This window comes from Magnolia sinica, chromosome 16 (genome assembly GCF_029962835.1).
Source record: "Magnolia sinica isolate HGM2019 chromosome 16, MsV1, whole genome shotgun sequence".
Classification (NCBI taxonomy): Eukaryota; Viridiplantae; Streptophyta; class Magnoliopsida; order Magnoliales; family Magnoliaceae; genus Magnolia; species Magnolia sinica.
In genome coordinates this window covers 68,262,784-68,369,453 of record NC_080588.1, presented here as the reverse complement: position 1 = coordinate 68,369,453, position 106,670 = coordinate 68,262,784, and the positions used below count along the sequence as shown (strand labels likewise).

The following is a 106,670-nucleotide window of genomic DNA, read 5'->3' as shown; positions in this document are numbered from 1 at the left end:
GAGTGAGTCGATTCAAACAGTGAGTCGATCCAAACCGAGTAGGCTTCGCCTAATCTGAACTTAAATCGAGTCAAGTCTGAGTTAAACCTAACTCAACTTGGATTTAGGTGTGTGTACACACACATTCGCTAGTTTCTAAGTATATCTAATTCTACTCGTCATACCCAACTCCGATCCAAACCCAAACTTTCTCTATCTCCCTCTTCCTCGCTCCCTCCCTCATCCTCCTCCTCTTCCAAGTCTGGCAGCCACCCACCACCATCACCACCCTCCTTCTCCTCCTCATTTCTCTCTTGTCTCCACTGCCTCCCTTCCTCCCTTATCTCTCAATCTAACTCGGTACCAACTCAACTCGACTCAGTACTTTTGACCAATTTGGCCTCGATCCAAATTAGTCCGGGGCATATCGGACTCGAATTAGGTCAAACATACTAGACTCAGTACTAAGTCGGGTTGAATTCAGGTCAGGTATATTTCAAAACCGAATCGAGTCGGTCAACCTTAACTCAATCCGACTCAACTCGATGCCCAGCTCTATTCATTAGACACACGTGTCCAGTTATACACATGCCCGAATGTGTCATTGCTTGGTGGCCCACAAGGTAGATTTTACCTTAGCCCAAAATCCTGCGGTCCACCAGAGTAAAGGGTAGCTTCTTTCTAGCAAGGCTCTTCAAGAAGTTGGTCTTTCTTCTCTATCTTCATCTCTAATCTCCATCTCTATAGGCTTTTAAGACATTTTTTCAAGAATCTAAACAAATAAAATGAAAAAAAAAAAAGACTTATAAAATTTATGAGATCCAAAGACTCATTTTCAATGCAATGAACATTTTTTTATATTAGTAATGGATGACTCCATGCAATTCAAGATCATCTCATGTGATTTAAAAACGGCACATGAAAAAGTACATTGTCCAATCAAGATCAAAGAAAAGTAAATGACGAGATGACAATTTTTAAAAAAATAATATTAATAATAAAGAAAAATCTGTTATAAAAATATCCCATTCAAAATAAATTCTAAATGTTAAAGTGATAGTTTTACTTTCGAAATAAAAGTTACAATGTCATTGCAATTAAAAGGGGGCTTGAGTCCTTTTAGAACATTTCATCTTTCAAATTTTGAAGAGAAGATTCAAATATTGTTCTAGAATCAAAGAGGCATTTTGGAAATTTCCTATAGAACTATGGGAGAAAGTCAGGACTCATTGTGGACCCCACAACAAATCACACATCTTAAAGATTCAACTAAAGACGCTGCCTACTCAAAAAAAATCACGTAATCAATCATCCTTTGATTTTAGAAAAATTATATAAAATCATCTCAAATAAGTAATAAACATTGAAACTTTAACTAGATTTTGCCAAAGAGGACAACTAGAGATATCAAAGCTACTTTGGTACAAGACCGTTAAAGTTTAACAACCTTTTTACGGCTCAACCAGACAATGGTTTGGATAATCGATCATCTGCGTCACTTGTCTACCAACCGTATGGAATCAAACACTCCATGGAGTAAGAAGGATGGATAAAAGCATTTAAAAAAGGAAAGTCATTGGCCGATGGCTAGTACACATGTGCACTTAAATTAAACAGTCTAAACTGTGGGACCCACTATGGATATTCAAATTAAATTATTTAAATTGTGGGACCCACTTGATATGTTCTCTAAGACCCTCATGCTATTAAAGTTTAACTACATCCTACTGCTCAACCAGACAACAGTTTGGATCACTAGTCATGTGCGGCACTTGTCCAACAACAGTATAGAATCAATCACTCCATGGAGTAAGAAGGGTGGATAAAAGCATTTTAAAAAGGAAAGTCATTGGCCGATGGCTAGTACAGGAGCACTCTTAAATTGGACACTAGGTGTGCATTTAATTTGAGTAGTCTAAATTGTGGGACCCTCTACAGATACTCGAATTAAATTGTTTAAATTGTGGGACCCACTCAATATGTACTCGAAGACCCTCATGCTATTAAAGTTTAGCTACATTCTACTGCTCAACCAGACAATGGTTTGTATCACCAGTCAATTGTGTCACTTGTCTAACAACAGTATGGAATCAACCACTCCATGGAGATAAAAGGACAGATAAAAGCATTTAAAACGGGTAGTCATTGGCCAATAGCTGATAGGCTGGCACTCTTAAATTGGACACTTGGTATGCATTTACTTAAATCTAACTTTTTAAATTGTGGGACCACTATAGATGCTCGAATTAAATTGTATAAATTATGGGACCCACTCAAGAGTACTCTTAAGACCCTCATGCTGTTAAAGTTTAACCACTTTTACTGCTCAACCAAACAACAATTTGGATCGCGGATCAAGTGCATCACCTGTCCACTATCTTGCCAGCGGGCAAACCATGCAAAATCAAACATTCCATGGAGACGGGACGACGGATAAAAGCATTTAAAAAAGGTAGCCATTGGCGAACGACTGGTACGCTGGCACTCTTAAACTGGACATGTGGTATGCATTACTAAACTTAATAGGTTTAGGGAAAGTTTGGATACAACAAGATTTATTTCCATCACATCCGAATTTTCTTCCATATATACTATCCCTGGTTTGAATTTAAGTATAAATTTGAACTTTGAGAGAGTGAAAAAAAGAAAAAGAAAAAAAAGTATATCCACCCAAAGATATTTTGAGGGAAAATTGCATGGGACTCACCCACTAATTTTTCCCAACAAATGGCTCCGCATGCTTATATCCAACACCATTCTCTCATTTCCTCTTCTTATACTGTTTCAAATGTGGTTTGCAAGGGCCTTAGTTAGCTGCAAGGTTGAGATCTTCTCACCCCTTGCCTCCTTCACATGCATTACCTAGACCATGCTTGGAAGTCACTCATCCAAGATGCAAAACGTCCCGAGGAATAGCATTGGAACCACCTTATTCGTTATTTGGAAATCAAGTCTAAAATGCTTGGAAGCCGTCTAATGAGGCAACGGATAGACTCACCTTGCTACTTGCCCCACTGATGTGACATCCTCAACCATATCTTTTGTGGGTTTGATTTTGAGTTGGTTGTATTCATCTATCTCATGGGAGTTATTCACTGACACTTTTCATTTGATTTGTGTCCACTTATATCAGCTCTCTCTTGAATTGCTTGGCCTCTTTCGCCCCTTATTTCTTAATTGCATTTAATATCGGATTTGCCCACATCCTTGTCTACACATGCTTGTTTGGACAACAATATTAAATGGTATGGAATTGTATTAGATGGAATTAACACCATTTATTGCACAATGATTCCATGGTATTTTCACCCTCCAAATCCCATGTTTTGGGATCAAACCTTTGAAAAATATATTGTATCATGTAAAGTATATGCTTCGTCGTATCATATAATTCGAATCAACAGACTACATTTCACAACTGATGTCATAACCTATGCTCATATGCAGCTTGAATGTCATGTGTAAAGGGTATATACGAGTGGATGGCGTGGATAAAACATGAGCATTAACATAGACTCATTGCTATAGTATATTTCAAAATCCACCAAAAATCCTATAATATCCACTATTGGTATTGGAACATATGATACCATAATTAATCAAATCCTTTTTGTTATTATCAAACACAAGATGGAATTTGTACAAGGCTAAATGCAATTCCATCCCACCTAATACCATGCACCAAATTGCCCAATGTCCTGTACTGAGTTCAGAATCTGCCTTTGTGGGTATTCCCTTGCCCGATGATCATCACTACACATGAAGTAACTCAAGTTCCCCTCCCAAATCCTAATGAACCCTTGTCATCTTGCTACCTTTTGAAGCCCTTCCCAATATTGCTGGATTTTCACATCTCCCTAACCATCACTACTATTGCAGTGATTGGTGTGCTTCAACTTCAAAGCATTATTGGCCTTGTTCTAGCCTTTCTCCACAAGCCTCTTGGCTAACATGATGCCAAGTCTCACATGCCATTCCATTGCAACTATTGCTCATCCATGCAAAAGGCCAATGCATGAAGTGGAAGAGCTCATCTTCCTCGGTCATATTCATGATACCAATTAATAGAGTGGTGAACCACTTCACTGGTTTCAATTCAACCCCATGTGCTTGAGTTCCCTCAAATCATTCCTTGCCAGGTATGGGAGCTCTTCTCATGTGCTGGCGGCAAAGTCTTCTCAATTTCTTCATGTTTACGAAATCACCACAACATTGTGTTGTTGGGGCTTACCATGATGCATGTCTTATCCACGCGGCCATCCTTTTTTATCATATCATTTAAGATTATGGGTCCAAAATTAAAGCATATCAGAAATTCAAGTAGACCACACCACAAGAAACCATTGGAATCGAAGCAGGCCTACTATTGAAAACTTCTTGGGAGCCACAATAGTCTTGGATCAAGCTGATATTTGTTTTTTCCCTTCAGCCATGAATGTGTGACCTTATGAACATGTTGGATGACAAATAAAAATCACCGTTGGATCGAGGAAGGTTTCAATGGTGGATGTCATTATACCCACTATTTTCATGTAATGTGCTCCACTTTAGCTTTGGATATGCTTCAAATTTTAGATCATGCCATGAAATGAGCTGTCAAAACGGATTAAAAGCACAGATGAAACATATACATTATGATGGCCCCACAAAGTTTACTCGTCAAGCTTACTTAGTAGGCAATCAGCCCCCAACCTACACGGCTTTGCACGGGAGGATGCAGATTTCATACTCAATATGCCATCGTGTAAATTTTGTAAGGCCCACCGTGATGTATATGTCCAACCGTTATGTATGTCTCTTATCCATGCCTTTCAACTCATGTTTTACCAACTTGTTTTCTGTCATGATCCTATAATGGAAGAATATCCAAAGCTCAAGTGTACAAAATCATGGAATATCTAAAGCTCAAGTGCCCCACAACATAAAAAATAAACGAGGATGACTTCCACCGTTGAAGCCTTCCTAGGGCCCATGGTAATATTTATTTGTTATCGGACGGTTCATAAGGTTAAAAAAGACATTGATGCAAGGAAACAACATATATTAGCCAGATCTGAAACTTTTGTGGCCGCAAGCAGTTTTTAATGGTAGACGTTGAATTTTCATTATTTGTTGTGATGGTCCACTCCAGCCTTTTATATGCTTCAATTTTAGGCTTATACACTTACAGTAATATGAAAAAAATGAATGGATACAGCTTACTGTCTGCGACCTGCGGTGTATCCAGCATTTAACAACAGTTAGGCACGTGGCAGATTCTGAAGGAGGAAGTTCCTTGTGAAACCCTCTGACGGCAAAGCTGGGTGGGCCACCATGATGTGATTAATAAATTCACCTCTCCATCTATTTCTCTGAATCATGTTGGGTCATGAGTTCAAAAATGAATTAGATCTAAAACAGTCTAAAAATAAATTAGATTTATAACTCAAGTGGCATTGCAACAGGAAAAGTAGTAGAAAGGGGAACTCCCACACTAAAAATCTCCTTCATTCATTGTTCATAAGGTTCCTTCTACTTGGACGAAAAAAAAAAACCAATTCCAAACTTTTGTAATTCTATTAAGATTTCAATGATAAACATTCAATTTTTACTGTTTCTTTGTCGTGGGTCACTTGAGTTTTAGTTCTGATTATTTTTTAGCATATGTGCGATAAAAAATAGATGAATGGAATAAATTTCTTGCAAACATCATGATTGACCCACCTAACTTTTTGGAGCACTAACTTGCTAAAGGGGTTGGCTCATGGTATTATATCAGAATAAGGGGGTTTGAATTGCAAAAAATATTTTTTCAAACCTTTCCTTTATTCCATAACTCTCTTTATTGATGTTGGTTTAATGCTTTGGAAACCATGCCAGATAAAAATGTGAATGAAGGGCATTTTCACAATCCCATTTAATTAACCTATGTGGGGAGAAAATTTGGAAGCCGATTGTGTGGTGGAATATTGGCATCACAAAGTTCTCTAGCCCTATCATGATATAAGCATTACATCTACATCATCTATCCATTTTTCGAGATCACATTAGGTCATGAGCCAAGAAAATGAAATGGACCACACCATAGAAAGCAGTGGGGACCATAATTGCCACCGTTGAAAACTTCCTAGGGCTTCTAATGATGTTTATTTGTCATCTAAGTTGTTCATGAGGTCACAAAGACTGGGATAAAGGGAGAAAACAAATATCAAATTGATCCAAAACTTCTTCAGCCATATAAATGTTTCAACGGTGGCCACTGAATCCCCACTCTTCTCTCTCGTGTGGCCCACTTGGCTTTTGGATCCAATTAATTTTTTTTCTCTTATCCTGCAATGAACTCTCAAAATGAATGAACGAAGTGAATTTCTCACAAACAACACAGTGGACCCCACCGAGCATTCCTAAGCACCAACTTATGCATGATCCTTCTGTTAAAATAAAAAATCACATCGACATCTTCATTTTAACCAACGACTCCAAATAGGTATTCAAATGCTGTATTCCATTTACCTAAGAAATAAATGGATAATTCTTACCTACCAAACTTGGAATAGAAGTAATAAGAATAATTGAATCCCTTGACAACCCCGACATCACGTAATAATTACTTTCAAATGATATTATTTCATTTAATCCCCCTTGGATAGGCTATAATAGTTTCACAAGCGGTATGCTTCTCTTGGAAACAATGCTGGCATACACTGTGTCGGGCTCGACTTATACACATGGATGCGTATTAGGTACTGTATACACATGGATGCGTATTAGGTACTGACAGGTTGAGTGCGAGATTCCCACTGAAGTGATGTCACCAAGTTTTGTGGGCTCCACCATGACGTATGTGTTGTATCAACAATATTCATTCGTTTGGAAATATTATTTTAAGGCATAACTTAGAGAACCAGTCAGATCCAAAGCTTTAGTGAACCCACCATAGAAAATAGCAAGAAAATTGTTGCCCACCATTGAAACCTTCCTAAGGCTTAATATAATTTTTTCTGAAATACAACATGTTCAAAAGTTAACAAAGACATGAACTAAAGGAAAACACAAAAATCAAATTTATTGGAGACTTTTTTGGCCTTTAGAAGTTTTTAATAGTGATGTCACTCTCCTTACTACTTTCTGTGGTGGGGCCTACTTGAGCTTTGGATGTGACTCATTCTTTGGAACCCACTCTAAAATAATCTCTTTAGATGGATAGAAGGCAAGGGATGCAAAACACGCAGGAGGGACCACATATCTTGGAGACGTCACTTTAGCAGCAATCTCGCTGCTCAACCTGTCAGTAGCGGATTCGCGTCCTAGCCAATTCGCGTCCTGCACCAGTCTAAACCACTGACATAATCGCTGTCATTGGACGATTATGAAAGAAAATACAGAGTTAAAGAGCGTAGATTGCATATTACCACTCATTGTTGCTGCTGAATAGTGCCTCGTGGCCTCCACCGTAATGTATTAGAACTATCCATGCCGGCCATCCATTTTGGATAATTATTCTAAGCATGGGTTTAAAAACAAACTACATCCAAATCTCAAGTGGGCCACACCACAGGAAATTAGTGGTGATCAAATGTATACCATTTAAAATTTTGTAGGATCCATTGTAATTTTTATTTTTCATCCATCCCGTTGATTAGGTAACAGCGATATAGATTAAGGAAAAGCAAAAATATCATCCAAAATTTTCGTAGCCCTACGAAGCTTTTAATGGTCATTGTTCAATCACCGTAAATTTTTTTTTTTGGTGTGTTTCACTGAAGATTTAGAAAATCGGATGAACAGCATGGATAAAACAAATATACCATGGTCGCTGCTGAAAGCGTCGGTATGCAATCAGTTTCCAGGCATAAATAACACTCAACTAGTAGATACTGACAAGGTCAGTATTCATATCACTACTCAAGTGACGTCACCAAGTTATGTGGATCCTCACCGTGATGCATACGTTGTATCCATGCCGTCCAACTATTTATAGAGATTGTTTTATTGCACGAGGAAAAGAATTAGATAGATCTAAAGTTCAACTGGAACCATCACAACACCGTTGAAACATTTATAAGGCCCACCATGATATATTTTTGAGATAATACTTATTCATAAGTTAATATAAAAATAGATGAAGTGAAAATAAAAATAAAAATCAACTGAATCGGAAACTTCTGTGGCTCATAAGAAGTTTTGAACTGTGGATGTTTTGTCCCCGCCGTTTTCTATGGTGGGGTCCACTTGAGCTTTAGATCTATCTCATTCTTTTCTCATACCATAAAACGATCTCTCCAAGTGGATGGACGGTACAGATACAACACATGCATCATGGTGGGGTCCACAGAGCTTGGTGACGTCACTTCAGTAGCGATAGGCCTACCAATCTATTAATAGGATTTGCCATTTAGAGAGCCATCCAGAGTGAGGCTCACCAAACCAACGGTTTGGATCTTCGAACTTGGTAGTCCAGACCAAAAGCTCCCGAGGTAGTGTATAGACTGTCCACCTCCCCATAGTGTAATATGAATAATGGTATCCTTGGGTTTTCATCTTGCAACAGTGGGTCCCATTTATAATCGATCTACACCATTGATAATATGCTCGGCACAATGGGTGGCCCATTTTCGAAAGTCTTCAGCAGTTGATAATCCTAAATCTCCAACTAATGGCCTGTAAGAAGAGTATAAGATAGGAAATACAACAACGGTCCACGCTAAATTGAAAAAAAGGCCAAACATTGGACGGCTGAGACCTTCTAGAGTTTTAGATTTCAATGTCATCGTCCATCCATGCTACTGAAGGTTATATGAATGGTTCAGATCACTGAACCATGGCTCATTGTAAAGAAATACAAGCCAAGGATAATATCCGTATCCTCTGATCGAGACTCTCCTCTCAGTCTCTGAAACGGAGACTTCGCTTCGTGATGAAGACATGATACTCGGGTTGCCGTATGACGCTTGATACGCAGGCATTCAGAAGTTGTATCAGTGGCACATATAAACTCAAATAAAGCCGACTAGATTGTGAATGCTACTTTCTACAAGTTACCAGAAAAATATCAGATTGATTAAACAATCATAACATCTGATTCGTGGACACTTGTTTGTGGAAATAGGACGGTTGGATATTTTCATTCAACCGTCCAATAGATGTCTACCCATCTGGTATTCAGCTAATCAAATAATATTAATATTTCGTGCATAATATATACACAGTTTGGATCATATTTTGGACGTTTTAATTGCACTAATTGTATTCTAAACGGTTAATTTATTAATGACTGAGTATCATCCGTCACACTCTTCCAGAGTATGAAAGTTTTTATCTTCCTTCATTTCCTCACGTAAATTCCCGGCAGTCTCTCCGAGCCCTAACACCGCCTTCCTGGTCCGAACCTCTACACCATCCAACGCGACGGACGACGGAGCACTCCTGTGTCCGTCGCTTCCTCTTCAATCTCCCGTACTAGGGTTTTGTCGTTCCATTTCGTGAATTCGAGTTTCAAATCGCTGCATTTCCATGTCTTCAACGATGCAGAGCTCCTCCCGAGAGGATATTTCCGTTTACGATTCCAAGGAAGAAGACGAAATCGTCGAATCGGCTCCCAAAGAGCTCTCGAAGAAATCCGTGGTTTCTGGAAACTCAAAATCTGAGAATTCTTCCCCAACGAAGTTGAATTTCATGGAATGCTGTAAGTTTGGATCTTTAAAAAAAGGCTTATTTTCCCCTCTTTTCTGGTTGATTTTCATGAGCCGGATCACGGTGTGAGTTTGTTACACCATTCGCACCTGGTGTGTGTGTGTATTCTCTGTTGCGGAGGGAGCATTGAAAATTGGGCCACCGATAGTTTCCTTTTTGACCATCTGTGTATTGGCCGCTGATTGGATGGAGAGGATTGTCCAATTGGTCTGGTTTTTAGCCTATCTTCCATCATCAGTTCGGACGACGACCTGGACGGTCTGGATCAGTGCATATGCATATTACGTGTAGCTATTAAGTCATCACTGGTGGTCTCTTGAGGCACTGCGAACTCACACCATAGCCTAGCTCCTGTTTTCTATTGAGAAGTTTGACATTGAAATTCAGGAAAGTAGAAGTAAGCAATGGTACAGGTTTGCCGTTGAAGGTTGATTTTGAGCTGTTTCCATGTGTTTGTTTAATATCATGGTAATTAGTTTAGTGTTGTCTTGTACCAGCTCTACGAAGAAACATTTGCCTATAATAGATACAATTGCAGCTAGAAATCTCAAGTGGTTCCAAATTCCCCTATTTTCTTCTTATTCTTACATTGTTTGGGAATTTGTTATTTATTTAGAAATTCTAGTGATGAGTGTAAGAATTAGGATAATGACGCAATCGACTCACATCCCACATGTGCACGCTCCGCAAGTGTGCACAAGAAAAGGCCCACTTTCTGTTTTTTTTTTTTTAAAGCCTATGCTCTAATTTCAAATTTTTTTTTTTTTTTTCATATCTCTATATTAGGAAACAAGTAACTTAGATTTTTCTTACATAAGTGTTTTCTTATTTTAGAGATTCTATGTCAAAAAATGAGCATTATTATTTTTCTATTTTAAATATCTTGGCTATCTAGGAATCCTATCGTTAGATTCCACGGATTATGTTGAAGATTGTAAGCACTCATTATAAGTAAGGCTTAGGCCTATGGAATAACACAATTGAATGGCTCTCTTCGAGCAAATTCTCTTGTTTATTTACTGTGGTTGTTGAATGCTGGAGGGGGAGTGATCTCTAATTTAAGACTAGACTGTTGAGCTTGCTTACAGTCTTGCATTATTTTCTCTTTTGTAGTTCAAACTTCAATCCGGTACGTTGAATCTTATTGTAATTAGTTTCTTCCTTGATCTAGTTGGCATTAGATAATAGTTCACATACACAACAACTCACTCAAGTAAACTAGCTCACTTAGTAGCAACTGGTTAGAGAAACCATTCTTCTTCTGGTCCAGGGTGACTTGACCTTGGTTTCCCGTGTGTATGACTGGTTCGATGCAAGACTCATACTGGTTTTGGAGTCCTAGCTTGGTTGTGAGAAAAGTAGAAGAAAAGATTTTTCTAATCTTCCACATTGGATGTTAGTATGGATGGGGGATGATGCAACCTCGCCACATCCCACACGGACACACTCCACATGTGTGCAGAAGAAATGACCGAATTTCCCTTCCTCTTTTTTTTTTCCTTTCTTTCATATTTCTTTATTAGGAAAATATCTATATGATAGGAAATAATTATTATTAGATTTTCATGTTCAAGGATTTTCTTATTTTAGAGATCTTGGCTAGCAAGGAATTCCATTTTAGATTCCTTAGATTATGCTAGAGATTTTCTCGAGGAAACCTTGTAAACACTCATTATTAGTAAGGCATTTAGCCTTGTGGAATAAGATAGTTGAATGATATTTTCTTTGAGCAAGTTCTATTGTTTCTCTACAAACACTAGTTCGGCATACCAAATCGAAAGTTCGAGTCACACAAGAGAAAAGATGCAATGATAGTGAGCAAGCTCAATAGTCCTCAGTTTTCCTGAGTCAACGATACATGCTTTTAGGCCCATTAAAGGGAAACTTATTATTTGATTCCTAAATATGCATCGTTTCGCTATTATTTGATTCTTAAATATGCAAATCTGTGTAGTTTAACACCTCCTGAAGTATCATTGAAAAATTCCACCATCTCCCCCCTGTTTCGCTATCTTTTCTTTGAGTTAGCGTTACATGCTTTTAGACCCCCATTAAAGAGAAACTTATTATGTGTTCATCTTTTTTGCAGTTATTTGATTCCTAAATATGTAAATACGTGTATTTTAGCATCTTCTGAAGTTTCATTGAGAAATTCCACCATTTCCTCGTGTTTCCCCAATGTTCCCCTAAGTCAACTATCATTTTTCATATCAATGCTAACATCGGCAATCTCGGTACATGTTTCCGTATCCCCAGCTAGCGGTACATGTAATGATACCGATACTTCGAACATTGCATACATATACATATGCATGATCCATGCATGTGGGCATACACACACACTGACACACATGGAAACACACACCCGCCCATTCATCCAACCATCCATCCATGATCCATTCATTCATCCATCCATCCATCCAACCATGCATGCATACATATACACACACATAAAACTTGCATTTCATCATACAACTATGCATCCGTAAAAAAAATTGAAATGACAAATTTTTTTAATAAATAGATTTTTGGCGATATTGATACATTGGCGATACAAGCGACTCCGGAAGTTTACTCAATTGAAAAGATTGGCAATACAAGTGACACTTGGAGTTTACTCAATTGAAAATATTCATGATACATGTGACACCTGGAATTTACACAGTAAAAAATATTGACGATACATTGGCGATACTTAGCAATCTATTGTCGATACCTGGAATTTCCGATACTACTAGTGTTATTGGCATCGCCGAACTGGAGATACGGATATTATCAATAATATTGGGATACATCAAACAATGCCTCCATGAAGGGTGAGGCATAAGCTACATAGAGTTTAGCCAAGTTTGAGTTTTTTAATTAAAATTAGGGCAAAGAGTAAGTATAAAGATAAAATAGCAACACAATTGATTGATATTGTTGCTCATATTATTTCACTTTACCATTTTAGTGAAAAATAGCATTTAGCGTAAGTTACGTCTAGTGTGGCGTAGAGCTACTCAAACTTCAACTTCAGAAAAGAACGAGTTGGAAAGTCTTAAGGCCGAGTCATCTTGTTTCTACATAATATGCCCCAAAGAACATGTGGTTAGAAAGAGAAATATCCGCAGGGATACAACAATGTGTTGTGGTGGCATGTAGCATATGTATAGCAACCCTATGTAGTGTATAGAGTACGCTACATGGGAATTCACTATTTTTATGCGCTATGTAGTGCGAAGGCTATGCAATGACATAACGTATGGTACATGCTGTGTAGTAGGCTATTAAGACAAAACTGGCTATGATTTATATTGGCATCACTTCATCTAGAAAAGGAAGCAATCCAATAGCATGAGTGGTTGGTTATGATGAGAAGGGTGCTGTTAATGAACGTATTCATCAATGTAATGTGGATTAGGTTCTACACCAATAAGTTCGAAAATTTCACGTGGGTAATTCACTGTCGTGTTTGTTGCCCAAGGATTTTCATTTATTTTTTTGCTTTTATCTATTTCTTTTTTGCTTCAATTGCAGTTGGTTATTTAGTGATGTAGGACAGATGTGTTAGATGAGGTTTAGGAGTGATTGAACAAAGAGGTAAGAGGGATTTATGTGGTGGTCAACAGATCAGAAAGTTAAAGAAAAGGCTGGAATTAGAAAGAAGATGATAATGGGCCAAGTCACACAGCTTGGAACTAGTCTTCGGAGCCTGCTCTAATTCTATTAGACCTCTAATTTAAAATTAGAGTCAAACCAACGAATCAGACACGTCTCAACTTTGAAAGGGGTTGGTGGTATCACACCACCAAGGAAGTTAGCAAGTCTTGGTGGTTGATTGATTAGTCAAAGAAAAGACACAGATAAGAAAGAAGATGATAATGGACCGAGTTGAACAACTTGAAACTAAAGTCTTCAGATTCTCACCTTGAACCATTAATTCAAGATATGAGTCACACCAGTCAATCGACAATAGCTCACCTCTGATAGACCACCAAGGAAGCAAACTAGTGCTGGAATTTATTTTATTTTATTTTTCTATTCATTCAAGCTTAAAAGAATAGGAGAAATGATTTTGTATAGAAGAGGAAACTTGCTAAAGAAGCTACATGCAATTAATAGTCAATATAGGATATCTACTGCTTTATAATTCTCATGCTGATCTTCTTATCAAACTTGGTTTCCAATACCGCTTTGTCAGAAATTTACCTTGACAAATTCCCATGCATTTCACCTTTCTCAAGCCAGCCAACACCCTCTGTAATGACTTCCCTTCTTTAATAACTATCTTATAGTCCCTAGGCACTTGGGCTTGCAAGCAAGTTATGGACCTGGGCCTGGACCTGGTTCTTTGGATTGGGCCCGTTGCCATCAGTTAGCTTGTGGAGTTGATTCCTTGGAAATCTTAGCATTGGGTAATCACATTTTAACCAAAGCATTTATATTTATTTTGAATATAAAAGACTTGGAGACCTATGGTCCAATTGTAGTTCTGGCCCTTGAAAGAGTGGAATGGCATAAAAGGATTATGTAGCCAACCCTGATTAGTTGGGATAAGGCTATGATGATGATGATGATGAGGATAATTTATATTCATTTGAATGGTGATGATAAGATTAGTATATTCTGCTCACAAAGGCAAGAAAAGAAAAAGAAAAAGAAAAAGGAAAACAGAATTCTTCAGGGAAGCTAGAAATACCATGATGATGATTGAGTCTAAGCTCTTGAGAGCACCATTTTCTGTTTGTATCTTTCCATTGTTTCAAAAGAAGAAGAAGAAGAAGAAGAAGAAGAAAAAAAAATTTCTGTTTATATCTGAAGCTGTTTATGATATGGAATTCTGAGATGAATCTCTTTCTGTGCTTAAAACTTCATTGTTTTCCTTCACTTCCCTTAATGCTTCTTCGCTTTTACTTATTTCTGATCTTGGGCATTATTTACTAGTGCTTGCTCTTGTCTTGTTGCTAATTAGCAAATATTCAAATTTTATCTTGATGAGTTTTTCTTTCATAGTTGCGCATGGAAGCAGTGCTGAGCAGACCGAGATCAAGAATGGCTTGTGTGCAGATTTTGATGGAAGCAATGGCGATCATAAATGTAATGATAGTAGCTCGTATGCTGTCGGCTCATCAGATAGGGACTTCTCCATCCAAGAGGAAACCTTTCAGTTGGATGATATTGTGGTATCCACGTCAATGAATAATGATGTGGATGCTCATGCTAGTCAAGATAAATTTGGACCTGGAAATCTCATCCCTGGACGCTTAAGAATCGATTCCCTTGCGATGGGAAGTTTGACCCTCGGGGGAACTCCTTTGCACGACAAACGATTGGATTGTGCCCTTCCGGAGCTGCCATCGGATGTATTCTACTTTCCTCATTGACTTCATAACAATCTATTTGTACCTGGACTACAAAAATCTTGACTATTGTTCTTTTTGGAAATGCGGCAGGAAAAGCTAGTTGATGTGATTTCAGATGATGATGAAAGCTTGGAGTCAAGTTCACCGCCAACTTCATCTTCTGATTTTGCAGAAAACAAAGGTTTTACTCATACCTCGTACTCCTGGTGATTTGATATTTTCGCATCGTCCCATCTTCCTTACCGTGTCACAATGTGTAGATTCAGATTCAATGGAACACCTGACTCCATCTTGTTCCAAGGGTCATATGAAAATGGAACATCCAGCTTCAGCTTGTTGCGAGGTTTATATGGAAACAGTAAGTGTTTTCACTGTGCTAGTTTATTTGGAGCCGAAGTACATGGAGACCATACCTAATTCAAGTATACCTTCATTTTAGTATGAGAATTGTGTCGGCGATCCATTGGAAAATGTTATCAAGAATTTGTAACCATAAAATGTTGTTTTTTCAATTGTCATAATGTTCTACTAAAAGGCAAATAGTCATGTGTTTGTTGTCATGCAACTTCCAATGTTTTGTTGATACCTTCTCTTCCCTGATATTATAAAGAAAAGTGTCAACAACATTGCTCGCAAGGCACTTGGTGGTCTTAAAATAGACATCACTGGCATGCCATACATATAGGAATTCAAACTGAAGAGATTATTAGTTTTACGTTTCAAGAAATAACAGAAGAGATTATTAGTTTTTCTTTTCATCATCATCATCATAACACCACCCTCTAAGTCTTATCCCAATTAATTGGGGTCAGCCACATGATCCTGTTCTGCCATTCCACTCTATCAAGGGATGAGTTTTCTTTTTGATCTGTTTAATTTATTGTTCTGTTGCTGAAAACGATTATTAGGTGCATCTTCAACATCACAAAAATTAGGATTCTGGCAGGACTCTGTGCATTTTGTTCACAGTTCCATATGGTTGCATCTTCTTCAATGCCTATCCTTGGAGAATCTTTCTTTTCTGTTTGTCTTTTGCCTTTCTTGGTCATACTATGTTTTGACTGCTATTCTTTTCTGTGCTTGGCAGAATGAGAACATAAATGCGGAGGTCATTGTCACTGCTGATTTTCTTTTTTATGGGGATAGACTCTCGAATCATTCTCGATTAACTTTCTCGCCCGATTACATTAAGCTCGAGGATTTGAATGCATACGGAAGTAATGGACCTGTTAGTTGCAAATGGGCAGTTGATGATATTGTTCATATTGAGAGTCAATGGAGTGAAAGTGTGGGTTCTCCTTTTGATTCATTTTAGATTCAATTGTACTGCTCTGTCTTATAAGGTTGCCTAAGTAGCTTGTGTTGGCAAATGTGGCTGATTTCAGGTTGAAACTGGATTGGTTAAACTTCGGCTAAGACCAACAGGTGTTACGGAAATACAGAATATACATGGTACTTCAGGTGGGTGCTTTCCAACAAATTTATTGCTTTTCTTGATGCTTTCTTTATTTAATTAGGTAAAGTTCAATTCCAAACTGCAGTTGTTCATATGTTGATAATCTTTGCTTTTGTTGACCTTCTTGTAATGCTGTTTTTTTTTGTTTTTTTTTTTCTCAAATCAGATTTCAAAATTTTATAGAAGTTGCATTTATTTTCCTGCATGTCTTTCCTTCATGATTTCTTGAGTAAGTTTTTAAGAAGTAGCTAATGGACTTGTGATGCATCTAGGCCATCCATACACTGAAGAAGAGAAAGAGGTCCAAAAGTGGATCCCAACTGCTGGCCAATTGATAAAAGATAATCTGATTGATCTGTAAACCACACAAGATCAATCAAATGGACTATATAATGGTCTGATTGGAACGTGGGGCCCATCGGTCCAATGGAAGGGTCCTGTATGAGAACTGATTGGACTGTGTGGCGCACAAGTTTACTCAGGCAGTTCTCTACGCTTTTTATACAAACCATCAGGTCTGAAATGACCTTACGGTTGTTTTCCTTTCAAACTTGTTTAGCATATTAGTGACTTAGTTAAGGAAAGGTTTAGAGCGTATGGTAAGAAGTAAGAAAATATATATTTCAACAAAAATTGGGAATTCTCATTGTCCAAAGGCCTAAAAGTACATAGCAGGCCATATGCATGCACCATTCTGATACTTTTTGAGTGAAATAAAGCTAATCGAGGTTCCCTTTATTATATTTTTTTTCTTTCTAATTTTAGCAGCTAGAAGATGGTTTTCTTCTATCTTTCTAGTAGCAACATACTAGAAGGCTGTAGGAATTTACTCATGGATGTTTATATTTAACTTAGGGGTTTCTTATCAATTTTGTGGCATCTAAGATGGAAGAGGTAACTGCAAATTGGTACATGCACTTGGATTCAATTTTCTCTCTTGCTACATCCAGCATTCAGAGTATTGGTATCGTTACATGTATCGATGATTGGGGATACAAAAACATGTATGAGTATCACTGATATTATCGTCGATACTCTGACAAATTTTGTTGTAGAATTTTTTAGTGAAACTTCAGGAGATGTTAAAAGACACATGTTTACACATTTAGGAATCAAAGTGTTCCCCAAAAAAAAAAAAAAAACAACTATACATGATAAGTTTCCACTTTATAAAGGAAACATGTGTTTTGAAAAAAATCAGTACAAAATAAATATATAAAATTTGTGGCCAATCAATAATTAGGCCAACACTCATCAATATATTAATTTTTTTTACATTAATAAATAGTGTAAAACACATTGTTCGATATAAAAATGGAAAAATTAGGATTTCCCTAATTTCCACCATTTTCCACTTAAATGTTTTTTTTTTTTTTTTTGCCAAAAATCCATGTCAATGCATGAGCATCATGCTTAGACATGGATTTCCATTGTAATCCACACTAATATTTGAAAAAAAAAAGAAGGAAGTTTCTATGAATTTTTTGCCAATGTTGAGTTCCGACCCATCTCTATTTCGAGTCAAGATTTCTCCATTGAATCCGAACTTTGATTCAATAAAAACCAAGAGTGACTGAAATCTCCTAAGGAACCTTTCAAAGAAAAGAAGAAGAAGAAGAAGAACAACAAAAGAAAAGAAATCACCTAAGGAACAAAAATTAAGAAAAAACTCACAAAAATGGAGATTGTTTAGGTTTTTTTTTAAAGGATTTTTTTCTTTTCTAATTTCAAGTAGATTTTTTTTGCATATTTATGGATGTTTTCCTTGTATCGGGGATATTATTGTTGGTATCGAGGATATTACTGATGGTATCGTCGATACCGGGGAACTTTCAGAAGGGATTCTTCTCAAGACATCACACGGGGTTTGGGTGAATGGCTAGCGTCGTTGATTTGCTCCCCATAGGTGCGAGTTTGATTCCCCTCCTCGGGATTACCCGATGCATGTGGTTTGCAGGTGATTGCGTGCATCTGCAGGGATTAGTCTCGCCTTAAAATGGGGTGGGGACACCCTGTCATCATATAAAAAAATTAATGGAAAATTTTAAAATTCCAGCAGTTTTGGTATTGCTGGCCTGGCGATACTGATAATATCACCTGATATTTAGAACACTAGCTACATCAACTTGGAAATCACCCGAAATGCACTTGGTTTGGTTAAGCTTTGGCCATCAGAGACATGAATCTCAATTAAAAAAGTTGTCTTTCTACTATTCCCTGGCTTCCTAACAAACCATATCTTGTCATGTCTGCAAGCCTCCATATTCTTTAGATCATTCCAGACCTCTTTTTTTTTTCATGCTTCTTTGTTTAGAGAAGGAAATATTATTGCATTCTTATGCTTTCCCTTGAAGCCAGACTATTCTAGACACATTTTTTATTTTGTCAGTACTGCTTTTCTAACTATGTCTGGATCAGGATTTTTATTTCAGTGCTTGTTTATTTTTCCCTTCTTTCTTTTAATTTGCATTACTATGTCAAATTTTCATGAGTGATAAATCTTCCCTTCTTTTTTGTCATACCTTTCCTGATTATGGAAATCAGGAACTTTCTTAGAACTTATATCTTCCTGCTGTAAAATAAACCATATTTTCAGTCAGTTGATGTCATATAATAATTTCATTCTAAATATTGTGTCTAGATATTGTGAAATTGACATTTGGTGTCAATGATCCTCAATGGCGTGAGAAGGAACAAACAATCGTGTCACTGACTGCAAGATACAAAGCTATTTGGAATTCTATGCTTGAGTGAGTGCTTTATTTTCCACTTCTTTCATCAGTAGAAAGTTTCATATGAACCATGGAAGTCTATGGATATTGCAGCCAATTATATATTAGTTGCAATAAATTATATATTAGCGTCACTGAATACATAGTGAATGCAGATGTATTATTCATCAGACATTGTCACTTATTTTCATTATCACCTTGCAGTCAAGGTTACATGAATTTCTTGTTCTGTTTGATTTTATTCAACCCAATTAATTTTGCACTTGAAAATGCTGTTGCAGTGTTGTGAACCAAGAGGATGACTTCATGGGGCAGAACAGCATGTTCTTTTTAAAGCGTTTCTTTGCTAAGTGAGTGCAATTGACGTGATTATAGGTTGTTTCCATTTTCAATTCATTGCAGTAAGTTTGTGATGCTCAATGCTTGCCCGGTTCATCTCGGTGTCTGCAAGTTGAAAATTAATCACATAATTTTATTCAGGTCCTATAGTGTAACGCCCTGAAATTCGGGGGTCGAGCATAACTCAGCTCCCGAGTTCCAAAACATCACTTATGCAACATAATTAATGAATGATGTATGTTGACTGTATTAGCACATAAACATGGGATAGATTAAGCCAAAACGCAGATATGATTCAGGGATATGTGAATAAAGCAAGCGGAAGACTTATAGTAAAATATGTGTACAAGTGTAAGTCCCTGAATTACATATACAACCAGATCGTGTAAAAGTGTTATTTATCAAAATTTATAAGTACAAGTTACATCATTTCAGTTCCCAAAATAGTAATCCCATAGATCCCGCGCAACAGACCGAGGCTCGCTAGAACCCGTCAGAAAACTGCATATAGGAGAAGGCAGCCTCATCCAGCTCCCGCTCTGCCTCGACGTCGCATCCACATCTGCAACATCGGGGCCTAAGACAGTCTGGTGGGTGTGAAACACCGCCCGAAACGTGGGAGTGAGTGATCAACTCGGTGGAACAATAAGGCACCTTTGGTTAACATGCTTATCGTTCAATCAAACAAGAATGATAAAGCGGGACAATTAAATAAATCCTAAGTACTCTTGTTAATGCGGTATGAATGCAATATGATGCGTGCCCTCACGCGTACACCCTCGGCGTCTTCATCTTACGTTACGCATGACATCGCCTCAAAGTGCGCCACATCTACAAAGCACATGCAAATGCGGTGCATGGATATGATTACCAAGTTGTTATTAGTCCAATTCATACATCGATTGGGAAGCTAAGATACCGTCCTCTCATCATCCTCCAAAGAGTGATCGATAGTATGGTCGTCAACCCTAGACATCTCATCCGATCATTTAGTTGTGGTCGTTTCAATGGGCTCGTCCCCAAGCAATGCACGACTTTAATGCCCTTACTTCCACAGATCGGCTCGTCACCTCCTTGTGGGATCCAGGTATGCTCGAGGTCCCTACAACGGGCTCGTCACCAATCAATGTAGGCCGACAGCACGAATATAGTGTCCCATACCACCATAATCGGCTCACGAGTTTAGTTGCTCACTGGTCACTACGGGGAGGCTCGTCACCCCAGCGTAGGCCGACAGCTCGACCACGGTGTCCCATACCACCAGGTCCGGCTCATGAGTCTTAGCGGATCGAGTACCATGGTTATTAGGATTTCACTGGTAAGTTCGGTACCCTAGATTCAAGCAGAGTGGCGTCCATACATGGTTAACATACACTGGACAATCGGGTTAGTTGACGAACTCGACTAGCACGAGCGCACGTTGAATTGAACGACATAGAGTGCGCAAACACTCGCGTGGCCAAACCACCGCCGCCAACTCTAATACGGCTCGGGTTCGTCTAATACGTCCTACGTGGCGAAAGCAATCTCAACCACGAATATAGGGTCAATTACCGATTTCTGGACTAAGGCATAGTCCCAAATATCCTACACTACTACAGATATTCATATGGAATGTAAACCAGTAATGGAACAATAACTCAAATCAACCACTCAAATCATGGTGCATACACATCTGAAGAATATCAACTTAACATAAATGTAAGCATAGGAATGCTTGAATTTAAATAACTTGGAATGTAAATGCATAAGGGAAATCATGCGCATCCATAGAAGTATTGAGAATCACTTCTCAACGCCTGCATTTAGTGTAATCAGTTACACTTAGGTCATTCATGCATTTCTACAAACACTTAGCAAACATGGAACAACATACATGACGCATGTTGAAATACATGCACTTAGACAATTCCTTTTATCAAGGAGTTGTCATACATGCATCTAGCATACATACATGACCAATAATCATGGCAAACATAAGTGCGTATTTTATACGTATACGGTACTTTATAAATACACTTAGAATACACAAATCTCAATATAGCACATGCATATCGAAAGCAATGTAAACATAACATTTGACATGTGAAATCTCATCCATAACAAGAATAAATCACTAATCTGGGATTGAAAGCCTTGAAAACCATAACCTATACACTTAAAGTCCGCACCTTAAGCGAGGAAAGAATAGCCGAATTGATTTAGACGAGTTGTCTTCGTCAACGGCGCAAGAATACCCTAAAATAAGGATAGAAATGAGATACAACAACACCAAGTCTAATCTAAGCTCTAACACAGGTTAGGGTTAGGTTAACTTACCCCAAAAGAACTCAGAATCGTCAGAGGAACGATTCAAAGCAAAGGTTCAAAGGTGAAGAAGAACAAGGAAGAATCAAGATGATTCACCAACCAATCTCTCTCACTAACTCTCTCTTTTCCACTCTCTCTCCAAGCTAGGGTTAGAGAAAATTCGTATGGAAATGAGAGCTAGGGTTTAAGGACTATATATAGGCCTTAAAATGATGGAAATAACCCCAGTGGTCAAGGTATACTTAGGTAATAACCAAAGTACGCCTTTCTCGATCCAACGAAGCACTTGGTGGGCCTATAACCACGAAAGGTCGGACTTAAGCTCACCGACCATGGATCTAGGTCAGTGTAACGATCGGATCAGTGGATCGGCCGTGGCGGACCACACTCAATTCAACGGTCACGGAATCTCGATCAGTCCACAAGCACTAGGATATGCCAGGGCCAACCATCCTGATCGGAGGGTGAAATTGGGTCCAGAATCCAACGGTCGAATGCTTAAAATCATCGCGCAAGCGACCGACTCCGATTTCATAAAAAGCTTATTAAATTCCAACCGTTCTCACACTCTTCACTCCGAACTCAATCAAATCGACCGAACATCGGATCGACTTGATTTTTGAGGTGAAGATCAAGCCCAACTCGTGACCGCATACTAAGATCATCGCCATCGGACTTTCGATGCGCGTTCCAGGTCCGATCCATCTTCTAAAAATTCCCGAACAACCGGATTTAGCGATGGATCCCAGATTCTGAGTAACGTAGCGCTCACTAATCAAGACGTTTAGAGCCATGCAGATACAATTTAAAGTGATTGATGCGAATTTCACAAGCAATCAAGTAAAGCGCTAATTACCCCAAAAACAACTACTTAAGGAAAGATTAGCACAAAAATTTCCAAGGTCGTTACAATCTACCCCCTTAAAGAAAATTTCGTCCTCGAAATTCATACCTTCATATAAGCCTCGAGGATCAGAGGGTAGGTCTTCTTGACCTCAGCTTCAGATTCCCAAGTAGCCTCTTCTACGCCATGATGCGACCATAACACCTTCACGAGAGGGATAACCTTGCTACGCAGCACCTGCTCCTTTCTATCGAGAATACGCGTCGGTCGCAGTACATAAGTGGCATCCTCACTTAACCGCACTTGCTCCCAACTGATAATATGCGAAGGATCGGAACGTACTTCTTCAACATAGAGATATGAAATACGTTATGCACGCCCGCAAGAGGTGTGGGCAAAGCAAGGCGGTAAGCTACCGCTCCCACTCGATCCGAACTTGAAATGGACCAATAAATCTCGGCGTCGGCTTCCCTTCTTACCGAACCGCAAAACTCCCTTCATAGGAGAGACCTTGAGAAAAACATGATCTCCCACTACGAACTCAAGCGGTCGACGCCTCGTATCGGCATAACTCTTCTTGCTCTGTGCTGCTAGAAGTCGACGTCGAATGATGTCAACCTTCTCTAAGTCACCTGCACCAACTCGGGCCAAGCAAACTACGCTCACCAATTTCGGCCCAACAATGGTGCTCTGCACGGCGACCATACAACGCCTCGAAGGGAGCCATACCGATACTCGCCTGGAAACTATTATTATACGCGAACTCTGCATACAAGACAATCATCCCAACTGTCTTTGAAATACAAAACACAAGCTCGAAACAGATCTTCCAGAATTTGATTCACACGTTCCGTCTGCCCATCTGTCTGCGGATGAAACGCGATGCTGAACTTCAATTTCACGCCCATCGCTTCCTGGATACGAGTCCAGAAGATAGATGTGAAACGCGTGTCTCTATCAGACACAATCTCCAGGGGAACTCCATGCAGACGCACTATCTCCTTGATATACAACCTAGCCAACTCGTCTGCAGAGTAAATGACTCTGATCGGTAAGAAATGCGCCGACTTCATTAATCGATCGACGATCACCCAAATAGAGTCAAATCCCTTTCTCGTCCTCGGCAACCCAGAAATAAAATCCATAGAGATGAAATCCCACTTCCATTCAGCTATGGGCATGGGCTGCAACAGCCCAGGAGGTCGGCGATGCTCTGCCTTGACCTGCTGGCACGTGAGACAACGAGAAACAAAATCAGCAATCTGGACCTTCATATTGTCCCACCAATAAGACCTCTTCATATCCTGATACATCTTCGTGCTACCTGGATGCATCGCAAGCTTAGAACTATGGGCTAACTCGAGAACCTCACGTCTCAAGTCAGGGATGTCAGGAACACATAACCGGCCACGAAAACGTAGGCCCCCATCAGAACTAACACTCTAGTCGGAGCTCTCATCTGTACCAACCCGCTGCCTCATCTTCACCAAGAGCTCATCATCTACTTGAGCTGCAACGATCCTCTCGTCGATAACGGGCTGTACACGAATGTGTGCGATAACCTCATACGGCTCAACCACCGTAAGCTTCTGCTCAAAATCGCGCACGAACTCCAACATCTCCCACTCTGCTATCATCAGCGGAGCCGCAAACTCCAAAGCCTTCTTGCGACTCAACGCATCTGCCACAAGGTTCGCCTTACCAGGATGGTAAGAAACATCGAACTTGAAGTCCTTCAATGTTTCCATCCACCTGCGCCGCCTCATATTCAAATCACGCTGCGTGAAGATATACATCAGGCTCTTGTGGTCGCAAAAGAGCTCGAACTCCTCACCATAAAGGTAATGTCTCCAAAGCTTTAATGCGAAGATGACGACCATTCAAGTCGTGCGTAGGGTAATTCTCTTCGTGTTTCCTTAATCGACGCGAAGCATAAGCAATCACCCTGTCCCTTCCGCATAAGGACACAACCCGACCAACGCGAGAGGCGTCGGTATAAATAATATACTTAACCCCTTGCTCGCAATACTAGCACAGGGCGGACGTCAACTTGTCCTTCACCTCGAAAAGCTAACTCCGCCCGCTCACTCCAAGCAAACTTCAAATCCTTCCGTGTCACCTGCGACAACGTTCTGGCAATCTTCGAGAAGTCCCGAATAAAGCGTCGATAATATCCTGCAAGGCCAAGAAAACTCCTCACCTCGATAACCGAACCAGGTTCCTGTACTGCACCTACCTTGGCAAGGTCGACGGCTATACCTTCCTTGGACACCACATGTCCCGGGAACTTGACTTCCTCTTTCCGGAAATCACACTTCTTGAATTGCGCAAAGCTGATGCTCCTAAGAGTACCCAAAACCGCTCTTAAGTGCTCCTCGTGCTCTGCCGCTCGCCGAATAAATCAAGATGTCATCAATAAATACAATGACGAATCGAAACAGGAAAGGCCGAAATACCCTGTTCATCGGATCCATGAACACGGCGGTGCGTTTGTCCATCGAACGACATCACAAGGAACTCATAATGACCGGAGCTGGAGCGGTCTTCCGCACGTCCCCATCCTTGACGCGCAATTGATGATACCCTGATGCAGATCAACCTTCGAAAAGTACGTGCCCCCTTCAATCGATCAAACAGATCATCAATCCCGGGCAAGGGGTACTTATTCTTCACGATTACCAGAAGTTCAACTGCGATAATCAATACACAATCGCAAGGAACCATCCTTCTTCTTCACAAACAAAACAGGCGCTCCCCAAGGAGACACACTGGGCCGAATAAAACCCAATTCTAGCAAACCATCTATCTGCTTCCTCAACTCCTCCATTTCACTCGGAGGCATCCGATAGGTGGGTAAAGAAATGGGCGCCGCACTAGGCATAAGATCGATAGAAAAATCAATCTCTCGCTGAGGAGGTAATCCAGGAATCGACTCAAACACATCTTCAAACTCCTGAACTACCGGCTTACTAACCAACGCTGACTCGGCCGAACTCTCCAACAGAGAAGAATAAAAATCAATACGAATAGGGTAACTGACCTGAACTGGGAAAGTAACAATCTCGCCCTCAGGTCCATGGATCGTCACTGATCTCGCTTCACAATCAATCTCAGCTCGCATCCTCGTGAGCCAATCCATACCCATAATAACATCGTAGTGATAAAGCGGTGCGACTAACAAATCAACACGGATCGATCCACTTCCATGATCAATCACAGCACAACTCCAAAAACAAACAACATGCATTCCATTAATCAAAATCGTCGCAATACAAGTAGTGCAGCAATACATGAATCACGACTAGGAAAGCATGAAAACAACAACATCTAACACTACAAACAACCACAACTACTACAACCACTAACAGCTACCACACTACAACAACTCCAACTACAAGCCAACAACGGCTACACACAGAAAGAAACACCAAACAAAGCAAAGACGGCCACGACGATGCTACTCGTCGGAATCAGGGGACGGAGGCGGAGCACCCTTATCCTGCAAGCAACACAGGATAGACTTCAAAGTCCGGGACATCTTCTTGAACTTGTGCTTAACCAAGCCTCGAAGATCCACCATCTCCTGGCGTAAAGCAGCTTGCCCTTCTTCAAGCCGTGTAAGACGGGCATCTCTGGCAACCTGCTCTGCGCCCTGCTCTGGCACCACAGGAGGAGAGCGATCACTCGAATCCTGTGCCCCACTCTCTTCCTCGTCTTGCTCTGCTTCTTCCTCAGACTCCGCACCACCTTCAGCATAACTCTCATCATCACTCTCAGACCCGGCCTCACCCTCAGAGGCAAGCCGACAGAACCAACCTCCATCGGCTTAAGGGTCCTCAAGTTGAGATGACGAACAGGGACCGGCTTCTCGGCTCCAAGCCTATAGCCAAACTCATGTGCAATCTTGCAAATGAGGCGGCCAAAGGAAGAGACTCGGTCCGTCTACTCGAACGAGCGATGAGAATAATCGGACGCAAGACGTACGTCGGCACACACAACTTCGCATCCCGCCCCACCGATATAGAACACCATCAGGCGCGCGCACTCGCTGCGGTTGCTCCACCCTGGATACACATTGAACGTAAAGATGTGGTGAAGCAAACGGAAGTCGTCCGTCATGTGAGAAGCCAAAAGACTCCTATTCGGCTGCCATTCGACCAGACGACCACACAAGGATCGGGTGCGACGATCCCTCTCGCGCACACTGTCCACATTCTTCTCGCTGGCATGCACTTCCCCAAGTGGCACCTTCAAGAGTCGGGATATCAAAGCAACATTGACAATTCCAACTCGACCGCTACCACAGGGAATCTTGAACTGCAGAGGATCCAGCGAAGGCTCCAGAATGTTGGCATAGAAGGCCCGAACAGTGCTAGCATTCGCGCGATACTCGCCTTCGAACAAGGGACCCCAACCAGCCCCTTCAAGGCGCTCCAACAAGAAGAACTCACCAAAGAGCCGCGGATCAACATGAGCCTCAAAAGGACTCTACGCCCCTCATAGACTCCATGTGACAATTCCGCCAACAAGGTCCTCCACCGGAGCTCGAGGATCGAGGTCCCGCTCGTCTGGAACTCGCGCGTGGCGGACGTGCTAGCGGCGGCACCTCTCGGCCTCCGTGCACGGGTTGGGCGGCTCGGCCCGGCTTCATCCACGGGCGCTCTCTTCTTCCCCATCAAGGAAAGAAGGGAAGAAATGGAAAAGATGGCCGTCACAATCTCAAAGAGGGCCATGAGAAATGAGAGAAAGAGAGAAATAGGAAGATGGTGAAGCTTCCACACCACTATGAGCCAAAAAGGGAATGAAAGGGCTCAAATGAGAGGGAAAGATGGAGAAATCAGCAATGGGATGGAAGATTTGAGAATGGGGTGATGGGTTTGCACGAAAATGGAAGGAAGATGAAGATTTGGGAGAGATTTGAGAGAGTTTGGAGAGGTTGTTGAAGAAAAGGAGAGCTTGGAAGAGGGTTTTGTGAAGGAAATAGATGAAAGGAAGGGTTTTAAAATGAAAACCGTGGAGGGGTGGGCCACACAAGCCTCATGGACGATCGGCCCGCGTCCGCCGCGCCCTGGCCCCCTGCCCGCCGACCGGCGATGGCATCGCGGTCTCTGGACATATCGGCGATGCCTCGCCGATTTGGCGAGGTCCTCTGGTCCTCCTTGGTCCAAATGATGTGGTTCCCCCTGGGTCCCACAGAAAATGCCCGATTGGCCCCTTGTGTAACTTGAAGCTTCTCGGGTCATTCTGACAGAAATCTGCTGCCAACAGTGCTTTCTGGAAGGTTTAAAACTGAATAATGGGAAGGAAGACCATCTACACTCATTAATAGAGGGTCTAGAACAGGTTTCGGGTCGCTGTGTGTGATCACGTAAGGGTACAGACTATCTCGGTAAAGGTTTTCAGGAAACTTTCGCCGATAGAAACTACGGAGCACAAACACAAAGCGATGATAGACCCGCACCCAATTACACTATAGTGGTGACAACGTGCGGTGTGTGCCCATAACCCAGTCGGTTTAATCCAGATCATGCTTTGATACCAACTTGTAACGCCCGAAATTCGGGGTCGAGCATAACTCGACTCCCGAGTTCCAAAACATCACTTATGCAACATAATTAATGAATGATGTATGTTGTTGTATTAGCACATAAAGATGGGATAGATTAAGCCAAAACGCAGTTTTGAGTCTGGGATTTGTGAATAAAGCAAGCGGAAGACTTATAGTAAAATATGTGTACACGTGTAAGTCCCTGAATTACATATACAACCTGATCGTGTAAAAGTGTTATTTATCAAAATTTATAAGTACAAGTTACATCATTTCGGTTCCCAAAATAGTAATCCCATAGATCCGCGCAACACACCGAGGCTCGCTAGAACCCGTCTCAAAACTGCTGCATATAGGAGAAGGCGGCCTCGTCGTCATCCAGCTCGCTCTGCCTCGGACGTCGCATCCACATCTGCAACATCGGGGCCTAAGAGAGTCTGGTGGGTGTGAAACACCGCCCGAAACGTGGGAGTGAGTGATCAACTCGGTGGAACAATAAGGCCTTTGGTTAACATGCTATCGATTCAATCAAACAAGAATGATAAAGCGGGACAATTAAATAAATCCTAAGTACTCTTGTTAATGCGGTATGAATGCAATATGATGCGTGCCCTCACGCGTACACCCTCGGCGTCTTCATCTTACGTTACGCATGACATCGCCTCAAAGTGCGCCACATCTACAAAGCACATGCAAATGCGGTGCATGGATATGATTACCAAGTTGTTATTAGTCCAATTCATACATCAAGTTGGGAAGCTAAGATACCTTCCTCATATCATCATCCAAACAGTGATCCATACTAGGGTCGTCAATCCTAGACATCTCATACGATCATATAGTTGAGGTCGTAGAAAGGGCTCGTCACCAATCAATGCACGCCTTTCATGCCCTTACTACCACGGATCGGCTCGTCACCTCCTTGTGGTATCCGGTATGCTCGAGGTCACTACAAAGGGCTCGTCACCAATCAATGTAGCCGTAAGACGAATATAGTGTCCCATACCACCATAATCGGCTCACGAGTTTAGTTGCTCACTTTGGTCACTACGGGAGGCTCGTCACCCAGCGTAGGCCGACGGCTCGACCACGGTGTCCCATACCACCATGTCCGGCTCATGAGTCTTAGCGGATCGGTACCATGGTTATTAGGATTTCACTGGTAAGTTCGGTACCCCTAGATTCAAGCAGTGGCGTCCATACATGGTTAACATACACTGGACAATCGGGTTAGTTGACGAACTCGACTAGCACGAGCGCACGTTGAATTGAGCGACATAGAGTGCGCAAACACTCCGCGTGGCCAAACCACCGCCGCCAACTCTAATACGGCTCGGGTTCGTCTAATACGTCCTACGTGGCGAAAGCAATCTCAACCACGAATATAGGGTCAATTACCGATTTCTTGGACTAAGGCATAGTCCCAAACATCTTACACTACTACAGATAATCATATGGAATGTAAAACAGTAATGGAACAACAACTCAAATCATGGTACAACCACTCAAATCATGGTGCATACACATCTGAAGAATATCAACTTAACATAAATGTAAGCATAGGAATGCTTGAATTCAAATAACTTGGAATGTAAATGCATAAGGGAAATCATGCGCATCCATAGAAGTATTGAGAATCACTTCTCAACGCCCGCATTTAGTGTAATCAAGTTACACTTAGGTCATTCATGCATTTCTACAAACACTTAGCAAACATGGAACAACATACATGACGCATGTTGAAATACATGCACTTAGACAATTCCTTTTATCAAGGAGTTGTCATACATGCATCTAGCATACATACATGACCAATAATCATGGCAAACATAAGTGCGTATTTTATACGTATACGGTACTTTATAAATACACTTAGAATACACAAATCTCAATATAGCACATGCATATCGGAAAGCAATGTAAACATAACATTTGACATGTGAAATCTCATCCATAACAAGAATAAATCACTAACGGGATTGAAAGCCTTGAAAACCATAACCTATACACTTAAAGTCCGCACCTTAAGCGAGGAAAGAATAGCCGAACTGATTTAGACGAGTTGTCTTCGTCAACGGCGCAAGAATACCCTAAAATAAGGATAGAAATGAGATACAACAACACCAAGTCTAATCTAAGCTCTAACACAGTTAGGGTTAGGTTAACTTACCCCAAAAAGAACTCAGAATCGTCAGAGGAACGATTCAAAGCAAAGGTTCAAAGGTGAAGAAGAACAAGGAAGAATCAAGATGATTCACCAACCAATCTCTCTCACTAACTCTCTCTTTTCCACTCTCTCTCCAAGCTAGGGTTAGAGAAAATTCGTATGGAAATGAGAGCTAGGGTTTAAGGACTATATATAGGCCTTAAAATGATGGAAATAACCCGTGGTCAAGGTATACTTAGGTAATAACCAAAGTACGCCTTTCTCGATCCAACGAAGCACTTGGTGGGCCTATAACCACGAAAGGTCGGACTTAAGCTCACCGACCATGGATCTAGGTCGGTGAGTTTTCGTACCGACCGGCTCTTGGATCGGCCGTGGCGGACCACACTCAATTCAACGGTCACGGAATCTCGATCGAGTCCACAAGCACTAGGATATGCCTGGGCCAACCATCCTGATCAGAGGGTGAAATTGGGTCAGAATCCAACGGTCAGAATGCTTAAAATCATCGCGCAAGCGACACGACTCAGATTTCATAAAAAGCTTATTAAATTCCAACCGTTCTCACACTCTTCACTCCGAACTCAATCAAATCGACCCAGAACATCAGATCGACTTGATTTTTGAGGTGAAGATCAAGCCCAACTCAGTGACCGCAACAGCCTAAGATCATCGCCATCGGACTTTCGATGCGCGGTCTAGGTCCGATCCAGATCTTCTAAAAATTCCCCAGAACAACTGGATTTAGCGATGGATCCCAGATTTCAGAGTAACGTAGCGCTCACTAATCTGCACGTTTAGAGCCATGCAGATACAATTTAAAGTGATTGATGCGAATTTCACAAGCAATCAAGTAAAGCGCTAATTACCCCAAAAACAACTACTTAAGGAAAGATTAGCACAAAAATTTCCAAGGTCGTTACATATAGATGCACTGTTAAGTGGAATTCTCAGAAACCATGGGTATGTCTCAGAATTTCATGCAGAAGATGCATGCCATAATTCTAATTCTTTTGCATCAGCTATTATAGCTCATCTACTCTTTTGCTATCATCCTTTCTTGGAGATTTGCTAATTCAACAACATGTGGGTACATTTGCCAAGCTAAGAAACGTGGAGCATCTGAGCTGGATTTACCTCACGTGCAGATTTCCTGCACCCAAAATCAGGCCAGTGTACTGAGGTGGGTCAAGGTGTTTGAAAACAAATGGATAGCTGAAGAAAACTTGGCCAAAGTCTTTTTTAGCAGTTAATTGGCTCTGTACATTGTGACCCACCTGATGAGTGGACAGATGATTCTTGGACTAGTAGGGCAGATGCATGGGATGACCAACCTGATTGATAGCTTGGATTTCATACATGTTCCACATTGGAACATGTGAAAACATGTAGAGGGGCCATCTACAACCCTCCATTTCTCATATGCGTTATCATCCTTAAGAGTCCCAGTGTCCCATATGGCTGGGCATGTTTGTCGAAATGCCTAGCTGTGAGGTCTACTTGAGCATTCCAGAGACTGTGGTGTCCACTTCTTTTCGTTTTCCCCCTTCCCATTAGAGCTTGAGTTGCTGATGCAATCAGATTGTTATCTTTCAAAAATAAATAAATAAATAAATAAATCTGATGCAATCAGATCTCAGTGCCCAAGGTTAGGGCCCACATGGCTGCATGTGTGGTGAAACCATGTAAAGCACGAATCGGTCAGTGAATAATGTGATGGATGTCCCTGCATAAATCATAATCAAGGAAATGACCAAAGTGCTGCTATGTATGGGCTAGATGTAAGTTAGCTCATATACAGGGCCTATTTTGGGGATTTCCTTTTGCTTCAGAGGCTCTTTTATTAGTTGGATGATTAGTTATCAATTAATGATATCTAGGGCCCCTCATGTGGAAGATGGGCTCTCCTGGGTTCTTCAAGGTATAGTGGCCGATATAATTGGAAGATGGAAAGCAGGTCCATTTAAGAAGCATCAAATGATACTCTGAAAGGTGCTTCTCGTGGTGGTCCTATTGGGATTTATGAAAAGACAAGAAGCTGCATGTATGAGGACAAAACAAAGTGAAATCTCTCAAAATTTTGGTGGAGAACATTGGAGGGCAACATAGCCATTGGGCACTCATTTGCGAGGAGTTCACTAATCTTTTGATCATGGAATTCTATCAAAGTGGTCGCAGTGACCTTTTCAAGAGCTTGATATATCTTCTTACTTTGGGCTCAAGGTACTGGTGATTCTTTTCGATGGGCTTTGGATCCCCTTGAGGTTTAGCAGTTCATTGTCCTCAAGGCGTGAGCTATTTGCAAACAGAGACATTCATCAATAACACTATGATGATCAGTTTTTCTTGTGACTCTTGTCAATGTAAATTTTGGTGAATCTGGTGTTGCAAATCTGGTACATATTTGTTAATACTCCTGCAACTAGTTTGCATCAGATCCTGGTTTCCGTTGTTGCGGAGGAAGAGAGAATATGGAAGAGGTCATTTTAAGAGATTGGGCCCTCCTGGATTCTTCAAAGTATGGTGGCAGATATAGTTAAAGGATGGAAAGCTGGTCCATTTATTTTCTCTTATTTCTCCATTGATTCATTTTCCACTATGATGAAAATGCATATTTAATGGCACATTACTTTTCCTCAGTTTTTTTATATTCAGTATTATCTGGCATCTTTACCCAATCATGGATGAGAACATATCTAGGCATTCAATCAGCTTTGTGAGATTCATGATTCAATGTTAGTTTCACTTTCACTAATCATTTCCCATTTTAAAGGCTGATAATGACTTTGTATTTCAATTTTTTGGATAGGAACTTCTGGTTTGCCCTATATTCTTTTCGTATTCAATATATTTTCTGAAACACTGACAAATTTTACAATTTCAGTATTGATGAGCCTTTTGAAGATGTTATCTATCCAAAAGGAGATCCTGATGCTGTTTCAATTAGTAAGAGAGATGTTGAGCTATTGCAACCAGAGACATTCATCAATGACACTATCATTGACTTTTACATTAAGTAAGTTGACATGCAGAAACTTCCGTGGCTCTTCCAGCTGAGGATAAAAACACTTGTTTTCGATATCCACTTTTCCTTCTTAAAGTTAGTTCTTTATTACTATGGAGCAAAAATTGATCCTTGCTAGGTGACAAAGGTTTGCCTGTGAAATTTCATTATTTGTATACATCATGCTTGCTCATTCCATTTATTCACTATTTGGACAGCGTATTCTTCAGTTCCACCAATGTTAGACTTATGAACTTACTGTATGTGTGTGTTTCTCTTTCAAGTCTGATGTTTTACCCCTGCTGTCACGTTGCTTCATGCTCCGTGCAACTATAGGATGATTATATGAGAGGATTTTGGGCTTACTTTGATGGAAGGAGAAAGAGGAATATAAATTAAAGAAATTTTGACTGGATTTGTCCTTCGATCTGGTTTCTCTTTTGTTCCTCGAAGTTTTCTATTCCTTACCCATTTTGTTGTATATGCATGCTGTTACTTTTTTCTAATCCTACCCATTTTGCTGTATATGCATGCTGTTGCTTTTATTTACTTTATTATTATTATTACATTAGGGCTTCAATTCAACTTTCTAGAGAGGTTACTTATGATAGTTCACTTGAATGACAGATATTTAAAGAATAAAATCCAACCTGAAGACAAGCATAGGTTCCATTTTTTCAACAGTTTTTTCTTCCGCAAGCTAGCTGATCTAGACAAGGATCCAGGAAGTGTAAAAGAAGGGAGGGCAGCTTTCCTACGTGTTCGTAAATGGACACGGAAAGTAAATATATTTGAAAAGGATTACATCCTCATACCTGTAAATTTCAAGTAAGAAAAATTTTGCTTGATGCATATTTTATACTTATGAATAAGTTAACTCTGATATTCCAAATTTATGCATTGTGGTATATTGCACAACAGTCTTCATTGGAGTTTGATGGTTATATGTCATCCTGGAGAAGTAGCTTATTTTAAAGGCAAGCGTCCAGTATTTGCATAATCTCCATTTCTTTCTCAAGTATGAATGTCTCTCTTTTGTTCATGCAATACTTTTCTCTTTCAGATGAAGAAATTGAAAAGGCACCTAAAGTACCATGCATATTGCACATGGATTCTATCAAAGGAAGTCACACAGGTTTAAAGAATCTTATTCAAAGGTGAATGGTCTTCTTCAATTTCCATCCTAGTTTATGTAGGGTTTCTTATCCTTTTATTTAAGGATGGGGTTTTTAATCCATTGCTTTGATGGATACTTGTAATCTTTAATTCTAATAAAATTACTTCTGTCGATCACCATCACCATCATAGCCTTATCCTAACTAAGTTATCGTTGGCAATTAAAAAAAAAAATCCATCTGATCTGAATGATAGGTTCCTAAAAAGTTTTTCTATAGAAACACACCAAGTTCCATATAAAAAAATGCAGCATACGTTTTCCTTGTATAATGAACGTTTTAGAAAGTAATTTGTATGAAACTTTCCAGAATCTACTTTTTTCTTCCTATGGTTTCTTATCCATGTCTTGATTCCAGCATAAATGCTTAGAAGGCCATTTCCAAAACAGTTTGTTAGATTATGATTTCTTTATGTGATGGAGGTTTTTCATTGGCTAAAGCTTCTTTCATTTGTGAATTTTCCCAGGCAATTCAATGTTTCATGCAATAGTGATTCTTTTTCTATGCCACATGATTCATTTGGTTGATATCATTCTAGCTATTGTCTGAAAATTCAATTTCCATCTGCTCAGGCATATTTATTCTGGTTTGGAAATAGATCTTCATGTTGTTTTTCAATTTGTGGTTGTACAAAGTGAAGTTGGAACAAAGTTTGTAGTATCACACTGTAGACTTAATGCTAACCAGCATTTCCATCTAATCTGCATTTTCAAGCTAGATTTGGTCCCATTTTCAAATCAACTTTCAATTCTCTAGCGATTCTAAGCTATAATTTTCAGGAGTGAACCTTTCTGATTTTGCTCTCTATGCACCCAGATATGATGCGAGCACATAATTGGAAGGTCATGAGTATGGATTTTACACAAAGTTGAAGTGTTGGACACAATATTATATGAATATGTTAACCATTTTGTGAAGTATTTGTCTCGTAGGTTATATGAGATGGAACCTCTTTTCATGATTGATGATCACCACTTTTGTTCTAAAGAGTAATCTTGTATAAATTATTTCTTTTGTTGTGTTTAAAGTTTCTACAAACTATGAGTGACTTTCACTTCTTTATCTTGAGAGGATAGTTATGTATAGGTCCTCTCTTACATGACTGATGATCACCATTTTCATTTGATAACTAAATCTGGTTTATTAGTTGTATCTTTTGTGGTGTTTAAAGTTTCTAAGAATTATAGTTGACTTTCACTTCTTTATCTTGGGAGGATAGTTATCTATGGGAGGAGTGGAAAGAACGGCATGGGGAGTCATCTAAAGATCTTTCTTTAAAATTCTCAAACCTGCGATTTGTCCCTCTAGAGGTTCGTCTCTCTTTTTTCTATTAATATCTTGAGTCCTTATAATCATATTTGTTGATCAATGAGAATTGCCATATGAGTTGATTGTACGTATTTCTCTTTCTTTACTCTTTTTTTAGGGTATGAAAGACAGTAGAAAACATATTACAAATGCAGGGATTGGTCAGTATTGAGTGAACCTCTTTTTTCTCCAATTTTGGCGTGGGCATGCCATTCTCTTCTTTTGAAACAACAGAGGAATGATTTCCAAATTTGTCCAACAAGAGCTTCACTCACCTATACAGGGAGCTAGGCACCAAGGGCCTTGCTAAGACACTGCTAACCACTGAAAATTTGCTTGATGATCTCTCTCCACAATAAGATTCCTGGAGAAAAAATGTGGAGATCTCTAAGAGCGTGTATCTTTACAGATATTGAATCCCCTGCACTCCAAGGGCCTGGGAAGGCCAGTACTAAACCCTTATCATCTCACCACGCCAATCCAAGCTGGACCATGACTATCAAAGACAACCACCATGTCCAGCTTTAGTTGTGCCTGCAGCAGCAGGTTTCCTACAACCCTTGTTTTCTCAACCCTTTCCTCCTAAACTTAGATCTGGAGTCTGAGACTTCCACTTAGCTATGATACTCAAACACAACATCCTTTGATTTTTTTTTATAACAGAAGTGGATATGGCCCACCTAGCTGTTATTCTCTTATAATCTTTTGTTTATGTTAATTGGGATATGCTGGTTATTTTTGCATTTGTTACTTAAAAGATATAAATGTCATGTTAGATTTGCTTTGTTCTAAAAAGGGGGAGGTGGAGGTTCTACTCAATTAGGGCTTTCATCTTCTTTTCTTTTCTCTTCTCTTTTTCTTTTCTTCTTTCACGTGCAACAATCCCTGCTACAGTATATCTACAGTGTTGTGATATAGTAACAAGCAGATTGTTCTACGTGGTATCAGAGAAATCTTGTTTCCGATCTAATTTATACCTCCTATCTACCCTATCCTTGTTTCCTTCATTTATTTTTCGGCTCTCTCATCCTTCTTGCACTGAAAATCTTTAAGAAACCTAGGGTTCCTTTTCCTTTTCTTTTATTATTATTATTAATTTTTGTGCGTTTAGGGCCTTTGTAATGGCCTGTGCATGAGAAGGGGATGAAATGTTCGTGATCATCGCCTCTCGTGAGATGGTGTGAACGTGTGGGTTGATTGCATTCATTAGATGCCGTGTTCATGATCATCAACCCTCGTGATTGGTTGGAACGTGAGGACGTGTGGGTTGGTTATTCTCTTTAGGTGCGGTGTGCATACCATGTGAAGCGTACAAGTTGAGTATTCATTGATCACGAAAGGCCAACCCATTTTTATATAAGCTTGTGGTATATATTTTAGTCACTTGTCCTAGATGGAAGTGAGAAGTGATTCTCTAACTGGATTCATAAATCCATCTAATTTTTTAGGGGTCAAATATCCTCTATTAAATTAAATGGAACAAACTATCTCCAATGGTCCAAGTCCATTCAAGTACTTTTAATAGTAAAGGGGAAATTGAAATACTTGATTGCGAAAAAACCCTGTGAGAGTTCTAGTACATATGAACTACGGACTTAGGAGAATGCTCAAATTATAATATAGTTGTGGAATAGTATGGAATCATCCATCAGTGCTAATGTAATGTTTTTAAATACTGCAAAGGAAGTTTGGGAAGCACTACGAGAGATGTATTCATCCGACAGAGATATCTCTCATATGTATCAGTTATATGAAGAAATATTTGAGCTCCAACAACTGAAACTCGGATTTCCCCAGTTCTTCCGTTTTCACCTTGAAAGTCCAAATTGCTTGTTGCTTGAAATCCATTTCGACGGAGCAGTTATGCATATGCATGGATTTCAAAACATTTTGTTGCTAATTTGTTGAAAGAATGAATGAATTTTAAAATGCAATTTTCTCCAGTCTGAAATCCCTCTCCAATCTCTCTCCACCAAATCTGTTTTGATGCAAATTGTCTCAAGTGGAGTTGTTAAAACACGACTAGAACTGGAATCCCCAAAAAAATTGGGCAAAAAGTTTTTGTTGGAAATTTTCTTAATTTATGCTTATTTACATTGTTCCAATTGAAACGATACCATCGTTGTTATATTGTAAAATATGTATTCCAATCATTGATTGTATCACATCTATTGGAAAAACGATATATCAGCCAATATCGTAGATATTTAAAGCATAACCTTTTGTTCATAATGTGCGAAACGGAGCATGGTGTTCATATTCACTTTCTTTTTCAATCTTTTTTATAACTATGTTTGCTTTGTTCCAGCTAGGTCTGTTCTTTTCGTATGTTCATTGAAAATGCATAGAATGTTCATACTTAATTATTTTCCCTTGTGCTTCAGCTGCCACAACAAGAAAATTCATTTGATTGTGGCCTCTTTTTGCTCCATTATGTGGAACTGTTTTTGGAGGAAGCTCCATTAAACTTCAGCCCCTTCAAGATAACAAAGTTCTCAAATTTTGTAAGTGATCCTTTCTCATTCTACAAAATTTATGATGTTTTAGTTTTACGATCTCCCATGTGTAGGACATGATGACCATAGTATTCAGAGACCTGGTTTTTTCTTGAAATAAAATTAATTTTCTCGTTGTATATTTAGTTTGATTAATGCTAGGTCTGTTCAAGCAAGCACAATTGTTTGGCACTCACCTCTCAAGAAAGATCCAAGCCAGTCACCAAGCAAGTCCCATACTGTAGTCTGACCAAGCTGATCATCAGGAGGGCTGCATGTGTCCAAAGAAATGGGTGATTAAGAGAAATTGATCATTGGTCGACATTCAGTATACACCTGTGGCCCACCTGATGATCAAACTGGCATATTTGCCAGATGAGGAACCTGGACAGTGGGGCCAACATGATCAGCAGATTGGGTCTTTCCTCGATGTTCTACAAACATCATTGTCATTAAGCCTTATCCCAATTACTATTCTTCAGTGTTCTATAAACATCATCATCATCGTCTAACCCTTATGCCAATGACTATTCCTCAGCGTTCAATAAACACTGTGGACTAATTATATCTATGCATATTTCCTTTCTTGAGAGAATCTTTTGTCTATGTCACGCGCTTAATTGGAAATGTTGATCCTCTTTTCAAGGTTCGTGTTATTGAGGAATTTTCATTGACTTGTTCTTGTCCAACTTTTGAAATCTTATTTGCACTTTCAATTGTTTTGGACACCTTGATCAGCTTCCTTTTGTATTGTTAAAGTAAGCACGCTGTTTTATGAAATAGAACTGCTTTGTTGAGGCCTCCTAAATCATGAAATTGTTTCAAAAAACTTGATGAACTTGGAAAATTCTATTGTTTTAATGAGAAAGGTTTCTATATGGTCAAAAACTCAAAATATGAACTAATGATTTCTGCATCTCTGGGATTGGGAGTTGTCAAGTGTAAGTAGGAGTTGGAATCTACCATGGCTTGTGGGTGAAGACTTCAACAACATGTGAGTAAATAGGAGTTGAAAATGCATAGGATCACAACATCTATGTGGAAATTTGATTATTGATTCAAATGAGTTCATTGACCTTCCACTTTTTCTTCTTCTTTTTTTCTTTATTTATTTTTATTTTTATTTTGGGGTGGGGGGGTTCACTTGGAAGAACAATCAAGATCGGCTGGTCATGTGCGAGTTGGACAGGTTCATTATCTCAGTGGATTGAGAAAGTCACTTCCTGGGTGTGTGTCAATAAGCGTTGCCGAGGTCGATATCGGATCATGTTCCTGTTTGCATTGAGTTGAGGGGTATTGTGTGTGGGCTAATTCCTTTCGAATTCCAGAATTTGTGGGTAAAGCAAGAGGGTTTTGGGGAACTGGTGGTAGAGTGGTGGAATGGATGTGCGGTAGAGGGTTGGGCTAGATATAGATCATTGAAGAAACTTCAACTCATTAAGATTAAGCTGAAAGAGTTGAGCAAATCTAAATTTGGAGTTGAAAGGATGAGGAAAAAGGAGTTGCTTGGCAACATGTTGATAGAGAAGGAGGGTGGTGTTTTAGATGATCAGAGATGACTAGAGAAAGAAGCCCCTGTATCATCTTATCAAGCGATCCAAGCTAGAGAAGGCTATGGCGAGACAAAAGTCTAGAGCAATTTGGTTGAAAGAGAGAGATATCCATCTTCAAAATTTAGCGCCTTTATGCAAAAGAAGATTGCATAGGGCCAAGATTGGATGGCCTAGTTTTCAAGACTATTAATGAGGAGCAAGCTTTTTGGCTTGAGAGAGATTTCAAAGCGAGGTTAGGAAAGTGGGCTCGAAGATTGATGCGGATAAGGCCCGGGCTTGGATTGTCGGGTCCTTGGAGTACAAATGCAGCGGAATATCGTATAAAACGATTTGATAAAGGGGCCCATCCCAGGAAATCCCATTTGCAATAACATCATATTTCTAAAGCGTAGAAGAGTGGAGATCACTCATGAACCAAATTGGTCACGAAAAACAATGTCTGTGATGAAGATTTATAGATTCCATTCTCCTAAATGAAGGAGTCTCTCCCTGATCTATTTCAATACTGGAGAATCAAGATGGCCCAGCGTGTAATCCTCTGGTAGGTGTCAAGGAAGATGTATGCCATCCACAAAGGTGGACCACATGTGAAGAGGATTGAAAAAAGAAAAAAAGAAAAAAACCAAAGGGATTCTTGTGGGAAGGTAGGGTGAAGGGTCATAAATTTGACCTTGTGTGTTGGAAAGATTTTCAAAAGCCAAAAGCAAAAGGTTGCCTTGCTTTGGGAAGGCTAAGGGAGTGCGGGTATTATCTTCTATTGAGGGTCATAAGTTTGGATGGCCATTAGCAAAGTCAGGAGGGAATCTAGAAGGGAGGAGCATTCAAACCCAGGGGAAGTTGGTGGCTTGTTTGAGGAAAGAACGTGTTTTGTGATTGGAAGAGGCGATAGTGTCTACATTTGGAGGCAGCGTTTTAAATGGTGAATAGCATGTAGCGTAGTGTTCACTCCTCTAAAGCATGAGGCTAAGCTACATAGCGTGTAGCATAAGCCACATGCTATTTCTAGATTTTTAATTAAGGTTGCATCAAATATCAAGAAATTTCTTGATATTTTGCAGCAAATTTCACTAACTAATAATGAATTTCATGATATCTGGTGCAACCAAACACGGCCTAAATAATATACAAAATAAGGCAACTATTAATTATGAAGAAAGAGCAATAGAACTAGTTTAATACTGTTGCTTTTATTATTATACTAAAATCTCTGAAAAGATTAACTAATTTTTATTGAGAAATAGAAAAAATTAGCAAATCATTGAAAATGTTAATCAATTTTTGTTTGAATGGAAAATAACTTGTAGTGCAAGCTATATAGCCTATAACGTAGGCTATGTAGTGTGTACCGCATGTAGCATAGGCCACATGCTACTTAAGCTATTTTCATGAGCTACATAATGTTCAGGGTCAGCTATACTGCATAGCGTAAGCTATTTAAAACATTGTTTGAAGGGATATTTGGTTTGGGGACATCCCTTTGGCAATATCTTTTCCCTGTTTGTTTGCTCTCACTGCGAACAAGGAGGCAAAGGTGCGGAGTGCTACCAGTCATTGGGAGGTTCTATGGTGTGGAATATAGCACTCAAAAGGAACCATAATAATGAAGCAAATGAGTATGCATCCCTATTGTATGCTCTCAAGGTGGTGGCAGAGATGGGATGATGCTGATAGGAAGGTTTGGAAGTGCTCGACAAATGGTTACTTCTCGTCCAAATCCCTCCTCTTGAAAGGAATATGATTGATGCTGAACATGTGCCTCATGTGTAGAGGAGATGAGCAGTTTGTGAACCATCTCTTCCCTCACTGCCAGGCTGCTCAGAGAGGTTTGGGCTTACTTTTTCAAATTTTTAGAGTCAGCTGGGTGACAAGCACCTGTGTCAAATGTTATTGAGGATTGGGGGGCTGGGTCCTTCTCGAGGTGCAGAAAAATGACCTGGAAGATGGTCCCTTGTGCTATTTTGTGGGGCATATTGAGAGAAGAATGCCAAGATCTTCAAAGGAAAAGTCTCCCCCTCCATAAAATGGGGTATTACTTCCATGGTTCTTGATTGGGCTATGGTGTTACCGGAATCCCCATGGTGGTTCTTCAAGGTGATGTTTGGGGATTTAGATTCTAGTGTATTTGGCTATCTCTCTTTAAGCAAGCATGCTCTTCCCTCGAGGTTCCTTTGGCAACATGGAATCGGAGGGATTTATGGGATTTGCTGTTTTGGGGGTTGGGTAGTTAGGAATTGGAGGGATTTGGATTCATTTGGACATGTGATGCAGGACAATTAACCACTTGCTCTAAAAGCTTGAACTGTTAGAGCATGGAGAATTAATCCTTTTATCTCATAGCCCAGGCCCCACATCTCATGGGTTAGGACCTCGGCCGACCCCCCCTCGTGGGCCCCAAATCACATGGGTACTGCCTCACACGGGCTGCCCACCTTGAGTGTGTCCCCGCATCCCACAGGCTTCCCTACTCGAGCCCGGTGTGAAATTCGCATTAATCACCCCCGGTGAGGAGTCTCAAACACGAGACCTCTCCCGTGGGCCCCGCCCACCCCGAGTGTGCCCCTGCATCCCACAGGTGACCCCACTCGAGCCCGGTGTGAAAATGCCCTTGCATTAATATAAGCGGAATCCAAATCCTCCAAAAGAGCTCTTTTTGAACTACCACCTCAAAGCTCTGACTCCAAATCCACCCTATTCCATACGGACTAAAATCCACTTGATTCCACATGAGTTCAAATCCATGCTGCCAAACAAGTCCTTGGGCTTTTCTATTCCTGCTTTTTTGTGGTCTCAAGTTCTGTTTGCTTTCTTTTTGTTGGGCTTAATGAATTAGTCATGCTCTCAATAAAATAAAATAAAAGAGTTTTGCTTGTTTGAGACGTCCAGGGGCAGCATAGCAAAGATTCAATATTCAAGCATACTTCTTTTTCAATAAAATTTTGTTGATTCTAAAAAAAGCATACTTATTTTCAGACTAAAAGATACATGCCAATTCAGCTCATGTATATGCAGTGGGTTTTTCTTTACAGCTCAATGCAGATTGGTTTCCGCCTTTCGAGGCTTCTCACAAGCGTTCTGTGATTCAGAAGCTAATCTTTGAACTTCTGAATGACCATTCTCTGAAAATTCCTCCAGCTGCATGCAGCAGTCAGCATGGTTCTCCTAAGTTTCAAGAAATCAATGCCCAGAAAGAACAAGCTGTACAGTTCCTTTCTGAGCAATGCAGTCCAACCAAGAAGAGGGGTCTTGGTAATTCATTTTGCTCCACCGTCAATGGAGGCATTGAGATTGAACTGTTGCCTCCATCATCTCCTCGCAGTGTTCAGTGTGATAAAGAATCAGGCATTATTTTCAGGGAGTTTCTTGAGCAAGGAAATATTGCAGGGTCTTCCCTGGATACACAGTGTGGACCTTTTCACCGGCTCGACTCCTTTCAAGAGCTCAGTACTCCAATGTCACCAATAGAGGTATTTTATTATTCTTATGTATTACTAATAAAAAGTCACTAACCATTTAATTAAAGGGCTGCCCTCTAGTCGTACCTGTACCACCATAAAAGCTATAGTCTTACCAGTCAGATGTGGGGCCCGTGTGATGCATGAATGAAATCCCACCTGTCCATCGGATGCGTCAGAGCATGTTCATCTCAGATCCCGAAAATCGGGCTGATCCATGAATCCCATGGGTCATGTTAACAGGGTAGAAGTTAGAAGGAATGCCCACCTTTGATTTGTGCAGAGGACCGACCATGTTTTTATATGGAATCAAGGCTGTTTTGACCATGCATCTAGCCTGGATGATGTGCCCCTGTGCAAAACAAGGGTGGGCGTCCTCTCTCACATTGTTCCCTGTGTTATGGCTCATCTGATCGTTGGATGAGGCTGATTTTTGGCACCTGGGGATAACATGAGGTGATATGTCCAATGGACTGGTTGGATGCCCTGCATGTGTCATGTGGGCCCCACATTTTCCCAGTACCAAATTAAGTTTCTAGGGTACTGGTACCACTTGAGCGTGCCTCTTAATTACGACACCATACCTCTGCTATCTTTGAAACTTAAATTGTAGCCATGATTAGTTTGATAGCATGAGAACCTCTTAATATTAAAAGTAGTTATGCTGTGCTCCTTCGTGCATATGCAGTCACCACACCTGTTTGCGCCATTTGTGAGAATGAGGCATGCAATTGAGAGATTGGGGCTGTTCATCAGGTGGGTCCTGCAATTAATGTGCAGGCTTGAAAATCAGGCTAAACCACTTATGAGACGGACGACGATGCATGTCAAATATGAATTGTCTGTTATCCTTTTCTAACCGTCCAACTTCATACTTGTGTAGCCTACTTGATGATTAGGCCAGGCTGGTTTCTGGGCAAAAGCACATTCACCTTGGAGACTTCCTGGTCAACGGCCCGGATCTCAGATGTGTGCAAGCATGGCATGTGTGGGGGAGTTAGTTGGAGATGCACAACTGGTCTCAGCAGTCCTCATTTTGAATGAATCAAAACTTGACTGATTTGCATAGCCCCTGAAGAAGCTCATTTTCATCCAGTGGTAATTGTGTCTATGATTTATTGTAGACATTGAGTCAGGCAGACCCAAGATTGTGTGCTTCTTCTGTTGTCAACATATTCCTTGTTTCAGATTTTGCATTTTGGTTGAAATCAGTGAATTCTTGGTGCAACTTGGGCCAGACTCAAATGAAGGATCAGCATTTTTAAATGACCGCCATGCTGCATGCTAATTGGTCCTTTGGTAGGCCTTTGAAAAACCAAACAAAAAGGCTGATTTGAAATGACAACATCTGCATCTTCTGTACATTGTGCATTTCTGGAAGTTAGAAAGTGCTTGTTACTTCATTTTCTTATTACTTCACCTGTCTGGTGTTTGTTTGCTCCAACAGGAAGATGCAGAAACTGGCGAGCAGTTTGTGTTCTCACCTTCAAATAGAGTTGGTTATAAGCTGCAGGCTGAAATTACAGTCGAAGCATGTTCGGCCCCATATTCCCCCAATGACGTTGCAGCAGTTGAGGCATCATGTTCCCAAGATATGTCCATGCAACCCAAGCAGCACGAGGGTAGTGAGTCAATGTGTTGTGGGTCCCAGAATTCAATTGGTTCTGTGGCTGAAATTACAGTCGAAGCAGGTTCCAATGAGCAGTTAGAAGAAACAGAGGAAAAGCCGAGGTTGGTCTTGCCAGAGACTTTTGAGGGTAACCCTGAGAATCCAGCTGCGGCTTCTGATGAGAGGCTGGAGACCTGCGCGGTTGAAGATACTCAGGAGGGGGATGCTGTTGCTGAGAGCAAGGAGATTCAGGATTCGTTTATCCCCTGCCAACAAAACCATCCTTCCCCTTCTCTTCAGGATGTTGAAACAACAGAAAACAGCAAGCCTTTGAGCAATGGTGGTGTGCAATTGAGCGGTGAAGGTTTGGAGGAGGGATTGGAACAGCAGGCCCACAAACGCTTGAAGGTCACGCCTCCTGAGGGGGAAAGGGAACACATGCAAAGTATGGAGAGCAATTGCCAATCATGAATTTGGCTCCAGTTTCCAAACTAGCAGCTTCGCCCTTATGACTACTGACTTGGGTTGATTTCTTGCGCTGTTCATATTGTCATGGCTTTTCCATAATGTGGTTCAAGGTATTAGCCAAACTCATGAAGGCAGTTCGGTCAGGTGCTTTCCTAGAATGATTCTCTTTCTCAGTTGTATTCCTTCTCTCGTGCTTTTTCCCCCTTGTTTCCATCACTGACGCTGATGTTGTCCATGTAAAATATTGTTTCAAACGCTTTGTAGATTTCAGGTTAGTGTGGAACTCCATCAGTGGTGTGATTAAATCAGTAGATCTCAAATCTAAGAGTGTCTCTTGTGCTACTTCCTCAATTGAGGAAGATTGCTTTGTTTAGTGCCGATGATTTTCGCAGGCTCTACGGTCTAATGAGATTTCGTCATCACTGGTTGGATTGTTTTCCTGTCTAACATCGTGTCGGACATAACAGGAATTCATTCGACTGCATTGGATTGGCTGTGATGTTATAGCTGAATAGTCTGAATTCAGGCCAAGTGCAGGGATCAGCTATGTTTCAGTATCACTGATTTGGTTGATTAGATCAATGGTACAAACGACTTTGCTTCTATAAAGTATCATTTCACGTATGCCTTTGGATGCACTGCTGAATTTTCTTGAAATCATCGGTACAATGAAATGACCAGATAGTAGTTTTTCGTTTTCAAAGCATTCATATTCAGGTTCTGTACCATAGTTCTAAAACCTGGTCTCTGACTTGAAACTTGCTGAGTCAACTCAACTCTTAACATGATCTTGAGCAGAGTCACTTAGAAACTCGCTGACAAGCAAGACTCAGTTTTGACTCGGCGAGACTCATCGAGTTGGCTGACACGACTCGACATGACTGGAACTGAGTCACTGAGTGAATGCCATTTCAGTTTCTTTTTCTTGTTACCATCTTCTCATTCATTTTATATGTTTCTCAACCGCCTAACTCTGATGTATCCTCATATTCTAAGATTTTACCAATGGGGTTCCTTTTGCATTCATCTAAGCGGTTCATCATGTGGGACATAGTGAAAGATCGACTTTGTTCAGCAAGTGGGTTCCACCATGTAGACTACCTGGCCAAAATCAAACCATCCACTGCTTCCAACGCAATGGCCCACTGGATGAGAGGACTGGCCCAAATTCTGACTTCGGACATCAAAATTTACATAATTGATTCACTGATGGACGGTTTGGATTTTGATACCCATGGAGCACGCCAGCACATCTGGTGGCTTGTAGAGGACCCCCTTTGAACATGCACCCTAGATAGACAATATGTTTGATTTTCTACTAGTACAAGTAGGCCCACCATCCAGCTATCCAGACCACGGTGGCCCTGAAAAATCTCCCCAATAGAAAGATTCTAATAATATTTCGTCCTTTCAATTGAAAATGTGTACAGTTTTGTTCGAGATGGACCATTAGTTCTATTATTGGGGTATCCATTTCATATGGTAAGATGAACCATTAACAATATTCAGTACTTTCAATTCAAAGGGTGAAATTAGATGGTTAAGATCGCCCATGCTTCATCACCACAGAGGTCCCACATTTGAACAATCCAAATTCCCATATACACACTGCACATGTACGGTGGATGTGTAACCACGGGGGTTAAAGGTGCGATGATACATCAAAAATAATTGATGCAGGAAGGCCTACTTTGGATGGAAATCGGATTGCATACTGAGTTGCTCAGTACGCTCTGATCGTACTGAGTAAACTCAGTTGGGCCCACCGTGAATGTATGTAGTCTATCCACACCGTCCATCTGTTTTTCCAATTAGTTTAAGGGGTTGAACCCAAAATTGAAGCATATCCAAAGATCAAGCCCATCATACCACAGGAAACAGTGGGAATAATGATTTCCACCGTTGAAATCTAGCTAGGCCACACAGTGATGTTTACCTGTCATCCAACCTGTTCATAAGATCATCCAGACATGGATGAATGGAAAACATAAAAATAAGCTTGATTCAAAACTTACTTAGTCCCCGTGAGTTTTTCAACGGTAGATGTTTCGTGTTGTGTGGTTCATTTTAGTGTTGGATATGCTTCATTTTTGGGCTCAAGCCCTAAAATTATCCAATAAAATGAATGGACGGAGTGGATCAAATACATAAATCCTAGTGAACCTCATAGAGTTTACTCAGTACTGTAAGCGTACTAAGTAACTAGAGGTGGGCATATTGGACCCGATCCGGCGGATCCGACCCGACTTGGTACCGTTCCGAACAGAACCAGCGGCATAGATTGGCCTGATCGAGTTTGTCCATCCAGATCCGATCGTTTTTCGGATCAGGTTCGGATAGTAGTGTATCCGGACAGAACCGATCCAAAAATCCGGACTGAAAGGGTCCGAACCGACCCGACCAGACCCGATCCGGGGATGTAAATATCCCTCTATTTTACAAAATATATCTGTATCTTTGGCTTTTCGTTTGGCGCCAAAAAAACTCGCTGAACATACACTTAGCCCCCAACTCTCTCTCTATCTCTCTTTATATTTGTCTCTCCCTTTTCTGTTGAAGATGAAGGCGAGTAGAAGACTAGTTAGATAAGCGGTAGATCAAATACCTCTCTTTCTGCCGTTAGATTTTGGGGATTTCTCTGTTGAAGAGATATACACTGAGATACGATGGATAATTGTGGACGGAAGAGAGAAAGAGAAAAAGACTGATAGCAGACATTGATCGAAGAAGGTTGGCGTACAACTGTTTACAGGCATCGTCTTGATAGCCAAACCTAAAGACGGAAGCGAATTGGCTAATGTAACGTTAGCAAGTTCTGTGGCTTTAATCACGAGGTATGTGTTATATCCAAACCGTTCATCCATTTGGCAATATCATATTAAGGGTTGGGACAAAAGTAAAACAGACCTAACCATTAAGTGGACCACACTACGGAAAGCAGCGGGGTATTGAATGTCTACCATTGATACCCTTTATGGGTTCACAGAAGTTTTGGATCAACATGAAATTTGTTTTTCCACTTCATTCAGGTCTTTGTGACCTTAAGAACAGATTGGATGGAAAAGAAACATTATGGTGGCCCTACGAATTGTTTAACGGTGAAAATCATCATCTCCGTTGCAATTTATGGTGTGGTCCAGATTGTCTTTGGATCTGATTCATTTTTTTGGATAACGCTCTAAAATGATCTCTAAAAATAGATGAACGGTGTAGATATAGTAAATAAGTCACTGTGGGGCCATGTAACGTGGATCTCCTTTGAACTGTTCGTACAACTCGGAGCTCGAGGAGCGTCAGTGCTCATCTTCGCACGACATGTGCCTAGATCAGCTAGCTAGCTGGTGCTAGCTGTACTTGAGGGAGACGGATCGGCTACTCTCCCCCGTGGCTGATGGTTGGTGCTCTGTGGGCCCCACCATGATGTACGTGTTTCATCCATTCCGTTCATCCATTTTTACGGATCATTTTTGGGCTTGATAAAAAAAGTATAGGGATATAAATCTTAGGTGGGCCACACCACAAAAAAACAATAATGAATGGATATTCACCATTAAAATCCTCTGAAGGCCCACTGTACTGTTTATTTGAAATCTAATCGGTTGATTGGTCATAAAGACCCAGATGAAGGGAAAAAATAAATATAAGCTTGATCCAAAACTTTTATTGCCCTCGAAACGTTTTTAATGGTCCAAATTCATTCAACACTTTCATGTAATGTGGTCCACTTAAGATTGAGATATACTTCATTTTTTTAATTTCATATCATAAAATGATATATAAAAATAGATGGACGGCATGGATGACACACATACATCATGGTGGGCCCCACAGAACACCAACTACTAGCCACTTGGGAGTTACCATTTACAAAGCTTCTTCAAAAACCTATCCCTGTTGTGTAAAGCTTCTTCGAGAAGCTATCTGCGTTGTAAAGCTTATTCAAGAAGCTATCTCTAGTGTAAAGCTTCTTTAATAAGCTAACCGTCCATTTTTTTCCAACTGAGTAAATTATGTGGGGCCCATTTAAAACTTTTTTTGGTTTATCCACACCGTCCATCAGTTTTTATCCAAACCTTACTCAATCCGATCCGACTTGGTTTTTCTGACTGAGTCAGAGTCGGATCGATTCAGGCCACTACGAGTTCGGATCCGTTCGAGTTAAATGACCCGGATCCGATCCCAAATCAGATCGAGTTCGGGTTGGGACCTACAAATTTTGAACCTGGTCGATTTGGACCAAATCCGATCCGACTCGGTCCGATGCCCAACTCTATGAGTAACTCAGTACGCAATCCACTTCCCTTTGGATGGGTTATATCCTAAAAATCCTGTAGACCAGTTATCATGTGGACCACCATGTAGTCCATGACCATCCCTTTTCCTAGCAATCTATTTCTTTGGAGAAGTTTGGCCCACTTGATTGATGGATTGACGCAGGGATGAATGTGATGAGGTCGATCCCGTCTTCCTCAAGGATAACTACTCCGAATCCACGGAGCTTCTCTGGACTCCTTACGGAGACTTCTTAAATCCATGAGGAAAGAAAGCAAGAAAATAAAAATAAATTCAAATTTTAATTGATTAATTGAAATAAACGAGTTCACAACCCTTTAAATAGGTATAGCAAGCAATATGAGAGACATCAGAAGCAAACTTAACTAAAACTCCCTAAAATTTGTAACTTACTATAAATAGTAAATTTATTTTTTTATAGTAAGTATTCTATGTGGCTTCACCACGTTATTCTCCTAATTATTCTAAGCACTTTATGTGTTGGACACAACTCTTATAGTAAAAACGGAACTAAATATAGAATTCGGCCGTTGATATGATAGAATCTCACAAATTCGGCGTGGGTAACTTGGCATAGCCGGGTTGGTTGGCTAAAGTAGCTCGTCCTACCCCAAAATCATATGGTACGTCGAGTAACTCATTCCGTCTTGTGAGATATGTCTGTTTTAAGGTTATGAGAGTCTTGATGACTACTGCCTCTGATCGGGCCTTCTCTGGTCCATCTTGGACATGAAAGTGTCTGCGACCTGCTCTACATCAGTCCCATCTTCTTCAAAAGAATTTATCCTCGAGTTCTCTTGTTACTTCGGTTCATGATACTCCATCTGGTGCGCCGTAACGATACTTGAATCAAAAGTTATAATCAATTTACGGTCTACCTTCTTTTAGTCCAACCATGCTAGGACTGTATCTGTGACACATTCTACATCATGGATGGACTAGATTTCAAAGCAACATGGACGCTTCATGCTAATTTGCGGACCGTTCTTGATCATAAAACATGAACCTTGTGGCTTGCCTGGCAAACAGCCTTGATCTTGCACGTGATGTGGTCGTGTAACTTCGTGTAGCTGAATGCTACCATTCATCCATGTAAAAATCCGAGGGCCTGTTTGGAACATGGGAACACGCGGTATAGAATTGCATTTAGTCATAGCCTGTTTGGAACACGTGAATTCTATCCTGCGTTTGGAAATGATAAGAAGGATTGGGTTAATCCATGTATATGGCCCATGTTAATGTATGTGCTTTATTCACGTTGTTTATCCATATGCCATTGTAGATACTCCACCTTAAGCTGACAAGTTGATTGAATTGGACCATCTCAACTCAACTCAACTCATTGACTAAACCTTAATCCAAACTCTAATTCTAAACCCTAAGCCTGACTCTAAAAGCCCTGGAAGCCTAAACCCTAGGAACCCAAGAATCCTAATCGACCCACCAAGTCAACTCACTGAGTCATACTAAGTCAACTCGATGGATCAAACCCAATCAATCTACTTAGTCAAAACCAATTCTAAGCTAACTCAAAATTAAGTACAAACCCAAACCCATGGGCCCACGAACAGTCTAAATTAAATTCAACAAACAAACTCCAAAGTAATCGGAACTCCCACACTCCAAAAGCCGAGGAAGCCTAAACCTTAAGAACCCATTAATCCTAGTCGACCCATTGAGTCAACTCACCGAGTCATACTGAGTCAACTCAATTGGTCAAACCCGATCAACCTACCTAGTCAAAACCAACTATAATCCAACTCAAAACTAAGTCCAAGGCCAAAATCATGGGCCCACCAGAGGTCCAAAGTGAATTCAACAAATAAACCCCAAAGCAATCGGAACTCCCATATGCCACGTGGCACACCTCCTGCTTGCTACTTGGTAGGGGTATCCAACGCATGCAAAATTTCCTTTTACAAAGGGCAATCAAGTGAGAAATTTAAAAAGACCTTTGGCCCCTCTGACCATAAATTACAATCTTACCAACTAATTCAACTGATCAAATCAAGCCACCTGGTGATCTAGAATCTCAATTATTCAACCCTATTTAAACCCTAAACTATTCTAAAATTACAAGCACAAAACATAAAAATATGGGGAATATAAATAGCCCATTCCCTTTCTCATTTGTATCGTCCAATAATTTTAGAAAATCCAGAGAATCTAGTAAAGTTAGAAATCCATCAAGCATCCAAAACCTCCAATGCTCTTAAGCTTCTCCCTTTAGCCAGTCAAGCCACTAAAGAGATACGAGAGTAATAGGAAAGAGTCTAGCCCAGTCAAGCCCAATCTTCAACATCCTAAGCCATCTACTCTTAATTCAAGCCACTCAATTCAATCCTCGCGACACTATCATCTAATCATCAATCAACTTTGTTCGCCCCAGCATTAGCATTTTGCCACACCCATTCCTTTCTCAACCCTCCACTCATCTCATCCATCAGCATTGCATTGCATAGCAGTGTGCACACAATCGGCTTAAGCATATACTTTATGTCCTATCAATATAATCTGTCCATCAAAAACTCTGATCGATTAGTTTACACTTTGGCAAATAGAGAAGTTAGGACAGATTTATCCAACCCAAACCAAAACTTGTTATTGGGCGGATTTCAAACAATTGAAACTTTTTATTATTATGCTTATACTGTGATTTATCAGTATTTATACTAAAACAAAAGGTCCATAGATGGCATTTGGATGCTGGTAACTTTTCAATTGTAAATAAGTGATTGAAGGCGAGTTTTAATTGCAAGTGACTTACTTCGGGATAAAATGTGAAATGATGGAGGTTTGAAATAACCAGTCTAAGAGTTTTTTGTTAAAAAAATAAAATAAAATTCTTTTTCACCATCTAAAGTGAGGCCCATGATATAAACGGCTTGGATAACAGATGCAAAAAGGCCAATTCGCCCCAATGCTGCATATGGGGTTGTATTCCATCAAACCTTGGATTCCAAACTTTGCAATTATGATGTTTTCATGTCGGACTCAAAAAGGGGCAGTGTAGCAGGGAGCTCACCACCCTTTACCCTCTGGTGTGAAGACTGGGGCCCACCGTGATGCATGTGTTTTATCCACGCCGTCCATCCATTTTTACACCTCATCATAGGGTGTGACCCGAAAATTGAAGCATATCCAAAACTCAGATGGACCATACCACAGAAAAAAGTAAGGATAATGATGCCCACCGTTGAAACCTTTCTAGATCCCACAGTGATGTCTATTTGTCATCCAAGCTGTTCATAAGGTCACAAAGACCTGGATGAATGGAAAAACACAAATATCAGCTTAATCCAATATTCCTGTGGCCCCTAAGAAATTTTCAGCTATGGGCATTCAATTCCCCTCTTTCCTATGGTGTGGTCCACTTTAACTTTGGATATGCTTCCATTTTGGTCTGATGCCTTAATATGAGCTAGCAAAATGGATGGACGGTATGGATAAAGAAAATACATCATGGTGGCCCCACAGAGTCTTGACGGCAACATAAAATGGTAGTGAGGCGTTACTACACAATCAGTGTCCCAAAAAGTACGTAATCGTGTAAAAGCTAGACGCGGTTTGGCTGGGACGTGTCAAAGTTCTGTGGGCCCCATCATGATGTATATGTTTTATCCACACCGTCCGTCCAATTTTTCAGTTCATTTTAGGGCATGAGCCAAAAAATGAGACAGATCCAAAGGTCAAATAAACGGCACCACACGAAGCAATAGGGATTAAACCCTTACCGTTGAAAACCTTATGGGTCATAAGAGTTTTGGATTGAGAGCATTTTTTCCCTTCATCTTAGTCTGTGTGACCTTATCAACAGTTTGGATGACAAATAAACATTACTGTAGCCCTAGTAAGGCTTCAACGGTGGATATCATTCTCCCCAATATTTCCTATGGTGTGGTCTACTTGAGCTTTGGATCTGCCTCATTTTTTGGTTCGCAGGCTCAAATGAGCTGGAAAAATGAATGGACGGCGTGGATAAAGACACATATATCATGGTGGGTCCACAGAGCTTTGACACTGGCTAGCTGGCTGGTCTTCGGGTCACCAACCAAACCGCGTACGTAAAAGCTGTTTTGATGCTCCTGCAAAAGGTCGGCCAAAAAATATGGGCCGTCCACTCATAAAGCAGGACTTGCATTTCTAGAAAAGAATGGCTTATGTTCAAATGCTGACAGCCTTTGCATTGATGAACGCTGCCATCTGATGAGTTTTACTTACCTTATGATAGGCCCACCTTTTGCACGGAAACCTATGAGTGCATACACCGTGAAATGGTATTATGCAGCATCTGCATAGTTCTACCTACTTCCCTTCTAATGACACGTGGCAAATATTTGATATGTGGGCCCCATGACTATAGCCTTTTGGCCCATTAGCCCACTGGATCCGACGGTCCCAAATATCATACGTAAATGGTAGGGAAGCGTATTGGGTGGTGACCCAAACACCACCGACATTCATGATGACCGGACTCTGTGGGCCCACTGTGATATGCTTGTTTTATCCACATCGTCCATCTGTTTTGCAAGCTCATTTTAAGCATGAGCCCAAAATTGAAGTATATCTAAAGCTCAAGTGGACCACACATTAGGGATTGAACGGTTACAGTTGAAAGTTTTTTTTTTTAGCCACGGAAGTTTTGGATCAAGCTGATATTTGTAGTTTCCCTTCATACAGGTCTGTGTGACCTTATAAATAGGTTAGATTGAAAATAAACATCACGGTGGGGCCTAGGAAGGTTTCAACGGTGGATGTCATTATCCCCATTGTTTCCTGTGGTGTGGCCCACCCTTGGATATGCTTCAATTTTGGGCTAGTTTCCTAAAATTAGCTTACAAAATGGATGAACGGCGTGGATAAAACATCTAATCCCAGTGGGACCCACAGAGTCCACTCACCAGGGATGTCGGTGGTGTTGGGTATCCACTCAATCCGCTTACAAGTATACCATAGCAGCATTCTGCAACAATAATATCTGTCCGTTCATCACAGTAGCAGCCATGTCCTCCATTGTTTATGGTGGTGATTCGACCACGCTGGCATGTCCAAGTCCAGCCCATGAGCAAAGCACCAAACAGTCCATAACCCATCCAGCCCAATTGGTCATGGCCAGGCCGGGCCCACCTCCAAATTAGCCCACTAGTGTTTGTAAGTGGGACCAGACAGCAGAGACCAGCCCACTTCACTCTTATTTATACTCTGGCATCATAGATCCTCGATACACAGGCTCTTAGAAATTGTACACCTGTATTCATTACCGAAGATTAAACTGGCTAAATCATAGAAGCCACCGTCACTAATTCACAATGCCAAAATCAAATTTCTCCATCAATCCTAACCTCTGATTCTCCTTTTCATTTTTAACCATCCAATCCATGTCCACCAATCTGGTAGTCAAATTATCAAATAATCATAATATTTGGTTAATGATACATCCCAACTGGGACCCATCATTTGGACAGTTTAATTAGAAGTAGTTGCATGCACGATGCTATTATTAAGTAACTTCTAAGTGCTTGAGTATCATCTATCACCCTCTGCCAGAGTATTAAAGCTTTCCTCGCTACCACCGTACCGTTGTGACATCATGCAGCACGGACGGCAGATGGTCGGCCCGATGAATTGCCGATGAAGGAAAGGGCTCGAACTACGAGGCGATCCGAGGAATAAGCACGGTAGTGTAGTGTCGGTGCCTCAAATGATCATATACAAAATGTCGTACGTTAAATAAAATGCAACGCTTCCTTTTTCCACTTATGTATCAATTATTAATAAAATCTGATCCGTCAAAATGGTTTTAATTTCAATAAAAATCACAAAAAGTAAAATAAAGATGACTCATTAATCATGAAGAGCTATGTATTTGAAATAAATGTATATCTGATGGACTGACTCAATTTATACTTGTGGTCCACCCGATAAAAAGTTATATTTTTCCCCTATAATGTTTTTTATCGTATTTTACACCGTTTCAATGTTCATATGCTCTACTACACAAAAATAAAAGAGAACATTTGCACGTTAAGCTAATTGTACAATGTTGCAGGAGATCATTTTTCGGAGAATCATGACAGGATGAGAGTACACTTGCGCATCAACGGTACATTTGCCATGACAACGAAAGGTTCGATCAATACATCGCGATTTATACAAGGTGATACGTCGGGACCTTAGCCTTTAAATCTGGATGATATATAAATAATCCAAGCCGTTTATACGATGTATCTCATTTTCTTAGTAATTAAAAAATAAAATTTCTTAAAATTGATTTTCTTTACAATTTTATATTTTGCATTTTTGCTTTGAAAATGGACACTTAAAAAACCTTTGTGTAATGAAAACTCTGAAACATTCTATGTGATAAATATTTCAGGCGTGTCCCATCCAAAGGGAGCGTATTATATAAACGGTTTGGATTATTTTAAAAAATTATATTAAATAAATTTCCGACGTATTATATCGTACTACATCGCGATGTATTCGAGCCAACCATTATTAATAAGTGATATCTGCACCACAATACTGATAGATGCACCTCCCTTTTCTAATTATTGAAGAGAAATGGTACAAATTTGTATGTGGGTACTGCCCAAAGTAGAGAAATGGTCCAATGCTCCTTTAAATTAGCGTCCTGGACCTGCAACTGGACACTTGGCCAGTCTAATAATTGATCTAGACTGTCCATTACGTCCAACATACATCTCATGGACTACCACCCATATGTCACACTGATCTGCCCATCTCAACCATCTGATCAAATATTCTCTAATATGGACGATCGAGATTGTCTATACAAAAAATGGTCTGGTCAGAAATTTAATCCATTATTTGTTCGATCCCATTATGATTCCGACGATTCTCAATCATAATTTTTTAGGCAATCCTGACCATCTATCCAGGGCATGAAAAAGTGATGGCCATAAATGAAGACAAATCAAGGATCGATTGAATCATCTGATAAATGTAATTTTTATCTGGTATCCAATGTCGTATGTTATTGACATAATGGACGGTTCAGATCAATTTATGAGATCTCACAAGAGACCCAGTTCAACTAGAATCATCACAACTTATCTACAGTGATAGAGAGCACAGGAACATTTCTCTTGGGTTTAAATACCAGACAATGATTTTCCCAGCCTCCAAAAAAAGAGAACTAGAAAGATGCCGCGCAAACGCTGTTCGTTGGATTAGCCATCCAGATGCTTTTCACCCTAGAAGTTCCATGAAAATCACGTTCCAGAGAGATCTGTACCATTAATCATGTGGGGACCACGTATAAATGAATCTTAAAAAACTTTCAATCTATGCAGTCATCAGAGAAGACAAGATGTTTATTCAACAAATGAACGGATAGAAACACATTCACATTCTTCATAAATTCAAAGAATATCACTAATTTGAAGTACTAAATTTCATCCCATTTTGTCCGTGGTAGGTTTTTCGTCTGATGAATGGTCTGGATCTGAAGCATGAGTGAAAACATTGGCACGTGATTCGAGAAGAATACCCCCAATCACACGCGGGAGAAGAGCAGCCACATCCTCTATTCTTTTTCCAGTGTCACGGACTCGCGGGCAAGCGGATTTTGTCGTGAGGTGCGAACCACCTTTTTCTCTGGTAGCGTTAAGACTCTGTGGGGCCTACCATGATGTATTTATTTCATCCACGCCGTCCATACGTTTTTTCGTATCATTTCATGGCTTCGTAAAAAAATTGAAGCATATAAAAATATCAAGTGGACCACACCATAGAAAATATTGAGGATAATATGTCCCAAAACTTCTTAGGGCTCGTATTAATGTATATTTGTCATCCAAACCGTTGATAAGGTCACAAATACTTGGATGAAGGGAAACAAAAGCATCACCTTTATCCAAAACTTCTGTGGCACCGATAATTTTTAACGGTAGGCATTCAATTTCCACTGTTTCCTTATGATGTGGTCCACTTGAGTTTTGGATACACTTGAATTTGGCCAATGCTCTAAAATGAATTAGAAAAGTGGATGGACGGCGTGGATAAGATACATACATCCCGTTGGGCCCCACACCACGGTAAACAGAGTGTCACCTCACAATCCGCGTCCCGTCACGGGCCCACGGCCGCGTTGCCACGACTTTACGACGAGGAATGCTATCTGGATTCGCGCGAGGAAAGATCGATGAAGTGAATCGCGTCACGCTTCTGAAGGGGAACGGATTGGCTACTCCCCTGCCTCCGGCGGCTGTTGGTCGGTGTTCTGTGGGCCCCACCATGATGTATTTGTTTCATCCATTCCGTTCATCCATTTTTAAAGATCATTTTAGGCCTTGATCGCATAAATGGTAGGATACAAATCTCAGGTGGACCACACCACAGAAAACAATAATGATTGGATGTCCACCATTAAAATCCTCCTAAGGCCCACTGTACTGTTTATTTGACATCCAATACGTTGATTAAGTCTTTCAAACCTAGATGAAGGTAAAAAACAAAGATCATCTTGATCCAAGACTTTTATGGCCCCAATTTTTTTTTAATGGTCGACATTTATTCAAAAATGTTTCTTGCAATGTGGTCCACTTGAGATTGGTGTATAACTCATTTTTTGTTACATGTATTACAATGATCTATAAAAATAGATGGACGGCATGGATGAAGCACCTACATCATGGTGGGACCCACTGAGCACCAACCATCAGCCATTTGCTAGTGGCAGGGGAGTAGCCAAGCAGCGAGTGGATAGGAGCGGCCCTTACCATGGGGCCCACCTTGATTTATGTATTCTATATCCACGCCGTCTATCCGTTTTTCAGATTATTTTATGGCAGGAAATTAAAAGAAGAATAAGATCCAAATCTCAGGTGGACCACGTTACAAGAAATAGAGATGATTGAACGTCTTACCCTTAAAAAAACCTTCCTAAATCCCCATTAACGTTTATTTGCCATCTAGCTTTTTGATAATAAGGTAACATAAACATAGATAACGGAAAAGCAAAAAAAAAAAACAAATATAAACTTGATCCAAAACCTCTGTGGCCCATTAGTGGTCAATCACTACTGTTTCTTATGATATGGTCCACTTGATAATTGGATCTGCTTAATTTTTGGGCCATACACTTAAAGTGATATGGAAAAACGGATGGACGGCGTGGATATGAAATACATACATCAAGGTGGGCCCCACAGTAAGGGCCGCACCTAAACAACTTCCTCTGAACTAACGTGGGCACGCGAGATCAGGACCAATCACTAGGTGAGATCGTCCATAAATGTCACTTTTCCTTAAATAGAAACGGACGGTTAGAAAGAAATCAACACAGAAATAACGGTTTGACCAATCTTGGCTTTTGAGATAGAGAAATTCAACAGATCCAACCTTTCAGATGGATGTGATTTCTCACATGTATGATAATTGAGACACGTACCGCGATTCACGTCTTCAATCTTCCCTCGCGCGAATCTCTTTAGAATTTCATATCTGCAACTAATTGCTTCCGAAGAGCAGCGACAGATGGCAGAGAGAGGGAGGCTGATGAGAAATGAAAGATGAGATGGCGCTTCCATGAAATCTAGGGTTAGGGTTTCGAGCAGTGGAGGAACACGTTCGGGGTTGGGTTTTGGTCCGGGTCCGTCGAGAAGGATGAAGTACTATTACCAGCACCAGTCTCCCAGAAGCGCTTTCTTGGGCCTGATCGTCCTCCTCCTTCCCGTTTTCTGCCCTAGTCTCTTCTCTCCGCTGGGCCATGCCTATCCTTCCATCTTCTCTGTACGTTTCCTTGATCCTCTCTCGAATTCGATTTTGAACGGTTTGATTCCTTTCTTTAATTCTTGTAAAAATCTCATTTTGGTCTTTTTAGATTTTCCGTTTCTTGTTGCTGGAAGAGCCTAGGATTAGAGGAGCTTCTTCTTTAAGCTCGTGTGCCGCCATGGCGCATGTTAGATGAGACCCGTGTAGTAATGTAGAAACTATGACGAGAGCTGCTAAGGCTACTCTCGCGAGTAGGATTCTGATACCATGCCGAGGGAGCTCGCGGATACTGATTTCTGTGGGCCAGGCAAGATAGCGGGTTGGACATGCCTTATGAACGGTTTGGATCTTACACAGCATGCGTCTGCCAGGCTGGCATGACTCATGAGTGTTCGCGCGTAGGACTCTAGTTCTACGCGACTAGCCTTCCTATTCCTTCTTGTAGAAATGTGGCTCGGATGAGTCGACTCAGAAGCTTGCTGTTTCTACTTTTTCTTCATTTTCTTTTTCTTATTTTTGCTGAATATTTTAGTTAGCAATAAGTAGAGAGTTCGAGAAATTTCAATTTTGCAAAATTTAGGTCTTTATAAGAAATAATTGTATGACTCGGTTGAGTTGACTCGGTTGAGTCGGTCACTGAACAAGTCATGGTGGAAGGATTGAAGCAGTTTTTGATTTCTGAATTATATATATATATATATATATATATATATATATATATATATATAAACTTCATGTGAACTTCCCATGAGGTCAAGCTGTGTGGGTCCCACCGTGATGTGTGTCGAACATCTACCCCATTAGTCAATGCACCATTCCATGGTGGGCCATGGGCATAAAAATCAGTCAATCCATGACTTGGGTGGGCCACACCACATACAGCAGTTGAGAGGGGTTATCCTCCCATTAAAACATTCATGATCATTTATTGGGCCCACCGAGATGTGGTTCACAAATCCAGACCATCCATTATGTGTGTCCCACTTGGATGAGGGGTCAGACCAAGTTTCAGTCGCATCCAAAACTCAGGTGGGCCCCACCAAGTGCTTTTATATGTTTAGCCATGTATTCACATGGTTTTAGATGGTATGGCCCACCTGAGTTCTGTATACGGCTGATTTTTGGGATATCCCATAACCTAAAGGGGACTCATAAAATGCACGTTGTTGATGTTCGACACACATCGCAGTGGGGCCCACAGAGCTTGACCTCATGGGAAGTTCCCATGAGGTCGACCTTATAGCACCATGGGGTAACTTAATTATTGGATGAAATTGCTGGAATCAATTTGTTTAGCTTGTTAATGTGTTATTTATGAGGGAAGCAGATTGCGTGCTGCCAGTAGCAATGTAGTTACAGCTACTGGATGGTGCTCTGTGGGCCCCCACAATGATGTATGTGTTTTATCCATGACACCCATCTATTTTGGATCATTATTTCAGGGCATCAGCCCCAAAATGAGGCAGATCCAAATCTCAGTTGGACCACACCACAGAAAACAATGGTAATTGAATGCCCACCATTAAAATTTTCCTATTTGCCATCCAGCCTGTTGATTACGTCACAAGGACCTGGATGAAGGTAAAACACAAATATCAGCTTGATCCAAAGCTTTTGTGGCCCCGAAGAAGTTTTTAATAGTGGGCATTCAGTCACCACTACTTCCTATGGCGTGGTCTGCTTGAGTTTTTGATCTGCTTCATTTTCGGACTCATGTCCTAAAATGAGCTGGAAAAATGGATGGATGGCATGGATAATACACGTACATCATGTGGGCCCCATGGTGCACTGTCCAATAGAAGTCGCTACTGGTAGTGTTAGTAGGCAATCCACATCCATTTATGAGTAGCACAGCTTGACTCGATGTTTGGATCGGCCTGATTTTTGGGGCGTCCCATTTTCTCAATGGTCCAACCCCTTTGGATGAGTTGGATGCCATACACAAACACGTGGCCCTAAATGCAACTAGTTGCACAAAATTCTCCTCACAACTAGTTGCATATGAGACTTTCTCTTAAATCAGTTTTTTTCTTCTTCTTTTTTCTTTTCTATTCTTTATGTGCTCGGTTGAACAGATGAATTTGGAAGCTTTTGGATGGTGGTCAATTGTTTTCTATGTTGTGGTCGACTTGATGGTTGGACCAGCCTGATTTTTGGGGCATCCTGTTTTCTTGATGGTCTGACTTCTGGATGGGTTGGATGCCATATCTGCACCACGGTTCGCCACCACACGTGGCTAGTTGCACAAAGTCTCATCCGCAAGCTAGTTGTGCATGAGACTTGTGAACCAGTTAACTTTTTGTTCATTACATACTTAGCGTTGAACACATGTTCATGCATATATGTAAGAATTTATCATTATTCATATGTAAATTTCTACTATTTTATCAATTTCTTGCATCTAAATCAAGGAAATGCTGTTCCGTAGGAATGGAATGCTCCTAAACCGAAGCACATGCCACTGTTGAAAGGTGCCTTGCAACGCCAACCGGTGAGTATATACAAGCATTCTCTAACATCATAGTTCCTAAGAGACTTCATTGGTTGTGTCTGACATTTATTTCTTTCAGTTGGATGAACAACAGTCCAATCTCTGGTCCCCCTTGACTAACCAAGGATGGAAACCATGCATTGAGTCTGCAAATGCCCCTGGTGAGTGATTGGTAGTGGAATTAGTAATTGGAGAAAGAGAAGTAATTGGAGCCTCTTTTTTCTCTTTCTTTTTTATTTTGTTGGAAATAATATGGGATTGATATTGGTTCGTAATTTGACTCATTCCTTTTCTTTTCTTTCTTTCATTTATCTTATTTTAAAATTAGTGTTGCCAAAGAAATCACAGGGATATGTCCAGGTATTTCTTGACGGGGGGTTGAACCAACAGAGAATGGGGGTATGTGATTTGTTTTTTCAACAAGTTTTGATTCTTTCTACTAGACTTTAAGTCCTGTTTGGGGTGAGGGATTAGAGGCAAGGATTTCTGAAATCCACGGATTTCAAATTTCCCTTGTTTGGTTTTTGTTGAAGATATGCCAAAAATCCACACCTCCACAAATCCATGGACTTGGAGCAAATCCATATCCTTGAAAAAAAAAGCTAAAGATTCAGTAAATCCTCAAAATGATACTCTTATAAAAGCACAAGAAGTAATACCTTTGCAATAAATGATCTACCATTACAATAATTACTCCTCAAATCCAAGTGGACCTTGGACTTCGTCACATCCAAGGCCAATTCAAATCAATGAATTTGGCACGTTCATGGATTTACCAAATTCACATTCTCATTTCCTAGATCCCAAACAGGGTGTTAATAGAAAAGAGAATGTAAATCATCAGACAGCACACCTTTTCTTGTCTGTAAAGGCTCTCGAGAATTTTATTTTTATTTTTTACAAGGAATGCAATATTTCACTTACTGATTTGTTTTATTTCGAAGATCTGTGATGCAGTTGCTGTTGCTAAAATTTTGAATGCGACACTTGTGATCCCACATTTCGAAGTAAATCCCGTATGGAAAGATTCAAGGTACTCCTGGCATCTACTGTTTTTACAACTTATGTCTAATATCTTGAAGAAGAGGATTCATGGTGTAGTTGCTGCAGCTCATTCGCGGAGATATTCGATGTGGATCACTTCATTGATGTCTTGAAGGATGAAATTTCTATAGTTAAAGATTTGCCTAAAGAATACTCATGGAGCACACGGGAGTATTATGCTACAGCAATTCGAGCTACAAGAATTAAAACTGCCCCTGTTCATGCTTCAGCAAACTGGTACCTGGAGAACGTCTTACCTGTATTGCAGAGGTACGGATTTTCTTTTGGTTTGGACTTCCAACTTAAGTTGCTGATTCGATTTTCAGGTCCAAACACTTATTGACTAAAATTTTATTTTCCAATTCAGTCTGCTATTGATAAATCAGAAATAGTTGGGACAAGGTTGCAATTATGATGATGATGAGCATGATGATTAGGGGTGCGACTCAGATCAGGTTGGCTTGGTTGACGTCATCCAAAATGACTCAGTTGTTAGCTTGAAACATCAACCCAATTTTCAACCCAGCATCATCAACCCAAGCCTGAGCCATTTTTATATTGCTCAACCTGAACTTGGACCCAACCCTACCCGACCCCATTGCGGATTTGGGTGATGAAATCCAGACAACTGTTATGAAAATCCCTATCATGGTGACCTGGAACTCTTCTAGGTTGGAGTCGAGTAGGGTTCAATTTGCATATTTGGGTCAGATCAGGTTATGACTCAAACCCGAACCCAATCTTAACTTAAATTGGGTTACAAAATTCAACAAAAACTAGCTCAAGCTCGAATTATAGTCCGGTTGGACCTGTTGAGTTCATGTTGAGCCTGTCCAAAAGTTGCACCCCTAATGATTACTGTAAAAGCACATGGTGAGATGTCGAAAGATGGAACAGAGAACAAGAAAATATTGGGGAGAAAGGTGTGGAGGGATTATGCTCCTTCCTCTCATCTAATATCATTTGATTATAATGCCATAAACATAAAAAGATACGGTATCCTGAAGATCTGCCAAAGGAAAAGATACACACACCAACAATAATACCCACTACAAACATACAAGTGCATGTACGCATGTGCACAATCTCCTACAATGCTCAAGAACATGTTGGCGGTGGCCACAATTTCTGCAGAGAGTTTATCCTTACCAATGTTTCTAGGGAACGAGTGTGACTATTGGGATTTATGTGATTGAGTTCATATGTTTTTCATATTATTAATAAATAAAAAAAAGAAGGTGCTGAACTGCTGATAAACTGCACTAAGTTTCATTGTAGTGATTTATCATTCAATCTAATGTAGCATTTGGATGTGGAACCAAATAATCTTCTTGATGGGATTAAGAAGCCAAAAGGATTAGGGCTGTCAATTGGTCTGGTCCTTGTGTACCCATACAGTGGACCTGCCCAAGAGGGTTGAACCACCTAAATTACAAAATGGGAAATGCTTTTACTTCCAGTGGGGATTTCATTTGAACTACAGATAGTCCTTAGTAATAATAATATCATTTTTTTAAGAGATAATAATAATAATAATACCATGTTCTATTAATAATAACATCATCTTCCTATTCAAATGGTAATAATAATGACAATGAAATCTTCAAAAAAAAAAAAGAAAAAAAGATAATAATGACAATGACAATAAATTCTTCAAAATTAATATTATATTATATGAGCTTTTCGTTGGTGTATAGATATATCTCCGAATGTGTATCTATATCTTCAAAAAAAAAAGAAAAAGAAAAAGAAAGATGATGCAGGACAATTAACCACCTGCTCTAAGAACTTGAACTGATAGAGCACGGCCAATTAATCCCTTTATCTCATAGCCCAGGCCCGAAGTCCATGGGTTAGGTCCTCAGCCGAACCCTCCACGTGGGCCACAAATCCATGGGTTATGTGGGCCACCCACCCCAAGTGTGCCCCTGCATCCCACAGGCCACCCCACTCGAGCCCAGTGTGAAATTGCCCCCGCATTAAAAGATACATATCTGAATGTCAAAATGCCTTCATTGGTAATCACTGCTGGCCCGTTGTTTGAATAAACCAGTACCACTGTATCTGATATTATCTTCTATGACATGGCTTACTGATTTTGTCGTTGCTAACCCATTCTTTGAATAAATCAGTACCATTGTTTCCAATATTTTCTCATCTTGTTTGATGGTGCTTGGTGACTCGTCTTTTGTCCAGTTATGGGATTGCTGCTATTGCCCCTTTTTCTCATCGTCTGGCTTTTGACAACATGCCAATGGATATTCAACGTCTACGATGCAAAGTCAACTTTCAAGCATTGACTTTTGTCCCTCATATCAATGCCTTGGGTGAATCCCTCGTCAGACGCCTGAGGTACCCATCTAGCAAAGGTGCAGCCAATGAGTACCCACTGGAGGCAACAAATGAAAGCATCAAACCGGCTAATGGAAAATTTGTTGTGTTACACCTTCGATTCGATAAGGTAACACTGATTTCTTTTAGTCCTTGCTGAAGGTTCTTGTCGGTGTGAATAGGAATGATTTGGTCCTGATTTCTTGTGCATAGCTACATGAAGTTTGGATGAGCCCATTTCGTACAAAATGGCCCCATCAGTGATCTGGAAAGTTGATGTGATGGGCCCCACTGTAGATAGGGGATTCCCCAAAAATCTTCCAGATTACAGGATCCTAGCTATCTAATCATCCAACCTTTTGCCTTTTCTGATTCACTGCAGAGATTATTTTTTTTTTAAAAATCTGAACTGTATTTGTAGACCACTCATGGGAGGGCTAGGATCTTCCATTCTGTGAGATTCTTGGGTCCTACCCATCCACAATGAGGTCCAGCATGTCAACTGTATGGATCAGCAAACCATGGTCTCCACCTGCATAGAGTGGTTGCATCATGATGTAATTCATATCCTGATGCATAAATATATGATTTGTCCAAACTCATGGGTAAATTCTGATGGTTCATAGTTCAAGTATTTAGGAGATTCGTCTAGCCTGTTGATATGTTATTTTTTATTTTACATGTGAGCAATCATCCTAATGTGTTTTCATTCCTAAACCTGATAAATCCACAGGATATGGCTGCTCATTCGGCATGTGATTTTGGTGGTGGTAAAGCCGAAAAACTGGCTCTGGCAAAGTACCGCCAAGTTCTTTGGCAAGGGAGGGTCTTGAACTCTCAGTTCACCGATGAGGAGTTGAGAAGTCAGGGGCGTTGCCCATTGACCCCGGAAGAGATTGGGTTGCTGCTGGCTGCTTTAGGCTTCGACAACAACACCCGCCTCTATCTTGCTTCCCACAAGGTTTACACTATTTCTTCTTTCCCCAATATTCGACTTTCAACATTTGTACTTCAGAGATTGAAGTTCCAAAGGGTTCTTGTTTTGCAAGGTCTACGGTGGGGAGGCGAGGATTTCGATGCTGCGCCACCTGTTCCCGTTAATGGAAGACAAGAAGAGCCTTTCTTCCGCGGAGGAACGGGAAAAGATCGAAGGGAAGGCTTCCCTGTTAGCTGCGGTTGATTACTATGTGAGCATGCACAGCGACGTGTTCATATCTGCGTCTCCTGGCAACATGCACAATGCACTGGTAATATCCTGTTACCTCATTTCAGCTGTATGCTGCTGTTGGCAATGAATGATAGGGGAACTGTGCATCAGCAGATGTATTGTTTGCTGTTGATTCCATAAATGTGGGGCCCACAGTTTGGTGATCATCTAGATTGTCGATCTTGTGGCCCTTCTGTGGAGGGGTGTGTGCGCTGTAAGTCTCCCTGTTGGAAGATCCTAAACCTTAGATGTTTGGCCTGGCTTGGATCTTCCAGTCGGGGAAATTCTTGGGCATACTCCAGATCAACAATCTTGCTGGCCATGGTGTGGGCCCCAAACACTCTCTATTTGGAATGGAGATTCTGATTAAGGATGTTGGGTGCTATCAGGTGGGTCACCGAACGTATGAGAACCTAAAGACAATAAGGCCAAACATGGCATTGTTGGGTCAGCTATTTCTGAATAAGAGCATGGGGTGGTCTGAGTTTCAGCAGGCAGTTCGAGAGGGGCACAAGAACAGGCAAGGGCAGATGAGAGTGAGGAAGGCAAAACAATCCATCTATACATATCCTGCACCCGATTGCATGTGCCAGGTTGCACATTAAGTGTCTAGATGTTGTACTTTTTAAGGTTTGCTTGTATGTGTGTGCGCGCGCGCTTGTGGTGTGCTGTGTAATATGATTCGCTACCCTTTATTGCTTTAAGCTGCGCATAATAAAGTATTCCAATTTCGATGTACTTCTATATGGGTATAAACTTGTTGTTTATGCCCCACATCTCTGCTGTTGGTGCAAAGAGGCCTTCAGGTATGCATTGTAACACCGGAGTATTGGAATGAATATGTCTAGCTTGTTTGACAGGGAAGTGGGCTTCAGCAGCTGAGGTCATGGCTGTTCCATGAAAGAAAGAAATGTGTTTTCAACAACTCATCAACCCCATAAATTCATTTCCCCACCATCGGAGCTACGATGGTGGACTGCAATTCTCTGCTGGATGTGTAGGAAGATTGAGATGTCGTCTTTCGCAGGATACCTTTTCATACTCATTTGATCAAGGTATTCCCTTGCAGTAATGATGGCTGTAACAGCCACCAACATTACCTTTACGAGATGTCTCTATCTTTTTTTTAATTGGAAAACCAAAAAACTTGTATCAGCCCTGTAATGGACTGTAATGGCCTCTACGGGGAGCATAACAGGCCATTACGACTCCTTAACATGTAACAATTGCCACCATTACTTCCACATAACGGCCATTATGGCCTCACAACGGCCATTATATTATACCATGCATTTGAAGAAAACTTGTCCAGCTGACAGTCAAGTAGAATGGGCCAGGGTTTGTCCAGCGAGAGAAAGTGACATACTATTGCTTGACTTTTTGTTTGGCCCAACAGGTCCGTGGGATGTGTCATCCAATCGGATTGCAATTAGCAATTTGGATTGCAGTTGCGTAATAAAATGGAAGACGTGTATTGCTATTCCTTGGCATTCATAGCAAGGATCTTGGCCCCAAATTGTGATTTCATTACTTGCGAGATGGACACGAAGAAACATCACTAATATTTGTAGAATCCTTTTAAACTGTTCACGATTCAATTCGGTTTTACACTGCTCACGGGTTAAGAACCTAACCAATGCATCAAAAGTTGTAGGTTTCCTCTGGCCAAGGTTTGCAGCGACCCATGAAGGCAGCACTCTCGCGCATGTCCAGGTAGTCATTTCCACCTTTTGGTGTCTCTAATGTGGCAGCACTCACTTTGGTGCATGTCCTGGTAGCCATTTTCACCTTGTTATGGGCAGTGCTTGTTCTAGCCTTTGTCCAAATAGCGATTTCCACATTGTAAACATGGTGCTAGCTCTGGTACCAAATGTTAAAAACCTAATACTAATTCAAGAAAAGCCAGGACCACATGTAATCTTATGGCTTTTGCTCTCAAGTTAATATGTTCATGTACGAGTGTGCGTGCGTGTGTGCGCGCACGCGCATGCATGCCCATGTGTTATTCTTTTTGGACTAACACAACGCTTCTCTTGTTGTCCTCTCTCTCTCTCTCTCTCTCTCTCTCTCTCATCACAAAAAGTGAAGTTTAGGGCAACAAGAGAAGCGCCCTTTTAGTCCAAAAGGGTTAACATACATGCATGTTAACCTGAAAAACGTATAATGCTCCACAAGAATACATGAATAACACAACTACATAGTTTCTACTTGCACCTTTTCTTTTAAAATTTTGACACATACACTATGAGAACCTGGAAAAAAAATAAAAGATAAAAAAATCACCAGCCATTTGATTGAGTCTCCATTGGAAAATGGATGATCTCAACGACTAGTTCTTCCCAAGGGTGTCCTGAGCATCAGTAGCTTATATTAAAAAGGAAGCCCTTTGTGGATGCCTACTCGGTCTCAACTTTAGTCGATGCATGAATCAATAGTGCTCATTGTACGTTGTACGGATGCCTAAGATGATGCCCACATGATGGCATTCTTACAATCTCCACCATTGAAGGACCCAATAAGGATGCCCAGATGTTTCTCATAAACCTCTTAAGTGCCCCTCCGGCTTCCTTTAAGTTCTTCAATCTAAACATGTGAAGCACAGACAGACAAGCCTACATACTATTGGCCCACAAAGCAATGGATCCCACCTAAGCATGCTGGGGATATTTTAGTCAAATCCAAATGCACCCTTGCTTATGTGGACCTACAAGCACACATGAGCTTTGGTTGCTGTTTTGCATCTGCTCAGGAATTGCAGTTACCTTGATGATGAAAATAAGGTTCCGAGGACTGAGAGCTGCTGCATCTCCCCTCAATTATGACCACTGCCCATGAATAAACTAAAAAACATGGGGTCCATCTGCCTCAGTGGACGTTTTCTCCTAAACTGGCCCAAAGAACGTTAAGACCTTTTCCCCTCAATTGCCCAGCCAGAAAACACACGGATCATTTTGCTTCCACTCAAACACCAGAAAGACAAAAATTTCTCATGGAATTATCATTTGCACCTTGTCACTATTATTTTTTTTTTCAACGAGTTTTACAGGAAATGCAATTGAAGCCAGATCTGTATCACTAAGGCTTTAATTGAATAGAAATATGACCCATTTACTGATTATTTATATCAACTGATGATTGAATCGAACATTTACACCCCATGTCCTTCATTTTCACCCCAAACACCATAATTACACACCAAACAATGCAAGATATAACATGTGTTGATCACCTTTCTTGGTTCCGTTGATCACCCACTGCAGCCCCAGGAACTGCTGGAACCTGATCATCTTTCTTATCTTTTCCAGCAGGTGAAGGTCCATTTGTATTTCGGAAGGCCGCCCGTTCCTTCGTCTCTGCTGCAGTCAGAGAGGGAGCCATTCCTTCCTCAATTGGCAGGGTCCGCTTCGAACCCTCTAGTGCAACACCAAGAACAATGTTTTCTTCTAAGGTGGGCCGGGCTACTGGAGGCGGTGTGGCTGGCAATCTCTCGTTTCCGAGATTTGGATGCGAGGCACCCAGAGAAACACCATCAGTCTGTGGTGCAGTGTCCTTGGAATTTAGTCCCGTTGAGTCCAGCCCATCAAGCTGTGACTTCGGCGATGGGGTTGAAGCCGTGACAGTTGTTGGAATGGCATCAACCTTGCTGCTCTTTGTGCGAGCATCTCCAGAATTCGTTTTCTTGGATGGCTTAATATCAGGACCATTTGAGGCTGAGCTGTCGGATGCTGGACTAGACACCTTGGAGTTGGATGCTACTGCTGCCTTTGCATCCTGTTCTTCACTAGCACGCACGGAACGGGCTTTTGCTTTATCATCGCCATTGATTCTAGAGGGGGGCTCAATCAGCAGAAACGGGCGGTCAGTGGCTGATCCAGCACGAGTAAAAATGGTCTCTGAGAAAGGGATATTTTCCACATCGGCATCACCATATATCTTCTGGACAGTGCGGATGGGAGTGGCAAGTCGAGCTCGGTGATGGCTGATAACTCTTAGGAGATCCAGAAAAATGGCTTCCTGTTTTTTAGATGGAAACAAATTTAGTGAAATTGGAGTTTTTTCCTGCTTTAGGAAACAAATGACTCAGTGAGACTCTAAAAGTGGATTACCCAACAATTCTGATAGTATGCGATAAGTTCAGGTTTGGCTATCCTAGATTTTGAGCCTCTAACACATGACTTTCACATCAACAACATTAGCCACCAAGCTAGCAAAAGGAAACTTCAACCGTGCAGGTTAGGACCTAGGAATTTAAACAAGTGGGCCACGGACAGTATTATCTATCAAAAAAGTAAAAAACCAAAACCAAAAACCAAGCACCTATATGCTTTTAGGACCTTGGAGTTTAAACATCACCACGATGCCAAGGAATGCTGTTTCTTTGAAAATCATTTTACCTTATAATTAAGAATTTAATGCTGATGGTTGAAAGCCATGTGACAAATATGGCCAGAGATATTGAAAATCTCGCATTATTTTCACCCCAAAAAAAAAAAACTCACAAAATGATAATACCATGATAATATCATGAGATTTTCAAAACTCGGAAGTTTCAAGGTTTTTGATTATGTTGCAATTTTAATGCAAAATAGTTTCATTTCTTAAATAATTCATTATCCGCATGTATTTAAAATTTTTAATTATTATTGATAATAATAATTTTTTAAAATAATTTGTTTGCAGCAAGATTCTTTGGAGATAACCCTCAATCTGAAAATCTCTTAAGAAAACAAGCTGAGAAATTACTGAGAACAAGATTTGTCACTAAGGCTATAAGCACATAGTATTTATATACCAAAAAGGTTTAAATTGTCAGTACTGAAGCATGTATCGGATGACTCCGATTGATATTTACTGTCCAATATGCATTAGGAATCACCAACATTAGCTAGAATTTTTAAGATGCTACGATGCATACATATGCCTCATCATACCGTTCATTCCAAATACCCGATACGTATTTTGGTTTTAAACCACAAAATATAGAGACGATTTCTAGATGGTTGTCAATATAATTGGTGGTATGCTCTACAAAAAACGTATCAATAGAAACAATTAGTGAGGAAAACAAGTACTAGTGAGATGTTTGTCATAATTGCTAGTAGTACTCTACAAAAACATATCAATAGAAACGATTAATGAGGAAAACAATATTTGACTCCTGCAGACAGGTAGGGAAGGCTGAGTGTTCTTTATACAGTTTGTCAAGGGACAAGTGGTGGCCCGTTTGGCCACACCCTCCAAAAGAGTGTTTGAGGCGTAAATGCCATTTTGATCCAAACAGAAGTTTTTTTTTTTTTAACACGCACACACACCCCCAGACACTCACGCTGGTGGAATTTCACCACCTATGATCCAAACAGATGTTGCTGTTGCATGTTTGGATGCATTTTGGAAACCCCCATCTCCTCTCCCATTGACAAAGTAGGCACAAAAATGCCCACTCAGCAAAAACCAATTGCCAAGTCAACCGAAAAGAAGGCCCACAGCCACCTTTTCTGAAAACACTTTTTTTTTTTTTTTTGAGGGAGTGTCCAAATGGACCCTTGTGGGTGAGAAGATTGCAAAAATGTTACATGCAACATAACAACAACATATTGTTGTTGTTGTTGTCATCGGGGGTTTTGCTCTCATTGCCCGTCCCAAGCCCGGATAAAGGGGGTTGTGTCAAGTTGGCAACCAGTATCAAACATAGGCCATAGCTTTTTCCCATGAATCCTGAAACCTAGTTGTGATTGGCAAGACAAGGCCTGTGAACACGAAGCTAGAACTATGTTTAGTATGCTTTAAAATGAAAAGGCCTGTTTGGCATGCGTCATAGTGATATCAGGGTAAAAATAACACTACTACGATAGTTTGTGTTTGGTGTGCCAAGAAACCGCATAGCACCGTTATCAAAATAACTTTATTTGACACCCTTTAATTCTCGCATTCGGCATAGCTGGGTTCCGGGAAAAACTTGGTATATGACTCTTTTGATAAGAGAGAGAAGAGGTAGAACCTCCACAACATTTGTAAACTCAGCTTATCATACAACCATGTTATGTGAGGCCCAACCTGATGTAGGGACCACATCTAAGTGCACCCTTTCAATGTTACCCCATGTCCCAAAAATCAGCCCAATCTAAAAAAGAGTTTAGTCACACTACAGGGGACATTTGAGATGTGGACGTCCACCATTAAAAACTCCTGGATTTTGTATGGGGCCCACTGTTTTCTATATGCCATCGTGTTTATATATATATATATATATATATAGCTTGTTAGTACACCCCACTGTCAGTTCACACTACACTGTTAGCCACCCCCACTAGGGAGTCGATACCAAGACCTCGGTGTTGAAACGAGGTATCCTTCACTCAGTCTACCACTTGAGCTATGGATCAGGGTGTACATGCCATCTTGTTCATTACGAATAAAGGCACTACCAGGATGGAAGGACACCCCAAATATTAGGCATTCCAAAACTCAGGTGGGCCGCACCATGTGTTTTTAGAGTTTGAGGCATGATTTTACATTGTGGCCTACCTGAGTTTTGGATGCGCCTGAGTTTTGAGGTCAAAGGAGAAAATGGCACCACACACATGATGAACGGATCGAATGTCAAGCACACATCATGATGGTCCCCTCACCGCATTGTAGAATAAGCCTTTTCTAAACATAGTAGAGGAGCCTGTATTAGATAAAAACATGGGCTGGAATCCTCTTTCTATGGAATGGACTAGATCCTCCACGACACCTGTTTTATGGGTAAAAAACCGAAGTCAGTGGGGCCACCATATGTAAAATCCACTCTGTCTATCAGGTTCTATCCTTGATCTTAGGCCCTAAGACTAAAAATCAGCTCGATCACAACTCACATGGGCCACACCACATGGAACAATGGGGATTGGGATTGGATGCCGGCCATAGGCTTTTTTGGTGGGGCCACCGTCATACATATTTCATCAAACATGTTAATCAGGGGTTAAGTCACCAGAATGAAGGAGACAAAATCAGCCTCTCATACAGAGGTCAGGAGGCCACACAGCGTGAACTTAGCATTTTTGGAAATGGTGTGGCCCACCTAATGATTGTATAGGCCTGAATATCCCATCATCAGTGTGCCACTCACTTGATGCACATTTTGGATGGCGCACATATGATAAAACACAGTGGGACATACACAGGCAATGTTGCACAAACAGGTGAATAACTGAACATGCAGATGTGCAGGTGAATAACTTTTTACACACAAATGAATAACCAGTAAAATAAGCCTATTTTAGAAAGGGCTTGTAGAAGAACCAGCCTCTTTAGGCAAAGGTTCTGCATTTGTTGCCACTTAGGCTAGACTGTAACAACTCACCCATAACATATAGAGTCATGGTCCTTGTATTGAATCTTGTCCAAATAGCCATTGATCACAGCTAACCATAGGATAAGTGGGGTACATGGTTCTGTGATCCAAGCCCACACTATATGACATGCCAAGTTGTGTCATCCAAACACCATAAAGTGCTATCCATCATATGTTTATACTAATAGTCAGTGTCGTTGCCAAACACCAGATATCCATTGTCATCACAAGGGTAATCGTCATAAAATAACCATATCCAGATGACTCTAACTACATGGCTCTACAATGCATGCCAAATGGACCCTAAAGGTTTTTAAACCATTCAGACTAAATATGGGAGCAATTTTAGTAACAAGTAACAACAAGAGTGGAAACAAGAAATCAGTTAAGATTGTTGACCAAGTACCCCAAAATGACAAATTTCTAATTCTTGGGTTGATAATCTGTGAGATTAGATAGATTTAGAAGGATGTTGCTCGTAGAATTGGAGTTAGGTAGCTGAAGTGGAGATAACTCTGGAATTTTATATGGTCATCACATACCGATCTAACACAAAGGGAGATTTTATAAGATAGCCATGAGACCAGCACACGTTTTGGGACAAAGTGTTGGGCAGTCAAGGAATAACATGTTCTTAGGATGATTATGGCTGAAATGAGGATGTTGAGATGGATGAGCGGCAAGAAGAGAAAGGATAGGATAGAAAATTTTCTTCTTAATCTTCAGAAAAAGAAAAAAGAAAAAGAGCAAGGATAGAATTAGAAACGAACGCATTCCCGGGAACCTAGAAGTAGCACTGATATGTAATAAGATGAGGGAAAGTAGACTTAGATGATTTGGCCATGTGCAACGGAGACCAAGAATTTCACTGAGTTAGGAGTGGGTTCAAGCTCAAGGCTCTAAAAGGGCAGGCAAAGGCCCAAAGGATGTGGGTGCAGGTAGTAAGAAAAGTTTTGATGACCTTGACTCAAACAGAAGAATAGCGGAAGGGGATTTGTGTAGCCAGCCCAAATTAGTTGGTATAAGGCTTAGATGATGGTGGTGGTGATTATTTTAGAATGATAACATGCATAAATTCTGTAAAGACATCTAGCAATCCATTGCTTCTTTTTTTTTTTCAGTTGTTTTAGATGACAAGTGAAATCCTCTTACCTTGACACAAAGGTACTCCTCAAAATGGGACGTCTTCACAAAGCAGGATACCAGAATCTGTAATTTTACACAAGCAACATAATAGGTATTAGCACCTGCTCATATATGATCACAGAAATGGACATTATGACAGATCTTCTAGCATTTACGCAGACCAAAAGAAAAGGATCACCACCTGCCCAAGGAAACTACCCAGATTCAGTAGCAGCACAAAGGCAAGTGTTGTTGTTGTTGAGGTAGTCACAACTTGGAAAATGGCAGAGCAGATACTTCATCTGGTAGTTCAGGGGTGGACCCAATAAACCTACTTAAACAACCACTCATATTCAATTTTGCAAGTAACAAAATTCACATAGTTTTGAGAATGCCCCTGATATTCTCCATCATCTTAATTTTCAGGAAGCAGAGTTTTGCTTTAATATCATTTCCTTTCACAGCAAACTTCCAAGACCCAGTCTGAATCGACATTTTGGTCAAGGATTGCTCAAGATTGAATTTATTCTACCCATGTTTACGAATAAGCCAGGTTAATGGAGAACATGCCCACAGGCAGAGAAACAGTAAAAATGCAACTGGATATCTCCAGGTAAAATTGTGATGCCCCAAGAATAAATGCTGAGAGAGATGTCAACAGACAATTACTTACCAACAGTGCCTGATTTTCTGGATTAATATTGTCCAGAAATACTCTTCTGTGCAACTTTTGCTGCTCTACTTGTGGATTCTTTGCCAAGACCTTGCGCATGTCTGCCACGATAGTCTACACAAAGGGAACGGATTGCCAAAACCATTATTATAGTTTGAGGTAGTATATATAACTCTATGTCCCTCTTCAGATTAGCCACACAAATATTCATTGAGTAGATTCGGCCAGGTTGTTCCTCACATTGATCTTATTGACATCCAAGTGGCTGATGGCAAGGTGTGTTTTGATACGCCAATGAGTCTTTTGACTGAGATTCCTCACAACATTCATTGTGAACTTGTGGTTTGGAATGTGAACTGCCTCACGATCTTCTCCTCTAATGATTGTTGGTGACCACCATCCTACATGCTGAAATGGCACGAAAATACCAATTAAAATTTGACACTTTATAGAGCAGGGTAAACAAAAGGTTGTTCTGGCTTACTACAACTAAAATAATTGTGATATACCATGCCTTGTACTCATCCAAAGGACACACATGCACACGCGCACACGCAAACATAGAGAGGTAACATCAGTGAAAGAAAAAAGGTATCCTTAAACATCAACTCAATACCAACCTCGACAGTACCAGAAACTTCATACCCTTCAATCTTAGTTTGAATCCATTCATTCACAATAAACGGCCTTGTTGCATGGATCATTACGCTTGAGAGGAAATTTGTGAATATCTGCAGAAGTCGAACAGTATTATCAACCTTCCCAGAAATAAATAAACCCAGTTAAAAAAGGACTAAAACAATGAAAAATGTATAATTTTCCTAAGGCATATTGATATAAAATCGTGATAAAATTTTATTTTATTTTTTTTAAAAATGGTTGCAGTTAACCCAAAGGTGAATAAGTTCAGGACACCCAGATGCACCTCGCGACCAGCAAGGGTCAGCAACACTGTTCCAAGACCTCCAGCAGTGACCCATTTCTGAGTAGAGAAACCCAACAACTCCATGAATAATGAAAACGCAGCAACCCAAACTGCAGTGTACATAGCTTTACCTGCAAACTGGAAACCCATCTGCAAGAAACCCAACCATTATGGTATGAAGTTGCTCTCAAAGTAAAACAGCCGTAAAGCAGAAGATTGTATGGTAGGATTTTATTAGGAGTTATTCCATAGGAATTCACAACAGTAAGAAATCAAACAACAACAAAAAATTGGTAGCAGGGTTCTCTTTCCCTGTTCTTTCTCTAAAAAAGTTTTCTCCTCAGTACTCACAGCATAGCAAAAAAAAAAAAAGAAGAAAGAAGCAGCAGTGGCAGAAAACATTAGTAGCAAATATGCCAAGAAACTTTGTTCCTGATTGAATAAGGTAAAAGTTGAATAGGGGCTGCTATTTCAGCTTTAAGACCTCCGGCAGTGTCAAGAACCGTGGTAGCAATAAAGTTATAATACTAATAACAGAAATACAATTTTATTAAAACCACTATGTTAATTCTCAGATTATTCTGCAGCCAGAAGCACCATAATTCAAATGACATTCTGTAGAATACAAACATTAACGTACATTTCTGGCATCCTTGGAGTCATTTGTCTCCACAAAAAATTTCTGTGCTTGTTGAATCAAGCTGCATAAAAAGAAAATAACCATGTTAACAAAGATGCAACCCCTCAAATGTCTAATGTGCCACAAACTCTAAATGACCGGAAATAAACAACCACTTCATATATCAGAATAGTATATGACTAAAAGAACTTTGCAAGCCAACAACAATGATAGATATGATTTGAAATCAATGTCAAGAAAAAACTAGATTGTCACTGTTCAGTAAAAAACTAGATTATCACTGGACCAGCAACCTCATCAACCTTTTTCTTAAGGAAAGTGACAGCAAACACACTCACCTTGATAGACAATATGCAAAGGCCATCACAGTTGATAATGATCTTACAAAATTCATAAGTCGTTGCTTAACAGCTTGGCTTGCCTCTGATGGTAGAGTTACTGGATCTAGCACCCTGCATGAAAGCCCCATACCAGTGGTTAACAGGTGCCATGACCAACCCCATGTTGTAGAGTGGGAATGATAACAAAGCAACAAGGTAATGTTAAAAATCAATAATACCTGCAAATGAGTGTTGCTCCAGTCCACAGTAGCAAAGGTTGCAGGTAAGAGGTCAAAACATAATATGTGCTGCTCTTTTTCCAATTACTATCATTGCGCTACAAACAATCATTGGAAATAGCATGTTAAATGCTTATATGCTAGAGGTTAACTATGCAAAGGTAAGCAGCAGGAAAATGATAGACAGACATAAAAAGGAGTGCACATAAAATTGTACATGGAAGAACAGGTTTCGGCCACAACGCATGAGTGGCCCGAGACCCCACACAGCAAAAGCCATGATTGCAACTGCTGGGACCAACTGAAGTACGATCAAACTTCCATGAAAATCCTTATATGACCTGCAAAATATGGAGGTTTTATGTTGATATTATTTATTAGGAAAATTGCAGGCAAAAGAAAGATGATGCTCAGACTAGAAAATAAGGATCACATTCTGATGCCAACTGCAACTAACGTATCAACTCAACAATATGCAATGCTTGCTTGATCAGGATAGGCGAAATCAATGGGTGAAACCAATGTGGCAGGGGAGTGCGGGTGGGAACCAAGACCTTTTAAAGGACCAGTTGTAAAGGGAGAATAATGTGTTAACACCAACATGCCTGCACACTCATACATGCATACATGCATGCATGACTCTCTATGTAAAACTTGTTCAATCTTAGAAACTATACTGTGGCTGGACATGTTGAAGGGAGTAGTGTAAATGCAGGTCTTAGGCCTACATCGTGGAATTTCCACTATTAGTAGAATCCAAAAATCATGCAATCAGGACCTTCTATGTTGCATTGGAAAGAGCTCTTTTTTATCCACATGACCATTGTTTTGTGATCTTTTGAAACACTACATTAGAAATTCCAGACATGATGGATTACTTTTCTGCAGACCAACACAAAAGCAGACTAAAGAGGGGGAAAAAAACCGCAATTGAAGATGTTGCAGAGTTTTCAGGTTACTAGTGGAAAAGTCATTAACTTCATAACTTATTTGGAATTATTTTACATCCATGACTAACTTGTAAATGCAGTAATGCACAAAGAAGTGTATGTGTGTCTATTAATGCGAATACTAGACACCATGGAATTTCCACCATTAGTAGAATCCAAAAATCATGCAATCAGGACCTTTTATGTTGCATTGGAAAGAGCTCTTTTTTATCCACATGACCATTGCTTATGTACATCTTGTTGTGCATGTAAATAAGCATGTGAATATGTACGTGCAAAGGCATCCATATGCATGCGGGTGAAGGACATCAAAAGAAAACAATACCTCGTCAAAGCTACGGTAGCAGCTTTCAGAATCGGAGTCTCGTTTGCTTGACCTGGTATAAAAAAAGATCGGCACATGAAAACATTATATCTGGAAGAAACAGAATGTAGAGGCCTGTGTATGTTGTTGGAAAGATGGCGACTCCAAGCATCCTGTCGCTGCAAATATAATGAATGAAGACTCTTTCAGCTTTGTTCATGAAAAAATCATAGTGAACCTACATATATGCAATTGATTAGGGGATTCTGCTAAAGAGGGAACAAAGCCAAAAGGTACACAAACATGCACAGAAAAAAGTTCCACGATAATCCAGAAGTGACAAATTAGCCTTCAGACTTACGTTACCCAGATATACCAAATAGATAGTGCAACCATATCCAACAGATGTAGGATGGCGGTGCTGGGCCTAGCACATGATATAGTGCTTCCTTGTTTGTAGTTACCAAATTGAAACACTTCATTCAGGTCCAACATTTTTTGCAAACACATAAGGTGCATTATTAGATCAATAAACAAAGTGGAAATGAGTCTAAAACATCCTAAAACCGCAGATATTGATGACACTGTGATTATAATAATAATTTTTTTTTTTAAAAAACAAACAAACAAACAAACAAACAAACTATTGCTCAGGAGGTATTACACACACAGAGCAGGTAGCAACATCAACAACAAAAGAAAGACCATGAACTACATTTTCAAATCCGTAGAGGACCATAACAACAAAAAAAGAAGACCACAGACAAGGTTCTCAATTCTACCATACCGAAGCAGTCGAGGAAAGGTAAAATCCCGATGCATGAATTCTGTCTTTTCTCACCGTAATTCTCTGGGGGGGAAAAAAAGAAGAAGAGGAGATCGAGGTCAACCTCCACAAAAAGGAAACAAATTGAAGTATGAAATGTGCCATGTGATATATTTAGAATCGAAGAGACAATTCCGTACCTTCAACTGATTGCAGTGTCCATAGACTCCATACTGCTTGCGAATGCCAAATTCATGGGACAATTGCAAAGAACCACCAGCAACAGCCATCATGGAAAAACGTGGCAGTTGCAGCTAGTAGACCAAAATCATCATGCTGTACAAAATTTTGCAGCCCATAGGCTCAAGATCAATGTTGTGAACTACCACTAAAGACACCTAAGGGAATTAAAGCACTGAATTAATGATAGGAGCCTTGATATTCTGAAACCGGTTAAAGTATGATATAAAACTCAGCTAGCCTGCAAAACATAATAGAAATTTGCCCAACAAAAAAGTGCGCCAAAGAGTGCTACAAATCACATCACCATTTTGTTAAACAAAAATAAACAATCACATGTGGTAACTAAAGTTTGCACGCACCACCAAGAATGTTAGTTAGCAATGTGAAATCGATATTTGGAGGATGTACTCTCTTGCATTCCCACAAGAACTAGAATATTCCTTGCATGAACTGTGAACCATAAGTGCAATGTGGCTGCATCCAAATTGTGTGTCTGTTCAGGTAAGTAGGGAAGCTTAGTCACATGAAACAGAGTATAATAAAGATTAATGCCTTACTTGCTGACGTGCTATTCACCAACAGCACCACACAAGAAAATTTAAAAGATGGATGAAAATGGTCGGCCTCAGAATTCAAACATGCGCAGTAGCACTCACTCCCAACAATGATCAGAACGTGTGCAATAGAAATGTGGGTGAGCATTACTTACCAGTTTTTCGTAGATTTTCTTACTTGCTCAAAGACTATGACCATGTGTGCACACATCAATAGAGGGCATTGAAACAAATTACAAGGAATGGTAAACTGATGTCGTCCTTTGGTTCTGCTTCTGCCTGTAGTAGACTATAGGTAATTGAGAACTTTTTTTTTTTGGAAAGGTAAATAACAATTTTATTAGAAGAGCGCTGAGAAAGTGCCAAAACTATACAAAGAAAGCAAAAGCACCAACACTCCCCCACAATTTACAAAAAGATATGACCCCTGCGCTCCCCATCCTTCCACAAGCCCCATTCAACAATAAAATTGTTTGCCCTTGCTACCCCCAACCAGGATTGTGGCTAACACTACGAAAACATCTTTCATTCATTTCCTCCCAAATCACCCAAAGGCCCACCAACAAACACAGCCGCCACAATGCCTTCGCCTCCTTTCCAATCTCCACACCGTGCCACACCATAAAGAATTTACCCACTGAAGCCAGCATGACTCAACAAACATTGAACTTAGAGAATAAGCTATATGCCACACGTTCGAAGCAAATGGGCAATGGAGAAAGAGATGGTTGATGCAATGCACAATAAACAAACATTAGGTAAGACCAAATTCATTTTCTGGAGATTATCCACTATCAACACCCTTTCCCTTCCAACTAGCCAACCAAAAGTTGCAATCTTCAGAAAAGCATCATAAAACCACACATACCTAGTATGTGTAAATGCTTCACCCAATCCCAACTTGTGGAGCATATTGTAGAATGACTTGACTGAAAAACTTTCTGATCACTAATTTCGCCAAATCATCCAGTCCTTAACACCACCTTCTGGGCAACACAAGTGAATGTGATTTAGGAGCAAGGCCAACTCAATTGCCTCATCGTCCATAAGGAGCAAATGGCAAGGAGGGGACCACACTCCAAAATTTCCGCATTATCAAAAAACATGGCGCTACCACAATATTGGCGGTCAAGGATAGACAAGCAATTCTTGGGAACAGAACTTGCAATGCCTCATCCCTGATCTACACGTCCTCCTAGAATCGAATATTCTCCCATCCCCAAGAACAAAACAAACCCCTTCACCAAAATTTGACTTTAGCGAAAGAATCCCTTTCCATATCGCTGAAGCTCTATATGTAATGATTCCCTAGTGTACCATCCTCCCTCACTACATCCATATTTGCTAGCAATTGTGTCTCTCCAGAACGCATCTTCTTCTATCCTAAACCTCCACAACCACGTCCCCAACAACATGCAATTCATCATCTCCCAATTCTTAATTCCTACCCATCCCTCATTGTAAGATTTACACAACTCTCCCCAGTTTAATAAATGGAAGTTGGATGTTCCTTCCAAGCCCTACCATAAAAAATCATGTCTCAACCTATCCAGCCTATCTAGAACCAACTTTGGACACATAAAATAGATAGGAAATTTTGACAATGTTGTCCAATGAGAGTTATCCAACCCCCAAGAGACTGAGAGAGAGAGAGAGATACTGGCATTTCCATCGTGCTAATTTCTTTTCAACCCTATTTCTTTTCAACCCTTTCCAGCATTGTCACAACTCACATACTTAGCAACTAGTACATCCAGCCAGATAATAGGGCGAGTATCAACATGATAAGATACCAACACTAATACTAGATATTGCATGGATACTTGGCAAGCTATGGTACCCATGGTTTTAAGACTTGTCTAAATTGGTTGTGACTCATTTTCTGAGCCTAACTATCTAGGTTGAGAGAATGAGTTGTAGTCCTACGAGAAGGGGGCCGACCTACGCGAGTTGGACGAGCCTAGCTGAGTTGGCTCGGCACGAATCGTCCAGTTCTCTTTCCCTGTCCATCTCTGTCACAGGTGAAACGTGTTAGGAGAGGCCCGCGTGATGTCCGTGTGAGTCATCCTAAAAAGACACTTTGAATCCATTTTGAAACGGACGCTTCCCCACTCTCGCACATGAATTTGTCAACGCCTTGCTTTACACTTCATGCAACTATAGCATAAAGAATTCGACCATCAGATGTTGAATTTCATATAAATCACAGCTCATAGTTCACAGGTAATCTTAACGTTCTTGCTTTGTTAATCAACACTTAGGGATAGAATTGCCATTTTCTTTCACTTTTTGTGACCCAGGTTTATATAAGGCTAGGCAACCACACCCTGCCTATGTATGAACCTAGGTTCATTGGCCACAGGCTAGACCCAGAGGCAAATCACCTTGATTGCATTCAGAAGCAACATGTAGAACAGGTTACTGCATCCATGCATGTATCTTGGAATTTGGATCCTGCCAACTCTAGAGCCATACCTCGCATTCCTGCATCTATATTTGAGTATGATAACTTGGCAAGTGGATCTATCAATGCTAGGAGTCTATTACACTAACATGGGCCCCATCATTGGCATATGAAGAACAAACTGACTCAAACTAGCACGCACACGTCAAGCAAGAAGGTCATGGATTATATGAATATTGCAAAGAAAAGGGAGAAATTTTACCTGAGTGCAGCACACCAGTTCCTTTATCTGGCGTGCTATACTTGAGGCAAGTAACACAATATCCACAATAAGGACCATTCATTGAGTGGATCCCACTGCTGGTGGACCAATGCCCGCAAGTACCCAGCCGTAATATCCTACCCAGCTGATTGTATGAACCTTTTTCCCGTTCGCTGGTGACCATTGTCAATATCTCCTAGTCATCCCATTTTAGCACACGGTTCCGACAGTTAAATTCATCCAATCCAATGGACATCTCTACCACTATGGAGCCCACCTGATGAACAATCCACAACATGGACCGCTACGCTACTTGTCCATTTTGAGTGCAGCGCACCCAATAAGGAAATCGATTGGACACCCTCTACAAAAATTCCCCTTCAGAAAATCCCACCACGCGAAAATTTTCCATAAATAATGGTAACGATTTGTAAAGAATCAGGCATATCCATGGATGGCAAGAACAGAGCCCTCAGGCGCTTTTCCACCTGTTCGTTCCTAACATAGAAAACCGTTTGTTCTTTGAATTACTCCAAAAGAAGAAGAAAATCGATACTTACCATCTGAAAATGAAACCCTAGAATTTCATAAGCATCCGGCCTCGTCGGTGATCGAAACCCGGAAAATATGAGGAGGAAATATAAACATCTGCAAGGAGAATACGGGAATTACCTAGAGATCAGTGTCCAATCGAAGAATCCCAGCCGTTAGATTTTGGGGGAGGAGTTGATGATGGCGACCGTGAGGAATCACTGTCGGGATTGGGAAAGGAAACGAGATTTTCTGCGACGGAGGGGAGAGAGAGAGAGACGAGAAATGTTGAGAATCCCGACGAAGTTGGGGGCGTACAGGAAGCGATTACAGCCCCTGTTTTTACGCGCGTAAAACATACGTGGGCCCCACCAGTTGTATATGAAAAATCCACTCCGTCCATCAGGTTCTAATCCTGGATTCTAGTGTCCCGGAAAAAAATCAGCCAGATCTACACTTTAGATAGGCTACAACACAGGGAACATTTGGGATGGATGCCAACCGTAGGTTTGGTTGTGGGACCATATTGGCGTGTATTTTTCATCAAACCTGTTAATTAGGTGTAACTAACCAGAATGAAGTGAATATACAAAAGTCTCAGTGATCCAAAAATATGGTGGGCCATACCGCGTGAACTGAGAAATTTCACATTGTTCCTTTTTGTGTGGTCCATTGAAGTTTTTGTATGTACGGTTAAAATAATAGTAACTACCTGATGGACGGAGTGGATTTACAATTAGAATATGGTGGGACCAAAAGAACTGGGGCGATTTACACAGCTGCGTAAAACAGGTGATGTTGGAGATGTCAGTATCTTGCAGTCCCGCAGTTGAGGGATAGCCCAGACGCACGTTGAGAGCAGTACACGTGTGTGGGAATCTGAGCGGTTGATGAGATGAGACCCACTTTGAAGATGAACTGATGGAGAAAGGGAGCCGGGGAAATTACCAAGGAAGCATTGGAGATTGAAATCCTACCGTTGAAAACTTTTTGGGGCCCACAAAAGTTATGGTTCAAGCTGATATATATATTTTTCCCTTCATCCAGGCCTACGTGACCGTATGAACATGTTGAATGGAAAATAGACATCATGGTAGGTCTCTGGCAGTTTTCAACGGTACGAGTTCAATCCCCTACTGCTTCCTGTGGTGTGGCTTACTTGAGCATTAGATCTATTTAAGTTTTATGGTATAAGTATCTAAAATGATCTTTCAAAATATATGAACGGAGTGGATAAAACATGTAGATCACCTTGGGCCCCACAGAGACTCTGACATCACCGTCCGTCTCTAGGTCCTGGTGGGCGTTGTCCACGCAAAAGGAAGAAGATCTCAAGTCCAACCTGTTGGGCCACTAGGTATGATATACCCATTCAAGAACTTCCAAATTTTGAATTTAATGTAAAATCCAACTCGTTGAGAACGCTGGCCCATGACAAGGATCATCGTATGAAAATATCAGTCCTATCCAATCATCAGATTGTACACACCATAGAAAAAAATTCCAACCATTGATAAATATAAGGTACATGTGTGGTCCACTTGATAAGTGAATGTATCTGAATTTTGCATAGGATCATCTTCCTGGCAAGGCTAACCTATTTGATGAGTTGGATTTTTAATTCTCATGAAAAGTTGGAAGTTGTTCTATTATTAAACCGTGTTTCATGGTTCAACCGGTTGGACTCGAGACCTTCCCTGTGAAACGAGTGTTTTCATTTCGTTCCGCTTCAGCGACTATCTCTCAGTGTCTCAGCGAGAGAAAATGGCGGAGCTCGAGAACGCAGATGGGAAAGAAGAAGAACAAAAGGGACAGAAAGGAATTTCCAGAGACGGATCCGTCCATGGCTTCGAATCTCTCCATCGCCTTCTCAGCGCCTCTCTCAAACCAGAGATTTTCAATGTATTTTTTTTCCTTTTCCCCTCTCCATGCATCTCTATATTAGGGTTTCTGATCTGAAATTCAAGTTATGATGATTTGATTCTTGAATCAATTGACGGAGTGATCCGAAGAAACTACCTCTTACGAATTCTTTCCTTTTCATGAATTGATTTTTCTTTCGAGAAATGATTCATAGTTCCACACTTCATGAGCTTTGAATTGCACCATTCGGATGATCTTGTCCGTCAGAAAGTTGGTGTTCTATCTTAAAGACTTCCGATTTCCAATCCGGTATGGTTAGGATCATATGCTCGAACTGATTCTGTAGGGACACAAGCAATTCATGATGAGCCCCAGCAAATGGAAGGTTCAAGTTGTTGATTGGACCCGTGTTTCAATAGCTATACAGGCTATTGATTGGGTGGTTAGAATCGCCTGATGTTATTTTTGCGATGTTGTTCATTAAGGGCTTGTTTGATTTTTCAATTCACAGGGAAATACGGTGAAAATATGTAATAATTATTTCCCCCGTATTTACCTCACTTTTTATGATGTTTGATTTGACAACATGCATTTTTGACACAAAAATGGAGAATGTCACAACATATTTGTGGATCCCACCGTGATGCGTATCGCTTATCCACACCGTTAATCTATTATGCCTGATGAATTTATGGCATAAGCCAAAAAACGAGGCATATTGAAAGCTCAAGTGGACCACGCCACAAGAAAAAGGGAATCAAACACTTACCATTAAAAGCCTTTCAGGCCCACTGTTTCTTTTGGTGTGGGCCATTTGAGTGTTCAATCTGCCTTATTTTTCAGCTCATGCCTTAAAATATTGTGTTAAAACGACTAGACATAATGGATTTATCATATACATCACCTTGGGGTCCAAAAATTTAAAATAACTCTTTTAAACCGGTTTCCGAGGTAAAAAGTGCAGTGGATTTTCAAATGATTTTCAAATGGGTGAAATGGTAATAATTACTCATTTCACTGGTATTTACACAGCCACTGAAAATCAAACACGCCCTAAGTGTGAGTTGGACCTAATGGATAGTCCAGGTTGATGGATTGGATTGGTCACCAATGCCTATGCAACTAGTAGCGAAACATTATACTTCTATAACCAAAAGTAGAAAGGATGGATGCATTTGGCAGTCATATTGGGTGTAAATAATGGTTTGGGATACTGATCAAATGGTTAGAATCGTCTGATTGATGTGATCTTTTCTCTGTGGTTCATGAAGTGTGAATTGGACCAAATGGACAATCCAGATTGAATGATCGATCAATTGAACTGGCCACCTTTCCCTATGCAACTAGGAGCACTGCATTCTATCATATTGCCAAAAGTTAAAAAAAAAAGGATGGATGCATTTAGCAATCCTATTGAGTGCAAATGGTGGCTCCCTTCCGTCATCATAATCATAATCATTGTTTCCATAGTCTTCCTTGTCATCACCACCACCACCACCACCAAATGCTACTACTACTATTGTTTTCTTATTGTTATAGTTATTGCCATTATTTTGGTTTTTGTTATCACTATTACTGTTATTATCATTATCGATTCAGGATTAGGTTTATGACTAGGAGTCTGATGATAGTTCACCGCCATTTTTAAAACTGACCCATCTACATGTACGTAAATCCATACCATTCATACAAGGCCCATTGTTGATGGAGAATAGCCTGAAGTTTACACGGATGGATCGAGTTGTGCTCCATGCACAAGGCCCACAATTTGGACAATCCATCTTACCATGCATGGATGTAACAAGTAAAGTGGATGATCGGCCACCATTTGAAGTGATCTTTCAGTAAAAAAAATTAAAAAATTAAAAAATGGTGGTTATCTCTCACACTAGTCTAGGCCCGGGTTTTGTGGATGAAGAATGCAAGGTCATGTTGGTTTTATTTTGAAAAGAAAATATAAAAAAACGAGAGAAAACATGACTCTTAGAGACACCCTTACAAAAGTTCATTTACATGACTTTAGAATAGTCCCACATTGGAACTTGAAGTGGGATTTTTTCTCCTTTATATATGAAGGCATGTGTATAGATTTTGTATTGGTCCTTGGGTGTGATATGCCAAACACTGTGCGAGTGCCCCCCGCACTGTGCCATGACGTGCGTGCCAGGCTCGAACTTGTCTACATGATCTTCTTCTTTTTTTTCCTCTTTTTTTTTTTTTTTGAGTTTTTTGACCGAGTCTTGCGAGAAGGTTTTGGTTCAACGTTACGCATTATTGTATCGGTGTTGTGGTTGTTTTTTGTATGTTGGTTACCACATTTATGCCAAGTGGATGCCACGTGTAATCTTGGGTTTTTATATATAGAAACTTTCTAAGAAAATCTTTTAAAAAATCTCTTAGCCATCGCTTCCTCTATGCTCCCTCTATTTTTTACTATCATTATTTGAAGCAAAAAAATCTTTAATTTTTTTTCGGAAATAGAGCATCAGTTGTTGTGGTGTTGGAGTCGACGATTATTTGTCGATCAGCAGTTGTATCCCAAAGGCAGTCATGGCATTTCATCTATCCTGTTTTTTTGTGTGTGATATTCCAGGCCATTATGCTCAGAATTGTAGACATCGTAAAAGGAGGAACCACGCCAATGTAGCAGAAGTTAATAAAAATGATGAGGAGGAACAATTGGTGGCTATGATCACTGAGACTTGTGCAGTCAAAGTGAATAAAGGCCGGTGTCTTGACTGAGGAGCGACGAAGCAAATGGGTCGGACCAAACATGGTTCAAAACTTACGAACCGTCCCAACATATCACCAAGTTATTCATTTTGCTAGTTCAGCAACTGCCAAGTGGTTAGAGGAGGAACCGTGATTATGAAGTTCACCTTCGGACAAGAACTGGCACTTAAGGATGTTCTACTCATTCTGAAACTTAGGAAAAATCTTGTATCTCATCACCTACTAGATGAAGTTGCATTAAGGCTATGACTAAGTATAAACAAGTAGTCTTTTCTAAGAATGATTTTTTTGTGGGGAAAGCATACAAAGTAGATGGGATGTATAAACTTTCCGTTGATTCTAATAAAGCTTCTTCTTCTTCTTCTTTTGCTTACTCTGTTAGTGTTTGGCATGGTAGGTTGTGTCATATTAATCCCAAATATGTGAAACATACGAGTTCTTTGAAACTCATTCCCAAGTTAAGTGACAAAGAATCATTAGGAAAACGTTTGCACTGTAATAAGGCTAAAATAGCTAGGAAACCTTTCAAATCAATTGAAAGGAATTCTAAATTATTAGGCTTGTTACAAACAAATACTTGTGACCTGAAAGAAACCCAAACTACGGGTGGTAAAAGGTACTTTATTACCTTTATAGATGACCATTCTAGGTTTTGCCATATATATCTCATTAGGTTCAAAGATGAAGCGCTAAATATGTTTGAGATCTTTAAGGCCAAAGTAGAAAATCAGCTTAATTGTAAGATCAAAATTCTTAAAAGTGATAGGGGAGGTGAGTACACGTCTTCAAATTGTTGTTTTCATACCCATAATATCAACAAATTAAGCATAATCCGCAATAGAGTAAATCAGGAATAGTAAAAATAATCAAAAGTTAGAACATTTGCACCTAATTTGGGGATTAATAAAATGACAGAGATACAAAGAAAAAGTAGCAGAGGCGCGTAACTAGCTCGCTCTCCCGAAGACAATTTGGGACTATTTTCTGAACTAGATGAACAGGATAGATGAAACTCCATGACCACATTTGGTATACAACTATTGATCGACGAACAATCGTCGACTCCAACACCACAGCGGTTGATGCTCTATTTTTGGGGGAAAAAATAGAGAATTTTTTTTCTTCAAGTAATGATCGTAAAAAACAAAGTGAGTGGCGGTTGAGAGATTTTTTGCTTAGAAAGTTTCTATATATAGAAACTCGATATTACACGTGGCATCCACTTGGTGCAAAGATGGCAACCAACGTGCAAAAAACGGTCACATCACTGCTACAAGAACCTGCAATGTATAACCAAAATCTACTTGCAAGAGTCGATCAAAAAACGAAAAGATGGAAGAGAAAAAAATAAAAATAGATCATGTAAACAAGCCCGAACTTAAGCCCGGCCCGGCACATCACGACACAGCGTGGTGAGCGTGCACTTGCATGTGGTGTTTGGCATACCATACCTAAGGACCAATACAAAACCTATACACATGCCTTCATATATAATAAATGAGAAAAAAATCCCATTTCAAGTTCCAATGTGGGACTATTCTAAAGCCATGTTAAGGAGCTTTTACAAGGGTGTCTCCAAGAGTCATGTTTTCTCTTTCTTTTTCATTCTCTTTTCAAAACTAAACCAACAGGTCCTACTTGGATGTCACGCTATTTGGGTTGGAACAAAAAGCTTTGTGGCGTGTAACTATAGCTACTAAATATGGTTCGATCTGGGCGAGTGGTGCACGATGGGATCCTCTTATTACAGGACTTCGGCAATCTGGAAAGAGTTCTTTCAATTATGGATAGTTTCAATGCTAGAGTCTCCTACCGTGTTGGGGATGGTACAAGGATTTGATTTTGGGAAGATGTTTGGGCAGGAAACTCAGCATTAGGAAGCTTATTTCCAAACCTAGCCAGGTTATCTCCCACTCGAAATATTTTTGTGGCGGATTGTTTCATCTCTTCAGGGATGTCAGGTGTGTGCCCTTGGCTGATGGTAATTCCGACGGTCTAGTTTGGAGGTATGATCCTTTTGGTGTTTTACAGTCAGGTCCTTCTATGCATTTCTACATAAGGAGGATTGGAATGGGGAGTGTCAAGAGACGACATATGTCTAACATTATGGAGGTCACCTGAAAGTGGCAGCTTTTTGTTGGCTTGTTGGTAAGGGAAGAGTTCTTACGGTGGACAATCTTCAGAAAAAAGGAATGATCCTCCCAAACGTTGCTTCATGTGTAATGCCGACACGGTGTGGATCAATCATCTTTTCCTCCATTGTTTGTTTGCTACTAAGATTTGACGTGGCCTCTTAGCTCCTCTTCATCTTTCTTGGACCATGCCATCATCGATGGGTCAGCTTTTGGTGGCTTGGCACGGGGTGGACGTTGGCACTTTTTGGAGGCTTTGCTTGCTTTTACAGGGCTTTGGGTGATTTGGCTTTTCATAATGTTTCATGTAATGATCATTGGGTGTTAGGAAGAGTTTGGGGCTTCGTTTCTAAATGGGATTGGTGTGCTGTAGGGGAGAGTTCTTTACAATTGTTGTTAAGTAGATCTTTTTCTCTTTTGGTTGGGGGGCGGGGGGATCTGCATCAGTTTGTATTCTTTGTCTCCTCTGTTACTTGTTTATAATTTTTATTTTTTTTTAAAGTGTTTACTTTCCCAAAAAAAAACCGATTAAACTCATTTTCTGCACAAATATCATATGTTAGAGCACTGACCTCACGTTTTAGGGTGTCAATGGCCAAGGACTGCATTGTCCCATGAAGGTCTTTGTAATAGACAGTTAGGGTCACTCATTCATTGGCATGCCTGAGGGGTTGTGTATTTCTGAACACCTTAAACAATTTTTTTCAAAATTTTTTCGGTAAAGGAGCAGGCTGTTTTCCCTAGATATCATCCAGCTGGCAGGAAATAAAAATAAATGGAAAATCAGCGTCGCTGAACAAGCCCTGAGTTATCTTGTATAATCAATGCTTGAAATGACTGAAAATCTCCTGTCTGTTTCAAATAAATAGGGCTTTGTTTTAAAGCTGACTTAACATATTTCAAGGATTTTGGCTCCAAACTTGATTGAACAGAGTGGAAATGATTTGACCTTTGATAAACATGTTCTTATGGAATTAAGGTTTGGATAATTTGGTTGAATTAAGATTTAGATATTTCTTATAAACATTTTTTATGTATTGTTTTCAGTATTTTAAACACCTTTAGTAGGGAAATCTCCTGTAAATCCTCATATAGCATCACTTTTTTGCAGGAAGTCAGCCGCATGCTTCTAGGGCTGAACTGTGGAAGTGCTCTCAAAACAATTGATTTGCCCCCGTCTGCAATTTCCCTCTCCTCAAAATATGATTTTGATGTGCAAGTAAGTTCCACCGTTCTTGTCGTCAAAAGACCGTAGTCACTGTACTTGGTAGAAGTGAACAGATTGAATTCATGTCATTAGATCAGAGATTAGTTTAACTGTCATGTTGCGTGAGCATTTTATTTTGCAGAGTTTCTTGATTTTTGTACACTAAGTCTACTTTGCTTAGCAACTGCTCCTCCATGACCCTATTTTGCTTCCTCACCCTATAGGAATGTACATGTAATAGATGCGTTGGGAGTCAGTACTGTTTGGGTTGTGCTTGTGCAAGTGATGTCAAACTTCAATATGCAATGACCAGTCCCAAGGGCCTGCGTAAAAAAAGAAAGGTTGATGTTTGATGAGCAATTGATTGTAAAACTTTTGCCGGTCTACCATTGTAAAACTTTTGTCAATCTTCAATCTGCAATGACCAGTCCCAAGGGCCTGCATAAAGAAAAAAAAAGGTTGATGTTTGATGAGCAACTGATTGTAAAACTTTTGCCTGTCTACCATTTAAGGGCTTGCGACAAATTTCTGAGAGAAAGGATAAGATGACAATGATGACAACTTGTTTCTTGTATATTGAGCTTGTGCAAGTGAGACCCATGGTTCAGTGATCCAGATTCCAAACTGTTGATCTGATGGGCTGTACTGTGGATGCAGCATGACCCAACGAGCCATCCTTTCAAACAATCCTAATCCTTCATGACGTTGAGAATAGAGGTGAAGAAAAATAATACCACAAAGGGCCAAAGATTGGATAACTAGGATCATTTAATCCATCTGCAGTGGGACTTATCAGATTAACAGTCTGGATGGCGGAACCATGGGCTCCACCTGTACAGATTCAATGCCCAAGACCGAAGGATCAAATAATTTCTCTTTCCTTTTGCAGTGACTAAAGAGCATAAAAAATAAAAGATACAAAATAACTAAAAATGGGGAATTATCAGCAGACATGCATAATAAGGAAATAGGCAATGTTCGACTAAGCAAGATGTTGCTTCTTCTTTTTTCTTGGCCAGAAAACATACAAGTTGGGCTATCTCTACTTGAAACAAAGTGTTTACACAATCCTCCCATCATAATGGGCAATGCCCGAGGAATCTCCCACATCAGAAAATCTTAGCCACAGGATTGATGGACTTTGTTCATTGTTCATAGACCATATTTCCTTTTCAAGTTCACTTGCAGCCACCAGACGGTTAAGATTATGCTACGTCGTAGTTTTGGTGGTATTGCCTATCCACGATGGGTCCTTGTGAAATGTATGGTTTACCAATGGCGGCCCCCTTCTGCACTGTTGTTGACACAGGCAAAACAAGTCATTTTATTTAACCAAGGAGCATATAATAGCTCAGCTTTAAAACAGAAGGGTAAGCTATAATATGGGCATGCAGCCCAACTTGTAATTAGCCCCAGTCCATGGCATGGCTACTTAGTCAAGTAGACAATCCCCTTGCATATGGATATAGGAACTTCAACAGTTCTGCCCATGCTAGGATATCAAAGGCCTCATGTGAATAGATGGCAATATCCATGAGTTTGTTTTTATAGATAACAAACTGTCATGTTTTCACTGAGTGAAAGATTAATGAAGGTTATATGGAGTACCATACACATTCAAGAGTTGGTCCTGTATATGATATGCAAGTTGGTCATGAGTGAGTGCAGATGCAAAAATTTGTTAGGCTAATCGTCTTATTCGATTGCAGTTTCCATTTTGGTCCACCAGTGCTTGCTTAATTTGTCAAGTGTCCCAGCTTTTCCTTGTTCATATTTGTGGCATCTTATATCCTTTGTGATGCTGGTGCTACATAATATGAGTAATCGCATTCGAACCCGGGGCCTCAATGTTGAAATGCAGGCTGTCTACCATTGAGCAATGGGCCCGAACCCGTTCATTAACTTTTTGTTATCTATATTAATGTTATTCATTCATGCATACAGGTTTATTGTTTATGCTTTCACATCAGCTCATTCCTCAGATGTTCATTTATATTGTCTGAAAATATTACCATTTGTATGGTTAGGTATGTGATTGCAGCATATTTTGAACCAGCAGATTTGCTTACGTGGTTCATGCCCATAGTTTGCATGTGTGGTTAGCCCAAGTGAACCATGCAAAACTGTAACCATATACAATAACGCATGATCCTACCTGTAGAAGCTGATAAATCCTTTCTTGGGCTTCACTGATAATGGTGGCCACATGGTTTGTTTTCTTGTTGAAATTTAGTTCAACAAATCAATTCACATGCCTTTGAAGAGTCTGTTGAACTTTGCAGAGCATAAGAACTCATTCTTTTTAAAACAATTTTCAATATAATTGATTCCAATAATTTTGCAGGCTTTCTGCTTTCGTGCTGACAGAGAGTTGTTGCGGGAACCTCGAATAGTTCGAGTCGGTCTCATTCAAAACTCCATTGTTCTTCCAACGACCGCACCATTTTCTGACCAAAAGAAGGCCATCATGCAGAGGCTGAAACCCATGATTGATGCAGCCGGTGCTTCCGGTGTCAACATTCTATGCTTACAAGTGAGTGTTGTGTGTGGATGAATTTGTTTTAAGGGTGTACATAGGTTGGGCCGGACTATGGCTTGACCAAGCATGGCCCGTAACCAACATACCGAGGTCCAGCCCCTGCCAAACCTGCCAGTCAAGTAACTAGCTCGGTAATGATATCCACAAGTCAGCGTAGGGCTGGCCTGTCCTATTGGTCCTTTACACCCATGCGCTGCCGATTTAGTCATCGAACATCAAAAGTATAGACCGGCCTGTGGACCTCTAGACTCAGCCCAGTGTAGCCTTGCCCACTCCCCCCGTAATTTCGATATGTCCATCCGTTTTTTTTTTTTGTTTTTTTTTCATTTATTTTTAATTCAATCGGAATCTCAGTCTGTAACACTATAATGTGATCCAGGAGGCATGGACAATGCCATTTGCATTTTGCACTCGTGAGAAGAGATGGTGTGAATTTGCCGAGCCTGTTGATGGAGAATCAACCCAATTTCTTCAGGACCTTGCACGGAAATACAACATGGTTGTGGTGAGTCCAATTCTCGAAAGGGATGTTAACCATGGAGAAACTCTGTGGAACACCGCAATTATTATTGGAAACCATGGCAACATAATTGGCAAGCATCGAAAAGTAAGTATTAAGCCATTCGCTAAAACATTCGATGCATTTTCCCTGTTTTCTGGTTTGCAGTTCTTACTGTTTCAATTTATTTGGAATTCCTTACATGGATGGATGTCAGAATCACATCCCTAGAGTTGGGGATTTCAATGAGAGCACGTACTATATGGAAGGAAACACCGGGCATCCTGTCTTCGAGACTGCATTTGGGAAGATCGCAATAAATATCTGTTATGGAAGGCACCATCCTTTGAATTGGTTGGCATTTGGATTGAACGGTGCTGAGATCGTTTTTAACCCTTCTGCCACCGTTGGAGAGCTCAGCGAGCCTATGTGGCCAATTGAGGTTGTACCCCTTCTAACCTTCTTTGTTTTCCCTCCTTTTTTTCTTGGAAATTGCATGAGGAATTGCATTGTTCTGCATCTGCTTGCTGTTTACTCTGTTGTCGTGCAACAGTGGAGAATGCCTTTCTGAGCATGAACTGAAAGACGTAACTTTGTTGAGCCTACTGTTTGTTTTGGGGGGAATACAAAGGCCACTTGTGTGGGTAGGATTTCAAATCTTAGTCTTGCCAATGTGGTTTGCGCATGAGATCTAGGTGGGCCCTGCTGTATTATGTGCCGTGTATCGCAGAGCGATCATTCCCATGAGCCTAAGTCGTGGACTTAGCCAAATTTATGTTATTTCGTACACGAGGTTTTGTACATGTGTGTAGAGAATTCTAAAATAGAGGAAAAGTGGTTGGAAAGTTTCAGAGTTGTGTGGAGAGGTCTAAAGTTGTTTTGAATGGTGTAGATTGCGTAGAGATATCTGGAAATTTCTAGAGAACTCTAGTGGAGTCTTGTAGAAAAGTGTGGAATATTCTAGAAAAGTTTTAGAGGGTTGTTGGCCGTTGACGAGTGTCATGCTATGTGGCATAATCCTATCCGTACATGTGTAGGTTCTGGATCCTTCCTAACTCTATGGGGTCCTTATTTGTAAAGCATCCAAGAGAAGTTATAGTCTTGAGAGCTCTAGTGAATACAAGGTGTTCTTGCAAACACTTGTGTCTCTCTTGCATTCTAGTGAACTTTGGTGCTTAGCACATGGAGCGTGCACTTGGAGAAGGCTGACTCGTTCACTACAGGACTGAGATGAGTGCCACACGATCTACGCTTGGTGAAGCACTTTGTGCCGTGGCATGTGGCTCAAAAATCAGGCCGGTCCAATCATCGGGTCATTGTATGGATTTTTTTTGTAAGGTCCTAGGTGGAAGACATGTCAGAGATTCGGGCATACGGCACACTTGTCAGAGGTCCAAGTCATTCATCAGATAGGGTACACCAGAACATGCCGTGTACCTAAAATATGGTGGTCCACTGATCAGGAGGTGAAACTTGTATAAGAAAATGGGTGTCTAGAAACAAAAGCCCGTCATCCAACTTCAATGTGCATGTGTGGCTTTCTTGTTGAATGTACTACCCCAATTTTGGTTTATAACATGTTGATATTGCACTCTTTGAAGAATGGCTTGGATCATGGTTAAAATTATTGTGTACCATATCTGTATCGGTGACCACTGATACACAATACAATACAAATTGTTTTGCCGATACAGCCGATTTATTGGGTGTATCAGTGTCAAATTTTCAAAGGTCAAAAAAATTGAAATAATATTTTATATTGTATTCTTGTCTACTTTTTGTTTTTTCAATTAAAAATACTTTTTTATGCATTGATAAATGACATTAGTATTTTTCTTAAGGATTAATTAAGGGCCCATTTAGATACCACCTAATAAGTTATTTTTTCTACTTATAGCAGTAGATAAGTAACTTATTTGGGATAAGTGAGTTTGGTTTAAGATCAATTATAAGTAACTTTTTTACTTAAAAGTTATACTTAATCACTTCAGCTTAATAAGTAGAAACCAAGATAAGTTACTTGAGGCATAAGTAGCTCAAGTAATTTAGGATCCTTACTCTTGCTCTAGTGGTAGACTCTCAAGAGTTTCAACACCCGTTCAAGGGGTTCGAGTATCCATAGGTGGCGAAATCCCACTATGGCGTGAGTGTGTGGGAAAAAAAAAAGAGTAGCTCAAGTAATTTGCAATCCAAACGACCCCTAAATAACAAAATATGTATTTTTTTATTTTTTCCTCATGACATTTCTTTGATACATGGTAAGTATCTATTTATCGTATCAGTCATGATTGATACATGATACGTATCGGCCGATATTTAAAACCATGGCTTGGATCATTGCCATGTCTACCTATGTCTATGATGTGTTTCTGCTCCCTCACTTGATCGGCCCTCACTTAGTCACAGCCCTTTTTTTTTTTCTAACAAACATTCTTTTTGTACACATGGGCCACTTGATGACTAGACTGCCCGAATGCTCTAGTCAAGATGCGTTTTGGGAAAGACACATGTTGTGAGTCACACCTATTAAACAGCCTATATTCCACATGTGCCACATCAAGTAGCCTATCTGGTCTCTGCTTTCATTGCTTATGGAAGTGATTTGAATTTTGGTATGCATTGTGTTGCAGGCTCGTAACGCTGCTATCGCGAACAGTTATTATGTTGCTTCTATCAATCGTGTTGGGACTGAGGTCTTCCCCAATCCGTTCACTTCGGGCGATGGGAAGCCTCAACATGCGGATTTTGGACATTTTTATGGGTCAAGCTACTTTTCAGCTCCAGACGCATCATGCACGCCATCCCTCTCTCGGTGTAGGGACGGTTTGATAATATCCGACATGGATCTCAACCTCTGTAGGCAGCTGAAAGATAAGTGGGGTTTCCGAATGACGGCCCGCTATGATCTGTATGCAGAGTTGCTTTCCCAATATGTGAAGCCAGATTTCGAGCCCCAGGTCATTACAGATCCCTCATTACAGAAGAGACCTTTGTAGGTTGATGTAAATGAGGCACTGGTAATAAAGTTTTCTATCTGAAAGAATTTGGTGAACTTTTCGATCTCAGAAGCAACTGATGTTTTTAATGCGTTCGGTGCATTGTTGCATGTGAATGAATGTTGATTTCCAAATTGACGTAGAGTACACTTCTGCTGGTGATTGGGGCTGTGTTTGGATGCAAATTGCAATTTGGAGCCTAGACCCTCTATGAACACATAAGAGGGCTTGTATGTTGAACTTAACCTAAATGCGATGTGCAGACCATTGCATGATGTGTGTTTTACATCCTATTCATTCATCATGTGCGGCCTGATGTTATGCTTGGTGCCCAAAATTAGGCTGATCCAAAACATAGGTAGGCCACATGATGTGCAATCATGCCAAAAACTTCTAAAATCCTGTGGTGTGAGCTGCATGGCCCACAGGAGGGAATGGACTGATTTAGGTGGTCTACACTTATCTGGGATGTGCATCTTCTGACTCAATGGGTTGGATGGCATATACAAAACAATATGGTATTTCCATCTCTACTGTTCCCTCTGGTGTCCAGCTGAGTTTTGGATTGGCCTGACTTTTGGGCATCGAGTGGAACATGAAGGGTTGCACATGATGGACGGATTGGATATCATGCAGACATAGTGGTGGACCCACCGTGTTGTAGTTTAAGGCTCATGATTGCAATTTAATTGGATAGTGCATCCAAACACGCCCTGAGTAAAACATTGAGAGGAAATGGGCATTTTTCTTATTCTGTTTCCACAACCCTGCGAAAGCATTTGATGATCAAAGTTCTTCATATGGTGGGACCAATAGTGGATGGGAGGGTACCCCAATAATTTCTCATCAGAATATTATGACTGTCCGATTTGGCACCGTTTAGCGTGGAGCGTCAATCAGATTTACTGGATTCATCTGTTATGGTGATAATGGGGCATGGCCCAGTTCACGAACGGTAACACCTAATGAACGGTCTTGATTGCCGAAAGCTGCCTCCCACCCGAACAACAAAATGCCTTTTCTTTCAATGGAGCGTAAAATCCCCGGGTAGAATTTGCAAATGCATCATGGAAAAACACATGGTCACAAATGTTACGTTTGATCTGTGTGGGGCCCAGCTGTGATGTTTAGGTGGAATCCAAACCATCCATCTGGTGGGCCCCTTTATTTTCGCGGTGTATCCCAAGAGCCATCCTGATCCAAAACACAGGCGAGATGCCAAGGGAGCAACGCAGAATCATGCCTAAAACCTATATAAGTAGGTGGTGAGGCCCACCTGAGTTTTCAACTAGCCTAATTTTTAGTGGGTCCCTTCATCCTGGTGGGGCCCACATGATGACCGAGTTGGATGGGATGTGCACAGCACAATTGACCCCACCGTCCCAACACACACTGATAGCTGCACTGAAAATGCGAAGCCCCATGCATAGGGATGTCAATGGGCCACACCCAGTCATAGTAAATGCAAAGGTTTGAATGGGTCCGGTTTGTCTGACCATTGGATTAGTGTTTGAGAAATGGATGATCTATTTTGAGTAGGCAGAACAGGTCTAAGCAATGATATGGACCATCCGGTGTGTGAGTCTTGCCTTTGATTGCCATCCCTCTCAAATTGCTTTGATTAGTTGAGCCTAATCATTACTTTCAAATCATATGAACCACACTGAGATTAGAGGTTTAGGAAATAAAAGGTTTATATTGAGTATAATGTATAGGTCTAAGTTTGAATGACCCATTAAGTGGGACCTACATTCAAATTTATATTCATCTCAATTCACTTTGACCAAATAATATGACTTTGGAAAATGAATGGCAGTTAATTAAAGTGATAAAACCAAAATAGTTAATTCAAATTGAAAAGCATTTCTCGATGTTAAGTCCATAAAAATTATTTTTTTGCCAGTTACATATCGAAGAGTGTGTGTGTGTGTGTGTGTATCAAGGTAAATTTCATTTAAATGGTCCAAGCAAACGCCCCACAATAATTTAATCAATGCATTTTATTATCAAAGAAGATAATGTTATAAAGAGAAATGGATCCACATTGTCAGACATTTTTACAAAAGTTATTACTTCAAATAATATAACTTTTAAGCTAAATGCTTTATCATCTTTTGTTTTTGTAGTAATCTCCATCTCCATTGTGATCAACAGTTGATAAGCCTTTAAAATTAAGAAAGCCAAGAGCCCACATACAAGAACTATCTTATTCTAAACCAGATCGGTTTTACATTTTATTAGTAATTAGGCGAAAATATGTCAATTGAAGCTTCATTCCATGACTAGAGCATACCAGCAGCACCCGCAAAACCTGCACAATATATTGTGTGAACCAATTAATGGAGTGGATGCTATTGGAGCCGATCTCCACTACATATGTAGTCACATGTTGTGAGCCCCAAGAGTCTGATGGATTTGATCAATGATCATGTGTTCCTATGATGATTGCAAAATAGGACTGGTATTTACTACCATCTTATCCCAAAAATGATAATCATACCCCCACTAAAATTCAAGAGTCATGATTTGTCATTAATAGAAAAGGTGGGACAAAAAAAAAATAGATTAAAGTGATTACCAGGGTCACATTGTACTTGACACTTGCGGTCGCAACTTTCAATCTTACTCTCTGCAAAAAACATAAGAAAGAAAATTTCAGTAACAGGCCCAGCACTCTCATGGCTCACCTTGGATGGACTGCAATGGAAAAACAATTGTGGGCTTAACTTTGGGCCTTTCACCCACTTAGTGATTTACAAGTCAATAATCGGACCATTAAGATGAGCCTATCGATATGATGTGGATAAAATTGGTAGGCCCTACCATATGCACAAGCATTTTAGGCACATAGGCCTATGATTGGGCAATAAAAGTCCATAGTAAAGCCTATTTATATCCATCATAGGCCCATCTAGGTAATTTTTTGGATCCATTGGCATGGGCTATGACTAGAAAATCTAGGCCATCGAATAAATTGGTCATGTTAGGGATGACCATGGCCAACCGGGATCCAATGACTCATGACTGGGACTTACGGTCTTCTCCAACGCAATTCAATGTGCAGGCATCGTGGCACTCAAATGCATCAGTTGAGTGGGCCTCCTCCATCTGGGAGGCTACAAAGACTAACAAGAGAACCAAAGCTGCAATCTTCTTCATCTTTCTTCCTTCACATCAACCCCACCAACTTTTTCCTGTTTATATACAAAGAGCACTAATCAAACACCCTCCTCCTTTCACAAAATTACACAAATTACCACCTGAGTTCTAGGAGAGCTTATGGTTTGGCTAATTTTAAGGAAAGAGGGTTGAATGTTTAAACATTGAAAACGTTATTACTAGAATTCAGTTGAGAGCGATTTGATTGGTTGTACAGTGGCATTGGTATGCATGTCGCATATGTCCACTTGACAAATTGTATGGATCTTGAACACATGTGATGCATTGGTATGCATGTGGCATATGTCCACATATAATCTAGGTTGGAAAATGTGTTGACCATAGTGTCAAGAGGATTGCATTCGATGGGTAACACCGAGTTCGGTTGGGCTATGACTATGAGTCCCACCCTATATATACGTTGTATTTCCACACCTTCTATCCGTTTTTTTAGGGCATGAGCCAAAAAATGAAGTAGATCCAAATGGCAGGTGGACCATACCTTAAGAAACAATGGGGATTCAACACCCACTATTAAAAACTTCCTAGGGCCAATTGTAATGTTTATTTGCCATCCAACCAGTTGATAAGGTAACTCAGGCTTGGATGAAGGGACAACATAAATATCAGCTTCATCTAAAACTTGTGGCCCACCATAAGTTTTTAATGATTAATCACTATTTCCTGTGGTGTGGTCCACCTAAGGCTTGGATATATATTGTTTTCGGGCTCATGCCCTGAAATAATCTAAAACTTCTGTATCTCTCAATAAGTTTTCAACCATAAGCTATCAATTCCCGCTATTTCCTATGGTGTGGTCTACTTGGGCTTCTGACCTCCCTTTTTTTTTTTTTTTTCTTTTTTCTTTTTGCCTAAATGAGCTGGCAAAATATACAACAACGCGGATGAAACACATACTGATTGTGTCCCACCGGTATGTGTAGCCCCATTCCCCAATGGGTTTCACATGCTAAGATGGTCTGATGATAGGATCTGCCAGTATTCTCTGTTCTACGGTAGATTAGTTATGTGCCATTCATCATCCTTTTATGATAATGCGACCTTCTGTTTTTTAGTATGATGCCATTAAAATTTTTATTTTCAATGTTGTAATTCTTCTAATATTTAGTGCAATGTAAGTCTCTTATAGTAGCCCATATATTATAGTACCAAGAAAACCGACGGTTCATATCATTGGACCGTCTTAACATGTGTGTCCATGGTGGGGGTAAAACGAACTTAACTTACAATTGCACATACTCGAAGATAAGGCTCAACCAGGCTCGAGACCTATGCTTAGGGTTTAAAAATATAAGCTTGGTGTTCGAGTCAAACCAGGCTTGGCTTGACTCAGGCTTGGCTAATAAATGAATGGCCCCATCCCGAACCATTGGCATGGTTCAATCATCAATTGGGTCACCTTTTTGTATAAAATGAATGGGCATGTTAAAAGAACTTGTTGGCAATTGGTATTTAAACGTATATGTGTAGTTTAAATTAAGTGTGCGACTCGGGTGGGTTGTGTCGAGATCCAACCCATGCCTAACCCAACCTCAAGAGGACAATCTATCCACAACACTATTTTGACCCTTGACTGACCTAAGGTCCTAAAGGCAAGCAAGGAGAAGGATGACTGGGAATACTGTATAATCAATCGATGATTCAGGTATGTTTTATTCCTTTTTTATTATACTTCTTGAATAAGTGCATGAGAAATTCGAATACAGTTTCAATTCAACATGTGGTACCAGAGCAACCCACACATGTCCCTTGAGGTTGTTTTCGGATGAGTTGTTGCAAAACCCTTTGTGCAGTTGTGGCATTGTGATAAGAGGTGTTAACAACTAGAGGTGTACACAAACCGAGCTAGCTCGACTCGACTCGAAAAAGCTCAATTCGATTTGGTTCGAAGCTGAGTTCGAGCCGAGTCAAGCTGATTTTTTTAGCTCAAAAATAAGTTTGAACCGAGTTCAAGCTGGCCCCAGCTCGACTCGACTCGGATTGAACCAGTTCAATGACTCAGTTACTTTGATATTAATGTTGCTCACCAAGTGTTTGATGACATGACTAAACGAAGTGTGGCCGGTGGGAAGAAGGTATGTATATGAAACCAATACCTTTTTTTTCTTGATTTTTATGTTGCTTATAAGGTGTTGGATAAAATACCTATAAAACCATTGTTGTTGTCTTAAATACAGTGAGATTCTAAAGGTGCAGTCCAGGTGTTTGTGAAAATGCTACGCAGGCGAACTCAGCTCGAACTGGCCTGAGCTGCTGACTAAACCGAGCCAAGCTGGCCAGTCGAGCTCGAGGACCGAGCCGAGCCGAGTTCGAGCTGAGGCGAGCTCGACTCGGTTCGACTCGACTCTATGCAGGTCTTAAATCCTGGAAGTGTCTAATACCCAGCCTGAGCACCAATAAGCATCAAAATCTTATCCACTTGGACAATAGCACTATTTCCGAGAGCCAACAGCGGCATGGGAAACGAGTCATGGACCCATCGCTAGGTGTGGCGTGAGATCTTGCAACCCCTTCTGATATTAGTAATAATATATTTATTTTAAAAAAAGAAAAAGAAAAAGAGAGAGAGGATAAGGGCTTGTTTGGATGCCTATAACTTTTCTAAAATGTAACAAAGTTATAGGTGACTTTGTTACAGTTAATGTTTGGAGGAGGAAAGTCACAGATAACTTTCTCTCAACCTGTGACTTTCTTACAAGAGAAAAAGACGAAAATGATACAGGCACTTGAGTCATTTTTCAAGTTACCTGTATCTTTGATACAAGTAACAGTTGGAAATTTTGAAATAAAATTTTTTGGAAAGAATTGCAGTTTGCATTGAAGAGGCCTACGTATATTTAAAATTTCTGAAAATAATCGCAACTTCCGTCTCCAATGTCTCATTCTCCTTCTCCCTCTCCCTCTCCCAGTCTCCTTCTCCCTCTCCGATCTAGCTTCAGCAGGGTTAGAAAACCCCTTTCTTTCTTTCCTTTTTTTTCCTTTCCTTTTTTCTTTTTTTTTTCGTCAACCCTAACGAAGGTAGTTTGGCTAGAGGCGTGGGTAATGTCCGATGGTTTATGGGGTCCACCATCTTGTATTTGTTTTATCCATGCCATCCATTCATTATTTTGGATTGTTTTAGGGCTTGATTCTAAAAATGAGGCATATCTAAATCTAAGGTGGACCACACCTCACAAAATAGTAATGATTGAAAGTCCACCATTAAAGAACTCCTTGGGCCACCGTAATGTTTGTTTCACATCCAACCTGTTGATTAGGTCAGAAAGACCTGGGTGAAGGGGACAAAACAAATATCAGTTTGATCCAAAACATCAGTGGCCCACCAAAAGTATTTAATGGTGGGCGTTCAATCAACATTGTTTCTAGTGATTTGGTCTACTTGAGATTTTGATGTACCTTATTTTTAGGCTGATGACTTAAAATGATCTAGAATAATGGATAGATGGTGTGGATAAAACAAATACATCATAGCGGGGCCCACATAACATGTTAGCAGCCCATGGACACTAGTCAACTAAAAGTGACTACTACTGATGGTGCTATGTAGCCCCACCATGATTTATGTGTTATATCCATGACCTTCATCCATTTCTAATTATTATTTTAGGGAACGTTCAACTCTCATGTGGACCACACCACATGAAACAGTGGTGACATAATGTATGAAATTTATATCAATGTCATTCCATTGTTCATTTTGTATAAGTGGTTGGTGTAACTTGTCCCCAAGTAGGTCCCAAATTTGTTTTAACATATGGTTTTTTAAGCACTCCCAATTTCTATTTGCATTAAGATTCCTGAACGTCCTCAGGTGTTTTGAAATTGAGTGCCCACTGCATTGTTAACATATCCATTTTCAAACAGTCTCAAGTTCCATTTGCATATGGATTCTTACTTGTTGTCAAATAGTGAGAAATTGAGGGTACATCGAAGTGTTAAGATATCTGGTTTTAAACAATCCCTTGATATTGGTCCATTTTAATAATGTCCCACTTTGAGATTTTAACCGCTAATGCAAAATTCGGTAGAAGCAACTTCTTATGCTTGTGATTTCTTTTTAACTGATCCTTGCCAACAAGAGTCACTCCTGTGGAAAATTTTTGCTTGGATATCTTACCTCAAGTTTTTTTTCCTACATTACAAGCATTTCAAAAACGTGAGTCCACTTTTATGACTCACTTGTTGATTTGTTTAACCTAAGAATCAACCAAACTATTCATTTACATGAGCTTAATAAAATGGAATAATTTTATCCAATCTTTTTTACGTGTTAATCTAATTTTTCAACAATTTCCTATTTCAAGCTCTACTTAGCATGAATATGCAACTTATTACCTATAATAAAGTTACAAGTTATCCAAACACAAAAATAAGTTACCTGTAAGTAAGTTACAACTTATATCCAAATAAGATTATCTGTAACTTTTTTTCACCTGTAAGTAAGTCACATTTAACCTTCTTATCATTGTCAGATGTAATCGAAGCAATCATTGTCGATTCCAGTGAATAACAGGGGCTCTGGCTTTAATTTTTGGCATCATTATTGTTGATGAAGAAGGATTGCAATGATGCAACCAATGTCGATGGAAGACCTTGTCTCGATAACGTTTTGGATAGATCTATAAACTCTTTCCATCGAATCATCATGAGCATCAGCTGACACTTCCGCCACACCCCACCCATGTTCTTCCTCTTCTGTTGTTGTTGGTAGGAAAGACAGATAGACGGCTTGTCAGTATTTGTCGTGCAACAACCTGATTTCGGTGACTGGTAGATAGATGGTGGCAAAGATGGGAGGTAGGTATGGGGCTATAGCTATGTAACATCCTGAATTTTCATTGTTTTGGATTTCCAAAAATCCATCAATTTTTATTTTTTTTAATTTTATTTAATCAACCTAAATATTACTTAATGACCATTAGCACTCAATGCTAGTTTATACGGGGGTGGTACCAGTAAAGAGCTACACCAGTCCGATTAATTAGCCATAGGAAGCCAATGAATCCGCCCGATCACTTGAACATCAGGTGTAGTGTAACGTCCCCCCAACCAGAACAGTGTCCTGGGGTGTCCACATAGGATTTGTCACAGGACCGTTCATTTAAACTACTCGTAGTGAGGTATCACAAATAAATTAGACCAAGATTAGCCCAATTGAATAGACTAGACGAGCCTTGATAGAACCTGGTGCGGGCCTCCAAGCCAGATGGTCGTTTACACTTAGCGATAGCCCGTGCGGGCTATACCACGACATGGGAAGTCAGAAAATTATAAAAATTCAAAGGAGCATAGATCTCACTGGGCTTGGGGACCATCACGGACTACGGACCCAGTGGACACCCAGAAGTGAAATCTGGCACTTGCCAGATGCGCCCCACCAATGCCAAAATTAGAATCTAGCACATGTAAATAAAACTGAAATGTAAGACATTTCAGCCCCGTCAGATTTCTTCATAATTTATGATGAGGGTCTAATGTATTTTTCTACACCCGCCCACAAAAATTTGAGTCCCGATCGTGGCACGGTGACCGTTGATCGCGAATCAGACCCGTGCGACCAAACCCCATATCCGATCGACCCTAAATTTTGCATGGCCCTTCAACGGGCCATGGAGCACCTATCGTATAAGTTTCATGGCCAAAGGGCCACCAGAAATGCCCTGATTTTTTAAATGAGATCTAGACCGCT

The 106,670-nt window shown here is 40.4% G+C and overlaps 4 protein-coding genes and 1 long non-coding RNA gene across 12 annotated transcripts; 3 read left to right on the top strand and 2 right to left on the bottom strand.

Moving 5' to 3' along the window:
* The first annotated feature begins 9,295 nt into the window (after positions 1-9,295).
* On the top strand, positions 9,296-45,833 carry LOC131229753 (probable ubiquitin-like-specific protease 2B). 2 transcript variants are annotated; one of them, XM_058225768.1, is made up of 16 exons: positions 9,296-9,643; positions 14,647-14,996; positions 15,084-15,177; positions 15,263-15,354; positions 16,084-16,284; positions 16,382-16,457; positions 19,094-19,202; positions 19,466-19,534; positions 33,277-33,408; positions 34,024-34,224; positions 34,318-34,373; positions 34,460-34,553; positions 35,791-35,881; positions 38,264-38,383; positions 42,954-43,391; positions 44,827-45,833. In XM_058225768.1, exons 1-16 carry the CDS (start codon positions 9,472-9,474, stop codon positions 45,457-45,459), a joined length of 2,928 nt encoding a protein of 975 aa, XP_058081751.1. In that variant the 5' UTR covers positions 9,296-9,471; the 3' UTR covers positions 45,460-45,833. The 2 variants fall into 2 exon arrangements, with proteins under 2 accessions (XP_058081751.1, XP_058081750.1); XM_058225767.1 differs by having other exon boundaries at positions 9,297-9,643; positions 15,257-15,354.
* A 13,398-nt stretch (positions 45,834-59,231) lies between these two features.
* Positions 59,232-67,298, top strand: LOC131229756 (O-fucosyltransferase 31-like). The gene is made up of 10 exons (XM_058225777.1): positions 59,232-59,505; positions 61,916-61,978; positions 62,058-62,139; positions 62,307-62,377; positions 62,923-63,011; positions 63,089-63,292; positions 65,219-65,483; positions 66,087-66,314; positions 66,403-66,600; positions 66,950-67,298. Exons 1-10 carry the CDS (start codon positions 59,302-59,304, stop codon positions 67,163-67,165), a joined length of 1,620 nt encoding a protein of 539 aa, XP_058081760.1. The 5' UTR covers positions 59,232-59,301; the 3' UTR covers positions 67,166-67,298.
* A 2,237-nt stretch (positions 67,299-69,535) lies between these two features.
* On the bottom strand, positions 69,536-84,130 carry LOC131229754 (mechanosensitive ion channel protein 2, chloroplastic). 7 transcript variants are annotated; one of them, XM_058225770.1, is made up of 14 exons: positions 83,965-84,129; positions 80,039-80,236; positions 79,860-79,922; positions 79,094-79,251; positions 78,036-78,159; positions 77,819-77,916; positions 77,598-77,711; positions 77,260-77,320; positions 76,620-76,769; positions 76,315-76,425; positions 75,935-76,102; positions 75,695-75,808; positions 75,049-75,105; positions 69,536-70,574 (listed from the first exon to the last, which is right to left on the bottom strand). In XM_058225770.1, the coding sequence occupies exons 2-14, from the start codon at positions 80,129-80,131 to the stop codon at positions 69,786-69,788; spliced, it is 2,100 nt and encodes a 699-aa protein (XP_058081753.1). In that variant the 5' UTR covers positions 80,132-80,236; positions 83,965-84,129; the 3' UTR covers positions 69,536-69,785. The 7 variants fall into 7 exon arrangements, with proteins under 7 accessions (XP_058081753.1, XP_058081752.1, XP_058081756.1 ...); XM_058225769.1 differs by having other exon boundaries at positions 80,039-80,174; XM_058225773.1 differs by lacking the exon at positions 83,965-84,129 and adding an exon at positions 83,862-83,956 and having other exon boundaries at positions 80,039-80,174.
* Positions 84,131-85,552: 1,422 nt separating this feature from the next.
* Positions 85,553-97,857, top strand: LOC131229758 (beta-ureidopropionase). Its single transcript, XM_058225779.1, has 6 exons — positions 85,553-85,734; positions 91,672-91,779; positions 94,112-94,300; positions 94,686-94,913; positions 95,023-95,247; positions 97,436-97,857. Exons 1-6 carry the CDS (start codon positions 85,597-85,599, stop codon positions 97,799-97,801), a joined length of 1,254 nt encoding a protein of 417 aa, XP_058081762.1. The 5' UTR covers positions 85,553-85,596; the 3' UTR covers positions 97,802-97,857.
* A 1,989-nt stretch (positions 97,858-99,846) lies between these two features.
* On the bottom strand, positions 99,847-100,985 carry LOC131229772 (uncharacterized). Its single transcript, XR_009163582.1, has 3 exons — positions 100,837-100,985; positions 100,380-100,430; positions 99,847-100,112 (listed from the first exon to the last, which is right to left on the bottom strand). It is a non-coding gene; the product is annotated as an uncharacterized LOC131229772 (long non-coding RNA).
* Between the last annotated feature and the right edge of the window lie 5,685 nt (positions 100,986-106,670).

Coding starts and splice junctions, on each gene's coding strand:
- LOC131229758 (XM_058225779.1), top strand. CDS start 85,597: ATGGCGGAGCTCGAGAACGCAGATGGGAAAGAAGAAGAACAAAAGGGA. Junction 91,780..94,111: donor AATATGATTTTGATGTGCAA/GTAAGTTCCACC, acceptor ATAATTTTGCAG/GCTTTCTGCTTTCGTGCTGA. Junction 95,248..97,435: donor AGCCTATGTGGCCAATTGAG/GTTGTACCCCTT, acceptor ATTGTGTTGCAG/GCTCGTAACGCTGCTATCGC.
- LOC131229756 (XM_058225777.1), top strand. CDS start 59,302: ATGAAATCTAGGGTTAGGGTTTCGAGCAGTGGAGGAACACGTTCGGGG. Junction 62,140..62,306: donor TGAGTCTGCAAATGCCCCTG/GTGAGTGATTGG, acceptor TTTTAAAATTAG/TGTTGCCAAAGAAATCACAG. Junction 63,012..63,088: donor CCCGTATGGAAAGATTCAAG/GTACTCCTGGCA, acceptor TAGTTGCTGCAG/CTCATTCGCGGAGATATTCG.
- LOC131229753 (XM_058225767.1), top strand. CDS start 9,472: ATGTCTTCAACGATGCAGAGCTCCTCCCGAGAGGATATTTCCGTTTAC. Junction 15,355..16,083: donor GCGAGGTTTATATGGAAACA/GTAAGTGTTTTC, acceptor TGTGCTTGGCAG/AATGAGAACATAAATGCGGA. Junction 34,374..34,459: donor AGAAGTAGCTTATTTTAAAG/GCAAGCGTCCAG, acceptor TTTCTCTTTCAG/ATGAAGAAATTGAAAAGGCA.
- LOC131229754 (XM_058225770.1), bottom strand. CDS start 80,131: ATGATGGCTGTTGCTGGTGGTTCTTTGCAATTGTCCCATGAATTTGGC. Junction 76,426..76,619: donor TGACCCTTGCTGGTCGCGAG/GTGCATCTGGGT, acceptor CGACTTCTGCAG/ATATTCACAAATTTCCTCTC. Junction 75,106..75,694: donor CAGAAAATCAGGCACTGTTG/GTAAGTAATTGT, acceptor GTAAAATTACAG/ATTCTGGTATCCTGCTTTGT.